This window comes from Apodemus sylvaticus, chromosome 20, assembly GCF_947179515.1.
Source record: "Apodemus sylvaticus chromosome 20, mApoSyl1.1, whole genome shotgun sequence".
Classification (NCBI taxonomy): domain Eukaryota; kingdom Metazoa; phylum Chordata; class Mammalia; order Rodentia; family Muridae; genus Apodemus; species Apodemus sylvaticus.
This window is the reverse complement of record NC_067491.1, coordinates 1,477,680-1,612,129: the sequence shown is the minus strand read 5'-3', so window position 1 is coordinate 1,612,129 and position 134,450 is coordinate 1,477,680. Positions and strand designations below refer to the sequence as shown.

At 57.9% G+C, this 134,450-nt stretch overlaps 10 protein-coding genes across 26 annotated transcripts; 3 read left to right on the top strand and 7 right to left on the bottom strand.

Moving 5' to 3' along the window:
* The first annotated feature begins 1,411 nt into the window (after window positions 1–1,411).
* On the top strand, window positions 1,412–19,459 carry Apc2 (APC regulator of WNT signaling pathway 2). Its single transcript, XM_052166000.1, has 16 exons — window positions 1,412–1,424; window positions 1,890–2,068; window positions 4,547–4,711; window positions 4,816–4,960; window positions 5,063–5,243; window positions 6,836–6,944; window positions 7,044–7,160; window positions 7,340–7,417; window positions 7,548–7,646; window positions 8,142–8,529; window positions 9,306–9,401; window positions 9,575–9,714; window positions 10,087–10,164; window positions 10,285–10,401; window positions 11,098–11,312; window positions 12,384–19,459. The coding sequence occupies exons 1-16, from the start codon at window positions 1,412–1,414 to the stop codon at window positions 17,377–17,379; spliced, it is 7,116 nt and encodes a 2,371-aa protein (XP_052021960.1). The 3' UTR covers window positions 17,380–19,459.
* A 411-nt stretch (window positions 19,460–19,870) lies between these two features.
* On the bottom strand, window positions 19,871–21,761 carry C20H19orf25 (chromosome 20 C19orf25 homolog). The gene is made up of 2 exons (XM_052164705.1): window positions 21,388–21,761; window positions 19,871–20,671 (listed from the first exon to the last, which is right to left on the bottom strand). The coding sequence occupies exons 1-2, from the start codon at window positions 21,515–21,517 to the stop codon at window positions 20,472–20,474; spliced, it is 330 nt and encodes a 109-aa protein (XP_052020665.1). The 5' UTR covers window positions 21,518–21,761; the 3' UTR covers window positions 19,871–20,471.
* A 1,144-nt stretch (window positions 21,762–22,905) lies between these two features.
* Pcsk4 (proprotein convertase subtilisin/kexin type 4) lies at window positions 22,906–30,231 on the bottom strand. Its single transcript, XM_052164706.1, is given in 16 exon segments — window positions 22,906–23,057; window positions 23,060–23,161; window positions 23,291–23,419; window positions 23,993–24,117; window positions 24,251–24,439; window positions 24,715–24,832; window positions 24,908–25,011; window positions 25,088–25,188; window positions 25,952–26,164; window positions 26,263–26,435; window positions 26,606–26,694; window positions 26,790–26,866; window positions 26,964–27,092; window positions 27,173–27,265; window positions 29,733–29,837; window positions 30,052–30,231. Coding segments are annotated over 16 exon segments (1,998 nt in total). The 3' UTR covers window positions 22,906–22,986.
* A 711-nt stretch (window positions 30,232–30,942) lies between these two features.
* On the top strand, window positions 30,943–35,912 carry Reep6 (receptor accessory protein 6). 2 transcript variants are annotated; one of them, XM_052164702.1, is made up of 5 exons: window positions 30,943–31,134; window positions 34,169–34,262; window positions 34,362–34,500; window positions 34,628–34,796; window positions 35,790–35,912. In XM_052164702.1, the coding sequence occupies exons 1-5, from the start codon at window positions 31,020–31,022 to the stop codon at window positions 35,825–35,827; spliced, it is 555 nt and encodes a 184-aa protein (XP_052020662.1). In that variant the 5' UTR covers window positions 30,943–31,019; the 3' UTR covers window positions 35,828–35,912. The 2 variants fall into 2 exon arrangements, with proteins under 2 accessions (XP_052020662.1, XP_052020663.1); XM_052164703.1 differs by lacking the exon at window positions 35,790–35,912 and adding an exon at window positions 35,390–35,508.
* Window positions 35,913–40,990: 5,078 nt separating this feature from the next.
* Adamtsl5 (ADAMTS like 5) lies at window positions 40,991–47,389 on the bottom strand. Of its 4 annotated transcripts, none has more exons than XM_052164694.1 (13): window positions 47,161–47,389; window positions 46,557–46,785; window positions 45,412–45,652; window positions 45,222–45,313; window positions 44,952–45,012; window positions 44,740–44,848; window positions 43,610–43,737; window positions 42,988–43,099; window positions 42,407–42,493; window positions 42,158–42,321; window positions 41,840–42,038; window positions 41,671–41,742; window positions 40,991–41,523 (listed from the first exon to the last, which is right to left on the bottom strand). In XM_052164694.1, exons 3-13 carry the CDS (start codon window positions 45,541–45,543, stop codon window positions 41,222–41,224), a joined length of 1,458 nt encoding a protein of 485 aa, XP_052020654.1. In that variant the 5' UTR covers window positions 45,544–45,652; window positions 46,557–46,785; window positions 47,161–47,389; the 3' UTR covers window positions 40,991–41,221. The 4 variants fall into 4 exon arrangements, with proteins under 4 accessions (XP_052020654.1, XP_052020652.1, XP_052020655.1 ...); XM_052164692.1 differs by having other exon boundaries at window positions 47,266–47,389; XM_052164695.1 differs by having other exon boundaries at window positions 45,412–45,605; window positions 47,266–47,389.
* Window positions 47,390–55,387: 7,998 nt separating this feature from the next.
* On the top strand, window positions 55,388–63,578 carry Plk5 (polo like kinase 5 (inactive)). Of its 2 annotated transcripts, none has more exons than XM_052165579.1 (15): window positions 55,388–55,492; window positions 56,613–56,720; window positions 56,842–56,958; window positions 57,383–57,512; window positions 58,505–58,592; window positions 58,666–58,761; window positions 59,619–59,817; window positions 59,906–60,032; window positions 60,233–60,313; window positions 60,679–60,747; window positions 60,945–61,022; window positions 61,257–61,413; window positions 62,397–62,526; window positions 62,680–62,790; window positions 63,345–63,578. In XM_052165579.1, exons 1-15 carry the CDS (start codon window positions 55,388–55,390, stop codon window positions 63,534–63,536), a joined length of 1,788 nt encoding a protein of 595 aa, XP_052021539.1. In that variant the 3' UTR covers window positions 63,537–63,578. The 2 variants fall into 2 exon arrangements, with proteins under 2 accessions (XP_052021539.1, XP_052021538.1); XM_052165578.1 differs by having other exon boundaries at window positions 57,371–57,512.
* A 14,540-nt stretch (window positions 63,579–78,118) lies between these two features.
* Window positions 78,119–84,793, bottom strand: Mex3d (mex-3 RNA binding family member D). Its single transcript, XM_052165617.1, has 2 exons — window positions 83,773–84,793; window positions 78,119–80,384 (listed from the first exon to the last, which is right to left on the bottom strand). Exons 1-2 carry the CDS (start codon window positions 84,530–84,532, stop codon window positions 78,991–78,993), a joined length of 2,154 nt encoding a protein of 717 aa, XP_052021577.1. The 5' UTR covers window positions 84,533–84,793; the 3' UTR covers window positions 78,119–78,990.
* A 4,838-nt stretch (window positions 84,794–89,631) lies between these two features.
* Mbd3 (methyl-CpG binding domain protein 3) lies at window positions 89,632–96,332 on the bottom strand. 5 transcript variants are annotated; one of them, XM_052164971.1, is made up of 7 exons: window positions 95,952–96,332; window positions 92,725–92,884; window positions 92,353–92,490; window positions 91,875–91,965; window positions 91,249–91,426; window positions 90,211–90,372; window positions 89,632–90,124 (listed from the first exon to the last, which is right to left on the bottom strand). In XM_052164971.1, the coding sequence occupies exons 1-7, from the start codon at window positions 96,059–96,061 to the stop codon at window positions 90,049–90,051; spliced, it is 915 nt and encodes a 304-aa protein (XP_052020931.1). In that variant the 5' UTR covers window positions 96,062–96,332; the 3' UTR covers window positions 89,632–90,048. The 5 variants fall into 5 exon arrangements, with proteins under 5 accessions (XP_052020931.1, XP_052020932.1, XP_052020929.1 ...); XM_052164972.1 differs by having other exon boundaries at window positions 90,202–90,372; window positions 96,048–96,323; XM_052164969.1 differs by having other exon boundaries at window positions 90,202–90,372; window positions 95,952–96,160.
* A 4,031-nt stretch (window positions 96,333–100,363) lies between these two features.
* On the bottom strand, window positions 100,364–103,890 carry LOC127670483 (cytochrome b-c1 complex subunit 10). Its single transcript, XM_052164973.1, has 3 exons — window positions 103,773–103,890; window positions 101,569–101,719; window positions 100,364–100,508 (listed from the first exon to the last, which is right to left on the bottom strand). Exons 1-2 carry the CDS (start codon window positions 103,820–103,822, stop codon window positions 101,599–101,601), a joined length of 171 nt encoding a protein of 56 aa, XP_052020933.1. The 5' UTR covers window positions 103,823–103,890; the 3' UTR covers window positions 100,364–100,508; window positions 101,569–101,598.
* A 3,143-nt stretch (window positions 103,891–107,033) lies between these two features.
* On the bottom strand, window positions 107,034–133,142 carry Tcf3 (transcription factor 3). 8 transcript variants are annotated; one of them, XM_052164670.1, is made up of 19 exons: window positions 132,805–133,142; window positions 130,441–130,572; window positions 127,460–127,532; window positions 121,174–121,247; window positions 120,942–121,020; window positions 120,025–120,092; window positions 119,440–119,572; window positions 118,755–118,807; window positions 117,007–117,109; window positions 116,781–116,938; window positions 116,573–116,702; window positions 116,210–116,268; window positions 116,042–116,120; window positions 115,367–115,440; window positions 114,762–114,920; window positions 114,559–114,685; window positions 113,207–113,342; window positions 112,784–113,019; window positions 107,034–107,714 (listed from the first exon to the last, which is right to left on the bottom strand). In XM_052164670.1, exons 2-19 carry the CDS (start codon window positions 130,513–130,515, stop codon window positions 107,572–107,574), a joined length of 1,959 nt encoding a protein of 652 aa, XP_052020630.1. In that variant the 5' UTR covers window positions 130,516–130,572; window positions 132,805–133,142; the 3' UTR covers window positions 107,034–107,571. The 8 variants fall into 8 exon arrangements, with proteins under 8 accessions (XP_052020630.1, XP_052020631.1, XP_052020632.1 ...); XM_052164671.1 differs by having other exon boundaries at window positions 114,762–114,917; XM_052164672.1 differs by having other exon boundaries at window positions 118,755–118,804.
* Window positions 133,143–134,450: the final 1,308 nt, after the last annotated feature.

Genomic DNA, 134,450 nt, shown 5'->3' with positions numbered 1-134,450 from the left:
TGGAGCGCCCTGGAGCGGGGTAGGAGGGAGGACATTGGCTCTGGTCAGCAGGTACAGGGTCCCCTGTGTCATTTGAAGGTTAGGCCTCAGGTACTTGCTGACTGGGGTGTTTGTGCTTCGATGGCAAGAAGGGGGACAGGAGTGGGGAGTGTTCTAAAGGTGTGGGGCTGAGGGCATCGTGCCTGTGAGTCCCCATAGCCTTCGGAGGAGAGCAGGAGAAAAGCCTCTTTCCCGGAGGCCCGAATGGAGCCGTGGCCCGAGCTGAAGCTGAGGATTTCCTAGCCCAAGCCTCAGTTTGTCTGTGTGGGAGCGGCCAGTCTTCCCTGAGAGGACCCAGCGAGCTGTGGTTTCTGGGAGGGAACAGGGTAGACTAAGGACTCCCACCCGATCTGGACACTGAGGCCAGAGACAGATATGCTCATGGGAGGAAGAGGCGGAGCCGAATCCAAAAGGCTTTGAGCTCTGTGTCCCCACCACCGCCACGCCCTAGTTCCAGGCCTGCTCCACTCTGCCGTGCTCTGAAGACCTGCCTAGCTTCCCCAGTTTTGAGGGTTTACCCTGCTAAATCTCGTTACCCCCACCCCGTCCAATGCTGTGCAGCTGCTCACCGTGCCCTGGCTACTCCTCCTGCACCAGGAGCCACGCCCTCCCGGTGGGGGCCGACTACTGCTGGGCCACGCCATATCTTGCCCCCCCCCCACTTTTGTTTGACATAGGGTCTGACCCTAGCGCAGGCTGATCCTAAACTCCATGCAATCCAGAGCCTCAGTGTGCATGGAGAACAGCCTTCCCCACCTCCTTCCTGAAGCAGCAGGCGCAGCTCTGTCCAACTTGCGATGCGCCTTTCAGTCAGCTGGACGCTGCTGTTACTGCAGCTGCAGCCAAGCTGTGCCTTGGCTGGAAGCCTTTCAGTGCCCCGCTGCTCTAGGCGGTTACTGCCTGGAGACACTGCGGAGTAAGGAGGTCCCTTGACCAGCCTGTGATGCCTTCACAACCACAGAGGAGCAGGAGCACCATGATTTTTCTGGGTCCCCCAGATGGAAAGATACCACAATAGCCCCCTCTCCCGGCACTGACAACCTTTATGTCCTGTGAGTGGGGCTGGCGGTCATAGGACTGCCTAGAAACTGTAATCCTGGGCCCTCCCCCTTCCCCCCCCCCTGTGTGTGTGTGTGTGTGTGTGTGTGTGTGTGTGCACGCACACAGCTGTGAGCCACTAGGCCTGGCTGTTGGGATCTAAACTTGTGTCCAGGGGAAAGGAATGTGCGCTGCTAACCACTGCGCCATCCCTCCAGCCCCAGGCTCTGCAGGTCTTCGAGGACCCTTTGGGCCTCATGGATCTGAAGCTGGAGAGAAACTGAAGGGGAGATAGAAACAGGGACAGAGAGACAGAGAGGAACTGTTACACGTAATGGCAGGCCCTGGTACTGACACTCTGTCAGAGGGTTGGAAAAAGATGGGGAGGGGTTGCCTGTCTCCTCAGAGTGCCTGCCCATCTCCCAACCTTCCACGTCCCAGGTTACTCGGAACCTCAGGGCACTTTTGGCTTTGCTTGTCCCCGGCCCCTCCTGTCTTGACACTTCCACACCTGGCAGGTGGATTGAGTGGGCCCCTCCCCCAAGACTTTGGTGCAATATTTATCAGTTTGATGTTTTGCTTGGGGTCTTCATTCTCGGGGCGCCCCCTCCCCCATTGGTAAGGGGTTTGCCAGTACCACTGCCCCCCCTTCCCCATCAGCCCCTGAGCCTCAGACAAGGCCCGATGCCTCACGGTCAGCACGGGTTCCTGCCCTGGGTTGCTATTGGCTGTCGCCATAGCACCAGCTCGTCTTCCCGCGCCTCCATTGGCCCAGGCTCCTGCATCCCGCATCCTCCCCTGTTCTCTTGCAGTGGTCTCGCCCAGCGCTGGAGCGGCAGCGCCGCCTGGCCAGGCCGGGATCCGGCTTTGTCCCTCTGGAACACCCCCCTCTGCCTGTGCTGCCGAGACCCCCGGAGACCTAGACACCCAGGTCTGTCTTGTAGGCCTAGCCAAGAGGAAGGAGAAGGCTTTACAGCTACCCCAGACGCAAGTAAGCCATGCGTCTTCCCTCGGGCAGAGGGCAGGAGCGCGCCCTGCCGCGCCCTGTCAGTGCAGATTCAAAGGCAGAATAGGAACTGAGGGGAAACTGAGTCCGGATGAGGCAAGCAGGCAGGCGTCTGAGTCGCTGCTATACACACACACACACACACACACACACACACACACACACACACACACACGGTTCCCGCAGCACCGGATCCTTGGGAGATAATGCATGAGGAGGCTGCGGTGCACCCCCGGGGAATTGCTGCGTGCGTCTTTTCCTCTCTGTAGAGGGAATGAGCTGGCAGGAAGTCAGAGATGAGCCCCTCTGGGTGCTGTGCCTCCCTGCTCTGAATCGCTCAGTAGACCCTCGTCCCTGTTATTGTTTCCCTGTCATCTGCCAAGGTGGCTTCTTGATGGAGGCTTGGGGCTGGAGGCAGGGGTGGCGCTTTCTGTGGGAAGATGTAGGTTGTGGGGCTACGGGAGTCAAAGGAGCCCCGTGAACCTGAGGACAAGTACGTCTCTGTCCCCAGGGAATCCGAGTGTGCCCGTGGGGGGCAGGGCTTACCCCGAGGGCATGGGAGCCAAGGATGGACTCCTCGGGGCTCCCTCTGGAGGGGAGTGTGACTTCAGTACAATGCAGGCAAGAGGCTGGAGGCGTGGCTTGGTGAGAGGGGTGCAGAGGCCTGGGTGTGTGTGTGGAGCAGATTTGAACGCACAGGTAGCCCCGAAGTCCGGACAACAAGCAACATGGAGGAAGGGTATCAAGTGTGGGCTGAGAACTGGTCCGCACAGGTTGGTTGGCGTGTGGGGACGAGTGTCTGTGCCTCAGCTGTCTCTCCTGGCTGGGTGTGGTGTGGGTGACTTCAGCTCCAACCAGGCTAGGTTAGATATGTGCCTCGGTCCTCACTGGACACCCCGAATTTGGTTTGGATAGGATTAGCATCCTGCCCAAAGACTGGCCTGAGCAGGTCTCCCTTGGATTTCCCCCGCCCTCCAGGTAGATACAGACATGTGTGGAGAGAGGACAGGTCTGTCTTGTTTGTTTTAATTTTTGCTCTTTTGAGACAGAGCCATGTGTAGCTCAGGCTAGCCATGAACCCTTGACCCTCCTGCCTCTACCTCCGAAGTGCCGCACTACTGACAGGTGAGCGCCACTGCCCGGCTGACACCTGAGCTGCGTCCAGGGTCTGGGCTCTGATTGTCTTCCTTCCTCCCTCTGCTCTCCCCCCTCAGCCCTGGACCCCAGCTTCTCTTTTTGGGGGGAACAGCTATTGTAGGAAGAGAGCAGAAGGCATAGCTAGGCCCACAGCAGGTCCCCTGGGGGGGGGGATGAGGGGCTGAGGCCCTGGGATTCACTTGTTCCCTCCTCCCATGTCCTGGGTGACATCAGGGTGGGCAGGGGCTTCCCAGAGGAGGAAGAACAAAACAAAAAACAAAACAAAACAACCCCGAGCATTAGATTATGTGTGTGTGGGGGGGGGGAAGGAGCGGGTGTCACCTGAGCAGGGTGGGGGTGTGGTTGGTTTGGGATGAAGCCTCAAGGCTGTGGAGGAGAGGATGCTCCGAGGAGGAGGGAGCAGCTGATAGGGCGAGAGAGACGCTATTGGTGGGCCCCAGACAAAGGCGGAGGGAGGGGGCTCCCATGCTTGGAAGGGAACAAAGACAGAAGGGGGACCGGTTGTGGTCCGAAGGACCGTGGGGTTTCAGGATAGCTGTGGAGGGAGAGCCAATCTGAGGGAAAAGGTTCTGGCCAGCGGGACAGAGGGAGGAGGCTGGACATAAGAGAGAGAAGAGACGGGCGGACGCACAAAGAATGGAACTGTGACGGAGCTGAGGGAGGCATGGTGTCCGGGCAGCAGGCTGCTGAGCCGGGGACACAGCTCCTGGGGATCCTTGCATGAATCAGGGGATGTGGGACCACAGGGGGTCCCTGCCCAGGACACAAACTCCTGGGACGGCTGTGGTGAGTCTGGGTCTTCTCCGCCCTCCCTGCCTCCTGCCTATAGCTCTCGTAACCAGGGCTCCTCGGTCTTGATGGTGTTCTGGGTCAGTCAGTGACCCCTCCTTCCCAGTGTGTCTGCCAGCCTGGGGAATCTGTGCTTAGGCGGGGGTTCAGTCCTGTCTGTCTGTCTGTCTGTCGTCAGCATCTCCTGTGTCAGTCTGTGAGCCTGGTGGCCTCCAGGTGGCCCTGCTGACTTAGACTGCCAGGATGACAGATGTCAGTGTGTCCCTCTGGCTGCCAGCACAGGTGTCTGGGAGTCTTTATGTCTGTCCACCCCTCAGTTAGCCTTGTACACATCGAACAGCCATCGGCGCCCTCCCATCTTCTATGTCTTCCCTCCTGTCTCTATGTCTGTCTCAAATGCTGGCTCCCAGGTAACCGGCTCACACCAGACAGCCATTCCTGCCTGGAGGGCACACACCCAGGACGGGTGGGAGGGCCGGTCGGGTCCCGCACCCACTCTGTGACCCCTTGCCCCAGGCACTGCGGGAGTTGACCATGACCAGCTCCATGGCCTCCGCCTCGTACGAGCAGCTGGTGCGCCAGGTGGAGGCCCTGAAGGCTGAGAACACTCACCTGCGACAGGAGCTGAGGGATAACTCGAGCCATCTCTCCAAGCTGGAGACAGAGACTTCTGGGATGAAGGTGAGCCTGCACGGAGGGCAAAGAACACACCCGAAAGCACCGACGTGTTGGGAGGGGTCCCCAAGGCACGTGGACTGCCGTGTGACAGATGTCTGTGTGTCCAGGCAGCCCTGGCCTGGCGCTCGCTCACAGGTTTTTATTTCCTACCACGCCCGCAGGAGGTCCTGAAACACCTTCAGGGCAAGCTGGAGCAGGAGGCCAGAGTGTTGGTGTCCTCCGGGCAGACTGAGGTGTTAGAGCGACTGAAAGGTGAGTGACTTCCAGATCGCCGCCCCGCCCCCACCCCCGGGGCCAGCAGGGATAGAGCAGGTCGCTGACCCTCGACCCTCACCCGTGCCTCCCGCCCCCCAGCTCTTCAGACTGACATCAGCAGCCTCTACAACCTCAAGTTCCATTCCCCGGCCCTGGGCCCGGAGCCTGCCGCCCGGACTCCGGAAGGAAGCCCAGTGCACGGCTCCGGACCATCCAAAGACAGCTTCGGAGAGCTGAGCCGGGCCACCATCCGCCTGCTGGAAGAACTAGACCAGGAGAGGTGAGAGGGCGTGGGAAAGGACCCGCCCCAGGAACCTCTGCCCTCGGATTGGGTCGCTGTCGGTGGCCCCGCCCCCAGCAGCCACGCCCACCCCCGGCTCTTTCACTCTCATTCTCCCCTCTATCCCTGTCTGGCTGACCCCAACTGGTGGACAGAGAATATGAGTACATTCCTCCCAAGGGGAAAAAGGCTCCTGGGAGAAGAGCCTCCACCCCCACCCCAGGGTCCGAGCGAGACACACAGGCGTCTCTAGGGACAGAGCCGCATCCGAAGTCAGGGCTCAGAAACAGGCCTAATGCCAGAGATCCTCAAGGAGGCCTTTGTTGATGGAAGGACAGAAGCCCAAAATTTCTGGGCCCAGGGCCAGTGGAGGGGACAGCGCCGGAGTGGGCAACCCAGCTCAGCCCCTCTGGGCTGCACGAGGTCACTAGACAAACAGCTGGAGTCTGCTCTGCGGCGCGACTTCTCAGTTTAATGCTCTGTAAAATGGGAATAGAATTTTGTTGGTGGGTATTTTTGTTTTATTTCTGGCTCCCCAACCACATTTATTTCTTTGGAGATACTATAGCAAGCACGTGGAAGTCAGAGAACACCAGGAAATCCCGGGGTCAGACTCAGGGTTCTTAGGTTGCCAACAAGTACCTTCGCCCGCTGGGCGGTGGTGGCGCATGCCTGTAATCCCAGCACTCTGGGAGGCAGAGGCAGGCAGATTTCTGAGTTCGAGGCCAGCCTAGGAAGGTTCTGGGACCTTCCTAGGATGCCCTGTTCTTTCCTTTTTATCTGGTTGTTTATTTTTCGAGATAGGGTTTGCATAGCTCTGGCTGTCCTGTAGACCAAGATGGCCTTGAACTCAGAGATCTGCCTGCCTCAGCCTCAGTCTCCTGAGTGCTGGGACTAAAGGTGTGCGCCCCGCTATTTTATCTTTTTCTTTTCTTTTTAAAGATGTATTTATTTTATGTATATAAGTACATTGCTGACACCAGAAGAGGGCATCAGATCTCATTTTACAGATGGTTGTGAGCCACCATGTGGTTGCTGGGAATTGAACTCAGGACCTCCAGAAGGGTAGTCAGTGCTCTCAACCGCTGAGCCATCTCTCCAGCCCCTCCCCCTCTTTTTTGAGTCAAGGCTTTCAAGTAGCCCTCAACTTTGCCAAGTAGCCAAGGCTGGTCAAGATCTCTGACCTGCTAGGATGTAGTTTGCTGCTTGTAAGTTTTTCCAATTACATTTATTAGCACTTATATTTATTTGTAGGTGGTCCACCGAGCATGTAGGTGACAGGGCGACCAGCACGAGTTCCTTCCTCTCTTCCCACCACGTGGGTGGGTTCTGAAGATGGAGCTTGGGTCGTCACACTTGGCCACGAGTTTCTTTACCTGATAAGCCGTCTCTCTAAAGCCTTGTTTGGGACAGAGTTACACCTTGTGGTCAGCCTCCCAAAGGATTGTGTTTTGTTTGCTTTTTTCTCTTTCTAATCAGCTTTTCTTCACCCACTCAGTTCCTTTCAATGCCCACCTTAGAGCTGGCAGTGCGGGGGGTGGTGTCCCTAAGAATGCCACCCATAAGGAGGCCCCGTGCATCTCCTCCCCCAGATGCTTCCTGCTTAGCGAGATAGAGAAAGAGGAGAAGGAGAAGCTGTGGTACTACTCCCAGCTCCAGGGCCTGTCCAAGCGCTTGGATGAGCTGCCGCACGTGGACACGGTGAGTTCCCGGGATGCAGCGAAGGAGGGTGCAGGGGTTTGGCGGTGGTAAGGGGTCCCGGTCAGAACGCACCTCACCGCAGCTCGTGCCCCTTCCCAGCAGTTTTCGATGCAGATGGATCTGATTCGGCAGCAGCTGGAGTTCGAGGCCCAGCACATCCGCTCGCTGATGGAGGAGCGCTTCGGTACCTCGGACGAGATGGTGCAGCGTGCGCAGGTGCAGGGCTTGCACACCGAGCTTCGGGGAGTGGGGGGCGTGCTAAGTGGGAGGAGTCCGCGGCAGGGCGGAGAATTAAGAGGCGGAGTCAGATATGGGCGGAGTCACAGTTGGAAGGAGGCGGGGTCAGTCAGGCGCGGTCCGCCTAATGAGTTTACTTTGGGTTCTCTGTTCTCTAGATCCGGGCTTCGCGCCTGGAGCAGATTGACAAGGAGCTGTTGGAAGCCCAGGACCGGGTGCAGCAGACGGAGCCCCAGGTACCAAGACAAGCAGAGCGAGGCCCGAAGGGGATGATGGCAGATGCCTGTCAACTCAACGGTATTCCCCGATTCTGGGCCGCAGCCTGTGTGTGGCGCAGCCTGAACCAGGCTTATGCTCTTCCTGCAGGCTCTGCTGGCGGTGAAGCCTGTGGCAGTGGAGGAGGAGCAGGAGGGAGAGGTCCCCACGCAACCTGAGGATGGCACCCCTCAGCCTGGCAACAGCAAGGTAAGAAGGGAAGATCTGACGACGGACAGCCGCCAGTGGCGTGGGCTGGGGGTCCCCATTGCTAGAAAGCCGCTCTGGACTGAGGCTCCTTGTGAAGTGAGAGGTCTTTGTTTTTCTGAGACAAAGTTCCACTGTGTAGCCCTGTAACTTGCCCTGTATGCCAGGCTGGTATCAAACTCAAGAGATCTACCTGCCTCTGCCTCCTGAGTGCTGGGATTAAAGTGGCCCACTTAGTGCGGGTGCCCAGCGGGGCTGGGTCATGCTTTGGTGTAGGTGTGGCGGTCAGAGGGCAACTTGCAAGCCTTTTCTCTCCTTCCATTATTCGGGCCCTGGGAATACAACTCAGGTGGTCAGATTCGGTAGCAAGAGCCTTTCATTGCCTACTGAGCCATCTTACCGGTCCACAAGCCACCTTCTGAAGGAGAATTCCCCACTACAGGTGGTGGAGCACAGTTCCCATTGCGAGCCTGCAGTCATCCCCGTGTTCCCCTGCAGGTGGAGGTGGTGTTCTGGCTTCTATCTATGCTGGCAACGCGCGACCAGGAAGATACTGCGCGCACACTGCTGGCCATGTCCAGCTCGCCAGAGAGCTGCGTAGCCATGCGCCGCTCGGGCTGTCTGCCACTGCTGCTCCAGATCCTTCATGGCACTGAAGCTGGGTCTGTGGGGCGCGCAGGAACTCCCGGAGCGCCTGGTGCCAAAGATGCACGCATGCGCGCCAATGCAGCCCTGCACAACATCGTTTTCTCCCAGCCGGATCAGGGCCTGGCACGCAAGGAGATGCGTGTGCTACACGTGCTGGAGCAGATCCGAGCCTACTGCGAGACCTGCTGGGACTGGCTTCAGGCGCGGGACAGCGGGACAGAAAGTGGTACAGGAGACAGTGAGTATGCCGCATCCACAGGGTCTGTTAGGCTTGGGACAGGGAACCAACAAAGCCTTGCACCTTCTTAGTGTTTCTGGCTGAAGCCAAGGGACTTTTTTTTTTTTTTTTTTTTTTTTGATTTGGGTTTTCACCTGCCTCTGCCTCCCAGAGTGCTGGGATTCAGGCTTGCGCCACCACTGCCTGGCGAAGCCAAGGGACCTTAAGACAGTGTGGCAAAGGAATGAACGAGAATCACTTTACTTCTGACCACACCCTCAAAACCTTGCTTGCAGATCCTATGAGTGACCCCCACCTCTGACCACGCCCCTAGCCTCTCACCGTGTTGTTCTAGGGAGGGGCTCCATCCTGACCACGCCTCCAGCTCTTCACTGGGGAATTCAAGGCAGGGGCTCCACCCCGACCACACCCCCAGCCTCTCACTGGGGGATTCTAGATAGAGGCTGTATTGTTGATGCAGGCCATCAGTTCTCCTTTTCTTCTTTTGGTCTCACTAATTTATCCAGGCTGGCCTTGAACCTGCCTTGTAACCTAGGCCCTGTGAGGTCCCAGGCCTGTGCCGCCAGAACAGCAGTGGGTTTCTTTGACCTGTCCCTCCTATGGAGGCAGGCCAGCAGCCACAGCTCGCTCCGCTGCCGTGAGGCGTTTGTGTAGGAGGCCTCTAGTGAGGGAGTGTCGTGACATACCACAGATTCTGAAGCAGTACAGCGTGGGGAGAGGCAAGGGAGCGTGGGTGTCACTCCTGGAGTGGGCTCTGACCTCACGCCTGCCCACAGCCCCTGTCCCCATTGAGCCGCAGATCTGCCAGGCTACCTGTGCGGTGATGAAGCTGTCGTTTGATGAGGAATACCGCCGGGCTATGAATGAGCTAGGTGAGTGTCGCCTCCAGGGTCCTCTCCTGAGCCGTAGCCAGAGAATGGGCGGGGCCGTGGTATGGGGGCCATGAAAGAACTGGGGAGGTAGGTGTGTACAGGATGGGGGGACCCGCCCATCTGGCTGGCCTCAGTCCTTCCATGACACCCAGCTTCCCTCCCCACACCTACAGGGGGGCTGCAGGCTGTGGCAGAGCTACTGCAGGTGGATTATGAGATGCACAAGATGACCCGGGACCCACTCAACCTTGCCCTGCGCCGCTACGCCGGCATGACCCTCACCAACCTCACCTTTGGAGACGTTGCCAACAAGGTTCCTGGGGTGGGAGGAGGATGGGCAACGGTCAGGTACCATCTTGAGGCGTTCCCCACCTAACCCCAGACTGGATAGGTCCCGAGAGGTGGGGACAGTCATTCCCAGTATGCAGCTGGGGAGAGCAGGCAGACGGTGTGGTCCAAGGAGGGCAGGAGCTGGGAAGGGTTTCTGCTGGGATCACATTCACAACGGCCCTCTGACCCCCAAGGTCTGAAGATTTGTGACCTCTGCGCTGGCAGAGTCCAGATGTGTCCATATGTCTGAGGCTCACTTTCCTTAGCTGGCCAGTCGGGTGAAGGGAGAGGAAGGGTTGGAGAGTTTCCTGTTCTTACCGCTGTGACCTCAGCTGTGCAATGTCAATCCCAACAGGCCACACTCTGTGCGCGCCGAGGCTGCATGGAAGCCATCGTGGCCCAGCTTGCGTCTGAGAGTGAAGAGCTGCACCAGGTGCGTGGGGCGGGGCGGGGCGGGGTGGGGCGGGGCAGAGGCAGGCTCCAGTGGGAGGAGATGCCGCCTTTGGAACCTGGGCTCTGGGTCCACTGATGCTGCCCCTCCCGCCCTGGCCAGGTTGTTTCCAGTATTCTGCGTAACCTGTCGTGGAGGGCAGACATCAACAGCAAGAAGGTGCTGAGGGAGGTTGGCAGCATGACCGCCTTGATGGAGTGTGTGCTGCGGGCCTCCAAGGTGAGCGTGGGCAACCTGGGGCTGGGGAGGTCAGAGGGCGCCGCCAGAGGTTCAGAGTGCGAAGAGACACGGGGGCAGGCAATGGCACCGTCTCTGAGGAAACCAAGGTAAACTGGATGAATGAGCCTGGGGCTCCGAGCCTACAGCTCTGAAACCTTCAACCCTCCATACCACTCTGCGCAGAGGAAAAATGTACTGAAGTCCGCAGAATCCTCACTGCTGAGCCACACGCACCCAGCCCCTCACTGGGTGATTCTAAGCAGGACTCCACCCCTGACCACGCCCCAGCCCCTCCACTGGATGATTCTAGGCAGAGGCCCCACCCCCACGTTCCCAGCCACTCACTGGACGATTCTAGCCCCACCTCTAACCACGCCCCCATCCCTCACTGGGTGATTCTAAGCAGGGCTCCACCCCTGACCATGCCCCCGACCTCCCTGGACGATTCTAAGCAGGGACTCTAATCTAGAGCTACCTTACCAGCATTTTTTTTTGCATATTATTCATATTGCAGATATTCCAGGCTGGCCTAGAATTTGTAATCCTCCTGCCTCGGGCTACTGAGTTCACAGTGACAGGACTTCACCACTAGGCTGGGCTGTTAATTCTGTGGAAAACCTTTTGGCTGTAGTGTGTAGTGGCGGGCCCATGAGTGGCTACACCCCTCATGCTGACCACCCTTCCCTCCCACCCCAGGAGTCCACCCTAAAGAGTGTGCTCAGTGCTCTGTGGAACCTGTCAGCACACAGCACAGAGAACAAGGCGGCCATCTGCCAGGTGGATGGCGCACTGGGTTTCCTGGTGAGCACCCTCACATACCGTTGCCAGGGGAACTCCCTGGCGGTCATCGAGAGCGGCGGTGGGATCCTGAGAAATGTGTCAAGCCTCATTGCCACCCGAGAGGACTACAGGTCAGCTCCCGTCACGATCAGTCCAAGTCACAGAGGCGGGGACTGGGAGATGGTGGGGCAGCGGCGGCTGCGCTTGCAGAGTACTGGGTTTGGTTGCCGGCACTACATGGTGACACACAATGACCCTTAACTCCAGTTTCAACTCGCAGGAGTTGAGCCGGGCGGTGGTGGCACACGCCTTTAATCCCAGTTGGGGAAAAAAAAAAACAAAAAACAAAATCCCAGCAGCTACATGGTGGCTCACAAGCATCTGTAATGGGATCTGATGCCCTCTTCTGGGGTGTCTGAAGACAGGGTACTTGTATACATAAAATAAATAAACAAATCTTTTTAAAAGAATTTTAAAATTAAGTCTTAAAACCAAATGAACAAGCCGGGTGGTGGTGGTGCACACCTGTAATCCCAGCACTTGGGAGGCAGAGGCAGGCAGATTTCTGAGTTTGAGGCCAGCCTGGTCTACAGAGTGAGTTCCAGGACAGCCAAGGCTACACAGAGAAACCCTGTCTTGAAAAACAAAAATCAAAAAGTCTTAAAAACAAACTACATGCATAACCCAGATATCTAGGTACAGGACACACACATAAGCCTTTCATAGGAAAGCCACCTTCAACTACTTACAGAGTTTAAAGTTAGCCTCTGCTTTCTCAGAACAACCCAAAAACCAAACAACCGCGGCAGTCATGCAGTGCGGGCGGGGAAAGCTCATGGTAGAGCTATTTCATTTTTTTCTCAAAGTCAAACCTAAAGGATGGACATGTTTATCTGCCTGGTCTAGTGGTTCTGGTGTGGTGGGCGGAGCAAGCAGGGGCGTGGCTAAGCCTTGCTAGCAAGCTGGGGTAGCTCAGCCAGTGGGGGACAAAGAGGAGGTGGGCGTGGCTGAGCACAGGACTGACAGGTGGGTATGGGCGGGGTGGGGCGGGGCAAGCCAAGGAGGTGGACCTGATTTATGTGGCTAAGAGCTCAGCAAGTTATAGGTGGGTGTAGCAGAGTTGCGGGTATGGGTGGCCGGCCAGGGGTGGGCACCGCAGGGCTGGGGTAAAGCCCTCCTTCCTTTACTCTGGGTTCCCCCAGGCAGGTGCTCCGTGACCACAACTGCCTACAGACGCTGCTGCAGCACCTCACGTCCCACAGCTTGACCATCGTGAGCAACGCCTGCGGCACCCTCTGGAACCTGTCTGCCCGCAGCCCCCGCGACCAGGAACTGTTGTGGGACCTGGGGGCAGTGGGCATGCTACGCAACCTCGTCCACTCCAAACACAAGATGATCGCCATGGGTAGCGCTGCCGCTCTGCGGAACCTGCTGGCCCACCGACCTGCCAAGTATCAGGCCTCAGCCATGGCTGTCTCCCCGGGCACCTGCGTGCCCAGTCTGTACGTCCGCAAGCAGAGGGCCCTGGAAGCCGAGTTGGACACTCGGCACCTGGTGCATGCGCTCGGTCACTTAGAGAAGCAGGGTCTGCCTGAGGCAGAGACCACTTCGAAGAAGCCCCTGCCATCCCTCCGCCACCTGGACGGGCTGGTGCAGGATTATGCCTCTGATTCTGGCTGCTTTGACGATGATGACGCCCCGTCCCTGGCTGCTGCGGCCACCACAGCTGAGCCCGCCAGCCCGGCAGTGATGTCTATGTTCCTCGGCGGTCCCTTCCTTCAGGGCCAGGCACTGGCCCGCACCCCACCTGCCCGCCAGGGTGGCCTAGAACCTGAGAAGGAGTCTGGTGGGGAGGCAGCTGTGGCCGCCAAGGCCAAGGCCAAGCTGGCACTGGCCGTGGCTCGGATCGACAGATTAGTGGAGGACATCTCTGCCCTGCACACCTCATCAGAGGACAGCTTCAGTCTCAGCTCAGGGGACCCTGGGCAGGAGGCGCCAAGGGAGGGCCGTGCGCAGTCCTGCTCTCCGTGCCGGGGCACCGAGGGTGGGCGGCGTGAGGCTGGCAGCCGGGCGCACCCTCTGCTGAGGCTCAAGGCGGCCCACACCAGCCTTTCTAATGACAGTCTCAACAGTGGTAGCACTAGCGACGGCTACTGTACCCGGGAACACATGACGCCTTGCCCATTGGCTGCGCTGGCCGAGCGCCGTGATGACCCTGTGCGTGGACAGACTCGGCCCAGCCGACTGGACCTGGACCTTCCCAGCCGGGCTGAGCTTCCTGCCCGGGACACAGCAGCCACCGATGCCCGAGTGCGCACAATCAAGTTATCCCCGACCTATCGGCACGTTCCACTGCTCGATGGGGCCGCCTCTGGGGCCTGTGTCAGACCCCTTGCTGGGCCGGGAACCTCCCCCGGGACTCGGAAACAGGCATGGGTACCTGCAGATAGCCTGAACAAAGTCCCTGAGAAACTGGTGGCCTCTCCACTGCCCGTGGCTAGCAAGGTGCTGCAGAAGCTGGTGGCGCAGGATGGGCCGATGTCCCTCTCCAGGTGCAGTTCTCTGTCCTCTCTGTCTTCCACGGGCCATGCTGCCCCCAGCCAGGTGGAGAACCTTGACGACAGCGATTCCTCCCTGGAGGGGCTTGAGGAGGCTGGTCCTGCTGAGGCTGAACTGGGCAGGGCGTGGCGAGCATCCGGGTCCACCTCTCTTCCCGTGTCCATCCCAGCTCCGCAGCGGGGGCGCAGTCGAGGTCTCGGGGTGGAGGATGCAACACCATCCAGCTCATCTGAGAACTGCGTCCAGGAGACGCCCTTAGTCCTGAGCCGCTGTAGTTCTGTGAGCTCCCTGGGCAGCTTCGAGAGCCGCTCCATTGCCAGCTCCATCCCCAGTGACCCGTGCAGTGGGCTGGGCAGTGGCACAGTGAGTCCCAGCGAGCTGCCAGACAGCCCTGGGCAGACAATGCCGCCAAGCCGAAGCAAGACGCCACCAGCACCTCCCGGACAGCCTGAGACCAGCCAGTTCAGCCTGCAGTGGGAAAGCTACGTGAAGCGCTTCCTGGACATTGCAGACTGCAGGGAAAGATGCCAGCCGCCCTCGGAGCTGGATGCAGGCAGCGTGCGCTTCACAGTGGAGAAGCCAGACGAGAATTTCTCTTGCGCCTCCAGCCTCAGTGCGCTGGCCCTGCATGAGCTGTACGTTCAGCAGGATGTGGAGCTGCGTCTGAGGCCGCCAGCCTGTCCGGAACGGGCGGTGGGTGGTGGTGGGCACCGTCGGAGGGACGAGGCTGCCAGCCGCCCGGATGGTCCAGCACCAGCTGGTTCTAGGGCTCGGTCAGCGGCTGATAAAGAACTGGAGGCATTGCGTGAATGTCTGGGGGCGGCCATGCCCGCCCGGCTCCGCAAGGTGGCCTCGGCCTTGGTGCCTGGCCGCCGCGCCATGCCGGTCCCCGTGTACATGTTGGTGCCCGCCCCGGCTCAGGGAGATGACTCGGGCACAGACTCTGCAGAAGGCACACCCGTCAACTTTTCCAGTGCAGCCTCACTCAGTGATGAGACCTTACAAGGACCCTCCAGGGACAAACCGGCCGGACCTGGGGCCAGGCAGAAACCTACAGGCCGAGCTGCCCCTGCCAGGCAGACCCGTGGGCACCGGCCCAAGGCAGCAGGCACTGGCAAGAACACGGAGCACACCCGGGGGCCCAGTAGGAACCGGGCAGGATTGGAACTACCCCTTAGCCGGCCCCAGAGTGCTCGGTCCAACAGGGATGGCTCGTGCCAGACCCGGAGCCGTGGAGACGGTGCCCTGCAGTCGCTGTGCCTCACCACACCCACAGAGGAAGCTGTGTACTGCTTCTATGACTCTGACGAGGAGCCGCCAGCCACAGCACCACTGCCTCGGCGGGCATCTGCCATCCCGCGGGCTCTTAAGCGCGAGAAACCCGCAGGCAGGAAGGAGACCCCATCCAGGGCGTCGCAGCCTGCCGCACTCCCTGTGAGGGCCCAGCCTAGACTGATTGTGGATGAGACCCCGCCCTGCTACTCCCTGACTTCCTCGGCCAGTTCCCTCAGTGAGCCTGAGGCCTCTGAACAGCCGGCCATCCATCCTCGAGGCCAGGAACAGGGCAGTAAACAGGACAGCTCCCCTAGCCCGAGGGCAGAAGAGGAACTTCTGCAGAAGTGTATCAGCTTAGCCATGCCCAGGCGCCGCCCACAGGTACCTGGCTCGCGGCGTCGCAAGCCCAGAGCTGTGAGGTCAGACGTAAGGCCCGCTGAGATGCCACAGAAATGCCAGGAGGAGGTGCCTGGCTGCGATCCAGCCTCTGACCTAGACAGCGTGGAGTGGCAGGCTATCCAAGAGGGCGCGAACTCCATTGTCACGTGGCTGCATCAAGCTGCGGCCAAAGCCAGCCTGGAAGCTTCTTCTGAGTCGGACTCCCTCCTGTCCTTGGTGTCCGGGCTGTCAGCAAGCTCCACTCGCCAGCCCGCCAAGCTCAGGAAAGGGCCAAAGCCTGCGGCGTTGGAGGCTGGGGGTACCTGGCGTCCTGAGAAACGGGGCACAACTTCCACTAAGATTAGTGGGAGTCCCCGGTCTCCTAATGGCCCTGAGAAGGCAAAGGGTACCCAGAAAATGAGGGCAGGGGAGTCGGCCATGCTCCGGGGACGGACAGTGATCTATTCGGCCAGCCCAGCCTCCCGGGCTCAGTCCAAAGGTGTTTCTGGACCTTGTACCACACCTAAGAAGACTGGGAGATCTGGCACCACTCAGCCAGAAAGTGCCACCAAAGCCCCCAGCCCTGAGCAACAACGCTCCCGGAGCCTCCACCGACCGGGCAAGATCTCTGAGCTGGCAGCCTTGAGCCGCCCGCCCAGGAGCGCTACTCCTCCTGCCCGCTTCGCCAAGACCCCATCCTCAAGCTCTTCACAGACCTCCCCAGCATCCCAGCCCCAGCCCAGGCGGTCCCCTCTGGCCACGCCAACAGGAGGGCCTCTGCCTGGCCCTGGGGGGTCCCCGGTGCCCAAGTCACCAGCCCGGGCCCTTCTGGCTAAGCAGCACAAGACCCAGAAGTCACCTGTGCGGATCCCATTCATGCAAAGGCCAGCCAGGCGAGTGCCACCTCCACTGGCCAGGCCATCCCCAGAGCCTGGCTCCAGGGGCCGAGCTGGGGCTGAGGGGGCTCCTGGGGCACGGGGCAGCCGCCTGGGCCTGGTGCGTGTGGCCTCAGCCCGCTCCAGTGGCAGTGAGTCCTCAGACCGCTCAGGTTTCAGAAGGCAGCTGACTTTCATCAAGGAATCCCCAGGCCTGCGTCGCCGCAGATCAGAGCTGTCCTCTGCGGACTCCACGGCCTCCACCTCCCAGGCCGCTTCGCCCCGAGGACGGCCTGCACTCCCTGCTGTTTTTCTCTGTTCCTCTCGTTGTGATGAGCTACGGGTGTCCCCACAGCAGCCCCTGGCAGCACAGAGGTCCCCACAGGCCAAGCCAGGTCTTACCCCACGTGCGCCCAGACGCACCAGCTCAGAGAGCCCCTCGCGCCTGCCGGTTCGGTCGACACCCGGGCAGCCCGAGACAGTCAAGCGGTATGCATCCCTGCCACATATCAGCGTGTCCCGCAGGCCCGACAGTGCTGCCTCTGTGCCCACCGCCCAGGCCAATGCTACTCGCCGCGGAAGCGAGGGCGAGGCCAGGCCACTACCCAGGGTCGCTGCGCCGGGCACCACCTGGCGTCGAATCAGAGATGAAGACGTCCCTCACATCCTGCGCAGCACGCTGCCTGCCACCGCCCTGCCTCTCAGGGGCCCATCACCCGAAGACAGCCCTGCTGAAACTCCACAACGCAAGACCAGCGACGCGGTGGTCCAGACAGAGGAAGTGGCCACCTCTAAGACCAACTCCAGTACATCACCCAGCCTGGAGAGCAGGGATCCCCCACAGGCCCCGGCCGGCGGCCCTGTGGCTCCACTAGGCAGCGATGTGGATGGACCAGTACTCACCAAGCTTCCTGCCTCGGCGCCCTTCACCCATGAGGGTCTGAGTGCTGTCATGGGGGGGTTTCCCACCAGCAGGCACGGCTCCCCCAGCAGGGCTGCACGGGTTCCCCCCTTCAACTATGTGCCCAGCCCTATGGCAGTGACCACCATGGCCAGGGACTCGGCGGTGGAGAAAGCCCCTGTCTCCTCTGCAGCCAGCCTCCTGGAGTAGTGGGCCTAGGCCTGAATCTGGAACTTCTTCTCCTCACCCTGAGGCCCAGGCTGGCTGCACTATGGGCCTGCTCTCCTAGGCACATCTATGCCCTCAGAGCCGCTGTCCAGCTTGCGTCTCTGCACCTTAGGGCCGGCCTTTGCTTCTACGCCAGGGGCTCCATGGAATCAGCTATAGACTGGCCGCAGGGCACACACAGACCCATTTTCTGAGGTCGGCCTGGGAAGGGGTGGACAGCCAACCTCTGAGGGACACTAGCTGTGGGCCCATGCAGGACACAGGGCCTGCCCTGAGCTGCACCCAGCGGGAGGGTGGACATGGCTTCTAGGGAGAGGCTGAGCTCGCCTGTCCGGGGGCGACGGGCTGGGAGGTGGGGCAGTGAGCCTCTGCTTGGCAGCTGGGGCTGCCGCAGCCGTGCACTGTGGAAGCCTGTAATTAGTGCCGAGGTAATTGGTTAATGAGGACTCTGACACAGCCAGGGAGTGCGGGGTGAGGACTGTAGACAAGCTACTCATCCGGCAGCCAGGGGCGAGCAAAGCTGTGGATCAGCTCACACCATGTCCCTTTACTGACAGGAGGGACTCTAATTCCAAGGACAAGCTGGTTAGGCTCTGGGGGGCCCAAGGAGTCAGCCAGCATCCCTGAAGGGAGCCTGGCCCTTCCAGGTCCTGCCTGTCCTACGATGCAGGTGTCAAAACCAGATCGGATCCTCAGGCCTCAGCCACAGCCTGGAAACAAAAAGGGGACTTGGTGACAGTGCGGGGGAAACTGGAGCCACTAGGGGGCAGGGATCCAGGTGGAGAGTGGAATCCAGATGTAAGGAAGCCAAGCCTTCAGGGTCGTGGCTCTGTGTGTCCATCACAGGGACCCTGCAGAGTGAGGGCTCAGCTCAGTCTTTCCAGAGAGCCAACCACCTCTCTATCGTGGGACCCCGGGCTGCTCTTTGTCAGGGGCCCTATAGCCATGGCCACAAGCTGTTCCCAGAGAAGGGATTTGTCCCTTGAGCTGGACTCAAGTTCCTCTTCTGAGATGAGGGAAGTGGCTTTGAAGACAGAGGCGGGCGGGCGGGCGGCCCTGGGAGGAACTTTGTTACCCCTCTCCATGGGTCCGGATAGACACAATCCTTCTGCCTCACAGGGGCAGGCTGATGCCTGGGGGACACAGTGTGCGGGCTGCACCTGTCTCGACACCCATCCAGCGCTTTGAAAGCCCACAGTCCAAGCAATGCCTAATGCTTCCTTGTCTGGGGCTCTGGCCCTAACTGTTGGGCCACAGTGTCACAGCAGAAACGCCACACACCGATTGCTCAATGCCAGGACCTTGCCTGCCAGCCAGGGCTACTGGCCTGCGGGTGACTGGTAGGGAGGGGACCTTTACAGAACAGAGCAAGGTGGCTCTGGAGGCCCTCTCACACCTAAGACGCATCCTGGGAGGACCCCGAGCTGGGGACAGGTGACAGACAGATTTGCAGCTGGGGTTGTAGACCAAGCCTGTGCACCGTGCACTGTGGAGGCTCAGGTGGTACACATGCTGCGCCGTGCCTTGGTTTCTCCATGTGGGCCATGGGTGGGACTCAGAGTGGAGCAGCAGAGACGTCTGGGCTGTGGCACCGGCATGCAAGGGCCGTCTTTCCCCCGGGCCACCACCTCCCGTCCTGTCAGCCTTGGGCACAGCAGCGGTGTTTGCCCTTCTCACACAGTAGGGGCACATGAGGCGCCGTGTGACATCCAGTCCAGGGTAGGTAAGAGCTGGTGTGTCCTTAGAGACAGAATGGGGGGGGGGGTCCTGCTATCCGCCAGGCTGCTAGCGCCCTGAGTGGTCTACCGGAGACTAACCACTGGGTGCTTGACCAGGGCGTCATGCCCACCAGTTACCTCACTGTGTGTGTCTGTCTGTCGCACTACCCCTGGCCAATGTCATCCCCTTGTTCACACCTGGTCAGTGTGTCCTCTGCTGCCGTGCTGTACCGTCTCCGCCCAGTTCTACAGTGTTACACTTCTGTACATGCAGACCCTGGAGGGGAGACACACCCAGCCTGGCTTCTGATCCCTGTTCATATCTTTAATAAAGCGAGCTACTCTGTCCCTCTGGAGTCTCGTCTTCTAACATGGGCTCTAGCGGGAGGTCTTTCCAGGACCTTCTTCTGCAACTGCTGTCCAACCCCAGAAGGTGTTTCTCAGTTCCCCACTGACTGGACAGTGTGCCAGGTCCCCACACGCTGGAGCCAAGGATTGAGGGTCAGCCGAGTTGTACCCCGCCATCAGCCACTGGTCATTTGTGGAGGTGGGGACCAGGAATCCAGGCTGCATCAGTCAGGGCAAGCCGGACCCTGTGACCACCAGGAATATGTGGAGTGTCAGGAATAATGTGGCCACAAGCTAAGGCCGTTTCTGACAAGACAGTTCCAGTCAGCCTGGGACCCGAGAGGACAGGCGCAGTGGCATGGACTTGGGCACCCGGTGATCTAGTCAGGCTTAAGGGAGATCTGTGATCAGGAATCAGACATCTTTAATCTTCCAGAACTAAAGTCCAGCCACCCCAAAGTGGTGGGTCTTCTGCAAGGAGGCAAACCGAACCCCAGGACCAGACGGGGCAAAGTCCACCACACACACAGCCCCGGCCTTTGGGCTCCTCTTGGACCCCGGGAATCCCCAGAATGGAAGCGCCCTGGTTGAGTCCTCCCATCCTCAGGGAGAGCTGAGAAGGCAGTGGGCCCTGGAGGGCCTGAGCAAGGCTCTGGGAGGGGGTGGCCACCTATTCTTTCACACAAGATGACAGTGGCTGACCTGCTGTGATGCTGGGGATGGAGACCTTCACTGCCCAGGGTGACACGGGACAGAAGAGCATGCTGGTCACTAGGGGGCAGACCGGCTCTGAGCCCAGACCTGCAGTCAAGTCCTAGATGCTACCTAGACGGGTGTCCCCGAGTCCTATCACAAATTAGAGGCCATTAAGGGCGGAAGAGGGGACACAGCTGGCAGGGTGGGCCACGGGGTCTCCCCAGGCCAGGGCTGGCGCAGCGAATGCGGACCCTGAGCCTCCGGGTGCCAGGTGCCCAGGCCTGCACCGAGGGCATCAGATGTAACTAGGATCTAGGAGGTGGCTGACGTCACCTGGCTGATCTCCTGTTCCAGCCTCTGCCCAGCTCGCCGAAGGCCATCGAAGCTCTGTCTGAGCGCATCCCCCGCCTGCCGCAGCCTCTCGTTCATGGCCACATAGGCCTGGCTCTGCTGGTAAATCTGCTCCTGTTGTATCTCAGAGTCCTCAGCCCTTGGGGAGGAGTCTGGGGGGTCTGAAGAGAAGAAACAGTGTCACCATCCCCAAGCCTGACATCCACCAAGCCAGAGCCTGAGGCAAGAGGATCAGTGGTTCAAGGTCATCCTCGGCTACATGAGTTTGAGGCCAGCCTCGGCTACACAGACTCATTAAGCACTAGAAAACAAGAGTCAGTTTCAGGCTTGAAAAACCCCAAGGTTTGGGGGTCATGGAGAGGACAGGCCCCCTCCAGCCACCCTGGCCTGCTGGTCTGCCTGGGTTCCTGGATTCTAGGACAGGAGTCGCAGAAATGACCCCCCAACCCCCACCTGCATGTTAGGTTCCCCCATTTCCGGGTAGGAGCATCTAGCCACGCCCCCTGAGACAAGGTCTTGAACTCACAGCAATCCTCTTGCCCCAGACGCCTGGGTTGGCTCAAGTCTCCAAGCTCGGCAGCACTTTCAACTTTATTTTTTACTTTCATTATTTTTTATTTTTATTTTATTTATTTTTTGAGACAGGGTTTCTCTGTGTAGCCCTGGCTGTCCTGGAACTCACTCTGTAGACCAGGCTGGCCTCGAACTCAGAAATCCGCCTGCCTCTGCCTCCCAAGTGCTGGGATTAAAGGCGTGCGCCATCATCGCCCGGCTCAACTTTATTTTTGATGATCCCATTTTGCAGGAGAAAAGATTCGTCCCTAGGCGCCGGGCTGCAGTCGGTTTGCTCCCCACTCGGAGTCTCACGTGCTCCTACCTTCTGGGGCCAGGGCAGTGAAAACAGGATCTTGGGCGGGCGCCCCTCGCACGTCCTCCAGAATCTGCTCCACCGTGGGAGGCGCGGGGCGAGTGGGCAGCACCACGCGTTTCTTGGCCTTGGAGCTCATCTGGCAGGCGGAATGCGGCTAACTGGGGGTCCACTCTCGGCTTGGCCCTTCCACCTCGCGAACTCCTACGCGCCCGTTACCGACCTGCGCCGAGGTCCCTACCCACGTCTCGCTTTCCCTCCTCCCGGGACCTTGGAGTTTGGCTGGACCTCCCGCCCAGTTTGCTCCAGAAAAACCCTGCTTCCTATCTCTGTTCCTAGAACCTAGACGCCACCGCTTCCGCTTCCTACTGGAGCGCCACTACGTTCTGGCACTTCCGGTCCGCTCCAGTGCCACTCCGAGCGAAACCCCTCCCCCTCTTAAAGGGCCCTGGACGCTCCTGGGTGCTATCCAGTAAGATCAGAGGAAACTCTGCCTCCCCTCACCACGCGTGGTAGGAGGCAAGGGGTGAACCTGAGTTCGAGTCTCCCTTGCTGGAAAGCAGCAGTGTCCAAACACTGCTAGGTACACAGTGGGCGCTCAATAAATGCTGGATGGAACCTAGCCCATAGGGTAACATATTTTTTTTTTCTTCGAGACAGGGTTTCTCTGTGTAGCCCTGGCTGTCCTGGAACTCACGCTATAGACCAGGCTGGTCTCGAATGCAGAAATCCGCCGGCCTCTGCCTCCCAAATGCTGGGATTAAAGGTGTGCGCCACCACCGCAGGGCAGGGTAATGTATTCTGAGAGCCCAGCTTCCTTGTGGTAGACCTTTAATCTCAGTACTCTCAGTACCGAGGCAGAGGCAGGCAGACCTCAGTGAGTTCAAGACCAGCTTGGTCTATATAGGGAGTCCCAGGACAGCCAGGACCACACAGCGAGACCCTGTCTCAAAGGAGCAGTGGGGGAGGGGCGAGCTAGCTTTCTGTTCATGGCTGTATGGTATTTCAGCACTTGGCGCATCCTCCTGCCAAGGGCTCTGGGCTCAGAGCAGTCTTCCTCTGCGGCGCCCTTTCCCTCCAGGGCCCTGGTCTCACCGTGGGCCCACCCTACCCTCGAGGACACCACAGACTCCACGGCTTCTGCTTAACTTTTATTTGGCAACTATGAGGTTAGACGCGGGACTGTGGATGGCTTGGAGACAGGGAAGGGGCGGATGGTTGGTGGCTGTGCTCTGACCTCGTGCCTACTGTACCTGCTCCAAAGTGAGTAAGGAAGCGTCTCTTCCTGAGGTGTGGGCTGTCACGTGACCCGTGCAGCTGATCTGCCGTGGCCTTCTGCGGCAGACTCCTAATCCAGCCGGGGAGCAGGGTTTTGGGGTAGCGGCCTTCTGTCCTGACAGTCAGGCTTCTCTGGCTCTGCAGCCTGCAGGGCGCTGTGTGTGCATGGTTTGGGGCATTGGGGTATCTAGCCTGGGGTAGATGGGCCTTCCTCCAGCCGAGGGGCCTCCCACAGGCCCTGGCCAGCAGGGCCAGCACCGTGGCCCGAGGCTGGTAGCTGGGATGGCCGTCAGAGGTGTCACGCCTTGGAGGGGCTCTGGAGTTCCCAGCTCAAGGAACGGGGAACAGGCAGTGTCTCGTTGGTCGAGCTGCTGCAGCAGGTGTGATGGGAGGGTGACAGCGTGTCCCTCGGTCAGTGGCTGCTGCGTGTGGCTGTAGAGCCACCACTGCTGCTGGCTGGAGACGAGGCGGGGCCCTGCCCGGATGGAGAGGGCACCGTGGCTTTCTGCACGGGGACAAAATGGAAACAGAGGGAGTGAGGCTGCAGCTGGCGGGTGTGGCCAGTGCCTGCCCGCCCGTCCCGGGCCGCTGCGCCTCCTCACCCGACAAGTGACCATGCGCTGTGGCCACTCACCCTGGCACAGCCCCTCTGTGTCCCTCTGCACACACGCGTGCGCTTGGCTGGTCACCTGGGGGGCCTGGGGTCGTGCAGTCATGTCCTCGGCCGTCCCATACAGCAGCAGCGTGTAGTGGTACAGAGTTCCTGGGCAGGGTCGCAGTGGGCACCGGGGGACAGGCTGTCGGTGGCCTGCCAGGCTGTTGCCAACCTCAGTGCCTCCCAAGCAGGGCCCCGTATCAACCAAGCCTGGCTGCTACACGCCTACTTGTGCCAGGGGCTGGAGGCCCCCACTCCCTCAGGGCAACTGCACCTACTGTGTGCTAGTGGCCACACCACCTCGCCTCTCCCAGGTAGGTGACACCATGTTTACCGCTGGTCAGACCACCCATGGTTGCTGCACATCTCCTGTGGCTAGACCCCCTTCCTGCTCCTCCCAGGTGACTACACCTACTGTGTGCCACTGTGCCCAGAATGCCCCCCTCCTTTAGGTAACCCTACACCTAATTTGCACCACCGGCCAGATTCTCACTTTCCCCACGAATCCGATTCCCCCATAGCTGACCACCTACTATTCACGGATGGCTGAGACTTGCCCATCTACTGTGTGCTAGAAAAGGCATGGCTTCTCCAGGAAAACCCCTGGGGCCCTCTGTGGCTGAGGGTCAGCCGAGGCAGGGTCCCTAGCCCTGAGGCTCGCGGCCCACGGCCACGCCTCACCTGTGTTGAAGTAGTAACCCTTGTTCTCCAGGCCCAGGGTCCACAGGCCCTGCGGGTTCTCGTCCCAGTAGTGTGAGGACATGAAGGTCCAGTTGTTGTAGCCTTGGCCGCTGATATCCAAGGGTCTGTGGGGGCGGGGCCCAGGAGAGACAGGGCTCGAGGTGTCTGGCTGAGTCTTCTGAGCCCCACCCAGCGAGGGTCCCATCTGCGGGAGGCTAGGGAGGGCACCACCGCTGGCCCCTTTGGGATTTCTCACACCTGATGGCCACGAGCGTGGAGCGCGTGCCCATGGGGCTGGTGAGGAAGATCTCCAGGTCCCCGCGGCGGCTGTAGGAGAGCGACAGCCGGACCTGCACGTGCTCAAGCGAACGGATGAGGTGGCGGCGGCGCGAGCCATCGGAGCACGTGGTTACATTCTTCACCACCAGCATCCGAGGCAGGATGGGGCTGGTGGGGTGAGGACGGTCCCGTGGGTCTGCTGTGGGCCAGGTAGAGCCCAGAGGAGGTTTTGGGGGTGGTGGTGTCCAAGGGCCTGAGGGCACTTTTTCCACAGATGGGTAAACTGAGGTCTCCAGGCATCCTCCCTATCTTGGACTAGTCTGGGGAGGTAGTGGAGGAGGGGGCCTACAGCAAAGCGCAGGGTGGAGACCTGGACAGAACCTCCCGCGTGGGCGTGGATCTGGACCCGGGGCCTCCCTCCAGTGGGGCGGGGCCTCTCTCACGTGGGGGTGTGCACCACCCGAATGGCACATTTCTTCTGAGGCTTAGTGGGCAGCCACACGCGAGCCAGGTCCACCAGCAACCCCGCGTCCAGCAGCCCGTAGCCGTAGTGGTGGCTCACTGCGCGGGAGGGGCAGCCTGCGTCACTGGCCCTGCGTGCGCGGTACCCCCGTCCCCTGCCCGGCCCCGCCGCACCTTGGCGCCCCACGCCGTTGATCCTCCAGTCCTCCGCCTGCAGCTGCGCCGGCCTGGACGCGCGGACCACCAGGTGCTGCAGGTCCCTCCAGGTCAGGAGCGGGCTGGGGGGGCGAGGGCGGGTGAGCTGGGGGCCGCCCGTGGGGGCGGGGCGGTGGGCGGGGCCCCACGGTCACCTACTTGGCCTCCAGCGCCAGGGCGATTATGCCAGCGGCCAGCGGGGCGGAGGCCGAGGTGCCCGTGTGCTTGTCGGTGCACTGGTGGTGCAGGTCCGTGGTGACCTGGGGACACAGAAGCGGAGGGGCCTTGAGCTCAGTGCGCAGCCCAGATGGAGAACTTGTGTAGAAGGTACTAGGGGCCACGTTTACAAAGTGCTGAACATCAGGCTAAGTATGAAGACCTAAGCTGGAGAAACACACGAAAGACTAAGTCCAAAAGGTACTGAAAGGGCCTGCTGATGCGGGCCTCTAATTCCAGCACTCGCTGGGGCAGAGGAAGGAGAAGATGTGACTTCCGGCCTAGACTGGTCTACACTGTGAGCGCCTGCCTCAAATAAAACATATTAACGACCAAGTTTAGCAAGTGCTGAGTTCAAAATGTTACATGGCCCCACATCTAAAACGTGCCAAGTCTCAGGCCTCAAAGGTTGGTGAAGTGGTGGGGCGTGGGGGTGGGGGTGGGGAGGCCACACAGGCAATGGCCCAACGGTGGGGAACCTCAGAGCCAGCCCGTGCAAAGGGCAGGGTCTTCAGGAAGCCGCCATGCAGCAGGGGCACGAATAGCCCAGGTGCTGGCGCAGATCTTGCCCAGGAAGGGGGCAGGAGGCGCAGGACCTGCGCGGCCAGGTCTTGTGGAGTGGGACTTGCTTGGGTATCTGGAGGGAAGAGGACCCTCCGGGGCTGACGCCTGTGTGTGCGCGTGTGCGTGTGCGTGTGCGTGTGCGTGTGTGTGTGTGTGTGTGTGTGTGTGTAGCCTGAGAAGGCGGGGTCTGGGTGGAGCCCCCTGCGGGCGGGGCCTGTGGTGCGTGCTTGGCTGGATGCTCACGATCTGTGGGTCTGTGACCACGCCGCTGCTGAAGGTGGTGGTGAAGGTGGAGGCGCAGGCCTCGCTGTACCAGGGCACTCGGCCCTGCCGCGTGGTGCTGCCCACTGACAGCGTGTGGATGCTGTTGGTGTAGCCGTCACAGTTGCAGTTGTCGTAATGGAGACCACCATTTCCCGAGGCCCAGATGAACAGTGTGCCCAGCCCTTGGCGGCCCTGGGTGGAGAGTGGCCCGCGAGCACAGTTAGCGCTCCAACCCCTGGGGACCCGCCCCTCCGCCCTCTCCGCCCGCCCGGGGTGTGGTTCCCGTGCACCTTGGTTACGCCACGCCTGAAGGCCTCCCGCGTGAGGAGGCCGGGTCCGTCCACTGTGCGCCCGTCATCCTCCGGGCCCCAGCTGGCGCTATAGATGTGTATGTGTTGCGGCTGCAGGCTGAGGGACTGAGCCTCCACGATGTCGGTGATGGCTCCATCCAGCATGCGCACGCCTGCGCGGGTGGGCGTGGGCCTTGCGCCAGCACCAACTCTGGTTGCCCTACCAGGCCACCTCCCTGCCACCCTCAGCCCACTGCTCAGCCATCAGTGATGGGAACGGGGCGGGGTCCCCACACTGGTCAAGTTTAACCTGACACCCCAGCCCAGCCTTCACCCCTGGTACCTCCAATTCTGGCATTGAAGGCCACGCCAGCACCGCAGAAATCGTTGTTAGCTGTGGCAGACACTTCCCCAGCGCAGCGGGTTCCATGTCTGATTCCAGAGCAAGGAGGAAGCAGACATTTGTCCCATCCGCCACGGCATTTCTGCGGGCCCCAGGAACACCCGATACCGAGCACCTGGCTCACCGGTTCTCATCGTTGGGTGTGTAGCGGGGCTGGGGGTCTGGATCGTAGTCATTGAAGTCATAGCTGGCCAGAGGGTCCTGTGGAGCAGGTAGGGGAGCAGGATGAGAAGCAGCGGAGGCCAGCTGTGTCCTCGGACCTGGACGCAGCTGCTGTTCTGATCCCTAGACAACTCACGTAATTAGCCCAGAGGTCCGGGTGGTCCTTCTCAATGCCATCGTCCAAGATGGAGATCACCACTCCCCGGCCGGTCAGTCCCTGGTTCCAAACCTTTAGGATGTTGAGATCTTGTTGTATCTCCTTGTTCTATGAGAGGCAAGGAGGGACCTGGGGTCAGAGGAGCTCAGGGTGGTCTCTTGTCCACCCCACCCAGTCCAAGTGCTTACCATGTACCACTGCTTGGAAAACCAGGGGTCTGTGGGCACCACCAGGGAGCGCTTCACCCGCCGCCTCAAGGTCTGCTGCTCAAACCAGCGCACCTGCAGGGTGCACGGGGCTGAACCAGCCACTGCCTCAGGGGCAGGGGCATGGGACACATTGCTAACCGACAGGCATGTCGGTGGGAACTGCTCTTTGGGTCCCCCACGATCCTCAGAGCTGTGTTTTCAGACACGGCAGGCCTGATGATTCACAAGTGGCGCTGCTGGGAGCCAACGTGGCCCTTCCGCCCTGAGCCTTACCAAGGCCTGCTGGCTCCCTCTGGCAGGCTGCGTGATTGTTTTCTTTTGAGACAAGGCCTCACTGTGCAGCCCTTGCTTTAGGCTCACTATGGAGATGAAGCTGGCCTCGAACTCAGGGATTCACCTGCCTCTGCCTCTACAGTGCTGGGGTCAAAAGTAGTGCAGCACTTCAAAAAAGCCCACCACTTCCGAAACTCCTTTCTAGGTCAGGACACCCCTGGCTCATGCCATACAACCACCACCTATATCTACTCTTTCTCAACCCCCCTCGTGTGTGTGTGTGTGTGTGTGTGTGTCCTCACTATGGCATATGTGTGGAAGTCAAAGGACAACTTGTGGGCGTAGAGAGAAGCCTTGGTGCCGCTCTCACAGAGGACCCCTGTATCCACAGGCACCTGGAACAAGTCCGGAGGGGATCTCATGCCCTCTCCTGAGCTCCTTGGCGCCTGGTGTGCAGACAAGCAGGCGAGGCGCTGGTCCCCGTTAGCAAAAACAAATACAAAGGAGAAAACTCCAAATCTTTTTAAAAAGTAACAGTAACGGTGGGGAGCCTAGAGGTGGTGCTGCACGACTGTAATCCCAGCTCTCGGGAGGCAGAGGCTGCTCTGAGCTCCCAGGACAGCCAGTGCTGCACAGAAAAACCCCATCGTGAAAAATAAACAACAAAAAAGTAACCATGGGAGTCAGTTTTCTCCTTCTACCTGGATCTGGGGATAGAGTTCAGCTAGGCTGGGCAGTCGGCACCTGGGCAGCTGGCACCTTTACCCTCTGAGCCACCTCACCGTCTCTATTTCTCTGTTTGCAGATATGGGGGTCTCATGTAGCCCAGGCTAGCCTCAAACTCTATGTAACTGAGGATAACTTTGAATTCCTGATCCTCCAGTCTCCACTTCTCCAGGGAGTGGCTGAATGGAATGTGCTATCATGCCTGGGTGGTGCTGGGATAGAATGCAGGACTTCTGTCTGACTGTGTGCTCTACCCACTGAGTCTTAGCCTTCCCTCCCTCCTTCCCTCCCTCCCCACATGGTTTCTTTGTGTAGCCTGTGTGTCTGTCCTGGGACTCTGTAGACCAGGCTGGCCTTGAACTCAGAAATCCACCTGCCTCTGCCTCCCAAGGGCTGGGACTCCACTTCGTCCAACATCACCACCCCTACTCCCAGTCTGGGAGTACTGGCCTACAGTGGTCAGACTGCTCCTCTCAAAGCTACAGCTAGTGGCCAGGAAAAAGTTCTGTCTTCTACCCCAGGACCTTTGCATGTGCTGTTTATCAGCCCAAAGCATCTCCTTGTCCCCTTCTCCTTACACCCCATCTTAGTCTCTCTCAGGAGTCATGTTCTCTGGGGTGACCTGGCTTGATCTCTGTCCATCCATGCCCCCTCCTTTCCCCCTCCCTATTTCCCCCTCTTCCCCTTACCCCTCCTATTTGTCTTCATTCTCTTCCTTTAGAGGCTTGGCCTCTAAAGACACTGAATCCCTGTGGCGGTTTGAATGAGAATGGCCCCCATAGACCCTTATACTTTGCTGGGTTCCCAGTAGGTGGACCTGTTTAAGGATAGGAGGTGTGACCTGGTTGGAGGTCTTCTATGGCTATCACTGGGAGGTGGGTGGTAGGCTTGGGGGGTTCAGAAGCCCATGCCATTTTCAGCTAGCTCTCCCTACCCCTTGTGAATTATCAGCGCCAGCCTGGCCGCCTGCTGCTGTGTTCCCTGACACAGAGGCCACAGACTCACCCTCTGAAGCAGTAAGCTCCAATAAAGTCTTCTTTCTCAAAGTCGCTTCGGTCGTGGTGTTTTGTCACAGCGATAACTAAGACAGGTCCTGGTACAGGTGAGCCCCTGTCCAGTGTCTCCTGTAACCCTCGGTGGCTCATGCCACACCTCCCTACCTGTTTTTTTGACTGCCACCTAAGGGTTGTTCCCAATAGCAGACTGGCCTAATGTGGACAGGACACCCACAGAAGCATCAACAACTCGGGCTGGCTCTGCCCCTCGTCAGCTGCACGCTTACTGACTCCAGCTCGCCTGTGTGTTAAATAGTCCAGTTCCCTTCCCTATATCCCGTGGTTTGCAATGAGGGAAGGACCACGACAGGCAGGACAAGGGGTCATCAGAGTCCCCCTAGATGTTAAGTTGTGTTACATAGGTGCCTTGCTCACACATAGCTTCCCCAACGAGGCCCCACTCCACAACTCTACAGGCCACTCATAACAGTGACAGTGACAGGCGGCCACTGGTTAGGACACAGCAGCCATGAGCTCATTCTTACCTTGGGTTCTTTCTTCAGGCGCAGACGGTGGCCCCAGTGCGGAGTCAGGGACTGCTGGGCCACACCCCGGTGCCGCAGATGGAAATACTGGTCATCGGGGAAGATCTGGGAACGCGATGGACAGGACAGCTGGGATCCTGCTTTTATGATAGGGTCTCTACGACTTTATACACCTCAACCAGGGGTCCATATGAGAGCCGCAGAATCCCAAATTGAACATGGAGGGGCACACAGATACATATTTGGGGAGGTCTTGGGGACACCCTCCCCTTTGTCCAGGTCTGAGGTTGTCCAGGCACACACCCCATGTCCCACCCACCTGTCCCAGGTTGACGAAGCCAAATTTACGTGCCAGGCGCTCAGCCTCCTGGTAACCTTTGGTCACCCGCACTGCCCAGCTGCTGACATAGATGGGGGCCCGGGCTGAGGCCCACCTCACAGCCAGGAGGGCCAAAGCCAAAGTCAGACCCAGCCACAGCTCTGTCTGGGAGGGCCGCATAGCGGGGGGCGGGGCGGGGGCGGGGCTTCAGGAAGCCACCCAGCCTGGACACCATAGCAACCCGAAGCCTTTCAACTCCCAAGGGGCCTTGCGCTTCCTTCCTCCCCCACCCCACTCCCCACACGGGGTGGGGAGATCCCACACGGAGAGACACATCTATGCAGACCTACCTAAGCCTTCTGGAACCACACTTTCCCCATTTATACAAGGACAACCCCCTGCATCTGCCCCTTAGGAGCAGGTTCAAAGTAACAGGTGTCTTCAAACTTTATTTGGCTCCGCCCACTTTTCTTCACGCCCCTCCTTCGAAATCAGCTTCGTTTTTTCCAGTGTAGTCCCGCCTCCTTTGTGATCAACCCCGCCTTTTCAAGTCTGTCCAATCAGCGCTGACCTTAACCAGGCCCCCTCCCACCTGTCCCTCAACTAGCTCCACCCACGTCAGTCTCTCTCCGTCAATAATCTACCACTTGTCCAATCACCCTCTTGACCAATCAACACGCCAGCAACCTGGGGCCCCGCCCCCCTCCGGACTCCTCGCTGCCGCCCTGGCCTCCACCCTGGCCAGAGGGCCATGCGGCCGGGGAGACGGGGCAAGCCCCACCTCCTTTGTCCGCCCTGCCCTCCCATTGGCCAGAGCCGGGGGGCGGGGGCGGAGCCAGGGGCCGAAAGCGGAGGACCGGGGGCGGGGCCGGGCGGTGCGCGGGTGGCGAAAGTGGTGCACTCTCGGCGGCGCCGGTGCGCGAGGCTGCGGGCGTGCTTGAGTGGCCTGCCCCGCGCCCGCCGCTGCCATGGACGGTCTACGCCAGCGCTTCGAACGTTTTCTGGAACAGAAGAACGTGGCCACCGACGCGCTCGGGGCGCTCGAAGCCAGGACCGGAGTAGAGAAGCGGTATCTCGCCGCGGGTGAGCCTGGAGAGGGGCGCATGTCGCATGGTCCCCAGCGGGCACCGTGAGGTCCTGGGTCCCATCACTGCAAAGGGCGCATGTCATGGGTTCTAGATGAGTTCCAGGAGGCCCTGGGACTCCAGACCTGGCTCCCGGGTCCCATCCCTGTATAAGTTGCACGACCCAAGTACTGACTGGACACCTTGAAGTTTGTGTGCTCTCACCCTGGAAGGAGCTTACATCTTAGGTTTCCCACTGGTTATGGGAGGTCCTGAGAGCTCATACCTGGCCGCGGCATCCCATCTCTAAAATGGACTCTCATTCCAGGTCCCTGTATAGGAACCATGAGGTTCTGGGGACTCTGACCTAGAAGGAGTGCATATCTCAGGTCCCTGGTAGACCTGGCAAAAGGCCTCATGAGGTATTAGGCATCCAGACTGGATCTTAGGGTCCTGCCTGGAATCACAGCCAGGTCCCCAACAGGCAACCAAGATGTCCTAGGTCCCTATCCATGCAAGGCTCCCTGGGGGATCCTGATAGCATCTGGGGATCCTGACCCACCTGTGGGACCTCATCCTGGAATCCCAAGAAGGATTTTCATTTGTCTGCTGGGATCTCCTCCAGAGTCTTTGGAAAAGGGCACCCTCAGGTTCTACAGCAACTCTCCATGTGACCTGCCGCCTCCTGGGGCCCTAGCTGCATGCCAGGCCCCAAATCTGGTTTCTTTGCAAGTCTGGTTTTTCCAGTGGCCCAGCTGGCCCCTGTGTGGGTGGAAAAAACGGGACCATACCCCTGGCCCTATCAATCCATTGTGTATACCCCTTCTTGGAGAATGTCCCCACCTCTGGGACATCTGAGGCCCAGGCCGGGAGGGGACTGACCCGGCACCGGCACTGGCGCTAGACTTCCTCTCTTCCTCCGTGCCCCAGCACTATAGCTTTGAGTCAGTGTTTGTTGAGCTGAGGTGGTAGCTGGGGAGTGGGGAGTCTGCAGGGAGGGACCGTCCCTCCAAGCACCCCAATGTTTGTAGGTCCTCTCTTGTTTCAGACCCTTCTGCAGTGTGGTAAGGGTCTTGGTGCGTCGTCTTTCTGAAGTGATTTTAGCGTACTTCTTTTGAGGTCTTCAGAAGCCCACAGCCCTGTTCTGAAGTCCCTCTCCCTTCCTGCATCACAAGACCATGGCGACTCTGTGAAGGACTTAAAGCCCTTTGCCACAGATCCCCCAAGGCTCCGTGTACTGTGACCTCCTCACCAGCTGGAGGGCGGGCAGGCTCCCACACCCCCGTACTTGTGTGGCGGTTCTGACATCTGTCCAATTGCACCTGTGACTCAGCACTGTAAGATAGCCATTGGCCCGCCATGCGGCCCAGGTACAGACTGCACCCTTTGTCCTGTCTTTCCACATCACTAGGCAAATTGCATCACAGTACCCTGAGAGGGGGCAGCCAGGAGGGGAACTGAGGCCTTAGGCAGGGGCTGTGTTGGGAAACCCCTCACCTGTCCTGTCTGTTTGTCTCTGGGCCTCTGCTCCCTGTCCTAAGGCCTTTGTCTGAGATTATCCTCTCCCTGCTGAGGTTGCAGTTGAAAAGATTGAGGGGAGCAGTACACTGGGAGAGCCCTCTCCACCCCCATGAACACCAGAGACAGGGTGACATCCCCCCAGCTGCTTCAGGACCCTTATCTCAACTGCCCCAGACACTAAATGAGGCTGGCAACTTTACTGGGGGCAGTGGTACATAGGTCACTGCTGCTGCCCCTCCTTCTTCATCCTCAGGTCCCAGATAATAAGACCCAGAGCGGATGGAAGGAGGGGCCGGGACTCTGACCTTAGTCTAAGAAGCCCGTGTCCCTGCAGATAACAGTCTCTGGGGAGGAAGGAGGAGCCAGGGCAAAGTCCTCCCTCCCCCCTTTGCCCAGTCTCCGACCTTCACTGGAGCACAATAAGGCCCCAGATTCCTCCAGACACTTTCCCACAAGCCCCTAGCTCTTCCTTGGCACCGTCTAGCGGCAGATTCACAATGGCGGCTCCAGCTTTCATTGCCAAGAACGCCTTACAGGCCAAAAGGCTGCTCTGTGGAGCTCAAGCGCCCCAGGGTACAGAAGCCAACCCCCTGCCTCCTGCACATGAACAGCAGGTGGAAGAACAGAATCTCCCACCTTGTCTGCTTGGGAGGCGGGGTTCTAGCGCGTGCCAGAGAGAGACACAGACGGAGAGAGATCTTCTATCACGGTTCCAGCAATCGGCTTCCGTGGTCCGCGTGTTTTGGAATCCCCTCACCTGTCCTATCCATTCTAGTGCCTCTGCCTGCTGAGCCGTCTGGCCGGCTTCCCCCACTTGCTCTGTGAATCTGTAGCTCATCGCTTCAGGGAGACTGAAGCCCGTGGAGCTCCAAGGATGTTTGTCTCTGTCACCCCCTCCCAAGTTCTGGGCTCCAGACACACCGTAGCAAGCCTGTTCTTGGTGTATGCTGGGCTCCAAACGCCCGTCTTCGGGCCTTCACGGAAAGCATTTTGGCCACAGAGTTGTCTCTCTCCCTGTCCCTTTTGGGTAGTGGGATTTGAAAGCTGGAGCCCAGGATGCCACTGAGCTATCACTGTGTGGTCTGTTCGCTCTGACATCCGGTGGTGCTTCAGAGGCTGGCATGGAAGGGGCCAGCATCCAAGGCCAGCTTGGGCTCCACAGTAAGACCCAGTCTCAAAAACCCAAAACAAAACAGAACTCCCAAGATAGTCAATGCGGCAGAGCACGCCTCTAATCCAGCACACGGGTCAGAAGCAGGCAGGTCTCCATGAGTTTGAAGCCAAGCAGGACTTCATTGTGAGGAGGAGGAGGAAGAGGAAGAAGAGGAGCAGGAGGAGGAAGAAAAGGAAGAGGAGGAGGAGAAAGAGGAGGGAAAAGGATGAATTCTTGACCCAAAGCTGAGCCTGGGTATCAGTGAAGCCGGGTTTCAAGGCTGAGTGGGATTCACTGCCCAGGGCGTCACCAGGAAGGAGGCGCGGAGTGTCAGACAGGTGCCCGTGTCCGGCATTGCCCGATGCCCTTGTCTTTGCAGGAGCCCTCGCCCTTCTAGGCCTGTATCTTCTGTTCGGCTACGGGGCCTCTCTACTGTGCAATGTCATCGGATTTGTATACCCCGCATATGCTTCGTGAGTACAGCGGGCAGTCCACGGAGCGGGGGTGGGGGGAGGCTTCTGGTGCTCCCAGATGGCACCGGAGGGCCAACGTGTGCGTTCCCACCCGGACAGAGTCAAAGCTATCGAGAGCCCAAACAAGGAAGACGACACTGTGTGGCTAACCTATTGGGTGGTGTACGCCCTGTTCGGTCTAGTCGAATTCTTCAGCGATCTACTCCTGTTCTGGTTCCCTTTCTACTACGCGGGCAAGGTGGGCAGGCCAGCCAGCCGTGGGAGCAGCTCGGGGAGGCATGGGAGTGATTGTCCTGCTTGACAGTGCGGTGTGTCCCCGTGTGGGGGCAGGGCCCTGCGGCTGACGGCTCGGTGTCCCTCTGCAGTGCGCCTTCCTGTTATTTTGCATGACCCCCGGACCCTGGAACGGGGCGTTACTACTGTATCATCGCGTCATAAGACCACTGTTTCTAAAGCATCACGTGGCTCTAGACAGCGCCGCGAGCCAGCTAAGCGGAAGAGCATTGGACCTAGCAGCTGGGATAACCAGGGACGGTGCGTACTTGGGGCATGGGACTTGATTTCAAAACTGGATCTGTTTAGATTTTTTTTCCCCCTCTTTGAGTTTTCTTAAATTTTTTGTTTGGTTTTGTTTTTGTTTTTCCAGACAGGGTCTCACTGTGTAACCCTGTCTGGCTAGAAACTCACTTTGTAGACCAGGCTGGCCTTAAACTCATAAAGATCCATCTATCTAAGCCTTCCTCCCGAGAGTTAGGATGGAAGGTTCATGTCACCACACATGGTTAATTAGGTTATTTTGAGACAGAAAGTGTTTTACGTAGCCCAGGCTACCCTCCCACTCACTGTGTAGCTGAGGGTGATCTTTCGTTCCTGATCTTCCTGTCTCTGCCTTCTGGACACCGGAATGACAGGTGTGAGGGTGTCACCCCACCCTAGCTTGCTCCTGGGCCTCAGTTGACCCTCTGTCTGTGTCTGTCCCCATGACTGGATTTGCCTGTCTGTCCATTCGCTTGTTGAGCTTCCCGACTCTGGCTACACTCCTGTCTTGCATCTCGGCCCCCCTGCCCCTGCATGGCTGCACACTTCTCTTACTGTCCGCCTCTCTCTCCTTGGCTGCCGGGAACCAGTACTTCAGGCCTTGGCTCGGGGCCGGGCTCTCGTCACCCCAGCATCAACATCGGAGCCCCCAGCCGCTCTGGAACTGGACCGTATGTAATTCTCTGGGAGGGACTGTATGGAGCATGTGAATTCAGTGTGCATATGGTGTGTGTGCATGTGTGTGCGTGTGTATAGCGCGTGCTCCTCTGGGTATGCATATGTGCAGGTGCCCATGGACACGCCCGTAGACGGCCCCACGAGGAACAGTGTGTGCAGGCATGTGTTCAGATGTCTGCAGGGGGTGACAGGTTTGCCTGCAGAGCAGAGCTGACACCACATTCTTACCAGCTCTCCATCAGCCGCGCTGGTGGGAAGGTCCCCAGCCAACCTCGGCCACCCTCAGACACCATCTTTTCTCTCTCTCCACAGCCAAGTCAAGTCAGACCCCACTCCTGAACCACAAGTGAGGTCTGCTGGAAGTCTGTGTGCGGATCCCCCAGTCAATGACAAGGGACACACAGTTGACAATGCCCAGGCCTCTGACAATTCTTCAGACTCCCAGACAGAGGAGACACAACCACAGCTGCAACCACAACCGCAACCACAACCTCAACCCCAGCCCCAACCCCAACCCCCAACCCCGCCCCAGCCCCAACCCCAGCAGCAACGCAGAACCTCAAGTCCAAGTAAGCCAGTAGGGAGCCCCTCACGGGCCACGAATGGGCAGTCCCCGTCCCCAGTCAGCCCAGGCTCCGCGTCTGCCTCCCGGGGTCAGCTGGCCACTGGCTCTGTCAGCGGCTCCCAGATTCCCAGCAAGACCCGACCCCATCGCAGCCGGGGCAGTTTGACTCCCAGGGCTGCACAGCGTGCCCGGCTGCCCAGTGCAACACTGGGGACCGCTCAGATGCCTATGCGCTCTGGAGGTGCTTCACAGCCAGCAGGTCGGCCCTTGGGAACCAATAGGACAACAGGCCGCCACACGGGAGCCAACCAGCAGGCCTCTCAGGCCTCCGCAGCCGGCCGATCAGCAACAGCGGCCGCAGCGGCGGCTGCAGCAGCAGCTCCAGCAGCACCAGCAGCAGCAGCGCCAGCAGCCACAGCTGCACCCACTTCCACACAGCGTGTCAGTGTCTCCGCCCAGGGCTCACCTAGGGCCCAGTCTCCGGGCACACCCCCTGACCCCAACCAGGCTGGCAGCAAGGCTCCCGTCGAGCCAGGGGACGCGGGCTCCAAGAACACCAAGGGTCAGAAGACACAGGTGGCTGGCAGCGCGGAGGCAACTGAGCACCTGGTCCCCTGCCACTCTGATTCCTCTCTGGAGTATTTGTCCGAGTCCACCACGGAGATCACCTGTAAATGGCCAGACTATACTCACCAGCTGCGTTGCCCCAGACACTGCTGGCTTTTGCCACACCTTGCATATTAGAGCCACGATTGGACACGTGGGCCGCGAGACCGAGAGACACCTGCCCAAGGGAGCAACGTGAAACACCAGACCGCCAGAGCGCCGTACAAGAGCCACATCGAATAACTGCCCGCCATCGAAACACGTCAAACATCTGCTATGCCATGCCGCAGCGAGAGACACCCACCAGCCAGGCCTCCAGCCGCCGAATCCCGAGTGAGACACCTACCACACAGCCCCACGTGAAACACCCTCACAGCAGCATAAGACATCCACGAAGGTGCACGTGAAACCATCCCGGGGTCCCCCGTGTAACATCTCTCCTCCGAGACACACAATAAAACCACCCGCTCAGGCTCACAAGTGTGTCCGCTGAACTGCAGGCTAAGGCTCCTGGGACAGCAACCTTGGGTCAGGGCCCAGGGAAACTGAGGCAGAGGAAGGCAAAGTCACCTACCCTGGGTCCTGCCAAAGGGGCCAAGACACACACACCCCCAGGCAGGAAACCTATGTCCTCCTTGAGACAGAATTTCACCCCAGCCCAGGCTGGCCCAGAACATATGTTCTCCCATCTCAGTTGCCCAAGTTCTGACATCACAGCTATGAGCCACCATCCATGGCGGCCCTCTCTTGGGATAAAAAGATAGTGTTAGCCTTTACTCCAGATAGAGAAGGCGGCCACAGGCTAGACACAAGCAGAGACACAGGTCCGCCTGTGCGGTGGGGCTTATTGGGGTTACCCCACAGGAGCAGGAGTGACTCAGCACAGTCTCTGCAGATAAAGGTCAGCATGGCCGGCCAGCCCTCTCTCTGTTATCGTTCAAAGACTGGAAACGTTTCTTGGGGATTGTCTAAGGGTTTAATCGTCTGTATGTCTACGTGCTGGCCTGTGTGGGAGATGCCCGGCAAGGCCGGGGGCCGGGGCCTCTGGAGGAGGACTGCAGGCATGAGATGCTAGGAGCGTCTCTCTTGGCCCCTGTCAGACTTCCTGAGCCTCCCTCTTCTCTCCACTCCATCTTGCCTCAGGGAGACATGGATGTCAGGAGAACACAGCCACAGGCAGATCCATTATCGGGGTAGACCTGTGAGACTTGTCGGTCCGCTCCCCCTCTCCCCAGAAGCAAAGGTGGAAAGAGTGCCAGGGGTGTCAGGCAGCTTTTTAAAAAAATTTTATTATTAAAATTATTTATTATATGTAAGTTCACCGTAGCTGTCTTCAGACACACCAGAAGAGGGCATCAGATCTTATTACAGATGGCTGTGAGCCACCATGTGGTTGCTGGGAATTGAACTCAGGTCCTCTGGCAGAGCGGTCAGTGCTCTCAACTGCTGAGCCGTCTCTCCAGCCCCCAAGTCAAGCAGCTCTTGATGCACCCCTGACACTTGTGCCTGGTCTGCTGGAGTGCTGGGCTATGCACATGGGACCCGTGTGAGACCGGGCCAGTCCTGGTGAGTGCCCGGCAGACAGCTGGGGCCGCAGACCACGTTGGCGGTTAGATTTTATTTATTTATTTATTTATTGTTTGTTTGTTTGTAGATCTGCAAAGGAATCCCGCAATATCTGAATAGTGGGCCAGGGCTCCACCCTGACCACGCCCCCAGCCTCTTCCCTTCACTGAACCTTCCACCCCTGGCCCTTCAATTTGAATGTCCCGAAGAAGTATAGCAGTGAGGTCAGTCCTAAACCCCAGGATATTTGCTCTCAGGGCTGCAACAGTGACTGCTAGGAGTGACTTTGTCCTGTACAGTCTTAGGTAATGCAGTTTCTCCCAAGGATCTGCTAGGGATTTGTGGTTCTACGCATCCAACACGGTTTCCAGAAAACAGTAACTTGGAGACCAACAGTCCAATCACCCCGACCCTGAAGGGGGAACTAAGGTAGACACTGGCATATTGGGCTCAAAGCGTCACAAGTTCAAGGCTATCCGCTGCTGCATAGGGAGTTTGAGGTTAGCCTAGGCTATAGGAGTCTTTCAGTAGCATTTGGGCTGGGTGTGGTATGACAGGTCTTTAATCACAGCACAGACCAGATGGTCTCTGGGAGTCTGAGGCCAGCCTGGTTTACACAGCAAATTGCAGGCCAGCGATGGCAACATGGTGTGTTCAGACCAGCCTGGTCTATATAGTAAGACTGTCTCAAAAAAGTAATAAATAGAAGTGAGGTTGTCAAGATGGTATATTCTAGGGACAGCAGGAGCTGCTCTTCAAAGGTTCTGGGGCAGAGGGCCAGGGAGACTCCTGCTTCAGTAGGGGAGAAGGTCTGCACGTCTGTGGCCTGGGCTTTAGAAGGACCCCAGGTAACCTTGTATGACTCCCACCCCGTCCCAGGCGATGGTCCTCCTAGGCACTAGAGACAAGGTTTGTAACCACCACTTTGAAAATGTGGTCTCTCCAGGCAGTGGTGGCGCACACCTTTAATCCCAGCACTCTGGGAGGCAGAGGCAGGTGGATTTCCGAGTTCGAGGCCAGCCTGCTCTACAGAGTGAGTTCCAGGACAGCCAGGGCTACACAGAGAAACCCTGTCTCCAAAAACACACAAAAAAATGTGGCCTGACAAGTGTGGCCAGGACTCTGGGAGGGATAGGCTTGCTGAGTCTGAGTCGGCATGGAGGGAAGCCCTGGTTGGGAGGGGCTCCAAAGGCAACTGACAATAGCTCTTGCCCTCAGGTCAGCCTGTCCGGAGGCCGTGAATTCCTGGAAGACCCCTGTCAAGGCCAAACCCAAATGTTCAGCTCCTCACACTGGTGTGGCTCCTAAACCACAGATAAGCCTGCTGTGGGTTAGGACAGGATCTGGTCTCCAAGGTCATCACCAGCTACATAGTGACTTAGGGTCCGGCCTGGGCCATGTGAGGCCTTAATGGCTTTTCATCTTCATTTTTGTTGTTTTGTTTTTGTTTGTTTGTTTTTTGGTTTGGTTTGGTTTGGCTTGGTTTTTTTGAGATAGGGTTTCTCTGTGTAGCCCTGGCTGTCCTGGAACTCACTCTGTAGACCAGGCTGGCCTTGAACTCGGAAATCTGCCTGCCTCTGCCTCCCAAGTGCTGGGACTGCAGGCCTGGGACAGCAAGTCATCTTCTCATGGCCTTTTTATTTTCCCCTTAAGATGGAATCTTAATATGTTCGGGCCTCCCAGGGCAGCTCCTGGCTTGGGGGAGCCCAACAGCTCACCACGGTGCCGCCAGCATCCTGGGCCTTTCTGCCATGTTTCCGCTCAGCACAGCGACCCCGTCAGGGACGACTCTGATCTAGTCTCTGGTGTCACACTGACCAGCCAGCCACCATAGGTGTCTGAGAGCAGGTTGCAGCCGGCCCCTCGTCGACCATCTCCCAGGGTGGGGATCCATGGCGAGCCACCAGGGGGCGCAAGGACTCCACGGATCGCTGGAGAACGGAGCTACACCGTGGGAGGTTTGGGGGACAGGTTCTTGGTGCTCTCCACACCCCAGTGCCGTGAAAGGCTGCCTTAGAAAGCCCATTAAACAAAGTGCCCCCTGCTTATCACGGCGCAGCGCTGCACCTCCACAGGACTCGCTGCGTCTTTCTCATGCAATCGGTGCTCGATCAGTACTCATCGGAGAGCTAAGGGTCCACAGACAGATCTAGCAGAAGTGAGCACAGGCAGGCGGGTGAGGCAACTGGTTAGACCCCGTGACAGGTTCAGGGCCCAGAGGCTAGCCTTACGGGACACCCCACTGAGGATGATGTCCAGAGGCGGAAATGAAGCCATAGATAGATAGCACCGAGGACTAAGAGGAGGCACAGCCATGGGGTCCCGTGGGTACCCCAGCCTCATGCTTCCTGTGCTGGTCTGTACTGGGTGTCGGTAGACCAGGAAAGATGCCTGCACTCTTCTAGGATGCCCTGGAGTCCCTATAGCTCAGTAAGTGACAGGGGGGGGGGTCTTTTTTCATGTTTTTGTAAAAAAAATAAATAGTCGTTTGAAAAGGGACAAACACTTATTTCTCTTATTCCTCTTACTCTCCTCTCTGCCCTCTTGGGCTCTCCTCCTCTCCCCCCTCTCCACGTGGTCACGGCCTCTGCTTCTCTACTCTCTCCCTCTCTCTGCCTTTCTCTGCCTCCACTACCCCATTAACTCCCATCCTCTGCCCTAAATAAACTCTACTCTATACCAAAAAAGAAAAAAGAAAAAAAGAAAAGAAAGAAAAACAGAAAAGGGACGAATAGAAGTTGTTTAGAGGAAAAGTAGCCCAGGACCTTGAAGCTCCTTAAAGTTCTCAGATACGGAGTGCAACTTTAATCACAGCATTCACCGGTGAGACAGAGGCAGGTGGATCACGTGACTTCAAGGCTAGCTTGGTCTACACAGAGTTCCAGGCCATCCAAGGCTGCGTACACAGGGAGACCCTGGTTAAAACAGATGAGCTTGCAGGTGGGGGATCTTCCTGAGTCACGGGACACCAGGACAGGAGCCTGGTGAGGCTGCAGCCACCGAGGGTTTAGACTGGACAGCGCCGGGCAGCCAGCCGAACTCGGCTGTCCTCGGCAGGACTCCAGAGCCGAGCATAGCCAGCGTGAGGCAGCAGTAGCCGGTCCTGTGTGCCATCGGGGCTGACCAGTCGCCTGGCAGCCAATAGGTATTCTCGGTGTGGGGCCAGTGGTGGGCACGGACAGCGGCCTGGTGCCCACACATACTCTCGAGACCGCAGAGGCGAGCGGCTTTTGTAGACGAGCAAGACCCGCACCTCGTAACGGGTCTCCTGGGCCTGGCGGTGGCGACCCAGCACACGGGCCTGGAACACTGTACAACGAGGACACAGAGGGTCGGATGGGCCCTCAGGGCCTCTGCGTCAGCTGACATCAAGGGTGAGGCTCAAAGCAACTATCCAGGAAGACTTAAGGATCACTGGGGTCGGTGGAAGGGGTCAAAAAGGTGAGGGGGTCTCACCAAAGTCGCTGCCACAGTAGTGAAGAAGCCGGTGTGCGCGACCGCGACTGTCAGGGCATGGCCCGCAGGGGTCTACGGGATGGGTGGGTGGGTGGGTGGGTGTGAGTGAGGATGGGGCCTTGCACCCTGCCTGGTCCCCCCACCGGCCGCACTGCCTTCTCTGCCTCACCTGGTGCCAGGGATGCAACCCGGGCAGGGATGGCCTCGGGGGCGACAGGGGTCTCCGCAGGCTGCGGCTCCACCTCCCGAGGCTGAGGCTGTCGCAGGGGCCAGCCCAGGGCCTGCACCTGAGCCTGGAAGGGGCCGTAGCGCTCCCTGGGCAGCCAGAACTCGAAGTGCACGCCTGGGTTGGGCTCCCGCAGCAGCACCTAGAACGGGAGGGCGCACGGGAGCTGGAGGCACAACCTCCGTCGGCACCGCGCCTCCCCATTTTACCGACCTCAGTGTCCCGCCTGTGCCCCGCCCCGGACTGTCCATACCGGCCCACCTGCAACAACAGCTCCTGGGTGGTGGGGCCGGGCGCCTGCAGAGTCTCCTCCGGGCCGGCACTGCGGGTGTAGACCACGCGGGTGCCCGCGGCCTCATAGGTGCCAGGCAGGCTAAGCACCCCGTCACCGTTGAGCACGTAGTGCCCGTCGCGGGTCACCAGCGCTGCAAAGAATCCATCAGCCTGTGCTCGCGGGCACCGCCTGCTCCCCCAGTCCAAGCCTTAGTTTCCCCAGAGGCCCCGACGTACCCAGGTGGTTGTGGCTGCGCTGTGCTACGCGGATGTGCCTGGCGCCCTCGGGGATCAAAGTCACATTCCAGTAGCCGGCGAAGGCACCTGAGGCAGGCAGGAGGTTGGGGTGTAGCGTGGCAGGGTTTTCTGGGATGCGCTGGTGTGTGCAGGGGTGCGTTGTGGTGGGAGGCACTGGGACGCACTGGGGTACACGGGGGAAGTATGCTCTGGAGTACGCAGAGCAGGGATACTCTGGGGTAAGCAGGCGCGGGACGCTGTGGGGTGCGCAGGGGAGGGACGCTCTGGGGCTCGCAGAGGCGAGGTACACTTTGGGTGCGATAGCGCGCTCGGGGACCAACAGCTGCGGATAAATGAGATGACACTGAGGGAGGAGGCAGGGAAGGGGGTTAAAAGCGCATCTATTCGAGGGGCGGTGCGACGCTCTGCCAGCGGCCAATCAGGGGAAGGGCTCGAGGAGCCGGGCCTTGGCCTGCCCAATCAACAAGACTCTTAGCTCCCCGGAGCCAAACTTGTTAAAGGGACACCGCTCTCCACCATGTTCCTCGAGCGCAGGCGGTGAGGCAGGGTGGGGCAGTCACCGGCGTCGCGGAACACGCGCTGCACGAACAGGCAAGAGTCGTTCGCTCCACCACAGAGGCCGCAGCGGTCCTCGAGGGTGCCGGAGCCCAGGATCCCGTCACAGCCTGCGCTCTGCGGGGGACACCGGGTCAGGGCGGGCGGGGCACGGGAGGGCGTGGCTAAGGAACCAGGTTTGGCAGGTGGGCGGGACTGGGGGGCATCACCTGGGAGGGACCCAGTGAGAGGAGGCCGAGTCTAGTGACGCGGCGTCGTGGTGGGCGTGGCCTGGTGGTAGGCAGGGCCTGACTATTAAGGCGGGGTCTGAATGGAGGAAGGGTCGAGGCGTGTGCTGGGCCTGGAGAAGGACTAGAGAGAAGCCTCGAATAGCTGTGGCTGGAAGGGGCGGGGGTGGAGCCTGGGCCTGGGGCTGGGCCCGGAGGAGGAGCCAGAGAGAAGCCCCAGTGAGGTTTGGGGTCTGAACCTGAACGGTGGGTGGGCAGGCGGGTAGAGTGTATTTAGGGGCGCGGTGTGTGCAGAAAACTGCTGTAATTGCCTGAGGCCGTCGGGAGTGGGGCGTGGTAAGGTGGAGTCTGCGGGGGGGGGGGAAATGGGCGTGGTAAGGCAGGGTCACTGGGTCCTCACCAGACAGCGGCCTGCCACGCAGAGACCCTGGGCCCCCGGGGTGCAGGGGGTGCCATCCAGGACGCGGCCAAAGCTGTGGTAGAAGGCGTGGCCCTCAGCCAGGCAGTTGAGGTCGCACACATTGGGCGCTGAGGGCGGGAGGGCGGCGGGCGTGAGGCGGGGGCTCCCAGCGTCGCCGGTCCCTACACCCAGCTCCTTGCAACCACGCTGCAGACGCAGCTCTTCCCCGGCCCACCTCCGCCCTCCTTTCTCCGGGCCCTGGGCTCGGTTTCTTTGTCTTTTGAAACAGGGTCTCTACCTATCCCTGGCTGTCCGAGAACATGTAGACCGGCTGGCCCCTGCCTCTGCCTCTCCAGGGCTGGCACTAAAGGCGTGAGGCACCGCAGCAGCCCGCACACCCCTAGTCTTCCCCCTCGCTCCATTTCTCCACTCTGTCTCCTCCAAGTCACACCTCTATCACCTTCTCTCTAGGCCTTCCCCTCTCGGGCCACACCCCCTTCTCTTCCATCCAGGCCCCGCCCCTCCAGGGCCCCACCCCTTTCCCTCCAGGCTCCGCCCTCCCATTCAGGCCAAATAAACGAGCCCCAGAGCCTGACTGTACCACTGGCCTACAGTGTACCTCAGTTTCCCCTGCCTGTCATGAGATGAGACCCGAAGGTGCACAGCCTTTATCTCAACCACTTGGAGGCAGGCTGGCTGGGGACAGGGCCAACCTAGTGGGACTCTGTGGAGTGGGAGGGGGCAAAAGAAGGGAGGCCCAGAGCTGATGGATGCCCCGGTCTAGGCTGGTCTTGTGTGTCTCCTCCACGCTGCCGACTGAAGCTGCCTGTCTCCCTTCACTCTGGAGGCGCGCTGCCCCGGGCACCCAGTTATATAAGATGCTATTTTCAGCTCCGTGCGACAACATTTCCTGTTAGTGGGATCAGTTTGAAAACTGTTGGCCTCTGGATAAAACTCTATGTCAGTCCTCAGCCTGGAGTTTGACCCTGTGCAAAAGGGACCGTGTCCTTCCCTCACCAACTCCTACATATGCTCTAAAACCCCATTCCAATGCCTGCCTCTCAGAGTATCTCTTAACTCCTCTCAAGATTCTCTTCTTCCTTTTAACCCCAGGAGATCAGGCTACTCACCCCCGTGGAAGGACACCCATTGGTAGGTTTCCTGGGTGCCCAGGACAGGGTGGCCGTTGTAGAGAGAACACTGCAGGTCTCTGAATGGTATGGCCCCTGGGGGGCAGTCCTGGGCGAAGAGATAGGTGGATGGATAAAATCGGGCAAACCAACAAGGGGTGTTTGGGGTGGGCAAAACCAAGCGCGAGGGATTCGCAGATGCGAGGGCCTACCGGCAGCTGGCACACCCGGTATTCATGGCTGTCCCCCCAGCAAAGTTCCTCCCCGGGAAGTCTGCAAAAACCAGGGTGGTCGAGCTTAGCAGGAACCCTCCCGCGCCCTCCCAGGGACCCCTTTCCATCACCCGCCAGGCCACCCTCCGCCCCCACCAGCCACACCCGCATTCCAGCTGGCTCCCTGAGATTAAAGGGCACGATGCGTGTGTGGGCAGGCAGAGGGCGCCGCGGGGCGTGTGCGGCGGAGGGGAGGGGCTCCCGGTTTACCGGACGCAGTGGCGTCTGCGCACTGAGACGCCCCGACCACAGGAGCTGGAACACCGGCTCCAAGACCCCCAGGGCGTCCACTCTCCCGGACCCTACTTGATGGCAGAGAGGCGGGTCAGCCAGGGAGGGAGTTGGAGTCCCCCGCCTCATCCTCAGTCCCGCGTGCTTTCTGGGCTCTTCCCTCCCTTACCTGAGCGGCACCCCTCAAATCCCAGCTCAGGAGCGCCCACAGCAAGAACAGAAGGGGCGGGAAGAGGCGGGGTCTGAGGGAGCACAGGGTTCCCAAGAGGCGGTGGTCAGCAGGGTCAGGGTGAACTGCCATCTCAGCCCGGGCCAGCTGTGTTACGGTCGATGGCAGCTAAGCCTCTCTGGGTCCTCTTGTCTCTAACAAGAAATGAGCTCACAGCAGCCTCGCGCCATCTCCGGAAAGCCTTGAGGGGTTGTAGGCTCGGGTCAGGCACAAGGTGGGGAACTAGGACTTTATGGGTTGCTATTTGGTTTTAAAAATGAATGTTATTTGTAGAAGGGCACGCTCCTTTGATCTAGCACTTGGGAGAGAGACAGGCAGATCTGAGTTCGAGGCTAGCCTGGTCTACAGAGTGAATTTCAGGACAGCCAGGGCTACACAGAGAAACCCTGTCTTGAAAATGGCATGCACACACACACACACACACACACACTACAGTCAGTGCTTGAAGATGCCTGCAGCATTGATTCCTTTCCAGCTGAGTGGAGTTACAGTTGCTCACGAACCCTGAACATCTCTCCAGCTTCTTCTGTGTTTATTTGAGACACTTTCTCCCTATGTAGCCCAGGCTGGGCGCTAATTCACAGAGACCCACCTGTGAACATGCACCCCGTGCCTGGCTTCTTTCTTTCTTTCTTTCTTTCTTTCTTTCTTTCTTTCTTTCTTTCTTTCTTTCTTTCTTTCTTTCTTTTTTTAATTATTTTTTTAGACAGGGTCTCGTAGCCCAGGCTGGTCTTAAATGTCCTAGGTAGTTAGGGATAACCTTGAACTCAGGACCTTGCTGCCTACCCTACTAGCCCCAGGACAGAAGGCACTTCCGTTTTCTTTTGAGACGGTGTCTTGATCTGTAGCTCAGGCTAGGCTCAAACTCTGAAAAATCCTTCTGCCTCAGCCTCCTGGGACAAGGCTCCCAGCCCTGGACTGCCACCCACCCACCCATCTTAATCTGCTATTATTACAGATAGTAAGTTCTTTTATAATGCACACAGTAGGTGCCTAACTCTAAAGACTGAGGGAATCCTTTAAGGACGGGGGTGGGGGGTGGGGGGTGTTAGGTGGCTGCAAGTTTATTCACCCCTTTCATCTACCTTCCTGGGTGGCCAGGAACCAACCATTCCGTTTCTCCAGGCCTCAGTTTCCCCAACTGCAGAGACCGGATGAAGTCATTCTCAGCCTACGCCCTCCTCGTGATCCCAGCCTGGCGAGAGCAGCCAGGAGGGAAGGGAACCAAGATGAAATGAGTCTCTTCTGGGCCCGGGCCGAACTCCCTGAAGGGCGCTCGGCTCTCAGCGCTCGCAGCCCGCAGGGTCCGGGTACCTGAAGAGGCAGTGAGGAAGGCCACGGTCCCCAGCCCGGCTGCGACCGGGGTCTCCCCGGCTGTCAGCCAATCCGATGCCCTTTAGGACAACACCTTGGGAGCGAAATGGCTGTAAATTGGAAACCCACGGGAGCTGCTTCAAGACGCCCACCAGAGCGCTCCGTCTGCGGGCCCAGAGACTGGGCTGTCCCGGGAAGGAAGGAGGAGGCTGGGGAAGGGCCATCCCATAACCCCCGGGTGGGGGCTCCACCCATGTCAGTCAACGCCCTCTCCCGAGCACTGCAACCCTCTCCGGCACTGGTGTACCAGTTACTGGGGTGCCGGTCTCCCGAGTTTCAGTGCCATGCCGGAGGAAGTGCGACCCCCAAACTCACCACCATCCTGGGATCGCTGCTTTCGCTCCGAGGAGGGAAAGAAACCAATCTCATCCCCGCTGCCACACCAGGCGGAACGGTGGCAGGATGCGAAGAGGGACTTACCAGCTACTCAGAGCCCAAGGCAATGCGTCCAAGCTTCCCTGGGACGCCCCAGGGACTGGCGGAAGCGGCGGGGCCCCAAAGTGCGGGACTGCGAACTCGGTCGGTCCCTCCCACCCGGGCCTCCCAGGCGCGCCCAGCCTGGGGTCACCGAGGGCGCAGGCCAAGGGCGCCCTCGTGCGGCGGGAGAGGGAGCACACGTTGGGCCTGGAGCTGAGGCAGGGGACTGACCTGCTGCGCTTCACAGCGCGGCGGCCCAGCTTGGTCCTCGTATCCTGGGTGCCAGTGACCTTGGGAAGTCCAGCTGCGGGGCGGTGCGCGGGGGTGACTGGACTGCTATTCCGGGCGCCGTGCTCAGGGCCAGGGAATGTGCCTAGCGCTGGGGCTTGGGGTGGGATGCCAGGGCGCCCTCCCACCCTCCGGACCCCGTCCTGCTCCTCATCACCCCGCAACCAGATTTCCTACCCTCGTCCCCATCACCCGTTCAGGCCAGGCTCCTCGCTCTGCCCCAACAATCCCAGAGACCCCAGCCCAGGTCTCCATCATCTCTGCTACCGGGGCTTCCCACCCTGTCCCCGCTACCCGCAATTAGACCTCTCCACTCCGGGCCACATCATGCCCCAGTTAAATCACCCTGCCTTGGTTCGCATCTCCCCTCCACAATCGGACTCCTCACCCGAGTCCCCGGCATCCCCTCGCGAGGCCCCGCGCCCCCGCTGGGGCGGAGGGACCCTCCCTGCCGCACATTCCCAGGCGTTGCCGTCACCAGTGCTCCACCCGGTCCCGCCCTCTAGGCCTGGGCGCCAGTGCGGCTTCCTTTGCCTGGATTTGGCCTTAAGCCCTCCGCCTCAGTTTCCCCATTTCTGGCACCCTGCTAGCCTCCTGTGGAAACCCCGACCCTATCTCCTTCGTGGCTTCCCCTGGCAGCCTGGCGGAAGGCTGCGGACCATGCGGTTCCTGGGCACTGAACTCGCCTCCTCTAGGAAGCCCGCCTGGCTGACCCCTAGTCCGGAACACTTTCCTCACAGGGAGTGTATGCTCTCCCTGAAAAACAGTATTTATTCCATGCAGGGGACAGCGTCTGCTGTATACAACTGCCCCCCCCCCCAGAGAGGCCTGCAGGACAGGGCTCAGCACAGGACAGCAGCTGGAAACATCTCAGTGTATAACCACCCCGTGACATTATGCAAGCCACTGTGTGCACACAGCTACGGCACAGCAGCCAACCCCAGAGCACGGAGGTGGCCATCGTGGGCCATGATTCCAATTTCTTTTCTTTTTTTCTTTCTCCCTTCCTTTCTTTTTTCTTTTCTTTTTTCTTTTTCTTTTTTCTTTCTTTGTTTTCTTTTCTTTCTTTCTTTCTTTTTTTGGTTTTTCGAGACAGGGTTTCTCTGTGTAGAGCTCACTCTGTAGACCAGGCTGGCCTCGAACTCAGAAATCTGCCTGCCTCTGCCTCCCAAGCGCTGGGATTAAGGGCGTGCACCACCACGGCCCCATGACTCCAATATCTGATACCCATCTTCCTATTGAAGAAAAGATGTTAAGGCCAGGCATGGGGTGCGAGGAGAAAGAAGTCCTACAGAAAGAACATGCAACCACTAAAGGCGCCCGAGGAAGGGGCGGCCTAGCCAGGGTCAGCAGGGGAACGAGGGAGAATCCCACGTTGTGCTGTGAAAGGAAGGGACGTCGGCAAAGCAAAGTGAGACCCATGCTGGGCCAGAAGGCCCGCAGCCCGGGTTCTGCTCGGGGCTACAGTAGGCATGCACCCTGCGTGGACACGCAGACGCGGATTTACAGGAGAAGATATGCAAGAGACGCTATACTCTCCAGGGCGTGCACACAGTAGGCACCACAGGGGAGTATGCAGTAGGCGCCCTGTCCTTCATGATACACGTATGCAGGAAGCACTGTGTCTGGCGGAGTGAGCATACAGCCAGCGCCATGCCTGGCCTGGCGCAGATGTGTAATAGGCGCTCTCCCGTGCAGGGATAGTATAGAGTAGGCACTTCGCTGTGCAGCCACTGCCTACAGTAGACACTATGTCCTCCAGTGTCCTCGGAGTCTCTGCAGCAGACTATGACAGTGAAGCAGGCACCCAGCAAAAGCTGAGGCCTGCGAGGAGGCCATGGAGCGGCCACTGTGTCATACGCGAGCGCATACAGTAGGTGGTGTGCTGCAGGACGTGCACCCCTCAGGCAGTGCGCTGCACCTCCCTGCAGTTCCGACTCTGTCCAGCAGAGGGGGCACCAGGGCTCCAGAGCTCCGCGAAGTTTGCAGCCTCAGGACCGTGCAGCCGGCTGGGGAAAGCGCTGGTCCACATCCACTCCCAGCCGTGTCCCACCCGCGGAGCGCCTCTTCGTGTCTTCGTCAGCTGCTCTCCCTGTGTTTTTTCAGACGGTGTGTTAGTCAGTCAACAGACACCATGACCAGGGCAAGTTTTATAAAAGACAACTGTTAATTAGGGTTGGCTTCCAGGCTAAGCGGTTCAGTCCATTGTCATCAAGGCAGGAGCATGGCAGCGTCCAGGCAGGCGCGGTGCACGAGGAGCTGAGAGTTCTGCATCTTCATCTGAAGGCTGCTAGTGGAAGACTGGCTTCCAGGCAGCCCTGGTGAGGGTCTTAAGCCCACACCCACAGTGACACACCCACTCCAACAAGGCCACACCTCCTAATAGGGTCACTCCCTGGGCCAACCATACACGAACCATCATCACAGACGGGGTCTCCCTCTCACTGGAGTGCGGGAGCCTGGGATCCTCTCGCCTCTCCCCACGCAGTGCTGGGAATTCCAGGCTGGCCTCAGACTCACAGAGATCCTCCTGCTTCTGCCTTCCAAGCGCTGGGATTAAAGGTCTGCACCACCATGGCCCACCCAGCTCCCATGCTTTTTTTTTTTTTTTTTTTGGTTTTTCTAGACAGGGTTTCTCTGTGTAGCCCCAGCTGTCCTGGAACTCACTCTGTAGACCAGGCTGGCCTCGAACTCAGAAATCCGCCTGCCTCTGCCTCCCAAGTGCGGGCTGGGATTAAAGGCGTGCGCCACCACTGCCCGGCTCATACATATTTTTATTTTTTGAGGCAAGGTCTCAAGTATCCCAGGCTAGATTTGAGACCCCGACCCTAAACCCTGAATCGTCCTGATTCTACCTACTGAGCTTGGGGATGACAGGTATGTGTCACCGTGCCTGGATCACTGCCCAGCTCTCCCCAGCCCCCATGTCTGCTGACACAGCTCCTTCCCTGCCATTAGCAAAAGGACCCACGCAGACAGAAACGGATCACTCCTGCAGAAACCTGGCCAGTTCCGATGGCCACACAGCACCCTGCTCAGCGGGTCGAACAACGTCCCTGCTCAGAGGTCGACGCCACGTCCCGCCCTGCCAGGAAAGATAAGGGGAGGGGCCTGTGCTGCGGGGGAGGGGCCAGTGCTGCAGGGGAGGGGCCTGTGCTGCGGGGAGGGGCCAGTGCTGCGGGGAGGGGCCAGTGCTGCAGGGGAGGGGCCTGTGATGCAGGGGAGGGGCCTGTGATGCAGGGGAGGGGCCCGTGCTGCAGGAGGCCCACCTGCTGGGCGGAGGCGCCAAGGATGTAGTTCTCCTGAGGACATCAGCTCTGTCAGCAGGAGCTTTGGCGACTCAGGGAACAGCACAAGGAACAAGCAGACCTGAACTAGCAGGAAGACCCCACTCTGAGGGCAAACAAGGAATGCAATAAGATCAGAATATAAGGGTGACTCCTGCCTCCAGTCCTGAGCGCCACCACCACCCTGCAAGGAATTAAATCCTTGATGCTCCAGCTGTAGCGCGTGCCACAGAGCCTCACCCCTGTTTGTGGCTGCATGATATTCCAGCGTGTAGATGGGGTACACTGTGTGTCCAGCACCCATCTATCCGGTGGATACTGGCTGTCCTCTAGGGGTGCTCTGTGGAGATGCAACTCTGTGTGCCGAGGTCCTGGGGTGGGATAGGCTCGCTGTGGGCGTGGGAAGTCACGGGAAGAGAGGGGAGGGGAGGGCTGTGTGTGTGAGGGACGCAGGAGCCTCCCTGCACCTGAGCCTGGAGGAGCCACAGCCTGGAAACCTTCAAGCTTCCTGGCTGTTCTGAAGTGGACTCAGTTTACATCCTGGGCAGAGGCCCTGGCCAGTGAGTCCGGGCTCGGGGTGGGGGTGGGGTGGGGTGGGGAACACGTTCCTGTGCTCCTTTCTGTTTTGTTTTGTTGTTTTGGATTTTTGTTTTTCTCTAGACAGGGTTTCTCTGTGTAGCCCTGGCTGTCCTGGAACTCACTCTGTAGACCAGGCTGGCCTCGAACTCAGAAATCCGCCTGCCTCTGCCTCCCAAGTGCTGGGATTACAGGAGTGAGCCACCACCGCCCGGCATCTTGTGCTCCTTTCTGGCTGTGAAATATTCTGCCCAGTTCTCGGAGCCCCCAGTTGGGTTTGGGTGGCAATGGCCCAACCCACTGAGGGCCAACCAACTTCTGCCTGATTCTGCAGAATGGCTCTGCCCAGAGCCCTTCCCTTTGCTCTGCATCTGAGAGGCTCAGAGCAGAGCGAGGGAGGGCCGTGCGTGGCTCCTGTCGTCCACCCCCACTGCTGCTGCTAGCGTCACCTCCCTTCCTGGGCCGTCAGCACACTGGGGGTCCCTCCCACACACCCATGCTGGGTCACATCGCCCAGATCCTGGGGTGTCTGGAGTGTGTAGGGGGTCACTTCCCTCCTACCTCCTTGTGCCTGAGACTCCAGGTCTCTGGGGACATTTGTGAGTGGCCGAGGGCTCACAGGTGCAGCCACGCAGAGTCCAGATCGGGATCAGGTGACTGGCGGCCCGAGGCCACCTCTTAAGGACCCGTACACACGCCTGGGAGTCACTGGGGCCTCTGGGGAGTCGGAGCAGCAAGGCAGTCCCTCCTCCACCTGCCCCAGGTATTTTGAGCATCGCTTCCCAAAACTTCTCCAGAGAAATCTGCTGAGTCTCAAGAGTTATCTCAGGTCAGTGAAAGAGCAGAGATGGGAGGAGCCAGGGCTGGACACGGGGACACAGCAGTGTGTGTGGGACACAGCAGTGTGTATGGGACACAGCAGTGTGTGTGGGACACAGCAGTGTGGGGTCCTAGGGGTGGGCAGCCAGGCTGAAGGTCACGCCTCAGGCTGTGGGCCATAGGGGCTCAGTGGCTGTGACTAACATAAGCTGGCCAGTGTTTGCCAGGTGTGACGAGCGTGCCTGCCATCCGGCACTCAGGAGGCGGAGGCAGGACTGGGAGTTCAAGGCCACCCTGTGCTGTGTGAGCGTTTCTTACCTTTTAGTGCATGGCTCATCCACACACTTGGGCGGTTGTCCCTGCCGTCTATCTCTAGAACTTTCCATCGCCACCCTAAAGCTCAGATGCCATTCGATGTGAACTCTCACCCACTCGCAACTTCCTGTCTCTGGATGGCCTGTCATGGAGTTCCACACTGTGTGGCCTTTTGTATCCAGGTCTCTCACTGAGGCCAGTGTCCTTAAGGGCCCTCAATGATGTGGATGTCAAAACTCTTATTCATGGCTGCATGAGATTCCAGGGTGTGGGAGGGGCCTCACCATGTGTCCGTCATCCGTTCGCTCAGTGACCCCAAGGTACATTTCACTCAGACATCTCTCTCCACCCCCAAGGGAGACCCCAAACCCTTTCTACAATCCCACGTCTCCTAATGTTGCTGAAGACCTTTCAGGAGAGCTAAGCTGGTGTTGGGCCGGATTGGAATGGACAGGCCGGCCGGCTGGGGAGTAGGATGTCCCTCCTCAGAGGAGCACAGACTGGCAGGAGGCCACCTCGCTCCTGGTGCAGTCTTAGTCAGAAGCCCCAGGAGCAGTCAGGCGAGAGGGAGAGAGAGAGAGAGAGAGAGAGAGAGAGAGAGAGAGAGAGAGAGAGAGCGCTAGCCATCAGCTGATGTGCACGCGACAGGGCTCCAGGCCAGACGCTGTCTCTTCTGTTATTCTGTGGACTCAGCCACCCACCCAGCCTCTGCTCCTCACCGGGGCAGGAAGCCAGGGGCCCACAGCTGCCACCCTGGCAGGGTCCACCCAACTTAGAGCCATGCCGGGAGACCCTGAGCCTGCAGTAGCCCCAGGGTCCTTCGTCTGCCACTTGGGGCATGAATGGCCCCTGACCTAGAGACCAGGTCCCAGGAAAGGCCTTGAAAGGGTCTCAGGCTTCTAAAAGTTGTCCTTGTCATTGCTGTGTGTCATTGCCAGCACTTGTGCCAGCACAAGTTCTAGAGATAGACGGCAGGGACAACCGCCCAAGTGTGTGGATGAGCCATGCACTAAAAGGTAAGAAACGCTCACACAGCACAGGGTGGCCTTGAACTCCCAGTCCTGCCTCTGCCTCCTGAGTGCCGGATGGCAGGCACGCTCAGCACACCTGGCAAACACTGGCCATGTGCTGGGTCCCAGGAACTGAGCTCAGGCTGTCGGGTTCCAGAGGCAGAAGCTCTTCCTCCTGCATCTCAGGGCCCCAGGGGCTTCTTCTTTCTTGTTTTGTTTTTGTTTGTTTGTTTTCAGACAGGGTTTCTCTGTGTAGCCCTGGCTGTCCTGGAACTCACTCTGCAGACCAGGCTAGCCTGAACTCACAGAGATCCTCCTGCCTCTGTCTCCTGGGTGCTGGGATTAGATGTGCTCCCCCACTGTGGGGCTCTTTAAGTTTCTCGGACACACCCTTCTACAGGGGCTGGGCTGGGGCTCTCGGGGGCACAGAGAGCCCTTCAGAAATTGGCACGAAGTAGGTATTCAACCAACCCAAAGTTGTTAAGCAAACATAGTAGGTGTTCAGCCAACAATGACTGGGCTAACCCAGGAAGACAGGTCTGCTATGGAGAAGGAGCGGAGTGCCAGTCATGGGAGTGGCTCTGTCCCACTTCCTGTCCCCCCTCCCCACCCCACCCTGACCAGCTTCCCTTTAGGGCTCCAGCTCGCTGGCTGCAGCTCTGGCCTCTGAGCAACTGGGGACTGCCACCCCAGCTCCAAAGGAGACTCCAGTAAATTGAACCAGCCTCTTTCCACGTCATGCACTCAGCTCACCCCCAGGGTTCCCTGGGGACCGGTAAAGACTTGGGAACACTAAAGGGGTGCTTCTTGTCCCCCTCGGTGGCACAGGCCAGGCCAGATTCCAAATTCTGGCTCTGGAAAATTCCATAGCCTGAACCCAGCCACAAGGAGTGAGGCTAATCCCTCCGCGTTTACTGTGTTATGTAACGTTCGGGATTAATACTAGAGGCAGATGGTGGGGCTCACACCCTGCCCGGTGCCTGCCCGGCTTGAAGTGAGGGGACTCCCACCTGGCACATGCAGGCGGTGCGGGGGTGGGGGGAAGATCCTTGAGGTGCAGAAATGTTGCGTTCAGCACGGGGCGGGGGCAGGGGAGGTGAGGGGCGGGCTAGGGCGAGAGGTAGCCTGAGGCTCTCAAGTCCCTCACCTTGGTCTCCTCTATCAGCCACACCCAAACGTCTGTCTCCTCTTTAAGGGTCAGTGCCCCTTAGGCCATCAGAGCTAGCGTCACACGAATGCCCACATCTGCCCCCTCACCCTGGTTGCACTGTCTTTCACGGCGCCCCATGCCACGGCGACGCTTTTGTGTCCATAGCCTCCCAGCCCTGCTTCTTCAGTCCATAAGTCCTCACACATCCTTAGGCGGCTGAGCCTTCCCAGCGCCCAAGTTGATGAAGCCCCACAGGTCGCTACCATAGGGAGAGCCAAGCCAGATGCGTTTGGTCCTCTGGCCGCAGGCCTCCCATGTACCCCAGAGAGAATCCTGGGAGCGGGCAACTCTGCAAAGAAACCAGCAGAGTTCTCTGGACCTCAGTTTCCCGGATAGGTGAACCGGGAGCTGTTGATAAGTCCCAAGAGGTGCAGGGCTGGGAGAGCGGCAGAACTGAGCCAGGTATTGGCTGCCGGTTGACTCCAGAGCACCTGCCATTCGGCTTGGGGTGCTGGCGGGATCCCACGGGCGTCCGGGCCCCGCCCAGCCCCACCCCGCCCCCACTCTCCAATAAGACCCGCTCCCGCTGCTCCCGGGCTCAGATCGGCAGCGCTGCAGGCAGCACTGGCTTGCACAACCCCGCGCGCTGCGCTCCGCGCACCCAGGCCCACCCCGCGCAGATGGAGCCCCGGTCGCGGCGGCGGCGGAGCCGCCAGCTTGTGGCCACCTTCCTGCGTGACCCAGGCTCGGGGCGCGTGTACCGCCGCGGAAAGCTGATCGGCAAGGTGGGAGTTCCCGCGAGCGAGTTCAAAGCGCGGGAACAGAGAGAGCAGGGGAGGCGGGGGTCTCGGGGGGACGGACCCCGCGCGCCGTGGTTGGAGCCTCGGGTCCCCTGAGTTTGGGGTCCGGGCGGCCTGGTGGATGGCGAGGTGGGACCCGCACTTGGGCTCCAGTGTGGAGCGTGTGCAGGACGTGTGCGGAGTGTGTGCGTTTCCCGCGTTTGCGCGGGCGCAGAGCATCCTCTAGGTGTACAGCAGGCGCTCCGCACGCGCTGGCGGGCTGCCATCTCCCTCCACCGTGGGCCCGCGGGGCTCTGAGGGCTGAGCTGCGCGTGGGATCCGCGCCCTGCACCAGGCTCCCCTGCCTGGCTGCGGCTGGAAATTGCTCCCTTGGTGAGACAGTGCACGGCTTGGGCTCCGGAGGCTGTTGTGCGTTGTGTTCAGGTGTCTGAGTGATGTGGGTCTCGGTGTTATGTATCCGGTTTACCTGGTTGCTATCCTGTGTGTTTGGTGCTGTGTTGTGTGTCCAGATGGTGTGTGTGTGTGTGTGTGTATGTGTGTGTGTGTGTGTGTGTGTGTGTGAGAGAGAGAGAGAGAGAGAGAGTGCTGGGTGTCTAAACGTTGTTAGTCTAGGTGTTGTGTGTGTAGTTGTGTGTGGAGGTGCTGTGGGCAGATGTCTGGCTGGGTTGTGTGGGAGCCTTCTGTATATGAGCGATGTGTGTGGTTGCCAAGCCGGGAGTGTTTGTAGGTGTGTGGAAATGCTGTGACGGGTGTGCTTGGGGGTGTGTCTGGGTGTTGTGTGTGGGGTATTCCGTGCCTGGATGCTGCGTGTAGATACGGCGTGGGGGTGCTGTGTGTGGAAGTGCTCTATATGGACGTCGTGTATCTGGGTTCTGTGTGTGGGTTTTGCGTTTCTGGGTGTCGTGAGTCCCTCACTGCCCTGTATAGGAGAGTACGTGCGCCTCCTGCTCTGGCAAAGGCCGTGGGTCTCTTCTCTCTGGTGTGGGACTAGGGTGTGGGGCGTTGTGGTGTGATCGCTGCAGTGTCTCGTCTCGGCTGTGTGCTGAAAGCCAGTGTCTCCAGGTGTGGCCCCCCTCGTCTACACCTCGCCTGTTGTCCTCTGCAGGGCGCCTTCAGCCGCTGCTACAAGCTCACGGACATGTCCACCAGTGCGGTGTTCGCTCTTAAGGTGGTGCCGAGAGGCGGAGCGGGGCGGCTGCGCCTGCGCGGGAAGGTGAGACGCCCCCTCCCCCAGTTACCCCCAGCAGACAGCTGCCCCGCTTCCCTCCCTGCGGGCGAGCCAGGCCTAGGCCCTGCCTCCTGCTCTGCCACTGAGGGCCTTCTTGGGTCCACAGGTGGAGCGTGAGATCGCCCTGCACAGCCGCCTGCGCCACCGCAACATCGTGGCCTTCCACGCACACTTTGCGGACCGCGACCACGTATACATGGTGCTGGAGTACTGTAGCCGCCAGGTGGCCGGAGTGGGAAGGGGCCTGTTCCGCGGGGTGGGGCTTGCGGCAACGAGGCGGGGCTTGTGGGTGGGAGGGGCTTTGTGTGCGTGGGCGGGGTTTGGTATGTTGGCACTGGGTCTGCTAGGCCAGGCAGTGTGGAGCAGTGTCCAGCACTCCCTGTTGCTTGAGAGGGTGTCTGGGGTGGGACAGGGGTCGGGTCACTGAGAGCCGGGCAGGAGGCCTCTTCCCTGTCCTATCTGTGCCTCTGCCTCCCTGTGACTATCTGTGTCTGCTTGTGCTCACGCCACGTTCACTTAGAGCCCTCTGTCCAGTCACTAGTGTCCCCTGTTCCACATATGACCCTGTGCACCCTCCTGGGCCTACACATCCTCAGCCCTGCTCTCCTGACCAGATCCACAACCCACTAACTGAGGTCCCTCTACAGTCCTTGGCTCATGTGCTGAAAGTGAGGCGGACTCTGACGGAGCCTGAAGTACGCTATTACCTTCGGGGCCTAGTCAGCGGCCTGCGCTACCTGCACCAACAACGCATCGTGCACAGGGACCTGAAACCCAGTAAGCATAAGGAAGGGAGTTTCTGGGACCTGGGAGGACGGTGCGGGTCTGGGAGGACGGTGAGGGCCTGGGAGGATGGTGAGGGTCTGGGAGGACAGTGAGGGTCTGGGAGGACGGTGAGGGCCTGGGAGGATGGTGCGGGTCTGGGAGGACAGTGAGGGTCTGGGAGGATGGTGAGGGTCTGGGAGGATGGTGAAGGACTGGGAGAACAGTGAGGGTCTGGGAAGACGGTGAGGGTCTGGGAGGACGGTGAGGGTCTGGGAGGACGGTGAGGGTCTGGGAGGACAGTGAGGGTCCTGGAGGATGATGAGGGACTGGGAGGACGATGAGGGTCTGGGAGGACAGTGAGGGTCTGGGAGGATGGTGAGGGTCTGGGAGGATGGTGAGGGTCCTGGAGGATGGTGAGGGTCCTGGAGGATGGTGAGGGTCCTGGAGGATGGTGAGGGACTGGGAGGATGGTGAGGGTCTGGGAGGACGGTGAGGGTCCTGGAGGATGGTGAGGGTCTGGGAGGATGGTGAGGGTCTGGGAGGACGGTGAGGGTCCTGGAGGATGATGAGGGACTGGGAGGACGATGAGGGTCTGGGAGGACAGTGAGGGTCTGGGAGGATGGTGAGGGACTGGGAGGATGGTGAGGGTCTGGGAGGACGGTGAGGGTCTGGGAGGATGGTGAGGGACTGGGAGGATGGTGAGGGTCTGGGAGGACGGTGAGGGTCCTGGAGGATGGTGAGGGTCTGGGAGGATGGTGAGGGTCTGGGAGGACAGTGAGGGTCCTGGAGGATGATGAGGGACTGGGAGGACGATGAGGGTCTGGGAGGACAGTGAGGGTCCTGGAGGATGGTGAGGGTCTGGGAGGACGGTGAGGGTCCTGGAGGATGGTGAGGGTCTGGGAGGACGGTGAGGGTCCTGGAGGATGGTGAGGGTCCTGGAGGATGGTGAGGGTCTGGGAGGACGGTCAGGGAGGGGCTCATGCTGTGCTGCTCCTTACTTACAGGTAATTTCTTCCTTAACAAGAACATGGAGGTTAAGATAGGTGACCTGGGACTGGCTGCCCGTGTGGGGCCCGCTGGGCGCTGCCACAGGTGATTGAGAGGTGGTCCCAGTTGGGCTCAGGGAACCCTGGCCTTCTTGATCCTCCTGTGGTTCCCTCCCCAGGGTGCTCTGCGGGACTCCAAACTTCCAGGCACCTGAAGTGGTGTCCCGAAATGGACACTCATGCAAGTCTGACATCTGGGCTCTGGGGTGCATCATGTAAGTAAGTGACAGTCTGGGGGACCGGGTTCTGGAGAATGTGGCAGGTGTGGGGTGGGGATGGAGGGGTGGCAGGGAGGGCTGTCCAGGTAAGACAAGGTATGGGCAGGAGGAGCTATCATGGGCAGATGTGTACGCGCACAGGAGATCAGGTGCATGTTAGCTAGAGCTGGAACTCGCTAAGTAGACCAGGCTGGCCTGGAGTTCACAGAGATCCGCCTGCCTCTGCCTCCCCGTGCTGAGATTAAAGACGCCACCGCTGCATCCAGCGAGCAGCCGGCCTTTGGTCTTGGTCCCGGCTCCTATCTTGGTGCCAACTGAGTTGAAGTAGGGCTGGGGCTGGGACTTGGTTGGTGAGGCGCTGGCCTGATATGGAGCAGAGCCCTGGGTGCCCTCCTTAGAACCAATGGGTGGGGCGGGGCGGAGTGGGGGCGGGGCGGGGCGGAGCCACTGCCTACTGGGCAGCGAGGGCACAAGGATTAGGAGTTCAAACCTCAACCAGTTGTGGTGGTGGCGCACGCCTGTAATCCCAGCACTCTGGGAGGCAGAGGCAGGCGGATTTCTGAGTACGAGGCCAGCCTGGTCTACAGCGTGAGTTCCAGGACAGCCAGGGCTACACAGAGAAACCCTGTCTCGAAAAAACCAAAAAACAAACAAAAAAACAAAAAAAAACCAAATACAAAAAACGAAAAAAAGGAGTTCAAGCCTCTCAGGTGGGTCGGGTCGGGTGTGTCTGAGATGGGGAACTGGGGTGCAGGGTGGGCTACGTTTGGCCAGGTGTATAAAGAAAAGCGTGCACAGTCCCTCAACACCCAGGAGTCCGCGGCTCATTCTCGCCCTGGCCTCCCTGGCCCCAGGTACACGGTGCTGACAGGCACGCCACCCTTCGCTGCGGCACCCTTGTCAGAGATGTATCAAAACATCCGTGACGGCCATTACCTCGAGCCTACTCACCTGTCACCCAGCGCCCGCCGCCTCATTGCGCGGCTCCTGGCACCCGACCCCGCCGAGCGGCCCAGCCTGGACCACTTACTGCAAGACGACTTCTTTAGTCAGGTGAGGCTAGGTTTCCTCAGGGCGGAGCCCCCAGGGACCTAGGGCTCGTCCAGATGCAGGGCTGACCCCGAGCCCCCCAACTCCACAGGGCTTCACCCCCGAGCGGCTGCCCCCGCATTCCTGCCATAGCCCACCGGTGTTCGCCTTCCCCCCACCCCTGGGCAGACTGTTCCGGAAGGTGGGCCAGCTCCTGCTGACCCAATGCCGGCCACCTTGTGAGTAGCTGTCCCTGGCTTGCCACAGCCTCTTCTCTGCCTCAGACCCGCTGTCTGTCACCTGTCCCTTTCCTCATCTGCACCGGTCTCTCCCTTCTGCACATGGTCACTTCTCCATGGCCGTGACAAGTGCATGAGGGCGGGGGTGGGCAGGAGATGTTAGCATCCATCGCTGTCTCCCAGACCTGTGCCTCCCTCAGGTCACTTTACCTCAAAAGAGGCCTCGGGCCCTGGGGAAGAGGGCGCAGAACCGGACCACACGGAGACCGGCACCGAGGCAAGTAGTTCAGGGACCGGTCTGCAGAACCCTGCAAGGCCTCTGCAGCGTAGCTTCCCCTGCACACTCGCACGGAAGCGTCCGTCCATCCATCCGTTTAACGGACCCCAGATCATGGACCCCGCTGTCCCCAAGTCACAGACCCAGCCCCTCACCGCGGATTCTAGCCTGTTACAAGTTCTGGCCCTCCCGTCCCGTCCCCAGCCCTGCATTTATGGGGTCCCTGCCGTGCGTCTTTCTGCAGCTGGCGGGTTCTGTCTAAAGAGAAAACCTGTTCTTGGTGTGAATGGGGTGGGCTCTGGGGCTCCCCGGAGTGGGAGCCGCGCGCGCCCTCACCTCTGCTCTCTAACACCTCTCCGGCTCAGGAAGGGGCTCCTCTCTGCACCGAGGGCCGAGTCCACGTCCTCACTCTTGGGACCCCTCGGGCTGGCCTAGCAGGTGAGCAGCAGGAGAGTCTCTCCCTGGCCAGTGTCACAGATGCCTGTGTCCCGCATTTGGCCTCAGTTTGTCCACCTGTAGAATGTGGTGCCTGTGAAGCCGGGGTTTGATGTGACTCACTCCTGTGGGAAACCAGGCTAGTGGGAGGGCGCCCCTGCCAGGCCTCTCTGCGCACCTGCTTCACTGTGTCCCGGCAGACCCAAAGGGGAGCTTGGCCCAGCAGCTGGAGGTGGGGACCAGAAAACTGCTCCTCTGCTTGGACGCGAGACCTGTGGGTAAGAACACATCCCAGAGTGTAAGACTGAGGTAACCAGGAGGGGAGCTAAGACAGGCTTACTCCAGACGCAGCCCCGCCCAGACACAGCCCCAGCCCCGCCCAGCACAGTCCCGCCCCGCCCAGACACAGCCCCAGCCCCGCCCAGCACAGTCCCGCCCCGCCCAGACACAGCCCCAGCCCCGCCCCACCCACAGCTTTTGACTCTGGCTTTTTTCTTTCTCCTTCTGCACAGCTGGACAAGCCCCCCCAGGGGAGCAGCGGCCAGTTCTCTGGGCTCCCAAGTGGGTGGATTATTCCCTCAAATATGGCTTCGGCTACCAGCTGTCGGATGGGGGCAGTGGCGTGCTGTTTCGGGACGGCTCCCACATGGCCCTGCGCCCCCCAGGCGGGTAATCATTGGGGCTCCTCTCCGCAGGGATCCAGGCTTTACCCGGTCCCTTGATTAATTCTTCAGCTATGTATGGGGATGGGGCGTCTGCCAGTCGCAGTGCACAGGAATCCTCCTGCCTCTGCCTCCAGAGTGCTGAGATTAAAGCCATGGCCACCACCAACAGGCTAGATGCCTGCCTTCCTTCCTCCCCTCCCCTCCCCTCCCCTCCCCTCTTCTTCTTCTTCTTCTTCTTCTTCTTCTTCTTCTTCTTCTTCTTCTTCTTCTTCTTCTTCTTCTTCTTCTTCTTCTTCCTCTTCTTCCTCCTCCTCCTCCTCCTCCTCCTCCTCCTCCTCCTCCTCCCCCCCCCCTCCTCCTCCTTCTTCTTCTCGAGACAGGGTCTCTGTGTAGCCCTGGCTGTCCTGGAACTCACGCTGTAGACCAGGCTGACTTTGAACTCAGAAATCCGCCTGGCTCTGCCTCCCAAGTGCTGGGATTACAGGTGTTTCACCACTACCTGTCTTTCTTTCTTTCTTTCTTTCTTTTTAATTTAATGTAATTTAATTTATGTATGAGAGTACACTGTCTGTCTTCAGACACACCAGAAGAGGGCATCGGATCCCACGGTTATGAGCCGCCGTGTGGTTGCTGGGAGTTGAACTCAAGGACTCTGGGACAGTCAGTGTTCTTAACCACTGAGCCACCTCTCCAGTTCCTGTTCTTTTTCTTGCTGTTGTTGGGGAGGGAACCCAGGACTTGGGGTCCACTGAGCCCACCTCCCAGCCCCTGATATTTTTGTCATAGTATTTTTGGTGGGTGGGCAGGGAAGAGGCTGGGCTGTCCAGGAGAGCAGTGGCCGGGTCCGTGGAGACAGGAGAGGAGCTGGATCTGCTGTTCCTGGGCAGTGAGAGGCGCGTCCCGGGCACCCAGCACCCTGACCAGCAGCGGCTGACGCAGGCACAGGGGTGCTCAGGACAGAGACTCATCCAAGTCCCTGATCCCCAGCTGCGTCTCCTACCAACCTGACCAAGAGACTCTGTGCACCTTCACCCTGAGGGACGTCCCCGGCCATCTTCGTGCCAAGCTGGCTGTCCTGAGGCTCTTTGTCTGCTACATGCAGCGGCGCCTGCGGGAGGTGAGGGTCCGGGGTGTGGGGGGAGGTGAGGGTCCGGGGTGTGGGGGGAGGTGAGGGTCCGGGGTGTGGGGGGAGGTGAGGGTCCGGGGTGTGGGGAGGGCCAGGAGCGGGAGGTGGGGACCTGAGAGACCCTGACCCAGCATGTCCCCGTAGGAGGGGACTGTGCCCGTGTCTGCCATGCCTGCCTCTCCGGAGGTCTCTCTGCTGAGCGTCGTGGCCGACTTCCAGGCTATGGTCATGCTGCTAAGCAATGGGACAGTGCAGGTACGGGACCAGGGCAGCATTCAGCTCTGAGAAGGGACACCGGGCGTGGGTCCTGCGTCCTCAGCCCAGGCTGGTGGGGAGCCGGGCGGCCGGTCCCGCTGCCCTCAGGAATCCCGTGTCTCTGGGCGCAGTGTGAAGGGGGAGGGGCTGAGACCCCAGAAGGCCTTGGCCGACGTTAGGGCTGGGCTTATGGAAACATAAGTAGTGACAGCAGAAATCCTTATGATGAGAAGACTCCCGAGTCACGTGAGACCAGGTCAAAGGAGAACGAGCGCGAAGAACAAAAGAGAAGAAGGGAGGGGTTGGCGCCCTGGCTGCGTGGTGAAGGCGGTGGCCTCCCAGCGCCCCCAGGACCCCTGCGGCAGGAGAGAGTGGATTCCTGAATGTTGTGCTCTGACCTGTCCGTGTGCGCCATGACAAAGCCATGCACAAATACACGCACGTTATTAAAATGCGAAGAGGGAGAGAGAGAATAAAGAACCGAGGTGTGAATGAGACGACCGCATGCGCATGCGCTGACAGCGCGCCTTGCCCTCAGTGTCTCTCTCTCCCAGGTCAGCCTGAAAACCTCCCAAACCCAGCTGGTGCTCAGTGGGGAGGACCAGGACCTCCTGCTCACCGTCCAGGAGCCGGGGGGACCCGCTATGGGCATCTCCTACACACTTGATGTCCTGCGGAGTCACGGTGTCACCCTTGCGGTCCGCCACCACCTGCGCCACGGACTGCGTCTGCTTCAGAGCCTCTAAGGAGCTGCAGGGTCTGAGCAGCCCTGCGCGTGCGGTGCTGGAGCCCGGGGGTCTGCTTCCAGCTGTGCTACTGCGCTGCAGCCAGGGTCCAGGGAGGGTGGACACACGGGGCCACTGCTGGGTGGGTGGGGGTCTTTGATTATTTATGGTATGATTATTCAAGCTAGAATTTTGTTGGATTTTCATTAAAGAAAACAGAACCCTTTAACCTGGTCTCTGCTTCCTTTTTGTTTTACCTTTCTTTATTCTATGTGTGTATGTGGAGAGAATATCTTATGTCTGTATGGATGTAGCAACTATCAATGCCGCCGGGCAGTGGTGGCGCACGCCTTTAATCCCAGCACCAGTGCTTGGGAGGCAGAGGCAGGCAGATTTCTAAATTTGAAGCCAGCCTGGTCTACAGAGTGAGCTCCAGGACAGCCAGGGCTACACAGAGAAGCCCTATCTTGAAAAACCAAAAACCAAACCAAACCAAACCAAAACAGATGGCCAATACCTTAGGCAGGAAATAAGAGGTGGGACCCCTGGGGTCCGGGGAGAGAATTCTGGGATAAAAGTGGGAGATTTGCCCTGGAGAGGAGAGGAGACAGGCGCACGGCTGTCTGAGCACAGGGGACCAGTCATGTGGCTAAAATAATTGGGTTATCCAAGTCATGATCTAGTCAGAGAAGAGTCTAGCTTCATGGCCAAGTCATTTATACATATATTTATATATTTATATATATTTTGAGTCTGAGTCTTACTTCTGGCAGCACGGTGCTGGGAGGATGGACCGGCCCAAATTTCAACATGAATAAGCTCTCGCATGTGTGTCTGGGCACCACATGTGCACCTAGCGTCCGTGGCGATCAAAGGAGGATGTCAGCCTGGCAAGAGCTGCGATTACAGAGCCACCGCATGGGTGCTGGGAACTGAACCTGCCTCCTCCACAAGACTAGCCAGTGCTTGCAACCACCCAGCTATCTCTCCAGGTCTGGCTGGAACAGAGGCCTCAGCCACAACTGCTCCCTGGCACAGGCTCGCAGGTGTATACCCACCATGCCAGCCAAGCTAGAGCTTCCCACAAAGGCTGGGAGGAGCGCCGGCCAGGGCTGTTCCTGCGCGGGTGAGAGCGAGAGTCTGCCCTTGTAATAACTTAGTACCAGAAGTGGGGCCGCGTAACTGAAATCAACAGTAACAGAGGTTTACTTGAATGAAGGTCATCAGGGAAAGGATGGTAGAACACAGCAGGATGAGACCTGGGCTGGGTCTAGGGACATAATGGCTGTCTCCAGGGGAGGTGTTTCTGTCTCAGAATGGGTGAGACAGGGACACTCTTCAGGGCCCAGGACGCTTCACTGGCATAGTGTCCTCAACACCTTGGGGAACTGCAGTTTAGACTTAATCTTTTCTGTCTGTCTGTCTGTCTTTCTTTCTTTTCTTTTCTTTTCTTTTGTTTTCTTTCTTTCTCCCTCTGTGTAGCCCTGGCTGTCCTGGAACTCACTCTGTAGGCCAGGCTGGCCTCGAACTCAGAGATCCTCCTGCCTCTGCCTTCCAAGTGCTGGGATTAAAGGTGTGCGCCACCAAACCTGGCAGGCTTTCTTATGCGCCCTGGAGCACACGCCCACCGGTGGCACCGCTCGCTGTGGGCAGGGCCTCCCACCCATCAATCATCAGTCAGGAAAATGCCCTGGAGACGTCCACAGAGCAATCTGATGGCGTATTTTCTTGATTGAGATTCCTCAATTCTGGTTTGTGTCAAGTTGGTAAAAACAAAAACCAAGAAGCCATCAAGGACTGTCTTACTGTGATTTCTACTACTGTGAACAGACACCATGACCAGGACAACTTTTTATAAAGGAAGACAGTGAATTGGGACTGGCTTACAGATTCAGCGGTTCACTATGTTATCAGTGTACTGGTGGGTTCTGTGTGTCAGCCTGACCCAGGCTGGAGTTATCACAGAGAAGGGAGCTTCAGCTGGGGAAGTGCCTCCATGAGATCCAGCTGTGGGGCATTTTCTCAACTAGTGATCAAGGAGGGAGGGCCCCTTGTGGGTGGAGCCATCCCTGGGCTGGTGGTCTTGGGTTCTATAAGAAAGCAGGCTGAGCAAGCCAGGGGAAGCAAGCCAGTAAGAAACATCCCTCCATGGCCTCTGCATCAGCTCCTGCTTCCTGACCTGCTTGAGTTCCAGTCCTGACTGCCTTTGGTGATGAACAGCAGTGTGGAAGTGTAAGCTGAATAAACCCTTTCCTCCCCAACTTGCTTCTTGGTCACAATGTTTGTGCAGAAATAGAAATCCTGACTAAGCCAGGCGGTGGTGGCGCACGCCTGTAATCCCAGCACTCTGGGAGGCAGAGGCAGGTGGATTTCTGAGTTCAAGGCCAGCCTGGTCTACAGAGTGAGCTCCAGGACAGCCAGGGCTACACAGAGAAACCCTGTCTCGAAAAAACCAAATCCAAAAAAACAAAAAACAAAAAAACAAAAAAAAGCAAAAAAAGAAATCCTGATTAAGATAGTCATCGTGGTGAGACGCATGGCGGTGTGCAGGCAGACACCGTGCTGGGGAAGGAGCTGAGTGAGAACCCCACACCTGGAGCTGCAGGCAGCTGGAGACTGAGACACACTGGGCCCAGCTTAGGCGACTGAGACTTCACGGCCAGCCCCCAGGGACTCGCTTCTCCCACAAGGCCACACCCAGCACTGCTGCTCCCTCAGAGTCTGTTCTCACTCAGACGCCACAGGGACAGAGGCAGAGCCTGCTCGGGGTCTGTGAGTCCTGCAGTGCGACCTGAGCTGGGGCGACCGCGGTGAGAGACTCAGCGCACACATGAGCGCGAGTCCACATGGCTACCCACAGAAATGCGTGCCTGTCACCCAGGCACACAACAGCTAAGGCCACTTTCAGGAGCTGCCACTACTTGGCGAGGGACCTGTTGTCTTCGTGTCCTATCATGGAGTCCCATTCATGGCCTTTCATGTCTGGTCCACACACTGAGAACAATGTCTTCAAGGTCCTTCAGTGCCACATGGGCCTCAAAGTTCCATGCTCCTGTCCGTGCTCCTGCTCCTGCCCCGCCTGTGCTCCTGCCCCTGCCCGTGCTCCTGCCCCTGCCCCTGCCTGTGCTCCTGCTCCTGCCCGTGCTCCTGCTCCTGCCCCGTCTGTGCTCCTGCCCCTGCCCGTGCTCCTGCCCCGCCTGTGCTCCTGCCCCTGCCCCTGCCTGTGCTCCTGCTCCTGCCCGTGCTCCTGCCCCGCCTGTGCTCCTGCCCCTGCCCCTGCCTGTGCTCCTGCTCCTGCCCGTGCTCCTGCTCCTGCTCCTGCCCGTGCTCCTGCCCCTGCCTGTGCTCCTGCCCCTGCCCGTGTTCCTGCTCCTGCTCCTGCCTGTGCTCCTGCCCCTGCCTGTGCTCCTGATCCTGCCCCTGCCTGTGCTCCTGCCCCTGCCTGTGCTCCTGCTCCTGCTCCTGCCTGTGCCCCTGCCCCTGCCTGTGCTCCTGCTCCTGCCCGTGCTCCTGCTCCTGCCCCGTCTGTGCTCCTGCCCCTGCCCGTGCTCCTGCTCCTGCCCCGCCTGTGCTCCTGCTCCTGCTCCTGCCCCTGCCTGTGCTCCTGCCCCTGCCCGTGCTCCTGTTCCTGCCCCGCCTGTGCTCCTGCCCCTGCCCCTGCCTGTGCTCCTGCTCCTGCCCGTGCTCCTGCTCCTGCCCCGCCTGTGCTCCTACTCCTGCCCGTGCTCCTGCTCCTGCTCCTGCCCGTGCTCCTGCCCCTGCCTGTGCTCCTGCCCCTGCCCGTGTTCCTGCTCCTGCTCCTGCCTGTGCCCCTGCCCCTGCCTGTGCTCCTGCTCCTGCCCGTGCTCCTGCCCCTGCCTGTGCTCCTGCTCCTGCCCGTGCTCCTGCTCCTGCCTGTGCTCCTGCCCCTGCCCCTGCCTGTGCTCCTGCTCCTGCCTGTGCTCCTGCCCCGCCTGTGCTCCTGCCCGTGCTCCTGCTCCTGCCTGTGCTCCTGCCCCTGCCCCTGCCTGTGCTCCTGCTCCTGCCCGTGCTCCTGCTCCTGCCCCGTCTGTGCTCCTGCCCCTGCCCATGCTCCTGCCCCGCCTGTGCTCCTGCCCCTGCCCCTGCCTGTGCTCCTGCTCCTGCCCCGTCTGTGCTCCTGCTCCTGCCCGTGCTCCTGCCCCTGCCTGTGCTCCTGCCCCTGCCCGTGCTCCTGCTCCTGCCCCTGCCTGTGCTCCTGCCCCTGCCTGTGCTCCTGCCCCTGCCTGTGCTCCTGCTCCTGCCCGTGCTCCTCCTCGTGTGCTCCCGCGTGTGGTTTGCCCCGGTGAACTCCCCTATTCATGCTTGTTCGTTGTTGGAAATGACTAGGTCAGGAGTCTGACACTGGAAACCGCTAACTGCAGGCACAGCTGGATCTTGGCTTAGATGAAGATAAAGGATTCTCTCCGTGTGTCCTCGCGCACGAGTATGCACGCGTGTGCGTGTGTCTTGTTCCTGCTCCCGTCTTCTCCCAAGCCCTTACGACTGCATGCAAAATGTGGGCTAGGGCTGGAGGGGCTCAGTGCTCACAGCGCTGGGCGTTCCCGCAGAGGACCCTGGTTCAGTTCCCAGCACCCACACGGCGGCTTACAACCATCCAATTCCAGGGACCCGATTTCGTCTTCTGGCCTTCGTGTACCAGCAAGCGTGGTGCACAGGCCTGTGTGCAGACAACACGTTTCTGCCCACAAGTAAGGATAAACACATCTTTCAGAAGAATGGGGAGAGAACCGGGCAGTGGAGGCGCACGCCTTTAATCCCAGCACTCGAGGCTGAGGCTGATGGATCTCTGAGTTTGAGGCCAGACTGCATGGTTTACAGAACGAGTTCCAGAACAGCCAAGGCTACATAGTGACACCCTGTCGAGGAGGAGGAGGAGGAGGAGGGGGGGGAAGGGGGAGGAGGAGGAGGAGGAGGAGGAGGAGGAGGAGGAGGAGGAGGAGGAAAAGTTTAAAGGGAAAAGTAGTGGATCGGTCTTTTAACCCCAAGGAGCCCCTGAGCTTTTTCACAGCAGAACATAGACCACCTCAGGGGCCTGGAGGCACAGGCAGGATGGTTGGGAGTCCAAGATGAGGGGGCGAGGGAGGGGGGAGGGAGAGAGAGGGGGAGGGAGAGGGAGAGAGAGAGGGAGAGGGCCCTGGTTAGTACAGAAGATTTATGCCCACTCCTTCCCCATTTCTGCCCCGACCACACCCAGGCTGGGAGCTTGCTAGCCCGGCCCGGGCCACGTGACCTCGCCCACCACAAGAACCGAAGTGGACTGGGTGGTGAGCTGGCACTGGAATCCACTTCCAACTCCCAATTAAAATCTTTCTTTCTTTTTTTGGGCTATCCTGGAACTCACTCTGTAGACCAGGCTGGCCTCGAACTCAGAGACCCACCTGTCCCTGCCTCCCAAATGCTGGGATTAAAGGCGTGCGCCATTTTTAAATAAATAAGAATCTATTTCTTATGTTTGTATGTGTGATAGCGCCTGCCCTGGGCATGCAGTGCCTGTAGAGGCCAGAAGAGGGCGACTCTTCTCTCTCCCGGAGCCACCACAGCACCAAGGTCCCAGGACCAGAGAGGGACATGGCCCACCATCGCTGCAGCCCCCTGCTCCCTTTTAAGAATGGGTCTCAGTGGGTGGCACAGTCTGACTTTAAAGTCAGGGTAATGCTCCTGCCTTCGCCACCACCCCCCACCCCCAGCGCTGGGATGAGAGGATGCAGTCACATCTGATTTTGTGGCTTTAGGACCAAGCTTAACGGTGACTTCATGACTACTGTGTGCACCTAGGATGCTCGCCTCTGGGGTAAGAGCAGGACAGAGCGCCGAGCTACCCCAGCCACTGTGTCGTGCTAAATGACCTACCTAACGTGCTTATTTCCGTCTGCCCGTGGGCGTCCGAGCCGAGCGATCTGTGAGAATCTCCCACGCCCCGAGCCCACAATGGGTGGTTTATTAAAAATAAACTACAGAATACATTAATTTCTAACCTCCCAGGACGGTTTATTTCAAGGCAGAACTTCAACGGCTGGAAGCGTGCCCATGCTCGTCCGCCCACGGAAACTTTCTGGAAGTTTCTTCGGAGAGGTTAGCAGGGAGCTTCAAGAAACAAAATTATTGACCCAGGTGCGCTGACACTTTCCCATCATCCCGGAATCGGGGAGGTGGAGGTGGACGGATCAGAAGTCCACCCTCAGCTGCATGGTGAGTTCCAGGTTATCCTGGGCTACATGAGACTATCTCAGAAACACACACACACACACACACACACACACACACACAAAATAAAATAAAATAAAATAAAATAAAATAATAAAATAAAATAAATCCTGGTCTGGAGAGATGATGGTTCAGTGGATAAGGGAAGCCCAAGACCCACACGGTAGAGAGAAACAACACTCACACGTGGTCGTCCGACAAACACACACACACACATATACATCCCATATACGTACAGTAATAATAAATAATAAATCAAATGAAAAAATGAGGCAGGATGGAGGTGGTGCAGGTCTTTAATCCCAGCGTTGAGGAGGCAGAGGCAGGAGGATCTCTGTGGGTTCAAGGCCAACCTGGTCTACACAGCGAGTTCCAGGAAGGCCAGGGCTACACAGTAAGACATTGTCGCAAAAACAGCAAAAGAAAAGCGAAAGGCTAACACTGGTTATATTTTTGTGTGAGAAAAAAAAAATCTTTAGTCTATTTCACAGTAGAAACCAGTGTGTGTGTGTGTGTGTGTGTGTGTGTGTGTGTGTGTGTAAAACTCAGAACTCAGTTCTCCCCTTTTCTAGGTGACCCCGGGCCTCATTGGTGGTTTCAAACACGTAACAGAGTCACACCTCCAATCAGGAGCGAGAAAGGTATGGTCAGTCTCTGTGGTTCCAGGTGCACAGATGCCCTAGCAACCGTGCATAGCAACCGTGAGTGACAGTTACGTGTGAAATCCCTGAATGTTGGGAGTTCTCAACTCGCAGAGACCTCCCCCTCTCACAAAGCGAAAAGAACTTTGGGGACGGGGAGCCCCACCTAGAATCCTCCAATGAGGGGCTGGAGGCGTGGTCAGGGGTGGAGACCCGCCTAGGATCCCCCTAATGATGACCTGAGGGCGTGGCCAAGGGTGGAGCGCCCCGCCCCGCCCACGCCCCATCTAGACTCCCCCAGTGAGGGGCTAGGGTGGGGCTTCTGCTGTGCTTTTGTGCCATCAGAGGAGGGCGCGCTGAGCACTAACTGTTGACTCCTCGCAGGCCGTCTCTGTGGGGAGTAACTGGATCTTGGGCTTCTTGGAATAAACCAGAACTGAAATTTCTATTTAGCAGAACCCGGCGCGGGTGTGGGAGAATTCAGGGGGCCTAGGGGACATTTTGACTCAAACAGGTTTGACCTGGTGTTGCTTAGCAGGCCTGGTCGCCTGTTGTTTTGCCTGCAAAGCAGGTGCAGGGCGGGTTCAAGATCAGCCGAGGGCTCCCAGGCCGAGCAGGTGCGCACAGTGAGACTCCGCTGCAGGCCGTCGAGGAAATCAAGACAAGTGAGTGGCAGTGCACGTCTAACTCACTCCGGAACTGAGGCAGGAGGATCACATGTGCCAGGCTTGAACTAGGCAAGACCCTGTCTCAGAAATCAAAAAGGAAAACAGAAGTAAGGCCGTAGCTGAGGCCTCGGGTTTCACCCCTAGCCTGCCGAGGTGGCCTAAGCCTGCCGTGCCCAGGGGAGGCAATCGGGACACCGCTCGCCCGGAGGAGGAGACAGGAAGACCCGGGATTTGCTGCCCCCAGCCCAGCTACAGATTCAGAGAGGCCCTGGCACAGGCCAAGGATGCGCAGGGCCCTGGCCCCTCCTCAAACAGGCACAGCAGCACCGGCGGAGGAGAGGCCTCCCAGGGCTTCCGGGGATGGAGAGGTGGCTCAGCGGTTAGAGCAGTGATTGCTCTTCCAGAGGTCCCAGCAGCCACACGGTGGCTCAAAATGGGGTCCGATGCCCTCTTCTGGTGTCTGAGGACACTGACCGACAGTGTATTCATAGATAAAAAACAAATAAGTAAAAGAAACATCGTTAAGAAAAGAGCGTGTCTTCCCTTCCGGAGGACCCAGGTTCAATTCCTAGCGCCCTGTGTATGGGTTCGTGACCATCTGTAACTCCCGGGGATCCAAACCCCACTCCCGGAGGTCACGGCCCGTAGCGTCCACGTGGAGCACAGACATGCGTGCAGGCAAAACATCCTCACGGATCTTTAAAACCAGGACCTGGACAGTGGCGGCGCACAGCTGTAACCCAGGAGGCAGAGGTGAGGTCAAGGTTCCAGGACGGCCAGGGCTACACAGAGAAACCCTGTTTCAAAAACAAACAGGGAAGGAAGAAAGGAAGGAAGGGACAAAATCCTCTGTAAGTCCAGGGGTCCGGCTGGGTGGCTCTGCGCTTCCGAGAACACTCGGGGACATCTGGTCCGTGGGGACTCTCGGCTCCCACGTGGAACGAGTAGGGGCCGGGGCGTTCGCAGCACCCTGAAGGCCCCAGGATCACCCAAGAAAGCCACCCGGGGAGGTGTCTCCTAACTCAGGAGGAAGAAAGCCGGCAGGAGGGTGCGGAGGGTGGAGGAGCTTGTGGCCAAGCCCTGCCGCAGGGTGGAAGGAGCGCGGCCACCCCAACACGCTCCTGACTCCGCTTCCACGGGCTCTGTCGCCCTCCCCTGGCCGGTGTCGGTACTGCATGCACGCGGGCCGAACCCAGACTGAAAAGCTCTCGGGAGTGTAAATCAGGTTACATTTTAAATTGTAACTGGCAAGGTGACTTTGCAGCATTGGGGGCGGGGGGGTGTAAAATGGCAGTTTTACAAAGATCTGGCTGTGGATTAGAACTCATAGTTTCCTCTTCTGTACAGTGAGGTCATTGACACCCCACAATCTCTAAGCAGTAGAGGATGACCCTCTTCCTTCCACCTCTCCGGTGACGCCACACAGTGCGTCAGTGGCTGGGGATGGAACCGAGGTGTTTGCATGCGAGGAGAGCGCTCGGAAGCTGCGTTATTGATGAGTTGACCATGGCCCCAGGGCTAACGCGCGTGGCGTCCGAGGGTAGCTTGCAGTTCCCCCCCAACACATGGGTTCTGGGAACCCAGCGTAGGCGCCCCTGAGCCGTGATGGATCGTTTTTTATTTGTTTGCTTTTGAGACCAAGTTTTCCTCCAGCCTCAAGTCTCAGAAATCCTCCTGCCTCAGCTTCCCGAGTGCTAGGGTGACAGTGGTGGACCATTATGAAGATGTGGCGCCTCAACCTGGAGTCCTGCACACAGGGCACAGGTGTTTCTATTGAGAACTATGAAATGGGACTTAGTAGCAGACATCTTTAATGCCAGTATTCCGGAGGCAGAGGCAGGGGGATGTCTGTGACTAGCCAGTCTAATCTACATTGAGAATTCCAGGACATAATGAGATGCCATCTGAAGAAAAAATAATTAATTGAAGCCAGGCAGTGGTGGTGCGCGCCTGTAATCCCAGCACTTGGGAGGCAGAGGCAGGCGGGTTTCTGAGTTCGAGGCCAGCCTGGTCTGCAGAGTGAGTTCCAGGACAGCCAGGGCTACACAGAGAAACCCTGTCTCGAAAAAAATAAATAAATAAATTGAAATTAAAAAAAACCCTGCAAGGCCCGCAGAATCTGCTAATCAGTCCTCAAGGGGGCTCACAGACACGGAAGCTCAAAGCCTGCGTGGGTCAGCACTTGGTCCTCCGCGAAGACTGCTGGTGTGACTCCTAAAAGTGGGAGTGGGGCGGTCTGGGACCCCTCCCTGCTCCTGGGAAGCTTTCCCTCCCTGCACCGGGCTGCCGTGATGGGAGGGGCTGGGGGAGGCTCTGCGAGCAGCGGGGGTTGCAGGGCTGGAGGGAGGGACGCTGCAGTCGGGATGTATTCTACAAGTGAAGAGTAAATATAGTTGTTCATTTAAAACATTCTAGTTACTACCGTGAGAGTCTGGGGAGAGACACCCACCCCTGGGCTCCCGGGACGGGGGCAGGGGCTCAGCTCATGCTGGGCGACTCGGTGCAACAGAGCCCAGGACGGGCGTCGCCACCTCGCGGCGAGGATTGGAAGTGCAAGCAGTGCTTGTGGACAAGGTGTCATGTGCAGCTTTGGCCACACGGGGGAGACAGAAGACTGGTCCGGGGTGACTTTTTTTCTTTTTACTTTTCTTTTTTCTTTTCTTTTTTGAGCCAGGGACTCTGTATAATCTGGTTATCCTGGAACTAGATCTGTAGACCAGGCTGGCTTCGAGGTGAGTGAACTTTTTTTTTTTTTTGAGACAGGGTTTCTCTGTGTAGCCCTGACTGTCCTGGAACTCACTCTGTAGACCAGGCTGGTCTCAAAATCAGAAATCCAGGAGGAAGGTCTTACTATGTAGTCTTGGCTGGTCTTGAACTCAGAGATCTTTACTCTGCCTCCTGAGTCCTGAGTTGACCAGAATGGGCCACCATGCTTGTCTGTCCTTTGAATTTCTAATGGACCTTAGTAGGTTTAGATATATTGTATATGACACTTGAGAACTACAACAAGAAATATTTCACTAGATACAAACTATAAAAAAATAAATGAGCTGGGAAGTGGTGGCGCAGCCTTTAATCCCAGCACTCTGGGAGGCAGAGGAGGCAGATTTCTGAGTTCGAGGCCAGCCTGGTCTACAGAGTGAGTTCCAGGACAGCCAGGGCTACACAGAGAAACCCTGTAAACATATTTGTTGCCAGGTTTTCTGGGTAGAGATTTAAATATCCTCATCCATCCCACCCCACCAACCCCTATTTCATGAAACTGAGTATCACAAGGCACAAACAGACTTTACAACTGGTTTGTGTAGCCCAGGCTGAACTTGAAGTCCAGATCCTCCCCCACCTCCAGAGTGTCCGGGTGACCAGCTGTCATGTCGCCATGTGATGCAGGGCACTCCTGTGTTGTGTCCTAGGCTCTGTTTGAGGTGACACGTGCTCAGGCCCGCCATTTCTCTAGGTCTTCGGGCTGCGAGGCTAACCCCGGGCGGACAGCTCCGCACTCGTCTGACCCGGCTGCGAGCTCCGCGACGATCGCCCTGCTCAGTGGGCTCTGGGATCCCAGTATTTTCTTTTTATTGTTTGTCCTTGTGGCGCCTGATTAGCCTGGATCGACACCGGGGTGTTAACTGGAAGCGGAGGAGTGTGGCCGCTCAGGGTCGGGGAGGACCGAGAAGATGGTTGGTGGGCAGAGAGACAGAACTACAGAAGGGTGGCGGGACTGCTCGGCGGTTACAGCATCGGCTGCTCCCTCAGAGGATCTGGTTCGGTTCCCAGCACTCAACCTTCTGTGACTCCAGCCCCAGGGGGACCCAGCACCCCATCTGGCTGCTTCCGGTACTGCACACACATGCACAGAGACAAAAGGCAGGCAAAATGTCTTAGATATTAGATAATAAGATACTTTAAAAAAAAAGGAAAGTGTCTTAGTCAGGGTTGCTTTTTTGTTTTAAAGATTTATTTATTTATTTATTAAATGTAAGTACACTGTAGCTGTCTTCACACACCACAAGAGGGCATCAAATCTCTTTACAAATGGCTGTGAGCCACCATGTGGTTGCTGGGATTTGAACTCATGACCGTCAGAAGAACAGTCAGTGCTTTTAACGCCGAGCCATCTCACCATCTCTCCAGCCCCTAGTCAGGGTTTCTTTTTTTGTTTGTTTGTTTCTTTTTTTTTTTTTTTTGGTTTTTTGAGACAGGGTTTCTCTGTAAAGCCCTGGCTGTCCTGGAACTCACTCTGTAGACCAGGCTGGCCTCGAACTCAGAAATCCGCCTGCCTCTGCCTCCCAAGTGCTGGGATTACAGGCGTGCGCCACCACGCCCGCCTGTTAGTCAGGGTTTCTATTCCTGCACAAACATCATGACCAAGAAGCAAGTTGGGGAGGAAAGGGTTTATTCAGCTTACACTTCCACACTGCTGTTCATCACCAAAGGAAGTCAGGACTGGAGCTCAAGCAGGTCAGGAAGCAGGAGCTGATGCAGAGGCCATGGAGGGATGTTCCTTACTGGCTTGCTTCCCCTGGCTTGCTCAGCCTGCTCTCTCATAGAACCCAAGACCACCAGCCCAGGGATGGCTCCACCCACAAGGGGCCCTCACCACTTGATCACTAATTGAGAAAATGCCCACAGCTGGATCTCATGGAGGCACCTCCCCAACTGAAGCTCCCTTCTCTGTGATGACTCCAGCCTGTGTCGAGTTGACACACAGAACCCGCCAGTATAGAAAGTAAAGAAATATAACAGACTAAAGTGCTGGTGAGATGTGTTGGCCTCCAAATCTGAGGACCTAGTCCGCTGCGCAGACACAGGGTGGATGGGCAGAGCCAGGGCCTACTGATTGACCTCTGACCTCCCTGCGACTGCCACAGCACTGCCCGCTCCCACCCAGACCAGCAGCCACACACTCACAAGCATAAATAACACGGGAAGTAAGGCTTTAAAATTATCTAAGTGAGAAGAAGGCAGGCTTAGTGATGATTCACCCAGCACTCAAAGTCCTCACAGTGGGCACCATGTGGAACTCAGTACTGGTCCCCAGGTCCAGCCTGCTTCTGAAGGGCCCTCCACCCGCCCATGTGCTCTGCCTGTCCTCGGCCCCGTGGGTCACTCTCTTCCTTACCAAACTGTGGTGGCTTGCGGGTGCTGTAAGCTGTACCATTTGGCTCCTCCAGCCGTCTCCTGGAACTCACTCTGTAGACCAGGCTGGCCTCGAACTCAGAAATCCACCTGCCTCTGCCTCCCAAGTGCTGGGATTAAAAGCGTGCGCCACCACCGCCCGGCAACCACTCGCTCTTGTGCCTTCGATATTTTAGTTTCTTTGGTCAGGCCTGCGGCGACAAAGAGTCTCAGTGTGGAGTCACTGAAACTTCAGGGCATGAAGGGTTGCCTTCTCTGTTATCTTGAAGGCTGAAGGCTGATTGTCCTTGGGCTGTGTCCCTGTCACTTCAGGATTGTCTGACTGCTTCACTGTTTACTCCTAATCCTCCTGCCTCAGCATTCTGCATGCGGGGATGACAGGCCTGTACCAGCTTGCCTGACTTATAAGGTGCTGCTCCGAAACCCGGGTCCCATGCGTGCTGGGAAGGCGCTCTACCCAGCCACAGCCGCACCCCAACCTCCCAGCTTCTTGCTTCTTTTGTTTCAGGTTTTCTTTAGTCCAGGCTGGGCTGAAGCTCACCATCCTCCAGCCTCAGCCTCCCGAGGGCTGAAATCCAGGTGGGTGGCAAGGATCTCTTCCCTCAGACCGCCTGCCACAGAACCTGGAGTCAGGGAGACCTCCACTCTGCCCTCCCCCTTTAGTTTTCTTTTTGTTTTCTTTTTCTTTCTCTTTCTTTCTTTCTTTCTTTCTTTCTTTCTTTCTTTCTTTCTTTCTTTCTTTCTTTCTTTTTCTTTCTTTCTTTTTCTTTCTTTCTTTCTTTCTTTCTTTTTCTTTCTTTCATTTTTTTATTTTTGGTTTTTTGAGACAGGGTTTCTTTGTGTAACCCTGGCTATCCTGGAACTCACTCTGTAGACCAGGCTGGCCTCAAATTCAAGAGATCCTCCTGCCTGTCTCCTGAGTGCTGGGACTAAAGGTGCTTCTACACCTCTTGACCTCCAGGACCTTTAATCTCTCCTAGACCCCTTCATGACAGGAAGGGGTGACAGTCTTGCTGTCTCACTGTGTGTGGCTTCATCTCAAACACTGCAGCACCTCCGTTCCCAGAGCAGGATGTAGGTCTTGGGAGTGACATGTGTGGGTGTGGTGTCCTGCCCTGTCCTTCTCTGAGTGCCATGTATCTGATAGCCTGCCACTCCTCCAGCAAGCCCGTCATGACCAGCTTTCCTGTGGGCTGTCTGCTGCGTCCTTCCTGGGAGCTACGGCCGGGGGAAGAGGCCGGCTCTCTAGGGTCCTGAGTCTGGAAAGGCTGAAGCGGTATGTGTGACCCCAGGGGAAGGTTGACCCTGGCCCTGAACTGCCCGCAGGCCGTGCAGTGTGCCCCACGTTGCCAGGCTCGGGAGCCATCACACAGCGGGGGTGGGCCTTGGGGATGCAGCCTTCTCCGGCTCATTTCTGTTCCTGTAACCCTAGTAAGTCATCGGCTCACCAAGCCGCACTCCAGCAGCATCCTCTGTCCTGCAGCGGACTCTGGGTCCCGGGTAAGCAGAAGTGCGCCATGTTCCCCCCACGCTCCTTGCCACAGCCCCTCCCTGGCCCTCACCTGCTGTCAGGACAGCAAGACACTCAGGTCCCACAGGTCAGGTCACAAATGCTAGATTCCCTCTTAACTAGGAGTGTCTGCTGCCCGGCGACCCTGCAGTCAGTTCTTTGGCGTCTCAGCTGCGCTGCCTTGGTGCCCGAGTCTGTCCTGGGGCAAGAGGAGCTCACAGATTAAGTGCAGGCTGCAGGAGTGGATGGTGGGTCCCCCAAATACTCCTGGGGCAGATATCCCTCAGGAGCCATTTGCCTTCCCATGGGTCACAGCTCTTACAATAAAGGGACTGTTGTCATCCTCGGGGTCCCCCTCCTCCCACACCACGCCAACGCCAGCGCTTACATATAGGAAAACAACTTTATTAAGAAGGCTTTCAAGTCCAAAAATAAAACTCTGGATACAATGTTTTTTAAACCCTTAAATCAGTTCAGCAAATATATAATCAGTGATTTAGCTGTCAAAGATTAAAGGTCCGTTGCTTTATTTAAAATAAAATATATTTTAGTTCTTAAAATTTATTCCGTAAAGTACATATATCTAATATAAATTCCCTACATATACACAGGAAGTATGAAGTAAAAATAACAATAAAAAAAATTTTAAAAACCTTTTTAAAAAACAACAAAAAAGAACCGCAACACTGAGTCTTAATTTAAAAACAAAACAAAACAACCACAATAAAACAAGGTATAAATCTGTCGATGGGACCCCCTTGGATACCCTCCCATTACCCTTCTCTTGGCCACCCCGTGGCTGATGTACAAAATGGTCTATGCTTGCCCCAAAAAAAGGGAGTGTGTGTCGGGGGTGGGGGGGCACCTGCCTTTTGAAGTTTCTACAAGAATCCACACTGTTAAATCCAGTGAGAGTTGTAAATATCGTGTTATTTTTTGTTTTAAGATCACCCCGGAAACGGGGAGGGGGCGTCTTAATAAAAAGTGCAAACAGAGAATTTTCCGGTTTATTGTCACCGGCTCACTCAATACTGTCACTTGTCAAGAACGGAGGCACCGCCGCTGGGCCGCAAGCTGACGGCCTCGACGCCTGCTGCAGGAGTTAAAGCTGTTTGCGACACATGTGGGCCCCTCGACCTCCCCATAGCCCTGCAGCTCAGGTCCCAACGTCCCCGCCTCTCCCCTCAAGTCCTGCCCCGCCCCGCCCCGCCTGCCCCTCCTCTCCCCCCAAACCCCGAGGCCCGAGGACCTCCTGTTTGGGGAAGCCAGGGCCAACCCCATCAAGTCGGGGCACACTAGGAAAAGATATGAATGGCTTGGGTGGCCGGCGTGCGGCAGGCGGGGCACTCTGGCTCGCTCTTCCCGCAGATGCGGACAGCGCAGTCCATACAGAAGAGGTTGTGGCCACAGGGGACCAACGCGGCCATGGCCTCGCCTTCTGAGCACACCACACACTCGCGAGCCAAGGCCGCCGCGGGTGGGGCTGCAGCAGATGCAGAGGAGTTCGTTGCTGTGGTAGATGGCTTGTGGTCGCCTTCCGAGGGGGCGGTGTCCAGGGTGGAGGGCGCCGGGGTCGTACTGGGCAGAGAAGTGGTGGTAGAGAAGGCGGTGCTGCCGGAGAAGGGAGGCAGCGCGCTCTGTGGAGGTCGCCAAGGCACGGCGCCCACCGGATCTGGGACGCTTCGACGCGCCAGCGGCAGCTCCAGGCTCAGTCCTCCCGGCTCGGGCAGCGTGGGTGAGTGGCGTGGCGTGGTGGCGGCCCCGCCGCCGCCGCTGCTGCGCCGTGTGCCTGTGTTGGGTTGTGCGGATGCCCCGTTAACTGCGGGGCAGCCGCTGAAGGCTGGCAGGGGCGCGGCTCTCTCGAAGGGCGCCCAAATGGTAGCCGTGGCAGGCACGGTCAGGTCTAGCGCCAGGAAGTCAAAACCAAAGTCACAGTCCTCTGGGGTGGCTGTCCCCGTGGTGGCACCAGGACCGTCCCCACCAAATGTGAAGCCCCCGTTGCCCGAGCCCCCGTAGGGGCTGCTGGGACTTGGGTCCGGCAGTTGTGGCCCTCCACGGCTGCCCACATAGAAGGGCTCAGGGGTGCTGGCCGCGCCCAGGGCGTTATCCCCTCGAAGGCCGCTGGTGGCTGCGGGGGGCCTCCGTCCTGGGTGGGGGGCCTTGGCCCAGAGGCTGGCTGCAGCTCCCAGCAGGTCTAGACACACGTCGGTACCATTGGCGTGGAAGTCACTGTCCGGGCCTGCGTCAGTGAAGGCCCCGGTGCGCAGCGTGATGTGCGCCTCGATCTCCTCCCGCGCACGGTCCACGTTCTCTGGCATCCCCGTCACAGCAAACACCGGCTCCTTGTCGCGCCCGGGGGTCACGATGTACGTGTGCGTCCTTTGCTGGATTCGTTTGATGGTGGCGCCCTTGGGCCCCACCACCAGCCCCACCACGCGGTAGGGCACGCGCACCTGGATGGTGGTCTGGCCCGGCAGGTTGGGGGGGCCCGGAGTGGCCCCCGACAGCCCGCCCGCCTTGCTGCGTGTGGCTCGGATCAGCGAGAAGTGCTCAGCGGCCGACAGGATCTCGCGCTTGGCCATCTCCACATCCTCCTTGCGCCCGGTCACGATGAAGACCGGCTCCTCACCGCGCACTGGAGTCTTGATGTAGGTATTGGTCTTGGCACGCAGGGCCTTGATCTTGCACCCTAGGAAGACGGGAGACACATGACCTAGGACACCCAAACTTGATACCCACATTCCATGGTCTATGCCTGGACAGTTACGCCAACTCACTCGCCAAGTGAACTAACTCGCTGAGCCTCATTTTCATCTCCTGATGCAAAGAACTGTCCAGAAAAGCAAGCACCAGGCAGGGAAGGCAAGTCCGCTCAAGGCCAGCCTGAGCTACAGGAGACTGCACCTGGTGCTAGATCCTCTAAAGGCAGTGTGTGGAGTGGAGACCTTAGGCCCCGAGGGTGCCAACACCTGCTATGCTGGGGTTTGTTTTTTTTATTATTATTGTTATTGTTGTTTTCTAACCAAAGGAATCTTCTCAGGCTACTAGGCTGAAGTCTATGACCCCATTGAAACCGAGTGTCCGAGGGGGGGCCTTTGTCTGTGGGTTGTAGACATCTCCCCCATTCCACCAGGGAGATCCTCCAGCCCTTAAGGGGCTCCCCTGGTGGTGGGAACGTCTGGGAGGCGGAGCAGGGAACACACTCTCAGTGCCACCCAGGGTCACAGAGGCCACAGACAGCAACAGAGTTGCTCATGTGTCCAGCAAAACAGAAAAGCTGCTGGATCAGCAGGTTTTGCCAGAGTGGACCCCGGAGAACACGCTCCACCAGGACCAGAGCAGGGGCTCAGCAGCGCCAACAACTAGAGGGTTTCCAAAGTCTCTGCATTAACATCCCAAAGAGCACCAGGCTGGCCCATGATCTGCCTGCCCAGACCTCGACTCCAATCCACTGGAGGCCAGGAGGGGACTGGTGTGCGTGTGGGAGGGTCCTAACGTATGGGCAGCGGTTCAGAGACCTGGGATTTAGATGGGGACAGGAATGTTAAGCCAGGAGGGATGGCGGCAACAAGTGAGGATAAGGACCCCTCCCCCTAGCTGTGACCCAGCCTTGGCCCAGAAGGAAGTGTTGGCTAGGGCCCTAAGGACCAAAAGGACCAAGGAGCAGGGCGTGTCGCAAACACAGCTACCTCTGCACTCAGGTTAAAGACCCACTCCCAAGACGGGAGGTCAGCCTGGGCTACAAACAAGAGAGCAGGCCTGGGGGGTGTGGTCAGGGGGTGGAGCTCCAGCCTAGAATCTTCCAGTGAAGGGCTAGCTGCATGGCTCAAAAAACCCTCCAGTCCATTTCACATCCTAAAAAGACTGAGGCTCACGAACAGTGCGGTGACGGCATAGGCTGGCCGAGGCTCCCTGCAGCTCTGGTCAGGTATGAAAGGAAGCCAGGTGGGATACATCTCCTGTGTGCACCTACATGATAGATAACCCCGAGCATTCAGGGGGCCACCCTGGGGAAGACGGGGGACGAACCCAGGGACATGCGGTCAAGGGAAGAGGTCAAAGGTCTGGACAGATGGCTTGTCAATGCGACACAAACCTAGGTACACTGGGGAAGAGGGAATCTCAACAGTGCCCGTTAGGCTGGCCTGTGGGCATTTTAGTGATTAACGATGGGTGGGGACAGCCTGCGTGTCGTGGGTGGTGCCATCCCTGGGCAAGGTGGTCCTGGGTTATATAAGAAAGCAGGTGGGACAAGCCAGGAGGAGCAGCCTGCAGGTGGCACCCCTCGACAGCCTCGGCATCAGCGCCAGCCGTGAGTTTCCCCTCAGTGAACGACTGTAGCTGGAAGATTAAATTAAAATAACCCTTTTCCTCCTAAGCTGCTTTCGGTTACTGTTTTATCACTGCAACGAATGGTCAACTAGGCTGGATGCACGTGGGAGAGAGAGGCTGGGACCATGGTGTCAGAGGGAAGGGCCCTGAGGCTGACATCCTGTCCCTCCACGTGGCTGAGTCCAGTCACTCGGCTGAGACTTGCAGACCAACCACACAGCTTAGTGCTCCAGGGGCCAGCACAGCACAGCGAAGTGGGGGGGAGCCTCAGGGCCCCAATGGTACCCCAAATCCCAACGACACAGCAGACTGGGACTGAGCCTGAAGCCCCTGGATTTGATTCTCCCAGGAGTGCTAAGCTACACATTTATATGGAACTGTGGTGGGCTCCGCCTCCAGAAAGAGGCAGCAGGCAGGTGACTTTGGGACAAAAGATTACAGGCCTTGACTTCTATACTTGGCCACACAGACTCTGAACAGGTCTGGAAAACTGGTCCCATTACAGTTACAGGAGATGGCATCAGGCGGGAAGCCAGCCCCAGGGTGGCATTGACAGCCTACACAAAGGGACAGCTGGCTCCGATGACTGTCCCCACCCTCGTGAGCCCATAGGCCCAGCACCGCCCATTCTTGGTAGGCATGGAACGGGAAAATGACAGCAGAGCAGGGGATGCCGGTTCTGCCCTACACTCTGGGAAGCAGCCATGGGTGGTCCCTGCTGGAGGATGGCGGTCACCTTTGCAGTTCAAACCACCCACATCCTTCTCAGCTCCTGAGGGTCTAGGGCCGCCTGAGCCCCACCCTAAAGTTCTCAGAACTAGGTGGATCCCGGTCTTAGTCGGGGTATCAGGAGTAGGCTGCTGTGGGTGATGCTGTGGGGAAAGTTGGGGGCCACCACTACCCAGGTTTGTGGGTGTGTGAAGGGCTGGGCACTGCCCACCACACTCCTGCCCGCCCCAGCAGCTCAAGGGCCAATGAGCAGCGGCCGGCCTGATGTCACTGTGCGAATCTCAGCCTGGCTTTCGAACAAAGAGAACAATGAGGCAGCCAACAGAGACACTCCCCAGCTCCACGGTGCTGCGGCAGGGACTCCCATGCCCGGGTAGCTTAGATCCCTACACCCTGGGCTTGCTGGGGGTCAGCCTGTCACGATGGGTGGGGTGACCCCCAGGAGAGCTTCTACAGCTGGGAGACCCTCCTATAAATCCTCAAGCTCGGGGTTCGCTGGGGCTAGTCCTTTGCTCAGAGGGACAGCACTTACTCTGGAGCCCCAAGCTAGGGAGTTGAGGGAGGCGCCTTCTATCTAAACTACTGTGCTTCAATCCTGCCCTCCAGGCACCCTCTCTGGGCTAGCAAGTCTAAACTGGCCTCGCCCCATGTCTATGTGTGTGTATGGGGGGCGGGGGGTCAGCCATAGCTGCTTCTAAGGGGGCCTATGTCTTAGGGTGTCCCCAGCTATGGCACATGGACTGTGGTTGTCCCTAGGAACCCAGACAAAGGCGGCGGCTGGGCCACAGCCTGGGCTATGCTCAACTGCTGCAGCAGCCGGCAGCTTTGAACAAAGGCGCCAAGAAATCCACCGAGGCCTAGATTCCACACGGGGCGTGTCCCTGGGGTCTCCTGATCACATTCAACACTGGGTTAGAATGGGCCACAGCTTGTCCCTTCCTCCCACCAAACATACACCCCCCTTATTTATCCACGATTAGTGCCCCGCACCCCCCACCCCGACGGCAGTCACTCACCCTGACGACCCACTATCTCCGCGACATGCTCCGAGCTGGGCACCGGCACACACTCGGTCATGTTCACGCTTTTCTTGCGGCTGCCGATCACGTTCAACTGCTCAGCCAGCAACGTCGAGGGACCCAGGGCAGCCGGGTGTGGCGCGAAGCTGGCGAACACATCTGGGGGAGATGGCCGGGGGCTCACGTCGGGGTCCAGAAGAGGCAGCCCGCCGGGGGCCACCGAGGAAGCCACGGCCATCGTGGGTGCCAGGGTCACCGAGGGTGTCAGTGCCATCGAGGGTGCCACTGTCACCGAGGGTGCCACAGCCATGCAGGGTGCACAAGTCACCGAGGGTGCCAGGGCCATCGAGGGTGCACTGGTCACCGAGGGTGCCAGGGCCATCGAGGGTGCACAAGTCACCGAGGGTGCCACGGCCATCGAGGGTCCCACGCCCATCGAGGGCGCACAAGTCACCGGGGGCGCCACGGCCGCCTCGAGCTCGTCGGGGGGCGCGGGCTCATCCTCTCCCCGTTCTGTCGCCCCATCCGCGCTGCATGTCGCCATCCCCTCATCTCCGGGGCGCGCGCCCCCCAGCCCGAGCGCGGACAGCTGGTCCAGCGCCAGGCGCAGCGCAGCGGCCGCGTCGTCGGGCTCGGGTGGCGGCCGGGGCGCGGCATCCTCGGCTCCCGCGAGTGCAGGGTGCGGATGCCCGGGGTCGCCGGCGGTGGTCCCGGTTCCCGCGCCGCCCGCGTCGGGCTGCCCGGTGGAGCCCGGCATGGCTTTAGCGCTCGGGCCCGCGCCGCCGCCGCCGCCCGCGCCGCCCTCCGCGTCTGCGAGCTCGGCCGCCGGCCGCCGGCATCCAGCGGCGGGGCGGGGACGGCGGCGCGGGGATGCTGCGGGGACGCGGGGCTGCGGGGCGGTGGCGCTGTGGCGGGGCTGGCGGCGGCTCCTGGGCGGCCGAGGCGGCGGCGGCGGCGGCGGCGCGGCGGCGGTGGCACGGGACGCTCGTGCCCTCCCTCCCTCCGCCCTCCCGCCGCCCCGCCCCGGCCCCGCCCCGCGACGTCACCGCGACCAACAATGGGCAACGCCGTTGCGCACGCGCGGGCCGGGCCGGCAGTCACGTGCCTGCCCCGCCCCCGCCCAGGCTACAGACCCTCCCTCTCCCTCCCCTTGGCCCGCCCGCACGTGCGGGAGGCGCCACAGGTGGATCGGCCGAGCCGGCCATTCTCAGAGCCGCCTTGGTGCGTCCCTGCCATCTGGGGAGGGTCGTGTGCTCCAGGAGCCCTCGCCAGCACCCCTGGCTTCCCCAGCCTCCTCTCAGTGCGCGCCAGGGGACCTTCGGGACCTCTGTCAGGGATCACTTCGCAGTCACAGTGCTTCCCCTTCCCGTTCCCACAGAATCTCCTCTGTGCGCAAAAGTGTGTCGAGTCCCCCTCCCGTGTCTATCTTCCCAAGACCTCACTCTTCGAGAGCTTGGAAATCCTCCCCGTGTGTCTGGAGACCTTAGGGACCCTCTGGCAGCCACATCAGCCCCAGCACTGACTCCCGGCTCATAGGTCCGTCTTGTACCTGGCTTGCCCCAGGCTGTCCCTGCCCTCCAGCGGGGACTTCTGACCATGAGCACAAGGGGACTCTCTAGGATACCACAGTGACTCTGGTCTCCCATCTCACCCTCAAAGTCATGGAACCCCTCTCTGAGTAACAGGGTGGCGTCCCCTCCTGTGCTTCTGTACTCAGGGTGCTTCTATCCCCAGCACATCTAATGACTTGGGGACCCATTCCCCTAGTTACACACTTCCTGTCAGAGTCTGGGCAGCCTGAGGTCCCTTCCCCAAGACAAGCTTCCTTTCCCAACACCTCATCCTTGGGGATGGAGGGGGTTGTGTACCCCCAAGCATAGATATAAGCAGTTGGTTAGGGCTTGTGTGAGGAGTGGCTTCCCAGCGGTCACTGCCTATAACCATCGAGACGTCACTGGAGACACCTGGGCTCTGTCCACCTCAGGGCTGGTCTTTTAGTTGCAACCCCCAGTCCATGCCCTCTGGTCACTTTGACAATCATCATGGACATGAGTGCAGGTTGGAACCCACACATCCTCACATCCCCAGGGTGTTGGTTCTTCTGCCCAGAAGCCACCTTGACCCGAATTAAAGGCCAAGAGCTGGCAGGGCACGGTGGCTTGCTCCTCTAAGCACCAAGCCGTTCTAGTTAGGAAGCTCCAGGCCAGTCAGGGCTATGCAGTGAGCGCCAGCTCAATGATTATCACTATTATTATTATAATTAGATTATTATTAAATCAAACTGGATGGTGGGGCCTGGTACAGGACTTGGAAGGCAGACAGGTAGTTTCTTGGAGTTTCGAGGCTAGCCTGGTCTACAGAGAGAGTACAGACAAGACTGTGCAGAGAAACCTTGCCTCAGGAGGGCAGGGGAAAAAAACAAGTACTGCTTTTTTTCCCTAACATCTAATGTCTAGCCGTTCTTGGAGCCCCAGCTACAGGCCTTGTCCTTGGCTTGGCAGAGCCTTCAGCAGCCTTGGCAGGAATTCAAAGCCAGAGGCTGCACTGGGGTGCACCCAGTCAGGAGGGGCACTTCTGCCCACCCAGCCAGGGTTTGAACTGCTGGTGAGCTGACGGGCAGCAGAAATACTCAGAAGTTCTGGACCAGGAGGATGAGTTTACAGGAGGGAGAGGAGAGAGAAGGGAGATGGCGGTCCTCCTTAGATCTGAGGATTTGAAGCCAGGCACCTGAGGCACCTCACAGTGCCTTTCCAAGAGACCAGGAGGGAGACTGCCTTATGGAGGGGAGGATCCGGATGTAAATCACAGCAGTAATTCCAACACTCCAGAGGTGAGGACAGAGGCCCGATGCTCAGTGATCCTAGCCTGATTCCTGAGCTGCAGGTCAGGTCAGCAAGAGACCCCGTCTCAGAACCCAAGGCAGAGAGAGTGAGAGCTCATTGCTCTTGTAGGGACCTGGTTCAGTTCCCAGCACCAACATAACACTTGACAACTGCTCGTAAGTCTGTTCCCAAGGGATCCAGTGCTCTTTGGACCTTCGTGGGCTCTTCTTGTGCACAGACAGAAATTCAGGCATAAATAGTGTTTTCCTGGCTGTCCAGGAACTGATCCACCTGCCTCTGACCAAGGGGTAAACTGAGTATGGTGTCTCATGCCTTCAATCCCAGCACACAGGAGGCAGAGGCAGGAAGGGTTTCCTTGAGTTCAAGGCCAGCCTGGTCTACAGAGAGAGATCTTATCTACACACATCTACAGCAGAAGGGTAGATTTCTCACCCAGCATGCAGGGAGCCCAGGGTTCCAGCCCCAGCATCACATACAGGGGCTGGACTGGTTCAAGCCTGTCACCCCAGCACTGAGGAGGAGGAGGCGGCAGAAAGGTCAGTTCTAGAGGCAGTGTAGGGAGGGTTTCAGGTGAGGCTGTTCTCTGAGGTGGAGCACTCCTTTGGAGGAGTCTTTGGAGTGTGGAACTGACCAGGAACCAACACTGAGTGAAGTACTTGCCCTGCCAATGTGATGGCTTGAGTCACAACCCGAAGACCTAGGTCTGTAAAATCCTGGCATGGTGGGCCCTGACCCTGCCAGTCACCCTCTGGAAGGTACCTGAGGAATGACATCAGTCATGGTCCTGACTACTGCATGCGTGCGTGTACTTAAGCATGAACACACTCAGACATCATGATCAACACACAAACCAATAAAGTAAAATAAGATGAAATAAATCTGAACGCTTTGAGGAATGTGGCGTCTGCAGTGAGGTGCACCCAGCATGCACCTGGGCCTAAGTTCATCCTTGTCTCTAATCAAATTAAGAAACAGATATGAGGAAAGACATGACTCGATGGTTACGGCTCTGGCTGGTCTCCCAAAGGCCTGGGTCCACTTTCCAACGCCCACGTGGTGGCTCACCACTGTCTGTAACCATCTGACACCTTCTGGCTTGTGTGTGTGCTGCTTACACGTGGAAGGCCTAATGGGCATGAAAGCACATGAGGGCCCTGTTCCCACGCCTGGCAGTGGCGCTGACCCTTGGATCACGCCCTCCGACCTTTCCTCCAATGTTGTAGAACTACAGGGATGAACAGCTGTGATGAGGGAGGAGGAAACAGTTTATAGCCACTCTATGGGGGAAGGTGTCTGTGGGTCACCTTGCTGAGCCTTGGCACACAAGGCTGGGTTAGCACCCTTGGCACCACAAGCTTCCCTTAATGACAATAAAGCTAAATTTGAAGAGTCCTGTGTGACTGCAGGAGTCACCTCTTGTTGAGGGCCGCCTCTTGGTAGTCTGGGTTCCATCCCCAGCGCCAAAATCATGAGCCTCTTCCATATAGTTGCAGAATTTTCTGTCATCCCAGAGGAGGCCCTACTTCCTGATGCCCTTCCTCCCAGCGCAGCATCTGCTGGCTCCTGCCTTCTCCAGGTCTGGGCTCTCCTGCCGTGTTTGCGGCACACTGTCCTGGTTTGGTGTATCTTATCGCTTCCCTACACATGGCAAGTGGGGGCGGGGCGGGAGACATGGCTCAAGAGTCTCCAACTGCTCTTCCGAAGGTCCTGAATTCAAAGCCTAGCGACCACATGGTGGGCTCACAACCATCCGTAATGAGATCTGACGCCGTCTTCTGGAGTGTCTGAAGACAGCGACAGTGTGGTTACATATAAATAAATCAATCTTTGAAAAAAAATGTCTGACAAGTGGATGACTGCACATGGATGACTTTACCTCTGCTGCCACCATCCTTTGTCACAGTGGCTGGACAGAAGCATGGTCCAGGGGGTGGGGATTGGGATGAGCAAGTTTGTGGTGGCCACAGGACAGCAGGCAGGCTGCAGGGTTGCCGGGTGACCTGGATGACAGATGTGACAGATTTTAGAAAGATGAAAGGGTTGGGGGTGCAGAGGAACATCACTGTCCCCGGAGAAAGCTGGGTGGCCTTGCCCCACACTGTCTTCAGACTTAGGGCAGTGCCCTCAATTGGCATGTTGCAGGTTAAGAGTCTGAGGCCCAGAAGCAGGAGGCTATCACTGTCCACGCTAGCACCCACCGCAGGGGGCCCCAGCAGAAGCTGCAGTCACTAGGACTGCTGGGGCCCCCACTGCCTTCAGAGCCTGGCCATGGGCTGCGTGTCTTGAATACGGACGATGTGGAAGGTCTGCTGGGTAGGACCTAGTCCTACCTGAAGGCTACCCTCAGTGGGCCAGGCACAGAGAACAGGGATGGGAGTTCCTTCTATGGTGGTGGCATCTCAGACCTGTGTGCCTGCCACAGGTTGGTGGCCTGTAACAGGAGCAGCCTCCTGTGACTTTCACCTTCCAGTCCAGATGCTGGGGTCGTCAGTGCCCATGCTGGAGAAACGTGCAAACTCTGGGTCGTCTGGGGTGGGTGGCACACTTCACTATGGTTTGCCTCTAATGAGAACCCAGAGCCACAGAGAGGAGTGGCACCTTCACTGCAGGACGCTGCCCCCAAAGAAGTCTATGTGACAGGGAGGGTGGGCGGTCCTCGTGGGATGAGGACAAGAGGCAGCCCTCGCTCAGCCTTGGGTGCTGTCCAGGCTGGGGAATTAAGACCCTGATTTGAGGTGGGTGACCAGGCTCACCTACTGGGCTCTCTACAGCACCACTGGGGCTAGTTTAGGAGACATCCCAGCTCACCCGACAGCTTCTTGGAGGCTACAACTGCGGGGACACAGGCCAGGTGTCTGAGATCTTGGGCTCCAGGCACAGAGACTGCCCACTGCTCCCCAAGCTGGAGCCTGTGCCCCTGCCACACAGGACACTGAGGCCCAGAGCAGGTGGTCCTATGGGCCTGGGCAGCAGGCCCCCTCAGAGTTGTGGCTCGCAGTGACAAGTCAGAGGCTCAAGAGTTCCTACCATCAGTTTATTGAAGGAAATTGACTTCCTGGTGGGCTGCTGGCCCTCAGCGTGGGAGGCTGAGCAGCCCTGTGGGCAGGAGCAGTCCAGACCCTGGCCCGTAACAGCCTTAGGGACACTGCAGGGTAGGCGTAGCCAGGTGTGTCTCCAGACACTTCCTCCAGCGCCCAAGGCTCCCAGCTCCTTGGTGCCAGGCGGGGCCTCGACCTCCGGTGAGGAGGCAGGGAGGTGACTGTCCGATGGCCTCTCAGCTGGGTCACCGCTCTTCAGGATTCCGTGGGAGGCTTCCTGCCAGGCGCGCAGGGACACAGGAGTTCAAGGTGCACAGGGCTCCCTGCACTGAGACCTGGGAGCAGGAAGCCTTGGGAAGGAGCTGATATCCCTCCTGCCGGCCTGGCCCCACCTAGTCCAGGCAAGGCTGAAGGAAGTCGGTGGGCAGCCCTGGGAGGGGGTCTGCAGCCCAGACGTGGGCAGGATGCCTGCGAAAGGCAGGAAGGGACGCTGTTAGCAGCCTGACTAGGGGGTGGCTGACACCTGCCACCCTGGCCTGCAGCACCTGTCCTACACACGCTCTGGCTCCGGCTCCTCCTCCTCCTCGTCTTCAGCGCAGGCCTTGTCCAGCGGTGCCTCCCCATCCCGGGCGAGCTCCTGCACGTGTGCCAGCATGTCGGCCATCAGCGCCTCCTCCAGGCGCTTGCGCACCTGCTGCACCAGCTCCTCCTGCTTCCTAGGGACAGACACTCTGACAGGGCACACAGACTTGGGGACCTGAGGGGCCACCTCAAGGCTGCAGGAACACACAAGGACCAGTCTACAGGCACACCACCACAGTCTCTTTTAGAAACTCCACACAGCTTCTCTGTCACCTTGGGTGACCACTGTCTCCTGGCATTTTGACTTTTTACAAGCAAGCTATGCGGAAGCCAGGGTAAAACCAGCTCCAGGTCATGGCCACACATACCAAGACCCTTCACTATGGGCCTAATTCCAGGTCCTGCTCTTGTCTCCACCAGGCCTGATCACCAAGTGGGACACTGGAAACCGAGGCTAGCCCTCTGAGGGTCCAGATAGCAACCCAGAGCTAGTTGAAGTTGCCTTCCCCCTGTTGGCCGTCCCTCCTAAAGGCCTTCACTCACTCAGCTTGGCCCCAAGCAGTTTCTTTCTTTTTTTTTCTTTTCTTTTCTTGGTTTTTTTGGATTTGGTTTTTTTGAGACAGGGTTTTTCTGTGTAGCCCTGGCTGTCCTGGAACTCACTCTGTAGACCAGGCTGGCCTCGAACTCAGAAATCCGCCTGCCTCTGCCTCCCAGAGTGCTGGGATTACAGGCGTGCACTGCCGCCACTGCCGTGGCCGCCGCCACCACCACCACCGCCGCCGCCCGGCTCCCACGCAGTTTCTGCTCTGTGCCCAGTTCGCCCAGGCCTGTGGTAGCCATGCTTTCTCACTGCCTTGCCCCACCCCAGCCATTTCTGAGAGTGCCTGTCCTGCCATCGAAACTGCCTTCACCTACAGAACATTCATGAGGAGCCAGGTAGGTACACAAATGCCCAGCATTCTTGTGCTAACTGTGGCAATATTGGGGTGGGGCACAGAGCTGTCAGTTACCTGATGTCATCGTCTGTCACCATGAAGGCTTTGCACAGTGGCTGTGCAGTGTTCAGCCACACACCAGGGTTCTTCTCCACAGCTGCAGAGAGCTGCCCTGTGATGGGGAGGGTGCTGGTGTGCAGTGCACTGGCGATGGCCGACAGCAGCGTCTCATCTGTGCAGCCGGGGCCCACCCCTGTGGAGTAAGAGCGTGTGGGCAGGGTCAGAGGAACTTTGTGGGCTCCAACTGGAAGTTATGACCCTATCCTGGACAACTCTTCATCAGCCAGAATTTAAGGAGCCAATCCAGAGACCCCATCTGAGCCTGGCATGGTGGCGCAAACTTGTAACTGTGGAGACAGCTCGCCTGAGAATGGTCACTAGTGCCAATACATCCCACTTCAGGACCTAGAAGTGCCTCCCAGCACCAGACCAAAGGGCTCACAACTTCCTGTAACTCCACTTGCAGGTTACCTGTTACCCCTGGCCTCCACTGGCACCTGCACACATAGGCTAAAAATACACTCACACTGGTGCACTACAGTCAGTCTCACACACACTCACTTTTTAAAAGAGAGGCTCCAGTCAGGGCATCCACCCACTATACCAAATGTAGAGGGCAGCCACCACCCACCCCTGCTCACCCTGCAGGCCCTTGGGCAAGTCCATGGTTCTGACCAGTTCTTCGGCAATGTCAAAGGCACTCAATCCACTCAGCTTCTTCTCCCAGAAAAGCTTTAGGGCAGAAGTGCAAGGTCACAGGAAGCTTACAAGTGAGGCCCCGCCCCGTGACCCCTCCCACCCAGCTTCAGCCGCCAGGGGGCCAGAGGGTGTTTACAAATAGGTCGGAAAAACTACCTAAGAAGCTTGGCTTTGTTATGTTGATTTTAAAAAAAAAATAAAAGCCAAGATTAAAATCTACAATTTATGACTCTCCAGCCTCAGACTATAAATGCTGGACCCACCATTTTCTAAGTGTAAATCCTTCACAAGAAAAGCTCTATTTGTATCTTTGTAGGGATGTAGCTCTGGGGCAGCACAGGTTTCTTCCACCCTTGAAGGGTGAGATTTAGTAGGAAAACAAGGTTTCTTAGGCACCTGGAAACTGCCCCGGGGGCTCACCTGCCTCGGCTGGTCCACTGCCTTCTGCGGGTCGCTCTTGACCTTGTTGCTGGGGTGGTTGGTGATCTTGGTCACCGGTTGCTTGAAGATGGATGCGGTCTGCCGGACAGGCAGTGCGGTGTTCAGGTCAGGCTTGCCCTGGGGGGAGAAGACTCTGCAGCGGGCCGCTCCGCCCGGGGTCCATGGAGGGTTGGAGGGGCCAGGGAGGTGCTTAGCCAGAGCCTGAATGGTGGCGGGTGGGCGATCAGGCCGGGAGATCTCCCACCCTCCAAACCAAATGCGCGCCATGCTTCAGCCAGCACGGGTACTGACTCGATGGCGATAGCTGCTAACCCAGAGGGCCCGCCCCTACCGTGACATCACCGCCCTCACCTTGACCTGGTTGGAGGAATCGTAGCGCACACGCTGGCGGCTCTTAGTCATCTTGTTCATCAACATCTTTCCGGTGCGGAAGTCGAAGGTGCTGAGGTCCATGGAGCCCCCCAGGTAACGTGCCAGCTGGGGCTTGCTGCGAAACTTCTTCCCACTGGGGCTGCGGACAGGAGGTTGGTCAGCCCGAGCAGGACCCTCCTCCTACTCACCACCCTTGCAAGGTAGGGTTTCCATAAAAACAGCCCTAAGAGGCCACGCCTTAGGCTATGGGTGGCCACAGTTCGTCTGGGAAGCCTAAAGGAGGCCCTCAGAGGGGCTGGGGCCTGTGCTCCTTGGCTGCCTGGGCCAGAAACAAGTCTTGCTGTCCAGGGATCACTCATCTGTAGGGCTGCAGGGCTGCATCTGTTTATTTTGGGGGACACATCTCATGTTATCCCAGACTGGTCTCAAACTCACTAGCCAGGAACTGCTGATCTTTTAAACTCCGGAGTGGCCAACCCCTAGTCAAGTGTTGCTAGAGCTAGGACTCAAGACTTTAGGGCTGCCCGACTGCACTCCTTCAACTGAGTGAGCCCCGCCCTTTTGTGTGTACTTCAGGCTAGCCTTCTACTTGTCATACACAGTCAGTGTGGCTGTAAACTCCCAAGTGCTGGGAGGCGTGTGCGTACAAACATGTTCTGCTTACAGGCTATGGTGAGTCTCACGAGCCCACGCATGTGAGATGGCAGAAGTCTGACAACCCCTCAAGCAGCTTCAGCCAAATTCTAGGACATCTGAAATTGGATCACACAGGAGCCTATGCTCAACACCCACACCCACAGAAGGGGGGCAGCCTGTGTGGCCCCAGATGGACGATAAGGAGCTCTGTCCTGTCATGGAGTACTACTCAACCAGAAAAAGGAGCAAGGCTCTGACATAAAACTCTGAGGCCTTGAGGATACACAGAGGATCAGATGTATGTGGGGTACTCCATGGATAGGGATGTCCTAGAACAAAAAGTACATTTGTGGGGGCTGGGGCGAAATTTTGTGGCACTATGGTTATAGCTGCAGAATCTTTCTGACCAGCATAGTCAGAAATGGCCACAGACTGCTGTGGCCAATGGTTAGCACCGGCACTGGCGCATGTGAGCCTTTGTAACGGTACAGTTACTACTTATAGAGTGAGACTGGTGCTCCCTGCAGGGAACCTCTGCGGTGGGACAGCCCAACCAGGACCAGATAATGCCGAGGCATATGTGGGATCCCAGAGTGCCCTCAGATTCCCCAATGTGAGGACCACACAGAAAACAGCCGCCAAAGGCTTGGGGTGTTGCTGGCCTGCTCCCTGCTCTCCTGAACAGCTGAGATGGGGCACTAGGGTGAGGCACCTCAGACCATACCGCCTGCCAGGGCCCTGAGCCCACCACATGCTGTCCCAGGCTTCAGACACAGGGCTGGGGAGAGAGCACGGGGTAGTGTAAGGCAAAGGACTCCCCACATACTCTCTTGTTAACTACGCTGGTCTCAAACTGAATTCCTGACCATCCTTTCCCACCTTCTCAATGCTGTGGCGGCAGGCATAGGGACTGGGCTGAGTGCCAGGGAGCACTACTCCCCAAGCCCAGCCTTAGCCTCCGGGGCCTCCTTTTAAATGAGCAAAACTCTACAATCCAACCTGATGGTGACTCCACCTCCTAAGGACTGAGTCTGGCAAGCCAGGCGCTGGTGGCGCACACCTGTAATCCCAGCACTCTGGGAGGCAGAGGCAGGCGGATTTCTGAGTTCGAGGCCAGCCTGGTCTACAGAGTGAGTTCCAGGACAGTCAGGGCTACACAGAGAAACCCTGTCTCGAAAAAACAAATCCAAAAAAACCAAAAAAAAAAAAAAAAAAAGGAATGAGTCTGGCTTGCGGGCTCGTCCTATCAAAACCCTACTAATGTAACCGACACAACATGGGCAGCACATGTCCCTCACAGTGAAACCCGAGGAAAAAGGAGACACAAATTTCCAGGACAACCTGGGCTACACAGCAAGACCAAGAAAAAAAGGTCAAGCCAAGCCACAAGGTCGTTGGCTGCTGGGGTGTGGGGCAGCACTTCTGAGGTGCGTGTGGCATCCGCTGCAGGGCCGGAGGAGCTTGGCTCTGGAGTGTGCCCACAGCCTGCCGAGTGGGGTGCTTGAGCTTGCCCTCTTCCAGGCATGCATGCTGCTTGCGATTCTAGCCCCACCACTGCGGGTGGGGTGGGGTGGGGAGGGCGAACAGCAGGTGTAGGTTGCTTGGCTATAATTCAGACCAACAGCTTTCATTGTCCTGATTAAGGGGATGCAAACCAGCCTGGTCTATATAGGCCACCGCCTAGACAGTCTCCAAAAAAAAAAAAAAAAAAAAAAGGTGGAGAGATGTCTCAGCAGCTTAGAGCACTCGCTGGCTGCACTTCCAGAGGTCATAAGTTCAATTCCCAGCAACCACATGGTGGCTCACAATCTTCTATAGGGGGATCCGATGCCCTCTTCAGGCAAGCAGATATATATGCAGCAGGGCACTCAAACACTAAATAAATAAAACTTTAAATATACAAAAAAAAAAAAAATTCGTAAAAAACACACACAAAACAAAGTCTTGCACACAAAAACCCCATTCTTCTGGGGGCCACGGCGCAAGAAGAGCAGGGCTTTGGAAGAGCCATAAAAATGGGGGACATTCTGCAGAACAAGAAGCCAAACCCAAAGCTATCGAGGTGAGGGAATCAGGCCACCTGGGGCAGTTCCCCTTGCTTCCCGAAACCATGAGGTCCCCACTAGGGTCAAAGGGTCAGCCCAGCCCCCTCCCACCCCTGCTTCCCAGCGGCGTCTGGCAAAGGCTGGGCGCCCCTCGCCCGGCGCGCGCGGTCCCAGACTCCGTAGAGGACAAAAGCTCGCGCCACAGGTGGCGGAAAAGCCACGAGGCTGCTGTTGCAGGTGCGCACGCGCAATAGGCGAGTAGGAGCCCGGCGTGGCGCACGCGCGCGGACAGCAGCGCTGGGTGGCGCGGATAAGCAGTAGGTAGGGCGCTCTGTCCAACGCACGCGCACTGAGCATCGAGGCGAGACCAGCGCGTGCGTACTGAGCACAGCTGGCACGTAGGACGCACGCTCGTACGCACGTCGCCCGGGCCAGACCGCGGCCCGCAGAAGGGGCGCCCAGGCCGCCGCAGAGGCCGCTGGGAGGCGCCCGTTGGGCCCCTGCGCGGCCGGCGCGCTCATTCACCTATAGTAAAAGACATCCCTGTGGCCGGCCGACAGCCCCGACCTCCTGGGCACTTCTTCCCTTTCCCAGCCCTGCGGGAGCGCCGGGCACTCCCACCTCTTCCGCTCCATTGCGCCCCGGCTCTCCGCCCGACTTCGGGCCCGCCGTCGCCGATGCCGCCGCCGCCGCTTCTTCCAATCGCGACCCCCGGGCTCGTCACCGGCTCGGTTCTCGCCGCCGCCGCCACCACTTGCCGCGGCTGTTCCGTCCCGCGGGCCTCCGCCCTCCGCCCCCAGCCGGGCGCGCGCCGGCTTTGCCACCCGCTCGGCCCCCTCCCCGTGCTTCACAGCCCCCGCTAGGGGGGCCGCTCCGCCCACCCGCCCGCGCTGGGGCCCGTTTGCGCAGGCGCGGGCCAGCCCCGCCCCTCCTGGGCCGCGGGACCCGTCTGACTGCGGTGCGGAGTCTCTGCGCAGCCGCAGTCTCGTTCCAACTTTCTTCAAGACCCTCCCCACTGCGGTGAGGCCAACCAGATCACTTCGGCTCCACAACTCAAAAAGCGCCGTTGGCTACGCTCCGCCTCGCGGGGCTACTCAGGATTAGCAGGATACGCCCACAGGCATCGAGGCCAATCAGAGCGCTCACAGACCTGTTTCTGTGGCTATCTTCTCCTATAGTCCGCCCTGAGACAGGGACAGCCAATCAGCATGGCCGGGGTGGGTGCGCCTGCGCTCTGGAGTCGGGAAGCAACGCACCTGGTTTGTACCAAGCAGGAGCAGTTTCCGCGCGCTCGGGCGGTCCTTGCCCTGGGGTCGCGCTCGCCTGCACCTGCGCAGTGTGCCTTTGACAAGGACCCGCCTGGGCGTTGTGAACAAAAGATCGAGTACAACTCGGGGCCTTCGCCCCAATCCTGATTACCTCTGCGTCTCTAATTCGGGAGTTTTCCTGCCTCAGCCTCTACACTACTGCGATGACAGATGTGCACCACCACTCCCGGCTTCACCCAAAACAATTTAAGAAGCTTGTTGTTTGCAGCATTACTGAAAATAGAAAGCAGAACCTTACATGTAGTAGGCAGCCTTTCTGCCGCGAGGCTGCACCCCAGCCGGCGTATGATGGCTCACGAAGCTATTTACATTGCCGGCCAGCCAGGGCCACACAGCAGTACCCTAAGACAGGCCAGGAATAGTGGCTTGTCACCTCAGCACTGGGATAGTGGAGGAAGGAGGATCGATCCGTTCAAGACCAGCCTGGAATTTACTGGTTCCAGCATGAGAAGAAAACCAATCCTGGTTTCAGCGTTTCTAAGTCAGCGTAGGGGTCACTATCACCATGGCCCTTGTCCACCGCAGCGGTGAGGACAGGGAGCTGGGGGGTCACTTACTCCTGCTAGGTACCGCTGGCTGCTTTGAACCGCAGGCCCAGCCAGACCTACTCAGAGAGCACGTCTGAAGGCCAACTGCCTTGTCAGTCAAGCTCCCTTTATACTACCTGGAGGACCTCTCTCTGAAAGGGGACTTCCTGTCAGGGAGTGCGGCCAAGGGGTCATCGGGTGAAATCACAACACATTTAAAGATCTTTGTCTTGCCTGCGACTTTTGGAGCTCAGAAACTGTATAAGCTAGGACCTGGGTCCCCAGATCAGATCACAATGAAGAAGGTCAGGGGACACAGAGGAACAACGGGCCACTCAGTTGCTTTTCCTTCAACCAGTAAGCTGCAGTACTTATGAACTGTCACCAAGGCCAGGATTAGGGTTTTGTTATTTTTTTTCCAGTTTTTCGAAACACGATTTCTCTGTGTAGCCCTGGCAGTCCTGGAACTCACTCTGTAGACCAGGTTAGCCTCAAACTCAGAAATCCACCTGCCTCTGCCTCCCAAGTGCTGGGATTAAAGGCCTGCGCCACCACCACCCCAGCATGTTTTGTTTTGAGCCAGGGTCTCACTTTGTAGCTTTTCCTGGCCTTGAACTCATAGGGATCCTCCTGCCCCTGCCTCCCGGGTGCTGGGATTAAAGGCAGCCACTAGCACACCAGGCTTGGTGACTGAGAGTTTTGCATGTGGGAACAGCAGCAGAAAGTTGACATTGGGGTTTTCATTCCTCTGTAAATCTTACCATTCAAAACCCCAGACCAAGCCTCTCAGCTTGTAGCTTACTGCTTCATCTGGGCTGGCCGGGAAGGACGTCTCGGATATCCAGCTTCCAGGGAAGGGGTTCGTGTTCTCGTGCATGTTTGCCAAGTCAGTTGCTGAACTGTCTTCCTCCATTTTTATTTTAGAGTAATAAGGGTTTCAAGTGGCCTTGCTGTGTGGCTGGGATGGTGCTGGGTGGTGGCGAGGTGCTGGGGATGGACAGAGCCTCACACATGGTAAAGGTGCTCTGTCCCAAGCCGTTTCCAACCTTTACAACTTCCCCGAGTTAACCTCCTGTGTGAATAGGTCGGAGCCTGAGCTCACAAGTCACCGAACAGTGGCTTGAATATGGTTGTCCCGAAGAGTGGCACTATTATGAAGTGTGGCCTTGTCGGAGGAAGAGTGTCACCTGAGGGGTGTCTTTGAGAGACCCTCCTCCTAGCTGCCCGACTTCTGATCAAGATGTAAACTCTCAGCTGCTTCTCTGGCACGGCACCTGCCTGGATGCTGCCATGCTTCCTGCCTTGATAGTGGACTGAACCCGTAAGCCAGCTCCTTAAATTAAATGTCGTCCTTATAAGAGTTGCATTGGTCACAGTGTCTCTTCACCAGTGGAAACCTAACCACAGATGGCAAGAGTTGTACTGAGCTGTGTGTGCCCCCAGGCTGCCCCACTCCTGACCTACCTCAGCCTTCCAAGTGTGGGAAGACAGGGCTGCCCACCTTCAGGTCAGAGGCCCCACTCACTAAATGGTTCCAACCAACCATAACTGCTTGCCTGTCTCTAGCTTGGGCATCTGGAGGAAATGGGGTGTCAGGCCTGCACCCCGGGGCCTAGGGCTTTTTGTTTGGTAAAGATAAATGAGTATTTAGCTTACATGTCTGTCTGTTCATCGTATATGCCTGATGCTCATGAAGGCCAGAAGCAGATATGGGATCCCCTGGGACTGACTGGAGACACTATGTAGGTGCTTGGAATCAGACCCGAGTCCTTGAAAGAATAAGAGCTCGTAACCCCTGAGATATCCCTAACCTCTTCTGTGTTGTTATTTTTTTGTTTTGAGACCCGGTCTTAAGTAGCCTAGGCTGGCCTCTGCAGATATCAGAGGATGACCTGGAACTCCCGGTCCTTTTGACTTGACGTCAGAGTGCTCGGAAGTACCCAGAATTTCTTGAGACAAGAAATCTCTTAGTCCACATTGTCTGGACTCGTGGGAATCTGATTGTACCAGGTTATAAAGCACTGCGATGTCTGTGCCGAGATGGGTGACAGCAGTTTTACCAAAGGGCTGGCTGTGGTTCACCTTAGCATATGTGAAGCTCCAGGGGCCATCCTTGGCACCATGAGCACCAGGTGTGGCAGTGCACAGCTGCAACCCTCACACTTGGGAGACAGGGTGTACTGGCTGTGTGTTAACTCGACACAGGCTGGCGTTATCACAGAGAAGGGAACTTCAGTTGGGGAAGTGCCTCCATGAGATCCAGCTGTGGGGCATTTTCTCAATTAGTGATCAAGGGGGGAGGGCCCCTTGTGGGTGGTGCCATCCCTGGGCTGGTAGTCTTGGGTTCTATAAGAGAGCAGGCTGAGCAAGCCAGGGAAGCAAGCCAGTAAGAAACATCCCTCCATGGCCTCTGCATCAGCTCCTGCTTCCTGACCTGCTTGAGCTCCAGTCCTGACTTCCTTTGGTGATGAACAGCAGTGTGGAAGTGTAAGCTGAATAAACCCTTTCCTCCCCAACTTGTTTCTTGGTCATGATGTTTGTGCAGGAATAGAAACCCTGACTAAGACACGGGGGCAAGCCAGGCAGTGGTGGCGCACGCCTTTAATCCCAGTACTTGGGAGGCAGAGGCAGATGGATTTCTGTGTTCGAGGCCAGCCCGGTCTACAGAGTGAGTTCCAGGGCAGCCAGGGCTACACAGAGGAAACCCTGTCTAGAAACAAACAAACAAACAAAAAACCACAGGGGCAGGAGGATGAGAAGTTTAAGGTCAGACTTACCTATATTTACCTAGACTTACTGAGTTTGAGGCTAGCCTGGGCTATATAAGACCTTGTCTTGGGAACACACAAAACCAGGAAGGAAGAAGCCCTGCTCTAGCTGGGTATGGCTTGCCAGTAGGGGCTGAGAGTGACTTATCAGACCAGCTGCAGAGAACACAATGTGCAGTTTCCATCCAGAAAACACTTCAAAGCAATAAGGGTTTCTGCTCCCATTAAAGACTCTCCCAGGTGTGCAAGTGCTGGGAGCGGAGAGGATCCTTGAGCTCGGAAAGCCTTGAGGAAGACGAGGAGGGAGCCAGGCATCCGAGGTGGGAGGACAAGGTTTAATGCCGCACCCGTCAAGTAGCCCCAGTGTCCATCAGTGCGGAAGCTCCTGAGTGACCGCTGCAGCCTTCCTCAGCACCCTCCACAGGACTGCGCTGTTTCCAAGGCCTTGGAGCTGGATACCTGGGGGAGGGGACAAAGCGAGAGCTAAGCACACGGAGAACCAGCTGGGGCAGCCCAGGGCCTCCTGAGCTCTGGGACTGATGCCAACAGAGACAGACTGCAAGGCACTTGTCTGTAAAATGGGGTGAGAGGATTGGGGGAGCAATCAGCAGGTAGGGAATGAGTTCCATCTGCCGCTGCCCCCAGACATGCAGAAAGCCAGGCGCCTCACTGGCCAGTCTAGTCAATCCACAAGCTCCAAGTTCAACAGGAGACCTGTGTGGATGGGTTTGGAGAGGAGACTCAGCAGTACGTACAGCTGTTTGGGCAGAGGACCTGGGTTCAGTTCCCAGCAACCACACCCAGCAGCTCGCAACCACCAGTGACTTCAGGTCTGGTGCCCCCTTGTGGCGTCTGTGAGTACTGCAGGTGCATCCCCTCAAAAACACACACAGACACACACAAAAATAAATCTTAAAACACAAAGTGGACAAGCTACAGACACAGTCGGTAAGAGCCTGCTGTGAAAGGACCAGGAACTGAGTTCCTGTACCAAATAAAAGCCAAGCACTTCAGGGACAAGGTGGTAAGAGACAGGCAGGCCCTGGGAAGGTGCTGGTTAGCCAGAACCAAAGCAAAGTGGCACATCTCTGATTCAATGACAGATCTTGCTTAAAGGTGATAGTAGAGACAGGGGAAGGCTCCCCACCTTGGTCTCTGGCCTCCATATGTGTACAAGGGCGTACACACACACAAGTCGGGTAGTCTAAATAGGACTGTATTCTGGGCAACAAGCTACCAACATTAGCAAAACAGCCAGCGTGGTGTGGCTTTGGGGGGGGGGGGGAAATGGTGTTGCACACCTCCAGCATGCAAGGTGTCCCAAGAGGCCTGTGGCAAGGGAGAGCTTCAGCTCCCCATCTGTACAATGGGGTGTCTATATCCTACCCAGGAGCAAGGCTCCTGGCCATCCCACTAGCCAAGGGAGCACCCAGAATCCTGGGTATGGGAATCCCTGTTTAAGGTCCAGGCCACCCCAGAATGCCCAACCCATTGTAGTCAGGCCAACACTGAGACTCACCATCGAGGCCAGTGGTGGAGGAGGGGCTGCCTAATCGTCCTTCTTAAACTTGCCGTTGATGTAAGGCACCCAGTCGAGGATCAGCCGCCAATCCGTGGCCCACACCAGTCCCACGGCACCCACAGTGCCCCACATGCTGGCCGTGGGGATCCTGGCACAATAGAGCAAGGCTGTCAGACTCTGCTGGTGACTCAGCCTTTGAGAATCGTCCCCATCGCACCCCACGCTGATGTCAGTCAAGGGCCTACGATGCTCCCGCGACCTTGCAGGGCAGGAGGTCCTGCATAATCCCCACCCCGTACTTGGGAGGCTGAGTCAGGAGGGCTGCTTCGAGTTCAAAACCAGCTTCACAGGCCAGGCATGCTGACACTCATCTTTAACCCCAGCACTTGAGAGGTAGAGGCAGGAGGATGTCTGAGTCCGAGACAGCCAGGACTGCCTAGAGAAACTGTCTCAAAACAACAACTACAAACAAAACCAGCCTAAGCTACCTAGAATCCCAGCACTTGGCGGGCAAAGGCAGGCTGACCTCTTAGAGTCTGAGGTCAGGGAGTGGGAAAAGGTCCCTGCCACCAAGCCTGTCATCATCACTGGAAGGCTCGGGATGCAGCTCAAGCCCTGAGTTGGGGCTGATTCCGCATAAGACCCTTCCCTTTGGGTCCAGTTCATCCACTGGTCTGTTTGGTTGCCCAGTGGGACCATGCAGTTTGTAGACAGCCCGTGGACTTGCACTGCACAGAGCACCAAGATACCAGCCTCTGAACTACACTGCCAGAACCTTACCCAGAGTGTCCTCTGCAAGCCTCATATACACATGGCATCTCCCACAGTTGAGCCCCCTCCCTGGCCTCCCAGCAGGTGACTGTTTGATCCATGCTGTCCTCCGCTGAGGCCACTAATATATACAGCCTCCCCAGGGGGGTCGGGCTGTACGCATTCATTTATAGAGACAGGGTTCAATGTACCCTACCCTGACCCGCAACTCACTCTGGATCAGAGGATGGCCATAAACTCTTGGTTCTTGTGCCTGCACCCCAGTGCTGTGACAACAGGCGTGAGGTGCTTGGGATGAACCCTGAGACCCCTGAATTGTGTGAGACAATGGTGTGTTAACTTCTGTAATATACACACTTTCTTGTTTTTGAAATGGAGGTCCCCTGTATCCAGAGCAGGCCTTAAGTCCCTCAGCACCCTGCCGCCACTTCCGAAGTCCTAGGCCCGCACCACGACGCCAGAAACCAGCACAGAGCCTCATGTGCGCCAGGTGGCCGATTTCCCCACGGAGCCACAGCTGTAGATTTGAAACTCCTGGGTCACAATCACTTACAGAACGGGACAGAGGATGTCATTTAGTGGTGTAAGCTTAACAGTCTAAGACCTGAGTCTTCACTGTCTGTCACTGCTAACGGCAAAAACTAAAATTAAACTAAAAATAAATAAATAAATAAATAAATAAATAAATAAATAAATAAATAAATAAAACCCCCTAGGAGGTAGGGGCTGGAGAGATGGTCCAGTGGTTGGAAGGGCTCACTGCTCTCACAGAAGACCCTGTCTCCAGCTCCAGGGAATACAACACCATCTTCTGGAGTCTTCCGGCACCTGTGTGTGCAGTACCAGTTTTGTGACCTAACCAACACAAACCCACACATATACATATAACTGGAAAGAAACTAAACCAGAGAAGACGGCTCTTTTCCCAGAGGACCCAGGTTCAATTCTCAGCACCCACATGCTTCACAATCATCTCTAGCTCTAGCGTCAGGGGAACCGACGGCCACTTCTCGCCTGGGCACGTACATGGTACACAAGACAGGCATGCAAAGAAACACTTAGGTGAGGGTGGGTGCCCGCCATTCTAGCGATCAAGAAGTGTGAGGCAGAGTTCCTGACCAACTTGGGCGGAGGGGAAGGACATTAAAGACTGCAGAATCAAAGCCAAAGGCTGTCGAGTTGCCAGTCCGAAAGCAGGAGTTCTGAGCCGTAGGAGCCCAGGGTACCCACCCAGAGCCGCACAAGGTTACACAGGTCAGGCTGGAGAAACTGAGGCTCGGAGCAGCTCAGACACCGACCGAACGAAGGTGATTGCAGTTTGACCTCAGATCTTCCACCTGCACTGTGTCCCGGAATACTCTGCCTGTCACAGCCTCAGTTTCCCCCCAGACCCCAGAGCACACGGGTGGAGCGGCGGGTGGGCTCCTCACCAGTTTTTAGCCAGTTCTCGGTAGCGCGGGCCTAGAAACCTGCTCAGCATCGCTGCAGGATCTCAAACTCAGGGTCACCCCGTTCCGCCGCCCTGGAACTACGCATGTGCAGACGCACGGAGCATGCGCGAAGGCGATCGCACCGCCTCTTCCGGTGGCGGCGATGCAGACATTGACGTCTACTTCCGGGGTGGAGAGAAAAAACGTCACTAGACCCACCTCTGTAGTGCTTCTGTGGGCTGACTTCGAGCCGACTGGACGCTATGATGCTCTGCGCCTGAGTTTCTCAATACTCCTGCCTCCACCTCCTAAAATGTAAAGTAGGTAGGCAGTGCTGGGACTAGACCCCAGAGCCTTGTGCACGCTGGAGCAACGCTCTTCCCACTGAGCCAGCCCCACCTTTAAACCGGAGGAATGTGCAGTCCCTGAAGGCAAAGGTTCGGGTTGGACCGTATTTGAATGCATTAGGCATGAGCGACTTACTGAGGGACTCTGGCCGAATGGCAAGTGCTTTCTTACCCTCCATTTGTTTGGATTTTTGCTATGAGACACCCTGGGTCCTCTTGTTTGGCGCCACAGGCTGGCTCTCTTTGGTTACCCTTTCTGTTTAAGACCCTATTTTGCCCGATCTCCCAGCATAGGCACACTGTAACATTCAGCTAACTCCACCACCCCCACCCCAACAACACCCCTGACTGGCAGAAGGAAAGCGGGTACATCCTCAGATACACATCCCTCGGGAAGCACTGAAACCAGGAACCTGGATTTAAACCAGGTCTGTCCTGTGTTCCTTGAGCTTCACTTTTTAAAGTGTGTCTTCTAATGGTTAGCGACTGGCGCATGGGTGTCTGCGGAGCTCTGGACCCCACAGGTCCTAAGTATGTAGGCTCAGTCGTGCCAAGAACCAGATGGCAGAGTTGTGACGTCGGAGGTGGGCCTTACTGCTCAGCTGGGGGTTCAATGCTCCTGGGGTTGTGGAGCAGCAAGGAAGGGGATTATCCGGGTGAAGACAGTCAGTGAGTAACGTGTCATGTAGCATAAAAAGCCATGTGTGGTGGCCCGCACTTGTAGCCCCAGTAGATACAGGATCCGAAGGCGGAGCCTTTGGTCAGCTCCAGGTTCAGCCAAAGCCTCTGTCTCCGAAATATGGCCAGGAGCACTGACTGCTTGTTTATGCAGTTTTGGTTTCCAGCACCCACAATGGCAGCTCGCAGCCACTTGTAACTACCCTTTCTGGGATATTGGATGCCTTCTTTTGGCATCAGAGTCTGCACACACATGGCACACAGATACATATGCAGACAAAAACATCCCATACACTTAAAAAAATTTAGGCAAATGGATGGAACTGGAAAATATCATCCTAAGCGAGGTAACGCAATCACAAAAGAATACACATGGAGTGCAATCATTGATAAGTGGATATTAATTAGCCCTGAAGCTCTGAATACTGAAGCTACAATTAGCATATCAAATGATTCCCATGAAGAAGGAAGAAGAGGGCCCTAATCCTAGAAAGGCTTGATCCAGCATTGTAGGGGAGTACCAAGACAGAGAAAAGGGAGGGGGAAAGATAGGAGAATGGATGGAGAGAAGAGGACTTATGGGACATATGGGGGGGGGGGACTGGGAAAGGGGAAAGCTTTTAGAATGTAAACAAAGAATATAGAAAAGAAGAAAAAAAGGCAAAGCTGGGTGTGGTGGCCATGTGTTTAATGCTTGGGAGACTGACAGACCTGGAGCTGAGTTTAATATCAGCCTTGACAGCATAACAAGCCACAGGCCAAACACAGTCCAATCTTATCTAGAACAACAAAACCCCATAAGGTACAGGACCTTGGTGGCAAGGTGCCTGAAGACAACTTTGTAGAGATACACACACTTCTGTACTCTAGCTCAGGGAGATGGAGACTGTCAGAGGGTAGCCATGTACCCCAGTGCATCATGCACACGCTAGGTGACCCCAACTCAACTACAACCTCAGTCCATCTCCTTGGTCTTGTGCCTGGGCAGTCATTTGCATAGAGATGGCCTAAGGAACCTTCTGGGACATAGGGACTCACAGCCACTTGGGCCCAGGACAGGCCAATCACTTCTATAATCCCAGAAGACTGAGACGTCTGGGTGAGCCCAGCCTCTCATGCCTGTTTGCCACCAAAGCAGGGATATGCAGGGAAGTCCTGCATTCCCTCCAGCTGCTCCTCCCAGGGCTTCCAGAAGTGCCAGGTCCCTGAGCCAAAGTGGTGAACAGATAATCGGCCGTAACAAGGCACTGCCATGGTTCCAAATAAAACCTCACTGGAGACTTTTGTGGTCTTCAGGAAGAGTAGCTCGTGAGGACAGAGGTCAGCACGGCACAGGTATGAACAGTGTTGTGGTGGGTCCTGGTGGCCTCACCATCATCCTAACAAGAGACTAGGATGCCACTGGAATCTGAAACATGGGTAACAATACCTGGGAGTGGACCCAGGGACCAGTCTACAGATGTGAATATAGGAGGCAGCTGTGGGAGCAGAGGCTTGTGTGATGTGCCAGCTGACCCACCTCTACAGCTGGAATCAACCCACCCAAGCTGCTAGGCACACCTGTGTGTGTGTGTGTGTGTGTGAGATGCCTGGATCCACCCCAAACCTGGGCCACACCTTCCGGTGGCAGCCCACATGAGGGGGCACGGAACGAGTTTAGCTTTTGCTTTTTGCCTGCTCGCCCTCACTCTCACTGGCAGGTTCATCTACTCTGCTGCTGAGGCACTCGCTCGCTGGTGTCAGAACCCCACACACGCCCCTGTTCTTTAGGATTCCAATGCAGACTGAAGATCAGCACTCCCTAGGAGTCCTACAGGACTGGATCGGGACTCCTGGGACACTGAGTAACTACAGGATTCTTGGACAGTCGCTGTTGAGAACACCCAGACCATGGCCTGTAAGCCATCCTAGTACCCTTACTCACATATATACATATCTCTATTTATTCTACCAATTGTTACTTTAGAGGCACAGGTAGTTCCATGGGGGAAAGGAGTGTGCATTTAAGTCTGGTGGGAGCAATTAGACAGCCCGTTTCACACGAGGGGCAGAGTACCTGGTTTAGCCAAGGAGCACATGCCTGGCACAGACAGGCCCTGGGTTCACGTGTACTGGGAAGGGGGCATGAGACATCTAGACCTTGTGCCAGGACAGGGTAGGGGTGACCCTTAGATCAACACTGGGTCCTTTGAATGCTCCTTTAATAACCTCAAAGACCATAAAACGTGACGATAAATTCTAGAAACAGGAACAGACGTGAGACTTTTATACAAAAATTTGTTGCTTACAAAACATATGGAAAAGAAAGCTAAGGGAAAAAAAAGACGCGGAAGGCCTCATTCTTGCTAACTTTAGTCTACATTAAAAAAAAAAATCTGAAAACTAATGTTCCTTTATTCTCCTTTAAAAAAAACGAAAATGCTTAGGCACGATGTGCTGGTGGCTCTGAAGTAAAAGCCAGTCCCCGGCCGCCCCTGCCAGGGCATGGCCGACTCTTCCGTCTTACATAGTTAAGGCATCTTTTTCTCCTTTCTGAAAAGTGAGCACGCTGCTTTGTCTCCAGTTCCGGTTAATCGAGAGGAGGAAACTCTCTTCGGCTTGGTTACTGGGGCCAAGGCAGGTGGGCTGCTCAGTGCCGCCCCCTCCCCAGGCCGACGTGTCCCCAGAGCCCTCTGCCCATGCCACGATGGAGACCTGTCTCAGCCAGGACCGCCCTGGGTGCACCCTGGGCAGAGATGCGGTGGTCCCTGGTCCAACGAAGACCCTGTGACGGCTCACAGGTGCCCGGCTGGGTTGTGGGCCTCACCCAGGCCCGGGTGGGCGGCTGACAGTGCCAGCTGTGGATCCCCGACCACGCCAGACACTTTCTCCTCTTCCCGCCTCTTCAAGCAGGCTGCTTTGGGGTTCAGGTTGCGTTCTGGGGGAGTGGGGAAGGAGAGAGCAGTGGGAGACGGTCCTCAGGTGGGGACAGAGAGGGGTGGGACTGTGCTGGCCACCCTTCGAGGCCAGCAGCAGCGAAGGACGGGACGGACTGGGGTGGTCGCAGCCTACCTCGCACCTGCTGCTCCAGGCCCAGGATAACCTGCACCGCCTGCTGCAGGATCAACAGCTTGGTCTGCGCCTTATCCGACTTGAGGTGCAGCTGGCACATGCGGCCCAGCTCCCGGAAGGCCTCGTTAATGTCCCGCACGCGCACCCGCTCCCGAGCGTTATTGGCCATCCGCCTCTCCCGGTCCCTCAGGTCCTTCTCCTCCAGGGACAGCACCTCATCTGTACTGCTGGGTCACAGCACCGAGCCTCCGTCAGCGGGGGCCGGGCCACTGCGTGCTATGTGTAATGTGTGAGGGTAGAAAGGATGTCATGGGTGACGTGATGGTGGTGGTGGTGTGGCACTGTCGTGGCATCGTGGGTGGCAGCCAATGAGTGACGGCAGCTCTGCAGTGTGGACAACTGTGCAGTGTGCAGGTGACACACCCCATGAGCATCTGTCTGTGTGTCCTTAGACCATGTCTCCGGGAGGCCAAAAGACAAAGGCCTCACTGTCCCCCAGCGTGTGTAGAGGGAGGCAGTGCCTTACCGGGCAGTGGGGTCTCAGTTGTCCCTGTCCCTGCTGACTAGTTTCTTGCTGTCCCTGCTCATGGCTCAGGGAGGCAAACAGCACTTGGGCCTGAGCCCTGCACCCCAGAGCCAGTCACCCTGCTGGGTCAGGAGCATCAACTCCTAGGCCCAGGGACCTGCCTGTGTCCTCCACTATGATGGACACCCAGGACAATGGTTCCAGATGACCGAACTCAAGGGTCACACCGTTCCTGCCCATGGTCGAGGGTGAGCCAGGCCCCGTCCCATCTGCTTTCTGGCTGAGGCCTAGCACCATGCCCTCCGCTCCTTATGTCTCCTGCCACCCTTGAACCTATCAGATCCTTCTGGGTGGTGGCAGTTGCCCCAGACCTCAGGACAAGCGCACAGACCAAACTGCATGTGGGCACCAAAGGCTGTGTGCCCTTCCCTCCAGTCCCTGCATGGCCTTATGGGACAAAAGGCCCCTAGGTCACGGTGCGGTCAGTCCTGTCCACAGGGCGGCAGGTGCGAGGTGTGGGGCGGTAGGTGGCAAGCGAAGGCAGGGGACAGCATGAAAGACAGACAGACGGACTCAGGAGACACAGGGTGGGCTGCGCACTCAGCCACCACAGAGACCTCGGAGTCAAGGGGAGAGTGGGCAGCTATGCAGACCCCACCATGCTGCAGGAGAGAAAGGGTTAAAGGCAGGCAGGCAAGCAGGTAGGCAGGCGGGCAGGCAGGGCGAGTGCAAGTTAAGGAAGCAGCCAGCGGTCCAGCTGTTGTACTCCCTGGGGCAGGTGGATTAACACCATCAGATGGGGAAACTGAGGAAATACTGTGGGATAGGGAAGCTTCTAGGTTGAGCAATGATGGTGGCTTAGACACCAGCTAGTGCCTCTGGGATCTGGGCTGGGGGTGGAGGTGGCCCTAACAGCCAGGCTCTGCGCTAAGGCTGGGCTGGGCACAGTCTTAGTTGAAGTCCTCAGGCCACTGAGCCAATGTGGCAGAGTCCAGGCCTGTCAGAGGCAGGCCTAGGATCAGCAAGGTGGGAGGTAAGTCAGTCAGCACCGGGGCCAGCAGGTATGAAGGGGGGAAGAGGGACCGACCTAGAGGGTGACTGACCAGCAAGGAACAACCTGTGGGACACTGCAGGGACAGAGTAAGTGCAAGGGACAGCTGATGTTGGGAACAGCTGGTGTGGATGAGAGTGGATGTGATGTCAGGCAATGTAGATGGGGACAGCCAGTGTGGGGACAGTCAGAGTGGACAGGGACAGTCAGTGTAGATGGGGACAGTCAGTGTGGGGACAGCCAGTATGGGTGTGGCCAGTGTGGTGACAGAGTGGGGACAGTCAGTGTGGGTGGGGACAGTCAGAGTGGGTGGGGACAGTCAGAGTGGATGGGGACAGTCAGAGTGGATGGGGACATTCAGAGTGCATGGGACAGTCAGTGTGGGTGGGGACAGTCAAGTGTGGGTGGGGACAGTCAGAGTGCATGGGACAGTCAGAGTGGGTGGGGACAGTCAGAGTGGGTGGGGACAGTCAGTGTGGGTGGGACAGTCAGAGTGGATGAGGACAGAGTGGATGGGGACAGTCAGAGTGGATGGGGACAGTCAGAGTGCATGGGACAGTCAGTGTGGGTGGGGACAGTCAAGTGTGGGTGGGGACAGTCAGAGTGGATCGGACAGTCAGAGTGGATGGGACAGTCAGAGTGGGTGGGGACAGTCAGTGTGAGTGGGGACAGTCAGAGTGGATGGGGACAGTCAGAGTGGATGGGGACAGTCAGAGTGGATGGGGACAGTCAGAGTGGATGGGGACAGTCAGTGTGAGTGGGGACAGTCAGAGTGGATGGGGACAGAGTGGATGGGGACAGTCAGAGTGGATGGGGATAGTCAGTGTGGGTGGGGACAGTCAGAGTGGATGGGGACAGTCAGAGTGCATGGGACAGTCAGTGTGAGTGGGGACAGTCAGAGTGGATGGGGACAGAGTGGATGGGGACAGTCAGAGTGCATGGGACAGTCAGTGTGAGTGGGGACAGTCAGAGTGGATGGGACAGTCAGAGTGGGTGGGGACAGTCAGAGTGGATGGGACAGTCAGAGTGGATGGGACAGTCAGAGTGGATGGGGACAGTCAGAGTGGGTGGGGACAGTCAGAGTGGATGGGGACAGTCAGAGTGGATGGGGACAGTCAGAGTGGATGGGACAGTCAGAGTGGATGGGGACAGTCAGAATGGGTGGGGACAGTCAGTGTGGGTGGGGACAGTCAGAGTGGATGGAGTCAGTGTGGGTGGGGACAGTCAGAGTGGGTGGGGACAGTCAGAATGGGTGGGGACAGTCAGAGTGGGTGGGGACAGTCAGAGTGGATGGGACAGTCAGTGTGGGTGGGGACAGTCAGAGTGGGTGGGGACAGTCAGAGTGGGTGGGGACAGTCAGAGTGGATGGAGTCAGTGTGGGTGGGGACAGTCAGAATGGGTGGGGACAGTCAGAGTGGGTGGAGACAGTCAGAGTGGGTGGGGACAGTCAGAGTGCATGGGACAGTCAGAGTGGGGACAGTCAGAGTGGATGGAGTCAGTGTGAATGGGGACAGTCAGAGTGGATGGGGACAGTCAGAGTGGGTGGGGACAGTCAGAGTGGATGGGGACAGTCAGAATGGGTGGGGACAGTCAGAGTGGGTGGGGACAGTCAGAGTGGATGGGACAGTCAGTGTGGGTGGGGACAGTAAGAGTGGGTGGGGACAGTCAGAGTGGGTGGGGACAGTCAGAATGGGTGGGGACAGTCAGAGTGGGTGGGGACAGTCAGAGTGGATGGGACAGTCAGTGTGGGTGGGGACAGTCAGAGTGGGTGGGGACAGTCAGAGTGGATGGAGTCAGTGTGGGTGGGGACAGTCAGAATGGGTGGGGACAGTCAGAGTGGGTGGGGACAGTCAGAGTGCATGGGACAGTCAGAGTGGGGACAGTCAGAGTGGATGGAGTCAGTGTGAGTGGGGACAGTCAGAGTGGATGGGGACAGTCAGAGTGGGTGGGGACAGTCAGAGTGGATGGGGACAGTCAGAATGGGTGGGGACAGTCAGAGTGGGTGGGGACAGTCAGTGTGGATGCAGACAGTCAGAGTGGATGGGACAGTCAGAGTGGATGGGGACAGTCAGAGTGGGTGGGGACAGTCAGAGTGGATGGGGACAGTCAGAGTGGATGGGGACAGTCAGAGTGGATGGAGTCAGTGTGGGTGGGGACAGTCAGAGTGGGTGGGGACAGTCAGTGTGGGTGGGGACAGTCAGAGTGGGTGGGGACAGTCAGAGTGGGTGGGGACAGTCTGAGTGGATGGAGTCAGTGTGGGTGGGGACAGTCAGAATGGGTGGGGACAGTCAGAGTGGGTGGGGACAGTCAGTGTGAGTGGGGACAGTCAGAGTGGATGGGACAGTCAGAGTGGATGGGGACAGTCAGAGTGGGTGGGGACAGTCAGAGTGGATGGGACAGTCAGAGTGGATGGGGACAGTCAGAGTGGGTGGGGACAGTCAGAGTGGATGGGGACAGTCAGAGTGGATGGGGACAGTCAGAGTGGATGGAGTCAGTGTGGGTGGGGACAGTCAGAGTGGGTGGGGACAGTCAGAGTGGATGGAGTCAGTGTGGGTGGGGACAGTCAGAATGGGTGGGGACAGTCAGAGTGGGTGGGGACAGTCAGAGTGGATGGGACAGTCAGTGTGGGTGGGGACAGTCAGAGTGGGTGGGGACAGTCAGAGTGGGTGGGGACAGTCAGAGTGGATGGAGTCAGTGTGGGTGGGGACAGTCAGAATGGGTGGGGACAGTCAGAGTGGGTGGGGACAGTCAGAGTGGGTGGGGACAGTCAGAGTGCATGGGACAGTCAGAGTGGGGACAGTCAAGAGTGGATGGAGTCAGTGTGAGTGGGGACAGTCAGAGTGGGTGGGGACAGTCAGAGTGGGTGGGGACAGTCAGAGTGGGTGGGGACAGTCAGAGTGGGTGGGGACAGTCAGAGTGGATGGGGACAGTCAGAGTGGATGGGGACAGTCAGAGTGGGTGGGGACAGTCAGAGTGGGTGGGGACAGTCAGAGTGGATGGGGACAGTCAGAGTGGGTGAGGACAGTCAGAGTGGATGGGACAGTCAGAGTGGGTGGGGACAGTCAGAGTGGATGGGGACAGTCAGAGTGGGTGGGGACAGTCAAGTGTGGGTGGGGACAGTCAGAGTGGGTGGGGACAGTCAGTGTGGGTGGGGACAGTCAGTGTGAGGCAGGACTGGTCACTAGGGCCAGAGTGTGGCAGAACTGGGCAGGACGGTCAGCTCAGGGAGCAGTGAGTGCAGGGCCCTTCTGTGTGGAGGAGGTGTACAGACTGCTCGGTGAGGGATGGTCACTGCATTCTGGCTTGGGCAGCAGGGAAGGAGCATCGCGGAGGCGCGGGGCGCGAGCCGCCCACTGACCTCGCACCTGCTGCTCCAGGCTGAGGATGACGGCCACGGCCTGGTGCAGGATGAGCAGTTTGGTCTGCGGCTTCTCGCTGCTGAGGTGCAGCTGGCACATGCGGCCGAGCTCCTTAAAGGCCTCATTGATGTCGCGGACCCGCAGGCGCTCCCGGGCGTTATTGGCCACCCGGCGCTCCTTCTCCCGCTCCGCCTTCTGCTCTGGGGGGAGAAGGTCGTCCTCGTCCTCGTCTGGGCTACGGGGGAGGGGAGCCAGGGGCCAGAGGGTGACAGTGAGGTGATGTGGCAGCCTGCAGGACCTCCCGGGGTCTGTGTGCAGTGTGATGTACGTGTGTGTGTGTGTGTGTGTGTGTGTGTGTGTGTGTGTGTGTGTGTGAGACATATGATGTGTGCGTGTGTGGCCCGAGGGGAGGGGTTTGGCACCTGGTGCGCGTGCGTGGGACCTTCAGGTCCTTCTTGTCCTCCTCAGTGTCTGCCGCCGACGCGATCTCCTCATCCTCTTTCTCCTCCCGCTTGATCTCACTGGCGCCTGCTGCTGCGGCGCCTGCCCTCCCGAGTCCTGAAACAAGCCAGGGATGAGGGGCGGCAGCCACCCCTGGAGAGGCCCCTTGCCATGACAGCTCCAAACAAAACAAGGCAGGCAGGCAAAATGGCTGGCTGCCCCCAACACTGGTTCCCTGTATCACTTGCTCCCTTGCTCCCAACTGGAGACACTGGAACGCCCAATCCACGGAGGCCACACTGCCAGAGCTAGCACTATGGCTACCAAAAGTCACCTAGAATGCAGAGGCAGCAATGTTCCCGGAGCCCACGGGGCGACTGCAAGGGCCTGTCCGAGCTTCTCCTGCCTCATCCTCCCCACAAGGCCTGCTCCACCCACGGGCCTTTGCACAGGCTGTGCCTTCTTGCTGGAGGCTCCTCTGTATCAGCCCCAGACTCAGCAGTAGCCACGCCCTCTCTGCCCAGGATCCTGGGCCCGGCCTTGTGCCTCAGTGTCCCCAAACAAATCCCAATACAATAGTTCCAAGATTGTAGGCTATAGAGAGGATCTGAACAGTGAGTCTACCTGATGGCTCTTGGTCCCTTGGTGGCAAGCGTGTGTGTGTGTGTGTGTGTGTGTGTGTGTGTGTGTGTGTGTGTATGTATGTATGTATGTATACCAGCAAAGGATGTCAAGTGTCTAGTTCTTATCATGGTCTGTCACTGAGCCTGAACACAGACTTTCAGCAAAGCTGGCTGCCGGCCAAGGATCCTCCTGCCTCTGGCTTCCCAGTGTTCGGTTCCACACACTGGCCACGCTCCGCCTTTCACATGGCTCACGAGCTATGAACTCCGGCCATCACACTCATGTGGAAGCACTAATCTTGGCTCCCCAACGTCAGCTTTCAGTTTTGAGGCCGGGGCTGGCTGATGGCAACTCTCTGGCCCACGAGCCACCTGTCCCCGCCTGCCCGGCATGGATGTCCAGCACACATCTGCACTTTTTTTTGGGGGGTGGTGGTTGGATTTGGCTTTTTCGAGACAGGGTTTCTCTGTATAGCCTGGCTGTCCTGGAAGTCACTCTGTAGACCAGGCTGGCCTCGAATTCAGAAATCCACCTGCCTCTGCCTCTGCCTCCCAGAGTGCTGGGATTACAGGCGTGCACCACCACCGCCCGGCATCTGCGCTTTTTACGAGGCTTCAGGTCCTCGTGTTGAGCAGATTAGGCATGGACTAAGTCATCCTCCAGCCCTGAGGGACACTAATTCTGTCCTTCCCTCCCTGCAGGGACTTACCACTATAGGAGTCTGGTGGCCTCTGCGAGAGGTCAGGGAGGGAGCTGGGCTGGCTGGGGAGGCTGGCATGGTTATGCAAAAGGCCAGCACCACTCGTGAGGCCATCCTCAGGATGACTTCCCCCGACCTACGGAGGAGAATGACATGTCAGGGTGGCTGGCGTCCCTCGGTGACACCATCCCCTGACTCAAGCTGATACTCACCAGGCCCGCGTGCCGCCCGCCCAGTGACATGGGGCCCGCAAAGCTTGTGGTCAGAGCGCCATGGCCAGGCAGAAGTCCATGGAGATCGGCAGCGCTGCCAACAGCGTGGCTTCGAAGGACATGGATGGCCTCGTCCAAGCGGTCCTCCATCTTGCTCTGCTGTGAGGGAGGGCCAGGCAGGCACTGAGGGGAGCGCACAGGTCCCTCTTCTGCATAGTTATTTGCATCACATCGGATGTCCCTCTGTGGCCTACTCAGACCTGTAATCCCCTTGCCTTGCACCTGAAGGCACTTTAACTCCTAATCCTCCTGCCTCCACCTCCCAAGCACAGAGATGGCAGGCATCAGTCAGTCTCTGCAGTGCTGGTGAGGGACTCAGGGCTGGGCACATCCCGGGCAGGCCCTCTGCGCACTGAGCCCCAGCAGCAGCCACTGGTCCCTGCCCGTCCTTAAAGACCGTGCTTCCGGGCTCGGCACGGCCTCCCCTGTTCGGAAGCCACCAAGACAGGGACTGAATGGACTTCTCTCCCAGGACGGCTCCAAGTAGCGGCGGTGTGAGACAGAGTAGCCCTTGGAGCCCTGACCAGCAGGGAGGGGACACTCACCAGGCCATGGAGACCTGCATCGTAGCTGGGGGATAAGGCACTGGGCGCTCCTGCCCGGGGCCACTGTGATGTCCCTGGAGAAGGAAAGGTACGAGTGGGAAGAAAGGCAGTGGGGACAGGGAGTACAGCTTACCCATGGCAGGACGCACGCCTGACATGGCCCAAACACCAGATGCTGGTGCAGTCTCCCAAACTCCCTCTTTCCTGACCGAACACAACCCCGATCCTAGAGGAGTCAGCCCTGACATCACTAGCTTGCACGGGGACACATGGGGACAGCAGAGGCCGTTTGTCTGTCCTTCCTAGCCTGGGCTCACTGCTCCTAACTTAAACAACAGGCAGCTCCAGAGAGGACCAGACAGGCCGAGACGAGGACTGGGGTGGGACTCGCTCTGTAGACCAGGCTAGCCTCAGACTCAGAGAGATCCATCTGCCTGTGCCTACTGAGTGCTGCTGGGATGGCAGTCCTGTGCCAGCATGCCGGGCAGAGCCGGTTACTGTCAGCCCCGACCTCCCAAGTCTAGACACCTCCAGCGTCCATTTCCCCTTGCTCCTCACCAACGCCCCAGCCATATCCACCCTGGAGGGGCAAGCCTGCCTCACCCCGATGCCATCACCTCTCACTACCTGGCCAGACCTATAGACTGGAGACTGCCCACGCCCATCCCCACACACCTGGCAGGCCCTGGGGTGAACCCACAGGCGTTGAGGGGCTAGGCGAGAAATTATTGCTGGAGTGATCCGGGGAGTAGATCTGCGGTGGTGCGGACAGAAAGATGGACAATCAGGGCCACGAGGCGGGTACCAGAAGCCCCCCACTGCCATGCCCAGACCCCTGCTCACCGAGGCCAGTGCCTTCCCAAGGGCATCCCCTGAGCTGCTGGCTGTAGTCCCTCGGGTGCCTGTGGGGAGAGGGGAGCCTGGTGCTGTGTACCTCCATTACTGTGTTCCCACCCACCCACCCACCTACTCAAGTGACCTGTATCGAGGTCACGGACACCTGCCTCCCAGTTGAACAAGGATTCTTTTCTGCCTCAGTTTACCCCAGAACAAAGTGGAAAACCTTGTGCCAAGGCCAACCTGGGTCAGACAATGACCACGCCCTCTGGTTCCGGGGGCCAGCAACTGACTCTTCTCCATGGCCAGCGATGCCTGCCCACCCCAGGGCTCACACCCAGGCCCAGCGCGCCCCAGGTGTAGCCTCACCTAAGAGGCTGTCGGCCCCGCTCACAGGTGGCGTGTGGCTGGAAGTCCCACTGTAAGTGCCGGGGGCAGCTGAGAAGCTAGATACAGCTGGGAGCGAGCCGTTGACCTCGGACCCGTGCAGCTGGTAGCCCTGAGGAGACATCAGTCAACAAAGGGCAGGCCGGGTCGAGGGGCTGGCACTCCCCAGGTCCCCTGGCATGGCACCTACCATGCGATCTTGCTGCTGGAGGCCACCGAAGGCACTGCTGCCCACAGAACTGCTGCCCGGTGCCAGAGGCAGAGAGGATGAGCCGTCGCCTAGCATGGGCCCAAAGCCCACCTGGCCGGGGGGACTCCAGAGCTCAGCTGAGGGGTGCAGGCTGCCGTCTGTGTGGAGGGGGGTTGTGAGCCAAGAGACCCTGGCCCTGCAGAGCCCCCCAGAGAGCCCCACGCACCTGCCACGTAGAAGGGGGAGGGGTAGGCGCTGCTGGGGGTCTTGGCGGAGGGGTAGGCTGCGGCATCCCTGCTGTAGCTTTCTCCTGAGCTGGGTGGATACACCTGTAGCAGGAGGGAACAGTCAGGCCAGTGGTGGGGACAGTGGCTCCCCGCTGTTTGCTTCCACAGCTATGCCCAGGCCCTGGAGTCTGAGGTGCTGGAGACCTAACTCCCCTTCACTACCACTTAAGATGCTTCTGCCTCGCCATAACACCTTGACCTGCCTCATGTAGCAAACTCCTAGTAACCCCTCAAAGCCCCACCTCCAATGTCCAGCTCTATTATTCCTTGTTAGCATTTGCCAGGTTTGGAAACTTCCCTGTCCTTCTGAACACAGAGACAGAATCCCAGCATAGCATCTACTCCTGGTTCCGACAGAGAAGGCACAGAGGAGACCACAGCATTGGCCCTGACCTGTTCCAGCATTGGCTGGAACTCTGACAACTTGGAATAACAGAGTGGGGCTCTGGCACCAATGTCTGCCCTAGCATAGGACTCAGGAGGGGATCAGCTTGCTCATGCCTACCCTGGTGGAGGACTATGGTGGGGATCAGCTGCTCATGCCTACCCTGGTGGAGGACTATGGTGGGGATGGGCTGCTCATGCCTACCCTGGTGGAGGACTATGGTGGGGATGGGCTGCTCATGCCTACCCTGGTGGAGGACTATGGAGGGGATCAGCTGCTCATGCCTACCCTGGTGGAGGACTATGGTGGGGATCAGCTGCTCATGCCTACCCTGGTGGAGGACTATGGTGGGGATCAGCTGCTCATGCCTACCCTGGTGGAGGACTATGGTGGGGATCGGCTGCTCATGCCTACCCTGGTGGAGGACTATGGTGGGGATCGGCTGCTCATGCCTACCCTGGTGGAGGACTATGGTGGGGATCGGCTGCTCATGCCTACCCTGGTGGAGGACTATGGTGGGGATCAGCTGCTCATGCCTACCCTGGTGGAGGACTATGGTGGGGATGGGCTGCTCATGCCTACCCTGGTGGAGGACTATGGTGGGGATCGGCTGCTCATGCCTGCTTTGGCAGAAGAGCAGATAGCAAGTCTCTGTTAGCTGCAGGGTTAACTCCCACTTAGCGTAAGTGGGTTCTATTGGACACAGTCTCTGATCTCAGCTCTGACCCCCCAAAACCATATGTATATTTCTGGGCAGCCTCCCAAGGCCCACCCTAGTACTGCTGTCAAAGGAGAAGCTGCAGGGTCCGGGGCCACAGAGGAAGCAGACATGCTTTTATATATGAGGTGCTACTGTGACTCTCCTGCCTTTACCTCCCAAGTGCTGGGGGAGGCAGCCAGGTTGGAGAATCCAGCATACTGCCTTTCTTTGCGTGATTAAATCACAGGCACACGGCGCCATGAGCCACTGAAGGCTAGCCACCATCTGCTGGGGTTGGCAAGTTGCCAACTGCCAGGCCAGTAGGCGGAGACACTTACAGCCTTGGCAGGTGGGTGTGGCTTAGGGAGAGCAGGACCTGGCTACCCCGGCCCCCACTTAGAGGAAAGGGGGGCGTGAGGTGGGACCCGGGAAAGGGCTTCCCTGGGGAGTAGGGGAGGAGGAGTGCACACTCAGTTCACACACATGTGGCTGCAGCAAACCTTAGAGCTCACGCCTGCTCACCCTCAAGACGTGGCCGCAGCTTCTGGATGGGAAACCCAGGAAGCCATGGCAGCTAAAGGCTCTAGGACTGTCCCACTCACCGAGGAAGGAAGACCAGGCGGAACCTTCCGGACCTTCTTGGGCTGTGTATCTGCTGAGAGCAAGAGCGGAGAGGAAGGTCTGTCCACTGCCGTCTCCACATGCCCTCGTGTGGCCCCTACCATGCTGTGGTCAGATCCCAAGAGTGCCACACGCCTGACACTGGAGGGGCCTCGTTAACGCAGCCACTAAAAGCCTGATGTTTGCCAGCACAGAGGAGACAGAGGCAGGCGATCTCTTTGAGTTCCAAGTTAACCTGGTCTACAAAGTTCCAGGACAGCCAGGGCTACATAGAAAGATTCTGTCTCAAAAACAAACAGATCTAAAAACCTGGGGCCCACCCATTGGGACACCAAGATGCCAAGAAAACATCTTGGGGGCTGGGGCTGGGTCTGCACAGAAGAGCTTAGAGCAGGGGAGTCAGCCTGGCAGTCCCAGGCCAGTGCACCCTGGGGGCCGCATGTCCTGTCAGTGCATATCCAGCCACCAAATGTGTGGCCCTGATTGCAAGTGTGATTGGTCCCTGCTCATGCTGCCCCAGGGGACACCCTGGTGACCACTGAGGCTCAGTGGCACCCACTGGGCCTGGCGACAGGTCTATCTCCTGCTCATGGCTGGCATCCAGCCCAGGATCCGTCTCTGCCACAGCTGCCCCTCCAGCTCTCCATGTCCCCAGCCCTCACTCACCCAGGCCACCATCTGCAGCTCTCCGTCGGGGGTTGCTGGGGAATGAGGGACAATACTGAGAGCCGCTCTTGACCCCTGATGGGGACAGTGGTCCAGGACTGCTGATGCCCAGCTCACCTGGCAGGAAGCCAGCCTGAGAAATGGGGATACCAGGAAGTTGAGGATCACAGTTAGAGCCGTACCAGTCCCTGAATGGAGACCCTACGGTGCCAGCTGTGGATATCACTGGCAGAAGGGCCAGGTGGGGCCCACGAGCCTCACTGGTGCACAGCCCCCAAGACACGCCCTCTTCTTAACCATCATGCTCCACTTCACAGTCACAGTCACACAGGGTAGAGTCCACCCTGGGCCTTGTCTGCGGAGAGCCCTGTGACAGCCAGGCCAGGGCTGTGAGAACCACACCCCATAGGCTCTGTCCCTTATGTGGGCCAACCCGACTTGGGGACTTGAGAGGTGACATGACTACCGTTGGTGCACAGTTTGGTCCCGGCTGGTACTTAGCAACTGCAGTGCCCCTGGCCACAGTTTGGGCCCTAACAGTCACTGTGGAAGTCAGGCTGGCTCCGCCCTTCTGCCTCGGTTTACCTGACTGAGGGTGCCGACACTGGTGTCTCTCCCGAAGGTGGCATAGGCGTTCCGCTCACCGCCCTTGCCTGCACGGGACAGAAAGACATCACAAGCAAGCCCAGGAGCATCCCTCACACAGCAGGAGTCCCACGGGGGGGGGGGGGGGGGCCTCTGGTAGAGCCCCGCCTGTGCGGACTTGGCAGCCCATGCCCCAGACACAGGATAGGGAAGAAGGGTTCTCCTAGCAACAGCGAGACCGGCTGAGCAGCAGGCTTTCCCGTTACTCTGCTTGGCTAGGGTTTATTTACTATCTTACGTGTATGAGCATTCTGCCTGCATTATATACACATGTATACCATGTGTACCTAAAAGAGGTCATTGTGTCTCTTGGGCCTGGACTTATAGATGTCGCCAGCCACCATGTGGGTGCCTGGTGTGAACCTGGATCCTCTGCAAGACCAATGAGTGCTCTTAACCCCCAAGCCAACCTCCAGCCCTGATTTGTTTCGAGACAAGCTGGAACAGACACAGCTGGACTCTATGGGAACTGCCCGATGGCCCTGCCACCCCGTCAGGCAGGACACCCAAGGCAGAGGTGGGAAAAGGAAGCCCAAAAGAGAACATGTAGCCCACAGCGGCAGAGGCCACTTTAGGCCACAGTGGAAGGAGCCAGGGTCAGCGCTATCCAGTTCCGGACTCTCGAGCAGAACCAACTTTCCCCAGTTATAACCAGCACCTTCCGGCTTCCCAGGCCTCCTGATCCCACTGCCTGGTGGCCAAGGACACAGACAAGGCTAACCAAGCACCTATATGACAAACGGCATCGACTCACTGCCTGCCGATTCCCAGCCTGGGCTACTGTCATGATGACCGATGCTCCCCTACCCCACTGTGCAGAGTCCCTCACAGGATTACCACAGGGTGGCCACACTTACCTCCGAGCCCGGTTCCTAGGAACGTGGAAGGCGGCAGGCTGCTGTGGGAGTCACTGAAGTGGGCACCTTCGCTGTATGTCTGGGGGAGACAGCCAGGGTTGAGGGGTGGGGCCACGTGCTCCAGGCTAGCCCTGTAAGCTCCTCACTGTGGCTCCGCAGCACTGTCAGGCTGCTCACAGGCTGGCTCCCCACCTCCTGCCCAGGAGAGGAGCCCCAGGCCCAGGCATCTTACCCGGCTAGGGTCAAAGGGAGAACTGTTCTGCTCATTGTTGCCCCAGGAGCCTGAGCTGGGTCGGTCCTCCAGTCCTGCAGGAGGCAAAGAGACGTCAGCTCCGTTCTGTCCCTCCCTCGCCCAGATATGCCCAACAGCAATACGCTCAGACGCCTCCATCCTACGCAGCCCAGGATTCCGTCCCTACGAAGGCTGCTGTAGCTCAGTAACAAGAACACTGGCTGGCTGTCTCTCCTAGAAGACTCCTACTCATCTGTCAAAACCTTAGCTACTGTGCCCACTTTTACTCCCATGATCCAGCCTCTTGCTCAGATCTGTCTGATCATGCAAGGCTGGGCGCGTACTCAGAAATGGTCAACAAGGTTCATAGCTCCTCAAGGACAGGGACATGTCTCCCCAGTACAGGGCCCCCACTGCGGAGGCCAGCGAGTCCAGTGGGTGGGTAAGGCAGACTGTGAGACGTTGACAGGCACAGCTGGCTCAGGTTTCTGCAGCTGCAGAGGAAGGTTGAGGGTTAACCCGCCTGGAGAGCAGAGGACCTTGTCCTGAGGGGCGGGGTAAGGCAGGGCTGGGCCCTTATCTCCCCCAACACTCCTCACAGGCTGCTAACGGCCTACACCTCTAGAATACGCTTCTCCACCTGCAGTAAATTTGTTTCTTCCAGGAGCCCTGGGCCCTGCCCCTGTGCACAGGAACCACAGGGTCCAAACGTGATTCCTCCCTGCCAACTGGGCTGAGTGGCTCTGCCGTGTGGCTCAGTTTCCCATTTGTGAAACTGGACTGAAGAGTCCATTCCAGACTCCAGAGGGACTCCTGCGCTCACCCTTGCACCCTGCAACCCAGACCCCATGTCCCCAGCTCCATAGCAGAAACTTCCAAACCCCAGAGACTTGCGTGTGAGGCTTCAAGCTCACCAGCCCCTCCCTGGAGAGTCCTGTTGATGGCGGTCTAGGTCTAATCTGCATAATTGTGCATATTACTCTCCCAGCCTCATGAATATTCACCCCAATTACAGCTTCCTGTTTCCTGATAAAGTTCCAATGAATTGGCAGTGGGGGGCTGGGATACAGCCCTGGGGGCTTCCAGGAACCCTGCCAGCATCAGGTGCAGTCTGTGGGTATCTATACCCCAAATTTTTAGCTGCCCACTAGGGCTTATGAGGCTCGGGAGGGCGGGTGCAGACCCCAGGTCAGCTCTGGGCACTTTAGAAGCCCAGATCCAAAATGATGGCCTTGGCCTGCCCATGTGACTCCGGTACTCCGCAAACACTGCCCCCACCCCCAAAGAGCCTGGTAATACTGAGGATTCCACAAGACCCCCAAGACCCTCTAGCACGAGCCCCATCCTTTCCCATTCTATAAATACCAAAACTCAGGTGACCCCTCCCCCGCCCCATTAATACAGTTATTAAAATCACCCCACTGATAAATTATGCATCTTAATAACCCCAACATGAATATTCATAGCAGTTTCTCTGCATACTAATTAAAACGTTCTAATAGAAGACGTTGATGTCAGGTTCCCTGCCGCATCCTCTCTCTTGATCTTTTCCCGTCCCTCAAGGTGAAGCACTAAGAGGAAATTGGGAAGAAACAGGCGCCTCGCAGGAAAGAGCACAGGGTTCACTCCCAGCCAGAGCTCGGCTCAATGACTGAGCTCAGCCAACGTAGGGGAGCACCACAGGCCCACGCTTGGTTTTCTATTCTTTTGATGGGACTGTTGGCTCTTTGGTTCATGACTTGTGTTTTATAAAGAAAGTTTTACTGGCACACAGTTCTGTTCGTGTGCTGTCTACAGCTATATTCACAAGAGGGATACTCTCACTACCTATTATATATTATTAGGCCCATCGTGGAGAAAGTCAGCTGCCCTGGCGTGGAAGAAAATGTCTCGAGGACATCAGCTCATAGCACCAACTCTTCACAAGCGTTCTAATCAGACACCCCCCCCACACACACACCAGCATTTCTTGTCCTTGCTCCCACAGCCCATCAAGGGGGACAATGCCAGCCGCATGCGGCCAGTGTTAGATCACATCCACCTGAAGTCCAGCAGACAACACCAAGCCTGACAAAGCTCTCAAACGAAGCCTGCGTCTGTCCCACGAGCTCCTCCCAGGACTACTGAGGTCAAAAGAAAGCTTGGGACCAGTCTAGTCTTTACAACACATCTCAAAACTCAAAAAGAACCAGGCAACCAAGACATGTGCCTTAGCATATCCAGGATTCCCAAGCTCTCACAGGGGGATTCTGGGTGGGAAAGCCACCCTGACCATGCCCCAAGCCCTCCAGGAGAGGATTCTAAGCAGAGGCTCCACCTTGACCACGCCCCTAGCCCTCCCTGGGGGCTGGGTGAGACCCCACCCCTGACCACGCCCCTAGCCCGTCCTGGGTGGGATGGGCGAGGCTCCACCCCCTCACAGTGAAATCTTGGGCAGAGGCTAGGACTAGAGACGTTTGAGGCCCTGGGCTCCATCCTAACACACGCTCCCCCATCAAATCAAAAAGATTATTGAACATTTGGATTTTAAAGTCCAGGAAAGAAAGATAAGAACTTTAAGAAGAGGAATCCAGATGAAAGCATCGAGGTGTCGTTGCAAACACTGCTTCTCAGAGGAGCAGACGCCACAGCACAAGATCGATCCAGCAGATACAGGAGAAGGAGCCAAGGACAAAGGGACAGAGGCGGAGGCAACCTTACAGGCAGCAGGGGAGCATTCGCAGTGACCGGAAGCAGAAGGCCCTGCTTTTGTTTTGAGGCTCAGGGATCCCCTAGCCCAGGCTGGCCTCCTCCTGAGTGCTGAGATGTCCAGATCGTACCCCACACTAGGCTTGAGTGTTTTTTTTCCTTCTCCTAAATATACAGCGGTGAGTGGAGGAGACAGACACAGCCTGAGGCGGTGAGTGAAGGAGACAGACACAGCCTCAGTAGGGTTGGCTGGCAGAAGGATCGGAGATGCTAGCAACTGAGGGGCAGTGTGTGGTTAACAGTCACGTGTGGGCACCGGGAGAGGGCTCGGACGGGAAATGTTTGCTGGCACAAGCGTGAGGCCCTGAATTCGATCCTCAGAACCCACCTGAAACGCCAGGCACAGTGCTACATACACTTGGGACCCCTGCACTGGGAAGGTGGAGACAGAGCTCCCTGGAGCCCACTGGCTGGCCAGTTTACCTGAATAGGTGAGCATCAGGTGGAGAGACAAACTTTGATCCAAAAAACACTGCACAGAGTGATTACAGGAGACACCACTGTCAGCTTCTGGTATACATAGACAGAGACACAGATGCAAGCACCCTGCCCCCCCCCTCTCTCTCTCTCTCACACACACACACACACACACACACACACACACAGACAGATGCACGCATAGAACAACATGAGAATCACAGAAAGAAAAGCCACCAAGCACACCAGGTTGCAAAGGCACAAGAACAGCAGAACTCAGACCTGCTCAGTTTTTTTTTTCAACTTGACACAGGCTAGGGCATCTCGGAGGAGAAATCTCCATTGAGAAAATGCCTCCGTCGGATTGGCCGATGGAGCGTTTCTTGAACTGGGAAGGTGCAGCTCACTGCAGCCCCAGGCAGCTGGTCCTGGAACGCAGGCTGAGCAGCTATGGGAGCACCCCACCGCAGGCCCCGCTTCAGCAGAGACCATCTCCACCCCAAGCTGCTTTTGCTCCCAGGGTTTATGGTGGCAACAGAAATCACACTGGGATACTCTAATAAGACTCACTGTGACACTTGTCAGCTATGTGGTTTGTGACAGGGTCTCACTATGTAGCCCAGGCTGGCCTGGAACTGAGGGATCATCTGTCTGCCCAGTGCTGGGATTAGAGGTGTGGCCACTGCGACGGTGTTCTTGCCTTCCATTCTAGATTCAGCCCCAGTGAGCCAGTAAAACAAAGGTGAACGTGAGACGAGCCCCACGGGGCCAGCCGGTCAGTCGGAGGTTAACAGCACTGCTGATCGAGGCCCCAGGACCGGTTCCCAGCACCCACACGCAGACGCAGGGACTCTGATGCCCTCTTCTGGCCCCTGTAGGTACCAGCCATGCACCCAAGTCACAGACATACATGCCTGCAAATGCCCCGTGCAGCTCCTTGTAGAAGGAAGCTCTTGGAGGCACTTCCTCGCCCTGCGAACCGTCCCCAGTTGTTCTGTGGTCTGACTCAGCGTCCCTGCTCTTCCACTTTTCACTGAAGATGAAAATGCTAGTGAAGCCTTCCTATGTAAAGTGTGAGTACAAACCAACAAGGGTTGTGAGGTGGGTTATGGGCAGCCCGATTCAGTGAGAAGGACCCTAAGTTTCAGCCTCCTGGTGGGGTGACTACTTCATCCATGTCCTGTATCTGTGATAAACAGGGACTCCAAGACTATATGATCCCAGGTCATCATGTAATACGGAGCTGGAAGTTCTTAAGATATACTTAAAAAAAAAAGGACAGGGTCTTACTACATCACTTTGGAAGCCTGGAACTCCCCCATGTAGACCAGGCTGGCCTCTGTCTCCCCAGTGCTGAAATTAAAGGTATACACCCACACCTGGCCTAAGATGTATCTTTTAAAGTTGATCCAAGCCAGACAGTGGTGGTGCATGCCTTTAATCCCAGCACTCAGAAGGCAGAGGCAGGTGGATCTCTGTGAGTTGCAGGGCAGCCTGGTCTACAGAGTGAGTTCCAGGACAGCCAGGGCTATCCTGTCTTAAAAAATCAAATAATTAGTAATTTCATAGGACTGGCAGCAGGATAGGTCTCCTTGCGGCACCTGTCTCCAGAGATGATTCCAACCTGGGGGGCAGCGGGGGCAGGGGTGATAGAAAGAGTGGAACCAGAGCCCCTTCCTGCAACCCGACCTGTGTCACACAGGAGATGTAAGGAGCGACCACGGGTGGGGCTGTCTACAGCACAGTGACTGACGCGCGGGCTGCTATGTGAGAGCCGGCACTTGGGTCCTTTATGAGTTTCCATCGCTTTCATGAGACTTAGGAGTCATTCAAAATGAAATGTTAGCTGGGCAGTGGTAGTGCACGCCTTTAATCCCAGCACTCTGGAGGCAGAGGCAGGCAGATTTCTGAGTTAGAGGCCAGCCTGGTCTACAGAGTGAGCTCCAGGACAGCCAGGGCTACACAGAGAAACCGTGTCTCGAAAAAACCAAATCCAAAAGAAAAAAAAATGCTGACCAAAACGCAGGAGGGCTCAGGCCGTAGCGGCGACTCAAGAGTGGTAGGCTAGCCTGTACTAACAGGGCCCGGGGGAGCCACTCTGCGCACCCTCCTTTACGTGCCTTGATCATCAAGAAAGAGGTAAAATCCTTTCTGCAACCCAGGTTGGCAGAAGTGATGTCCCCTCCGAGGTGACATAGCTCTCAATGTACCTACTGAAGTAAACTGACCATGAGGGCCAACCCACAGGGTCCCTGTGACAGGCCACACAATCCTATTGAAAGGTGAAAGGGCCACATGCTAGGCTTCTCAGGCCCAAACACCAGCCTGGTACCCAAGGGTCCAAGGTGTGGCTGAGGGCAGGTCTGGAGGGTAAGACAGGCCAGACAGAAGCCAGCGATTGGTTCTGCTGGGCCAGGCTTGCGGGAAGAGGCCTGTCAGGCTGTGCCAGCCGCAGGGGCCACCTCTAGGCTTCCGCCCAGGTGTTGATGGCGACGACGACGCAGGGTTAAGGGTCTGGACGACAGTGGCTATGAACAGGGAGGCCCTGTCCACCTGCCTCACAGTAGCTAGCAACCTGACCTTACCCCATTGCAGCAGGAAGCCTGGGCATTATGGACTGGGGGATGCTTCCGGGGTGATGGGAGCCTCTGGGGATTTCCAGGCCTGCAGCAGTGCCCAGATGGCCCTCCCTCCACTTCCTCAGCCCAAGGGGAAGGCAGGCGCAGCGGTGACCGATGGCCCTGCTTTCGGTCCGGTAGGGTAAGCAAGAATGACCCACGCCAGCCTCCCAAGTCTACTCTTCCCACAGGAGCCTTGCTGAAGAACCAACCGGCCGGCCCACGGTGCATCACCCCACACCCACGCCAGGCTGTCTATGGGCTGCTTCACTTTCAAGATATTACATATCCTAGCTCCTAGGCAGTCCTAACCCACCCATGGACTTGGGCAAGCACGATGATCATGTTTATACCAAATGTCTAACAGCTGTTCAAAAAGCAGTCTCTGGGGGAGGCCAGGCTGCAGCCTGGGCCTCATAGTTGGAACAGACAAAACGTGGAGACCTGGGTTCCAGTCAGTCCAGCTCAATGGGTTCTAGAACGACCACACCCCTCAGTCCTACCTGAGCCTGCAAACTGTGTTCCCGCTAGGGAGGCGGGCCGGCTCTTCCCATTGGCCACAGGCAGTGGGAACATCTGTGGGAACAGAGAAGAGACAGGTGAATGGAGCGGTAAAGCTGTGAGCGGCTGGGGCGTCTGGCTGGGGCCCACAGACTAGGTGCCCTGGAGTTAGGCCGACAGGGAGCACACACTCAGGAGAGGGCATGGCTTACGACTGGCTCTGCGCTTGTAGAGCCTTGAGTGTCACTTGTTTTTCAGGCAGGGTCTCACCTTGGCTGACCTGGAAACTATTCAGCCTACGCTGGCCTCAAACTCACAGGGACCCACCTGCCTCTGCCTCCCGAGCGCTGGAGTTAGTTACAAGTGTGTGGACATTTTGTTTTTTGAGACACCACTTCTCACCTGGAGATTGCCAAATAGGCTAGACTGGCTTGCGGGAGCGCCCGGGCCAGCTCTGGTGCCCACCTCCCCGGTGCTGGGGTACAGGTGGGTGCCTCTGTGCACCACTGGCCGTTGGGCTTGAAATCAGACCCCAGCACTCTACCCACGGAGCCAATCTCCCCTGCCGATTCTGTTTCTGAGATGGGCATTCCATAGTTCAGGCTAGCCTTGAATTTCTGATCCCCCTGCCTCAGCCTCACAATGCCTCAGAGGTGACATGTTCTCTCCCTTCCCAGCTGGACTAAAAAAAAAAAAAAAAAAAAAAAAAAACCCGCTTGCTCAACAGGTGGTCCGTGAGAAGCCCAGGACAGGTCTGAAAAGGTCACTCCCCAGCCGGCAGCCCACGTGTTCAGACATCCCTAGACACCACGCAGGGCCCCCACTTGTCTGATCGAGTGGCTCACTTAAATCCACCATGGGCGGACTGTGAGACCTGTGTATGTCACTCAATACACACAGTGCCGGGAGGTGTGGCTACCTGTAGTAAGGGTAAACCGAGGTTGTCACCCCAGCGCTTAGGAACTGGAGACAGGATAAAATCATTATTGGCTACATACATAGGTAGTTAGAGGCCACATGAGACCCTGTGTCAAACAAACAAACAAACAAACAAACAAACAAACAAAGGGAGGGGACTGAGGTGCTAGGTGGCTGGGCTGGGTGTGTGTGAGGGTCCTGCAGGAAGCACATCACCACATCTGCTCGCATCTGCCCAGTCTTTCATGCCCACAGTGCTACATCTCTGCACGTTAAAACGCTCAGAGGCACAGACAGACACACCACACACACCAGCCAGATCCCAACCACAGAGGCCCAGATTTCACCTGTGTGTGGAGCCTAAGTGACTGAAGGGGGCCCACACTGTCCCCTAAGTCATGCCCTAGACAACTAGGCAGTGACATTGTAGGCCCACAGCCAGCGTGTGTGGGGTCACCATCCCTATCCCTCAGACAGGAGGAGGAGCAGTGGCCACACTGCAGTTTAGTCTGGGGCCGGCGTGGAGCTGCAGAGGGAGGCTCTGTCTCGAATGGGACCGGAGAGACAGCTCTGAGGGTAACTCGCTCTTCCAGAGGACCGGGATGAAGTTCCCAGCAACCACGTGACTGCTCACAACTGTCCGTAACTCCAGCTCCTAGCGATTGCCTTCCTCTGACCCTCCCGGGTACCCTGCATAAACATGGCACACAGGTGCTTTCTCTCAAGTTCGAGTGCTCTCTCTCTCTCTCTCTCTCTCTCTCTCTCTCTCTCTCTCTCACACACACACACACACACACACACTTAAATAACTAAAGGAAGAATAAAAACTACGGAACCTGCCTCCCACCTCTTGGCTACTTGAGTCCCACTTCGAGAGGTGACTCTTCCCCGCCTTAATCTCGGTTTCTCATCTATGCTGCAGGATGCCCTCTCTTGACCTAAATCAGGAGAGATCCTGGGCCCTGCTGACTTAAGAGGGGGTGGCCCAGAGGCTCAGGGTTGCTCCCATGGGTCCAACGGGCTGAGCTGCACCCCAGGCTGCTGTGTTCCAGGCCACTAGGCCGTGACCTGACAGTTTAACAACAACAAACTCCAGCAGGCCGGGCCTCTGCTTGTTCAGCCTGGGGCAAACCAAGGGGCAGTGGGCCTTAAAAATACCAGCAGGGCCTTCCGGAACCCAGTGGCTCAGTCCCCGAGGCTGCGTTTCCGCAGGGTGGCTGGGGCTGTCTCAGTGTGGGCATGCTTGTTTTTGGTAGAATTCTGTGGCCTGGGGCCCTTGTGGGGATGGTCAGGGGAGCTCAGACCGGAACTTTCAGGGTGCAATGGTGCTTCTGGGGGTGGGGCAGAGATTTCAAGAATCCAGAATTTAGAAAAACATGCTGCTTCTTGAAGGACAGGTCTACTGCCCCTCCAGGGTGCCCACTGCACAGATGGACGAACTGAGGGTCCTAGGCTGTGGGGATGGACACCAGGCGGCTGTGGTTGCTCCAGCTCCTTATTGGGTATTTCTGGGCTCTGTGACTTCTGTCAGCCAGCAACCTCTCTGGGCATTTACATAGCTGGAGAAAAAGAGCAGGCACTGAGGCTGCTGCTGGTTGTATGCTAATGCAGCAGGGCTGAGGACAGCCTTCCCCAGGCCACAGAGCCTCCCTCACCTGCCAGTACTCAGACTGAGGAGAGTTAAGTCACCAGTTCTTTTCTAAGGTCCCCAGCGTGGGCCAGAACAGCCTGGAACTTCATTCTCACCGCCTGGGACTTCCATGGTCACTTTTGTAACTCAAGGCCATGAGCCCCCAGAGGCACGTGAGGCTTCTGCAGTGGCCATGCTGGGGAGCACGCAGAGCCCTGAAGAGCCTTCCCTCTCGGCTCAGCTCTCCCCGTGGAGAAGCAGCAGGCAGCATTTCTTTGGCAGACATCACCAGGCCTGTGGTAGGGAGTTCCATTTCCTGAGACTCCCCCTACGCTTGCAGGCTGGGGGTCCATTTCTTCTGGCAGACACGGCCCCTTCAACCCTACTTTCCAGCCTGGGAGCAGGGGGAAAGCACTGTGGCACAGGCTAGCTCACCATGCTGAAGTCCAGGAGGTCACTCAGTTCTTTGTCAGAGCCCACGGGTGCCATCCTCTGAGACTGGTTCATCATCCGGCCAGGGCAGCAGGTGTCAGAACTGGGGTGTGTTCCCCAGGCCTAGAGACAGCCCTGTGGTGACACCGGGGGACAGGAGGGGAGGAACAGAGGGATTGAAAGCATTGAGTGGACATTAGACGTGAGGCCCTGGGGACAATGGGGGCCCTGGAGGAGGAGGCAGGCAGGAGCCCGGGGTTCTGGGGTGATATGTAGACTCTTCTCAAGAGCAAACGGATAGCTTGGGGGTGCGTGTATGAAAACCCCAATTCCCAGAGGCTCACCAGAGTGTCAAGTCTCACATTTTAAAGGGGTCAAGGAGGGAAGGGATGGCCCGGGCTCTGCCTCCTCCAAATAAACTCGGTGGAACCTTCCCATAGAGCTGTCAGAGAACACCCAAGACCCTGATCACCCCCAAATTCAAAGGAAAACAAACTCTGAACTTCAAGATTCCAGTGGGTGAAGAGGACCCACAACTTCTCCTCCCTCTCACCCCCCCCAAACCCAACCTCATTCAGAAAAATTAAAAACAAAACAAAACAGAACCAAGTGAGCCGTCTTATTGTCAGGATGTATCCGGGAATTATTCCCAGTCAAGTCTGAAAACATCCTTTTACCAACATCACCCTGGTGGGAGGGGGAGGGGAGGTCACCAAGACCTGGGATTCCCCTCAGGTCCCAGGGGCTCTGCTCCACCAGCGGGGGAGGGGACCCACCTGCCAGGCCCAATCCACCCACCCCAAGGAAGAGTAAGCGGCCAGCACACAGTTAAAAACGTTAACTTTTTTTCCAGTGTTCCCCAGAAAGGAGAGGGTGCAGCGGGGATCCGGGACCCCACAGGCTGGGGAAGGAGATTCTGGGGTTGAGGGAAGACCCATGTCCAGAGGCTGAGGAACCCCAACTCTTTTGTTTGTCAACTCAGGCGCAGTGTGCAGCAGAAACCTAGAGCACCCCGCCCCCGCTGCTTCTTGTCTTTTTTTTTTTTTTCATCATTTTTGGAGGACGTGTGAAACTGACTTTTTTTTTCTTCTAAGTTGTATGAAACCACACTTTTTTTGTGGGGTATTTGAAACCGATTTTTCTGGGTAACCCCAGGAGCGGTGAAACACTGCTCCGATTGGGGGCAGATGCCACAAACACTGGGGAGGGGAGGGGAGGGGAGGGGAGGGACAACCTGAGTCTTCTTGGATTGAGGGCAGGGAGGCAGAATTGGGGACGACCCTTCCTTCTCCTCCCTCCCCCATTCCAGCAGCCAGTGCGGGAGGAGGAAGGTTGGAAGTTCTGAGACTCTCAGAGGCCACCACCGTGTCCCAAACCCTGAGCTGTGCCTCGCCCCACATTAACACAGAGCAGATGTTCCGTCTCGGGGTCCCTGTGTCTCCCCTCCTTCTCTGTACCCAAAGAATCCTTTCTTGTAGCAGACAAAAGGACTTGCTCTCTTTCCTCCAAACTCCAGCTTAAGAGAGAGTGTGTGTGTGTGTCACGCGCGGGGGGGGGGGGTGAGGGGGGTGAGGCATCCTTAAGTGTGTGTGGTGTGGGGATTTGGGGAGCCCCAAGTTAACGAGGTGAAGATACTGGCTTGCTCTTCCTTCCAAACTCCAGCTGGGATGGAGATTTGGAGACCTTCCTGGCTGGGGGGGTGGGGGGGCTGGGAAAGGGACACCTCCCTTAAAATTCCCATGAGTTAGGGAACCCTAGGTTGTGGAGTGGGGGGACAATCCTCACCCTTCCAAACTCCAGTAGGATCAAGGGGACACCTCAAGTGAAGGGGTGGAGGTGGGTGGTAAAGGGACAGCACCTCCCCTAAGATAACCACGAGTTGTGTGGAACCACTAGCTAATGGAATGAGGGGGTGGCCCTCTCTCTTCCCTCCAAACTCTAATTCCGATCATGAGGACCCCTCTCTAAGGGTAGACGGAAAGGGAACACCTTCCCTAAGATCCCCACGAGTTGGAGAACCCCTATCTGATGAAGTTGGGTGACCGTCCAAAGAGAACCGTCACAAAAGAGGCCTGGGCAAAGTTTGCTCCCAAGTGCGCGCGTCCCCTCCACGTCGCCCCCCTCTCCAGGCGCGCAAAGTTGAAGACAGAGAACAATGCGCCGCCGGGCCCGGGGCCCTGTGCAAGGGGGAACGCGTGCACCCTCCCCCCGGGGGCTCACCCCAGCCCTAGCCTCCCGGCGGACCCGAGAGAGACCCAGAGGTAACTTTTTTTTCTCATGCACTAAGCAGAGAAGGGGGGGTCCCCACCGTGCGCGCGTCCCCGTGAGCCCCACGCGCGCGCCCGGGGCCCCTCCGCGTGCGCTCACCTGCTGGGCGGGGGCATGCACCGGGTGCACCGGGGCTCCCTGCTGCCCACCGCCCTCGGGGACCCCGGGGACAAAAGGGTGGCAGGCGCGTCCCCGAGGGTCGCGCGTGGGCGGCGGGAGCGCGCAGGGCTCGGGGTTGCGCGTCCTTCCTCCTCCCCACTCGCGTTCGCGTCGCCTGGCCTCTCTCGAGCTTCTTTCAGAGCAGAGGCCCCGCGGGAAGGGACTGTAGCAGAGGCAGCGGCGCGCGGCGGTGGCCCGCGGTGGCCCGCTACGCCCGCAGCCGCCGGCGCTGCCTCATCTTCCTGCGGCGGGAGACATGTTCCGCCCCCCCACCCCGCCCCGCGCCGCCCGCGGAAGCCACGCCCCCGAGAGGCCACGCCCACCATCGCCGAAAGCCACCTCCCCTAAGTCGCTGCGGCCGCGCCCCGACCGGATGCACTCCACGGATCCCTCCACTACCTCTTGAGGCTACAGTAACATACACCACCTCACAACAGTCACTACCAAACACCCACAACGATTACCACGACACTAAGGATCAACCAGTATCTAATACTAAAGTACTTCCGGCAGAGATTTTTTTAATCTATCAAACCGAGGCAAAGCCTTAGGGACTATCTTCCTACGCGGCGGTATACACGCACTGAGCGAAACGTCAGTGACGCAAGCGGGAAGGACTACGAGATTGAAAGATAAGGGACCACTACAAATAGCCAATGGTAAGACAGGGAGATCGGATTGGCAGTAACTCTAACCATTCACTATGAAGTACCGTCTGCATTCCCGCCCTACAGCAGAGGCGGTATTCTCAGAGCGAGAGGCCGCGAGAAACTCGACGGGAAGGCGGGGTTTGGGATTTTATTTTTGGGTTCTTATGCCCGCCGGCGCCGCCACGTCAAGTGGGTTCTATTTGAGTTTCTAGGATGGGCCCTGGGCGTTATGTGTTCGAGCGAGTATACCAAAGTCGGGATGGGCTATCAGATCCGTCATGAGAGCCTGTGGATCATTTTCTTTAGTGCCGAAGGACCTCCACATTGGTCAACCTTTCCGTCTTTTGAAATTAGATGTTTCATGATCCGTATAATAAAAAATGTCAGCCGGTGGCGGCACATGCCTTTAATCCCAGCACTGGGGGAGACAGAGGCAAGCAGATCTCTGTGAGTTCAAGGCCATCCTGGTCTATAGAGCTAGTTCCAGGTTTAGCCTAGGCTACCCAAGAAGCACTGTCTTAAAAGAAAGAGAAAAGGAGAGAGGGAGAAAGAAAAACGAGGGCGGGAGGAGGACTGGGAGGATAAAGGGTAAACTGAGACTGTGATGTAATATATGAGGAAATAAATTGAAAACAGAAAGCATAAAGCGAGGGCAGGTGTGGTGGCCCAGGCCTTTAACCCCAGCGCTTGGGAGGCAGGAGGATCTCTGAGTCGGAGGCTAGCTGGGTATATAGAGCGAGCAAGTTGCAAGCCGGCCTGAGTCTTCCCAGCTCACAGGGACTCACAGCCTAATTGAACACAGCGGAAAGGAACATGGAAGAGTGGGTGTTCAGGTCAGGCAGCGAGGGGGCTCCCTAAAGTAGCTGCACCATCCGTCTGTCTTCCTACGCGGATGGACTAACACCAACCTCCAGTCAGAGGTCAAGGACACGGGAA

Excerpts from the sequence above, each read along its gene's own strand:
- Apc2 (XM_052166000.1), top strand. Across the intron at positions 7,418-7,547 it reads TGCAGCAGACGGAGCCCCAG|GCTCTGCTGGCGGTGAAGCC; the intron begins GTACCAAGACAA and ends CTCTTCCTGCAG. Across the intron at positions 7,647-8,141 it reads CTCAGCCTGGCAACAGCAAG|GTGGAGGTGGTGTTCTGGCT; the intron begins GTAAGAAGGGAA and ends GTTCCCCTGCAG.
- C20H19orf25 (XM_052164705.1), bottom strand. The coding sequence starts at position 21,517 with ATGAGCTCCAAGGCCAAGAAACGCGTGGTGCTGCCCACTCGCCCCGCG. Across the intron at positions 20,672-21,387 it reads CACTGCCCTGGCCCCAGAAG|ACCCCCCAGACTCCTCCCCA; the intron begins GTAGGAGCACGT and ends TCTTCTCTTCAG.
- Reep6 (XM_052164703.1), top strand. The coding sequence starts at position 31,020 with ATGGACGGTCTACGCCAGCGCTTCGAACGTTTTCTGGAACAGAAGAAC. Across the intron at positions 34,263-34,361 it reads GTATACCCCGCATATGCTTC|AGTCAAAGCTATCGAGAGCC; the intron begins GTGAGTACAGCG and ends CCACCCGGACAG. Across the intron at positions 34,501-34,627 it reads CTTTCTACTACGCGGGCAAG|TGCGCCTTCCTGTTATTTTG; the intron begins GTGGGCAGGCCA and ends GTCCCTCTGCAG.
- Adamtsl5 (XM_052164693.1), bottom strand. The coding sequence starts at position 45,543 with ATGGCAGTTCACCCTGACCCTGCTGACCACCGCCTCTTGGGAACCCTG. Across the intron at positions 45,013-45,221 it reads CGCAGACGCCACTGCGTCCG|ACTTCCCGGGGAGGAACTTT; the intron begins GTAAACCGGGAG and ends TGGTTTTTGCAG. Across the intron at positions 43,100-43,609 it reads GCGTGGCAGGCCGCTGTCTG|AGCGCAGGCTGTGACGGGAT; the intron begins GTGAGGACCCAG and ends TGTCCCCCGCAG.
- Plk5 (XM_052165578.1), top strand. The coding sequence starts at position 55,388 with ATGGAGCCCCGGTCGCGGCGGCGGCGGAGCCGCCAGCTTGTGGCCACC. Across the intron at positions 55,493-56,612 it reads GCGGAAAGCTGATCGGCAAG|GGCGCCTTCAGCCGCTGCTA; the intron begins GTGGGAGTTCCC and ends TGTCCTCTGCAG. Across the intron at positions 56,959-57,370 it reads TGGAGTACTGTAGCCGCCAG|GTCCCTCTACAGTCCTTGGC; the intron begins GTGGCCGGAGTG and ends CCACTAACTGAG.
- Mex3d (XM_052165617.1), bottom strand. The coding sequence starts at position 84,532 with ATGCCGGGCTCCACCGGGCAGCCCGACGCGGGCGGCGCGGGAACCGGG. Across the intron at positions 80,385-83,772 it reads GGAGATAGTGGGTCGTCAGG|GGTGCAAGATCAAGGCCCTG; the intron begins GTGAGTGACTGC and ends CCGTCTTCCTAG.
- Mbd3 (XM_052164971.1), bottom strand. The coding sequence starts at position 96,061 with ATGGAGCGGAAGAGGTGGGAGTGCCCGGCGCTCCCGCAGGGCTGGGAA. Across the intron at positions 92,885-95,951 it reads AGGGATGTCTTTTACTATAG|CCCCAGTGGGAAGAAGTTTC; the intron begins GTGAATGAGCGC and ends TCCTGTCCGCAG. Across the intron at positions 92,491-92,724 it reads ATTCCTCCAACCAGGTCAAG|GGCAAGCCTGACCTGAACAC; the intron begins GTGAGGGCGGTG and ends TTCTCCCCCCAG.
- LOC127670483 (XM_052164973.1), bottom strand. The coding sequence starts at position 103,822 with ATGCTGAGCAGGTTTCTAGGCCCGCGCTACCGAGAACTGGCTAAAAAC. Across the intron at positions 101,720-103,772 it reads CGAGAACTGGCTAAAAACTG|GATCCCCACGGCCAGCATGT; the intron begins GTGAGGAGCCCA and ends CTATTGTGCCAG.
- Tcf3 (XM_052164670.1), bottom strand. The coding sequence starts at position 130,515 with ATGATGAACCAGTCTCAGAGGATGGCACCCGTGGGCTCTGACAAAGAA. Across the intron at positions 127,533-130,440 it reads ACCTCCTGGACTTCAGCATG|ATGTTCCCACTGCCTGTGGC; the intron begins GTGAGCTAGCCT and ends CTGTTCCCACAG. Across the intron at positions 118,808-119,439 it reads AGCTGCAGATGGTGGCCTGG|CAGATACACAGCCCAAGAAG; the intron begins GTGAGTGAGGGC and ends TCTTGCTCTCAG.